Genomic DNA, 112654 nt, shown 5'->3' with positions numbered 1-112654 from the left:
TGATCGATGAAGTAACATAAACTTACAGAATTCTTAATCGGGGAAGATTTTCAAATACACCAGCGGGTACGAGATTCAGCGAATTGTCGTTCAGATATCTAAGATGAATGAAAGATATTTAGTTGGAAAATGAATAAATCTAAATACTTTATTTTCATTTTTTATTATATTTTATTTTTCTTGAATGACGTGAAAAACAATGTAATGCCTCTTTACGAATCTCAATCAACATACTGAATTCAATAAAAGGTGGTACGTTCGAATTTGCAGCGATCTATAAGAAAGCCCTGATAAAGTAATTCACTAACATTTCACCAACATTTCCAAAACAGTCATTCGATTTAGCTAAAAAGATTTAGCAACATGATCTGCATCAATAGACAGGATCACTCATGTCTCATCGTTTACCTTTCTGTAAAATTGATGCTTGAAAGGGGAGATATAAAAGAATCACAATTGATTCGTTGAGTTAATTGAACTCATTGTCAGGTTTTAGTGTAAAATGATGATGGCATTGTTATGAAATTAATAGTTCTCATATTTGCCAGAGATGTTTGACACTTACAGTCCTCTCATAGAAATTAGGTCGGTAAAGCATCCCGGCTCTAGAGTAGATATGTTGTTGTAGCTCAGCATTCTAAAATGAAATGTTTGGCATTTTGTCTTGTCAATATCATAAAGTGTGGATCTTAATTATTATGACAGTATTGATAATAACATACAATTTCAAAAAATATCAACAGCCAATATTCATAATACATGTAATTATAACAATGGTGATGGTGATGATGATAATATCAATAATAATTGAATAATACTATTGACAAAGATAATAATGAATATATCATGATAACAATAATGATTCATATTTTGGGGTAAATATGAGATACTTCAACTTTATAAGCCTGTCTTGCAGCAAAACTCGCATAACATTACATTTATTCATTCTAATACACGAACTCCCGGCGTTTCTACCGCACCTGCTTGGAATGATAGGAGGTCCTATATGCATGTTTGATAAGTGTTTGGTAAGACTAGGCCACGCGGATCGAACCCACGATTTCTCGTTCCAAAGGCGGACATTCTAACAATGAACTACCTTGCCCTAAGAATAACTTTATAGACTACCAAAAATATATAATATTTTCCTATTGGTACATTACAAAAAATTGGAGATCGGGGAATAAATACATGAAAATCCATATTTTACTGTTTCGAATTAGACAGGAAATGAAATACTCCGAAAATTTGCTTAACTAAATGAATTATAAGTGTCTGTCTTGAGGGATTAACGGATCACATATGCCTTGGATTATTAGAGTGTATATGCCTTGGATGAATATGTCTTATTTAATTGAATATTCCTAAATAATTTCCCAAAGAAACTAATTTTCTGAATCTATGAATTGTCAAAATATTCGTTTTCTACGTTTTTCATTGCTCACCAATTTAACAAAAACACACAGTGATGACCCAAAAGTAGGAACTAGTCATTTACACACACACCCACACACACGCGATTTTTTTTTAATAACAGCAACATATGTTTGGTTTAAAAAAATCTCCGTCGGATTGTTCATAGACTAAATGGTATACTCACAGCCGATCTAACTTGATGAGAGCATTAAAGACCCCGAATGGAATACGTTGGAGATTGTTATTGTCCAAGCTTCTACGAATGCAATATAATACAAAAGAAAAGTACTTATGAATTTAAGATATATAAAAAGTTTTATACATCTGAAGCACAGCAAAATCATATTATCTGCACTTTCCAACTTAAATACAGACGAGTGCGAAGAGCATATAGATAATTCATGTTTAAGCATTTGGATGGTCGGATCCTTATGCTGGCCATTGCTCTAGAATATAGACATGTACAACGAAACAACTCTACAATGGTAACCATAAACTTACAAACGTTTCAGCAATGTCAACCCATCGAAAGTTCCAGGTTCTACAACTGAAATCATATTTCCGGAGAACACCCTGAAAAAAAATCAAAGACATTAAAATGCAACATGATATGATCAATAATCACGTAGTAAGATTATCAGCAAAAGAAAGGTGTCAAGCTGTGTGCTTGAATGTTGCGTGGTTTCTCTTTAAACACGCGACCATTCTTTGCAAGACTTCGAGAAAGTGTATTTCCTTTACTGTAAATTTCTATTTTGAATCATGTCTAAATAATTATTACCCGATGGACAGATGGGGGAAACTGTAATATCAGTTGAAAGTTCCTCCCTCGATTGCATACTAGGTTCTTCAGACCATAATCATGATAATGGAAATCATTATTGATGTATATGAATTAAATGCATTATTACAAACCATAGGCATAAATCTTATTAAAGCGTCATTGATGCTCAATACTTTCACCAGCTACTGTATTAAGAAGCATAGTCAAAGATTCATAACAAATGAGAGATCAACAGAAAGAAAGAAATGTCACGTAATAACTTTTACAATTACGTCATTATCATGTTTATTGTGAAAACATGGTCATGCATTCGAAGTTGCTATCATACAATGATTTTTATTTTCAGTTATAGGTTATCAAAATCAATGAAAATGGTACCTACAAAATTTTGAGACTGTTTGATCCGCGGAACAACCCTGCTCGTAGAATTGTCAAGCTATTTTCATTAAGATACCTGCAAACAAAATTAATATTCAAACCTCATTCAACATGTTAGCAAACAAGCAGAAATATGTATTTCGTGAATTTACCATGGCAACCTAAAAATGTTTGGTTTGGATATTGAGTATGTTGAGAGCTGGTGTATGTTGAGTATTTTTTCCAAAAGTTCTCTGGCTGATGACGTTATTTTTGTATTTCTTCATAATAATGATGTGAAATATATGTGTATTAATTACCATTCAGAGGGAACCAGACAACTGTTCTTGAATTATATATTTAAAAAAAACGCACATTGCATATGATGGCACTTACTCCACCACCCCAAAACACAACACCTTTCATGAGCGCGAGCACACCCACACACACTCTCTCTCCCGCCCGCCCCATACCCAGCACATCATTTCGTGTCAACAACCCACGTATCAACAAACCAGCTAACGTATCATTACACACGAACGTACAACACCAGACACATCCTTACTCTACACCATTAAAAGTACACACTAAGCTTGCAAACACTCCCACACCATCAGACAATTTTTTAAGCATGATGTTTTTATTAGATCTTATTTCTGAGATCATACCCGTTTCATTACATTCACACCCAAATATACCATCAGACACACACGCGTATTCATACGTACCCATACAATCGGTCTAACCCGCGTGTTATTACATCTACGCAACACACAATCAGACACACCAACGTATCATTACACACGCACTCACACACCAACACACCCACGTACCATTACATACACTCCCACACACCCATTAGAAACACGCTCGTTTCATTTTGAATGCACTCACACATATACACAATTGCTTTCACAGTGTTGCTCACACCAGCTAAACGTGTAAACAAATTGTAGTGATTTTATGTATTTTTACAATACTCACAAATTCTGGAGTTGTGACAAGTTCGCAAAGACATCATGGGGTAAGTCGGAGATTCTGTTGTGTGTCAATGCCCTTGAAGTAATTATAAAAGCATAAAATATCTATGAGGACTGAAAAATATGGTATGGATATGCAAACTTGTTAAATAATGAAATTCGATAATATATTCCAGTTCCATTATGTAATTTCTTACTAACTTAAACAAGTACTATAGTTTAACATTTTTTTTTTACTAACTTCTTCCTTTTTTGGAGAGAGAAATGGAAATAAAATTATGTGAAAGGCATATACAACTGCACAATATTGTGGTATAACTTTTAGACGGTTTACTCACAGGTATTGAAGCTTCTGTACATTTTTAAGGACTCCGGGTTCTAGACATTCAATTTTATTCCATGATAGTATCCTTTAAAGGAAGAAAAAAAACATTTTGCTTGTTTTATTTAAAAAAAACTGAAAGAGTGTTCCAGGCTAAATAATCATGTAATGTATAAAAGAACATTGAACAAGGTGCACATTAGAAATTCCATCGAAATTTAGCTCTAGAAAATTTCGACTGCACAACTTTTAAATGATTGTATTTACATTATTCACTTTCATATAAATAATAACAAATTATAGTAAAATCATTTCCCCATGTACTTGATGATTATAGGACTTGTTTTGTCCCATTCCATCTATTTCCACGAGTGTCGAGCAATTTCCTTTTTTAAACGTATCAAGTCTTATCATCAACTTACAGCTTTTGAAGCATATTCTTGTCTTTCCAATCACAATAAAGCATGGAATACAGGCCGGTATCTTGTATAGTTCTGTATTAAAAAAGATTACCAGTAAACATGGTAAATACATTAAACATCATTCGATTACACTTTAAAAATATTGGGTAAAAGTGCTCCATGAGTTGTCCAACCAACATTCGGCATTTTTTATATAGTGTGATAAAAAAATTGCCCATTCCAATTTAAATGCTCCTTATTTTTTTACCTTACTAGTCTTTATTGGTCCTTAAATAGTTTTAAATTGTATATGCATTATCATCAAATTATTATTATTATTATCAACTAGTATAATTGTTTGTTTGGTGTGTTTTAATGTCAGTTCGACAGGTCGAAGGAAAGCGAAATCGGAGGCCCAGTAGCCCATGAGGCTATATAGAAATAGATGTAGTGAGATTTGTATATCAATACAACTCATCTGATACTCTACGTTTCCTGGTAGTGGGACATTGACTTACTTATGCTACAGTCACAACGAAAAAACAGACTCCAGGCGGATCAAAGATGTAGCGTTAGTTCGAATGACTAACATCGGTTGGTTTGGAGTTGTTGGTGTGATTGTAGCGTTACTTTTTATGTATATCATTACAATAACCAACGAGTAAAGTTACTTACACTTCAGTGAGAAGCAGGAGCAAAGAAATATCGAAGGGCGGTAGTCGCATTATTGTAGAATTCCCTGTGAATTTTCTGAAGCATGCGAAAGAAAAATAAAAACAGGGACCCCTAATTTGATTTTCGTAAAAAGATGAGCAAAGAAATGGTTGTAGAATGGTGCAATATTTTGAAGAAACTATGTAAAAATGGACAAAGGTATGTAATCAAAAAAGACAAATTTCAAAGCTGAAGAATGAATTTGGAACAAAAACACAGAATAACTACATAAGACAAATAGCAAGAACATTTCCATGCGGATCTTTATCCATAATGATTTTTGTTAATGTCTCATACGTACACTCATCCATAGTAATCCCTACAAATGAATTGCTTATAATTGCTTGTAATTGAATTGCTTATAATTATAATTTTCTAGATATTTTCAGAGAAGAAATTTGTCAGATACCATCCTTTCTCACTTCAGGTAGTATTTTTGTCTTGGTCACGTCAACATAGCAGATATATGAGAGTATACTTACAATATTCTAAGGTTATGACTGAAGGTGATATCACCAACTTCTTGGTCATCTTCTTTACACTCTGCTCTTATATGATTGCATACTTGGCACTGTGGCGGACATTTTGCAATACTTTCTGAAAGGAAAATAAAATAAGAAAGACAAGAAAGTGTTAAAGGTGAAGATGTCTTTCAAATCTAAATTCATATCTCATCAGTTCTTTCTCTGCAAAATGATATGAAGGATTGTAAAAAAAAACCTCCACCGAGAAGCCTTTATTTAAAAAAATAACTCAATAAAAATTTGCCACGAAACAATTATGATACTTTCGTACTACATTCAATATTGTTTTCCAAGCATACACTAGTGGTCTTACAGAAATGCTGTAACAGAGACTCGTCATCGACAAAATTCATATCAGTGAAAAACTAACAGTGGTAAAAACCCCTCATTGAGAGACATGCAAAGATCATTTCAATCATGCGCATAATTATTTATTGTATAATTATCATGATTATGTTGCATTCATCCGCAACAGGGGCCGCGGAACGGTTTTCAAAGTGGGGGGGGGGCTGATCATACAAAAAAACACAATCGTATGGTCATTTTGCGTTTTTGTACATGGTTTTGGAAAAAAAAGTGGGGAGCTGAATCCCCCCGCCCCCAGGTTCCGCGGCCCCTGCGCAAATGCAACGACCATCCTTCTCCTTTTACCCATGTCCTGAAAGACGTTTACAAAAAGGAATCTAAAAGCTCCTTTTCTCTATAAAGCATTCACTCTAATCAATCAAAACAAATCATTCAATTAAAACAAAGTAACTTGAATTACGTACCGCAGAGCATCTCATCACTCCCATCACTACAATCCTGTATCTCATTGCACTGCTTTCTTGTAGAAATACAAGGCTCTGTCTGGTTCAAGCATCTCACGTAGTTTGATCGGCAAGTGGCGCCTGAAATGCAAGTAAGAATTCGAGGGTAACTGCAATCCCATTGACCATATGCAATGTCAATTGCTTGAATAAGAAACAGAAGTAGGGCCTAAAAACATTTGGTCTTTTCCGTTGTTTTAGGTATTACTTTGAATATGTATTGTGAACAAAAGTACGTTGCGTGTTTATTCCCTCACCACCATCAATAAGTTTAACATTCTATGAAACAACTACTTCCTTTTAATGATTTATATTGGACAATTTCTAATAAATTTAAACAGTCAAGGCTTACTAACTTTATAAGAAAAAAATCAGGAGACGGATTATCTTTAGGTACTAAAAATCACGGCACTCACCACAAAAGAGTTCATCATCTCCGAGGGGGCATTTTATATAGCCATCGCAAATATCGTGAAGATAATTATAGGTCACGTTACTTTTGATGCATTCCAGGTGAATTTCCTCTTCTAACATAAAATGAAAATGTATGCCAACATAGTAAAAAGAAAGTATACAAACAACAGCAGTATGACAACCATTGTAGACGTAGACATTAGTAGAACTATGTCTAAATAAGGGGAGATAAATATGCACAATCGACTTTGGAGGAATTATGTGTGTGGGTATGTACGTACACACATGCGTACCTATGGGGGACAGGGAGTGCAGACTGCCCCCACTGACAATCACAACCCATGCAAGGGACGTATCCCTGCCCCCCCCCCCTGACGAGCCACCAATGGTCCCCTCCTTTGGAGTTGAATCCATTTTTTTCCTTTTTGGATTGTCATTTTTTTCTGGTGCGAAATGTCATTTACATGCGGTTGTGGAACCTTTTTTTTTGCTTGTCAAAGTATTTGTGGCGGACGATTCCCCCCCCCCCCCCTCTTTGGAAAATCCTAGGTACGGCACTGTACGTAACTGTGTGTAAATAAGTAAATTTACGTTTTATCATTCAGGCATCATTATCCTAGTTCCTTTAATATCATTAATATCATACCATATTAATGCTACTTGTATCATTAACAGACAAGAGAGTGAAGGCAAACATATCATGCGAAACGTGTTCTACAACAAAAATAATTAACACTCTACAGTCAACCCAGGTGAGGTACATGTAAATGTTTACCCTGTGGGATTGGTTCCTATAGCGCTGGTGATAAAATAGTAATAGTTGCACTTTATAGTTCATGACAAAAAACAAGCTGTATAAATCAAGCTACTTTTGTTATTGCTATCAACATAATCCCCATCCTCATTATTAATGAAAATATAACTTTACGCTGATATTCACGATGCTGTGTAACAAATAATACAAACAAAGCTTTGAATTACGAATTATTAACAATATGTTATTAAATCAGGAGCTGCTAGCAGATCGGCTTAATAGCTGAAGTACTATTTAAAGAAGTATATATGATTTACAAGGGAAAAATATCAACCTAACAATAATTGAAATAGGTTACTTACCGGCTCCAACGTTATGTACGATCCGAAAATAATTTTGCCATAAGACAAAGCAGGGTAAAAAAATGAGTTGAAAAGTAAGCTTCATTGCTGTTGTCCGTAACGTTCCATTCCATTCAAATAGAGTGTCTTCCCTCTTTGAAAGTGAATTTTTATAAAGCTTGAACGGCCAACATCAGCCAAACGATACTATTAAATCCGCCGAGGGCCAAATTTTCTTCGAAACCCAAACAAACGGCCCCGTGTTGGACAAGTTGACGGAAATGATGAACAAATATCGGACCGAATGCGAAGACACGCGTTGTTTGGACTGCGACACCATGGGATGCTTCATTCCATCATTAAATATCTTGTTAGTCTTGATTGTGTCAGTCTTAAATGTTTCATATAGATACGATGGCAAAATGAAAATGACAATCTAGGGGGCCTTTCATCAACATTTTTGTCCGACAACTTGTCAGATCTGACATCTTTCCTTGATTTTGATTGGCTGAGAAGCACTGTAACTATGGTAACTGTCGGATAAAATGGGACATGTCGGATTAAACGTCTGACATGTCCTTTCATGAAATGCTCCCCTACTGCACGTCTTTATTTAATAACAAATGACGCTTCATGACAATTTTTAGCATAGCAACTACATTTACATTCAGATTTCAATAAAAGTAATAAGATCATGGTATTTAGAAGTCCTACACGTACGTCTTTGAAATCAAATTCCAAGGAAATTCAATTTCATTAAAAAATATGTAATATTCGGAGTCAATGGCTTGTATTCTGATAGCAGGTTTAAAGTTGTGGTTTAAGTATGGAAAGCCAAAAGAATCAAAATTTTTATTAAGTTGTATGTTTCTTATGTTTACTGTGCTCTTTCCTGATTCATCGATGGTGAAGACAATCATCTATTTATACTTCCTAGACAGTTATGAATGATTTGAGAGCCAAATGAGCTGAAGTATGACATCTCTACTGTTAGTGATTTATGTAACAATTGGCTTTCCATACTTAAACCAAAACTTTAAACCAGAGTTTAAATTAAACCTGCTATCAGAATACGGGCCAATAAGTATATGCCTGGCAAATTTCAGTAAAACTTTTCGATTCGAGTTATTTTTGCCCACAATAAAATAGGGCTAGTCGTTCTCGGTCCATTACTAACTTTGGCCAAACTACAGTTATTATTGATATATTTAAATGATGTGAAAATGCTCCCCTTCATAACTGTCCCAGGACCAAATTTATACAGCGTATAAAGTACAATGACTACTACCAGCATGACCAGTGCTGATCTAAACAATTATAAATATCATTCGCATGAAAAATACTTTCTTCTTAAAAAACTAAACCAGCATGCACTACGTTTACTGATCAGCCGAGTAAAATAATGTAGACGGAATACGTTATGTTGCCATAAAAATTACCAAGTTTGTAGAAACATCACTCGTCAATTCAACAATATTCCCACCAAATTGATCATGTTTGATGAAGGAATGATACTGCGCATGTTTGTCAAAATGTAGACACATAATAACCACGTTAACCGTCAGTGAAATTAGGAGCAAACAATGTGTTCAGTTATATGAGCTGAAATGTAGATGGCTCGAGGTAAAGTCTGCGCATACTCATGTTTGTTTTACTGCATAAAATGTTGTCGAAGTTTTCCTTTCCCTAAAATGTCGTCATGATTATTGAGAAAAGTGACACCTTCTCTCAAAAAGAGCATGTATACTATTTCCACTCTACAAATTTGTATACAAACACAAAATCTAATGAGCAAGAAAATATTACAGCTTGAAAATGAGAAATCGCGTGCAACATCTTTTGTCTATCAGTTCTTTGCCTCATAAGCATGATAAGAGTAAAGGGAACAACAAAACCTAAACATTTTTAAATGATGAATAATAATGTCTCGACGAAATTCCAAAGGAACCTTGATTATCATATCCCTGGCTTTATATCGGAAGGTCTTACAACGTAGGGCCTACCCACAGATATTTCAAGGAATTACTTCCTGCCAGGTACCCTTTATCACCTGGGTTGCTGAGTGCAGCTCAACCATGTCAACGCGGAGCGTTTCTTACCGATGGAAACTACGCGATGGCTGAGATTTGAACCCACCCCTTCTTTTTAAAAATACATGTTTTAATTATAATTGGGTTGATTTTCTGCTAAATTTAAGAGCATGCACCAGTATCTATCAGAGGAACGTGGCAGTGTTGATCGATTCCCGGCCGCGAGGGTCGTCGATAGCTACAATATATCATACTCGCTCATGGCAATGAAAATGATATCAAGTGCCCTTCACTCAAGTGGACTGTATCCTTATGAGAACAACTAGCAATCGACTAATACTAGTAGTGACTTTTTAAGACTTTCAATCGATGTGTAATGTGGGCGTGTGCGCGCATGAATTTTTTTTTTCGTATTGATATAGAGTAGAGAAATGACAGTGATGAAGTTATGTTTGCATATGGAATTGCTGGAGTGTATGGCTCCTGGACTTAATGACAAATATACACTATCTATACTATCCTTGTAAAAAACATAGACATTGGCGGACCGTGGTGGAGAAAGGGCAAACAAAATAAGAAATTATTACCAGCAAGGATATAATGAACACGAAGATGAATACGGCAAGGTTCAGGCTCTAAAAATGCACCCAGCGTTGTTCGAGTTAGACGATGCCATAATTCACAACAATGGTTATGGTGTGAATAATCGCAATGATGATGGTCATAATGCCAATTGATATTAATATTAATAACCAAAATATTATCATTATTAAAAATGATAAAAATATTGAAAGTGTTGTTATTTATAAAAATAATGACAACAACGAACATCAATAATGAAAATAATAATCATCATCGTCATCAAACCATCAAAAATGGTAACGAAACAATAAAGAAATATTTTATACAAAGACTGTTATTTCATTCTTTCTCTCAAATGCACTTTCCATTGTGCTTTGTTGACTACGTGAGGATTAGTGTTTGATTAGGGAGTAGTTCCACTGATATGATCTGGCTTTCATAACGATTAAGCCCCTCCAGCTGTTATTAATTTTCTCCTTAACCATCCCCCCTTTTCTCTCTCCTTTCTTACCCGCCGTCTCCCCCCTCTCTCTCTCTCTCTCTCTCACTCTCTTTCACCTCCTGTCTGTACTACGTAATTATGCTTAATTTCGTCATCATCTGTAAATAAAGTAGCCTCCCACACAACCATAAAGAAAATTTTACATTTTTAATACGTCTTTAAACATTTTTTTCAGATCTCGGGAGCAGATAAAACTGGCCATACTTTGTTCTCAATTCAGTGCCGGTCGCACTACACGTCGTTAGCCCAACAGAGCGCTAAGAGTGAGCTTATATAGTCGCATCCTGCGAATTGTGAAATCAAAACATTTATCTCATTGTGTAAGTACTGTATTGTTGTAACATTAGGCATCACTGCCACATTGCCAGTTGTAACAGGGCCTCTGTTAGCGAATTGTTAATAACGTTACAGTGCGATCAGCTAATACAGGTCTTCAGTCTGATTCTTTGCAGCATTGGTATTTCATATCACTCTTGCGATAGAAAACAGCCACGCAGCCTTAAGCTTTGATGAAAATTTTACAGGTTATAAACCGTGCATAAAACCGATCCCAAAACTTTCTGTAATCATATTCGCCATTTCATCCTGAAACAGAACCTTTTCACATGCCCATTCCTAATGGGATACGAAAAACAAAATTCGAATGAGCCAAAATCCTTCCATCAGCATATTTATCACATTGCACCAGATCATTCTACAGTACGTATATACGTTTAAAAAGTCCCCCAAATGTAAAATCTACATTATGGGAATGAGCTTCACATAATTATATCGGTCTCTTAAATCGGAATGGAATAGAGTTCAAGGTTTAATGTTTCTGAGAATACCGAAAAGAAAGGTTTATTAATATCAATAAGTTTCATATTTCGGAGAGAAAACTAACCGATCCTTGTAAATAAAGGTGTGCTGATCACAGCTGTTGAACGTTATTATAATCACAATCATGCACTACCCGAAAGAAAAAAATATTTGCCTTCACTTTCATCCAGTTTGCATGCCTTAACGAATCGTGCAATATGCGGTATCAATGAAGGAAAACAATCGGTTCTACTGGTAGTTTCAACGTTTCTACAATATTCAATATTGTTTATTTATCTATTCCCATTCGGTCAGAAAAAGGATAGGCAAATGTCATCCGCATCGTCTTACACCTCGTGATATCTGAGATATTCGAAATTTGTCAGTAAAAAAATCGAAAAACTGAAATTGCGCCAGACTTATGACTTTTCACCATCTAGTAAGAGCACAATGGAATCACGCGTCATTATCTCTTTAGCCTTTTACATTATTTTTCAACAGAGATTTACCTTCATGAATGCGAATCAGACTTTTTCTTCTCCACCTCCTTTTTCATCGCCTCAACCAAACGTAACTTCTTGTCACCATCAATGTAAGTATAATCTTACTTTAAAAGTAAAGTATTGTCTTTTTTTAATAAGGCATTATCATGATTATCATGATTATGGTATTAGAGTTAAATGGATGCGATAAAGAAATATATATCTGAAACATATATATATTAAATTGTTCGTTTGGAAGATGAGTCATATTTTATCGATGCACACTAAATGTGAAAACACTGAATATGAAAATACTACTTAATGTGAATACACTACTGAATGTGAAAGCACATTTGAAACAAGGCGTGGCATCATTATGGCAGATGTCATTGCAATGAGGATTTAGAATGTTTGGCACATAATAGTAAGTGATGTGGTTTACGGTACACCATGTGGAGTATTGTAGAAAGAGTGGATAGAAGAAGTAAAAGAAAAGGATAGGCGAGAAAGTGGAAATTTGAGAGTAGAGTAATCTTTCTCGAATGTAGTCCTGAAAAGGACTGTATACCAGAAGAGATAGATGAATTGCAAACAGCTTGAGTAGTAGGATGGATGAGGAGATGCTGGCTTGAGTCGGCGAGTAGAGATCATGAGCAGAAGCAGTAGAGAGACACGACCTTTTGGGGCAGGTTGACTGTCCGTCTTCAGGAGTTTCTTCTCCTGGACTACATTCAAGAAAGATTACTCTACGCTCAAATTTCCACTTTCTCGCCTACATTTCTTTTTTTTCTTTTTCTTCTTCTATCCATTGTTTCTATAATACTCCACATGGTGTAAACCACATCAGCGATTGTACATGCCACGTTGCAAACCATCAAACAATAATAATAATGATAATTTTTATACTTGCTTATACTGTATAGCGCTTAATATATTACTTATTTGTCAGAAGTCTCTAAGCGCTCTACATTATACATATGCAGCATAATTACCCTGGCTTTAGCAGTACAGCTGTTATACGCGCACTGCGTTTCAAGGAATAAATTCCTGCCAGATACCCATTTACCTCACTTGGGTTGAGTGCAGCACATTATGGATCAATTCCTTGCTGAAGGAAATTGCGCCATGGTCGGGATTCGAACCCACGACTCTCTGTTTCAGAGTCCGGAGACTAATCCACTGGGCCAGCGTTGTGGACAACATCCGAGTAGTGAGCGAACATAAAGACGAACATCATATTATTTCATACACCAATATGCTGTGCAGATATTTTCTACATATCATAGGCATGGATATAGATCGATTGTCTTGAGGAACGCGATGAGGTACTGATTAATTTTGAGCGAGTTAGATTTTGGAATAAGTGAAGAAATCGGGAATAATCTTGACCAGCCCCCGTTGCTCTTATTACCGAGCTGAAACGACTGATTAAAATCAGACATGGACTCTTTCTATGTTTCCGTATCCCAACACCACATTTTTTTTTTTTTGAAAGCAACTAAGCTGATTTACATAATAATTTACACTTCTGTAAATTGATTTTAGGCCTTAGCAAAGTATAGTCGTTCAAAAGCATGACTCTTTAAGACGAATTGACTATATAGACCATTCATGTTTCGTTTCACATTAATATCGCTTTATTTTTATTTCTTGTTTTCGCAGCATGTACACGTATCATCCAGGAAACAGAGAGTCTGATTACTCTGGTCCCCATTTCTAACAGTACTCGACAAGCGCTGAATGTCACGTGTCCTAATCACTTCAAGCTCATTGGTGCTTCGTTTCTTGAATGCATCGACGGTCATTGGTCTCCGCCGTATGAATCACTTTACTGCGCAGGTAAGAAATTTCCATATAGGCCCACGTTTAGGCTACTTTCATGCACTTTTGCAGATTGTAATAACACATTTATAGAGATGGATAAAACGTAAATTTGTTACTTATAACATCCAAAGTTCGCATTGGCCTGTAGATAATATCTTTGTCAAAACAAAATTATAATCTTCTCATTTAATGAAATATCAGTTTTTTTTTTATTGTTTCACTTCTCATTCTTCTCAATTTGTGCCGAAGCTTTGTAATTACAAATGAAGATTTTCAAGCAGGATATTAGCTTACCAGAAAAATGTAACATTGTTTATACGTAAACCGTGGATTATGAAAATGATAATGAATGACTTCTATATTTATAACGTGTTCGCAAAATGATCTGAATGAAAAGTTTTTATTCGACTTCATTTGGAATAGGAACAGCGTTTACTTCAATTATTTCACTATATAGCAATTCCATAAAATAATCGATCTACCTTTTTGTATGTCCGACCACCAATTATTCAAGCCCTACTTCACCTCATACACTAACCAAGTCATTGTCATTTGACAGTGATACAGACTGTCAAAAGAACAAGAAATCAGAGACGGATAAATTCATGAAGGTCCCCCATAAGGGATCGGGCGTACATATTTTACGGAATTGCCCTACATTTATCTTCAACTGATAACTTCTAGCATGAAAATTGCCAATTTAAATTTAAAAAAGAAAAATTTTCATAGAAGATGGTCCTGTGTAATTTCTTTGAAGCTCCTTGCACTACTTGGAACTTGACATTACCAGCACACATGATTACCCAGCCACCGCTACCACAGACGGAAATGGTTCGTCATATGAGCTCATTCTTAACAGAGTGTCATGAACCTCCCCCACACCCCCGAGGCCATCCACCACGGCAGGAAGGTCCTACCACTGAGCCGCCACTGACTAGACCTAAGGGAGAACTCTTCTGCTACGATAGCGCATGGTTCTTCCGTAGTCTCTTTAGGTGCAAGAATGTTACAGGGAATGTACCGATGGCTATGACGACAGAGGCAATGACGACTGAGATTATGTCGACGAGTGTTTTCTCGACGGTTGGCTTTGATGACTTGGAGCGTACGAATTGTACGGGTCAAGGTGAGTCTTGGGGTGGTTTTCCCAATCATCCTTCCAATATGCATAGGTCTATTTCTGATGTGTTCATTGATAAATCAATAACTGAATCTAACCCTCAAACATGCATCCACAGCACCTGGTATATTCATAATATTGGGAAGCTGGACGGGAATCATCGCATACAGAGAGAGAGCAAAATGAACTTGAATAATTCCGAAACTAACCGTACTACATTCTCGAATTTCCATTAAGGCCACCGCACACCTTACGACCCGACCGGTCGCCGACTGGCTTGCGACTGGGGGAGGGGAGATGTGACGTCACAGCTCTTAACAGCTTGAGAGTCGCAGACCGGTCAGAGACAAGTCGCAAGGAAAATCGGAAGGATTTGACATGTCGAATCCTTATGACTGGATCGTCAGCTCAATCCAACCTCCAGCCAATCAGACAGCAGAGTTGCATAACGCGTATTATGATAAACAACGCGCATACCCAATTGTAAGCGCAATTTCTCAGTTTTTATAGCAAAAAGCAAAAAGCGCATGCGTGAGTCGCGATCGGATCGCAAGGTGTGCGGTGTCGAGGCTTATGACTGCCTTGCGATTCATCTCCGACCGTTCGGGTCGTAAGGTGTGCGACTGGGCGAGGGGAGTTGTGACGTCACAGCGCTTGTCAGATTCAGAGTAGCAGACCGTTTAGAGACAAGTCGCAAGGACAATCGGAAGGATTTGACATGTCGAATCCTTATGACTGGATCGCAAGCTCAATCCAACCTCCAGCCAATCAGACAGCAGGGTTGCATAAAGCGTATCATGATAAACTACGCGCATACGCAGTAGTAAGCGCAATTTCTCAGATGATATGCCAAGAGGCAAAAAGCGCATGTGAGTCGCAGATCGGATCGCAAGGTGTGCGGTGTCGAGGCTTATGACTGCCTTGCGACTCATCTCCCCTCACCCAGTCGCAAGCCAGTCGGCGACCGGTCGGGTCGTAAGGTGTGCGGTGGCCTTCACTCAGTCGCAAGCCAGTCGGCGACTGGTCGGGTCGTAAGGTGTGCGGTGGCCTTTAAGGCCTTTAATATATAATTTGTACTTTGACCTATGAGATGTGTCGTTTTGTCCCTCTAAAGTGACATGAAAAAAAATCGACTCTAATCATTGTAATATAACGCAAATCCGCCCAAAAGGAAATTCATCGCGTAATATTTGTTTGCTTGAATGTCTTTATCATTTTGAGGAGTATCAAACTGAGTATTAAATAACAGGTAATGACTGACCATGAGACCGTTTCGAGAAAAAACCTGTAGGGTGTTTAACTCTTGTTATCATAATTATGAGCAGTGCTTCTCAGCCAATTAAAATCATGGAAACATGTCATATCCGACAACAACAAAAATCGCTCTAATAGAACAACCCCAATATGAACTCGACTTGATCGCCATTATATACTTTTTTTCAGATCCCATAGCAAAGAATGAGGTAAATGGAATATCTGATTGATACCATCAATTTCTGAGTGGTTGGTATATTGATATTCTAATTGATTTTATAATGTATTCTACTGTTATAAGTACCTTCTGCAACCTTCTACAAAGCAAAACATGCAACATTAATCGCCAAACACCATTTTTGTAATAAATCAAAACAGATCTGTCCTTCGTGAAATCATTAGATACAGTAGTATCGATAAGTAGATAGCATTAGTATATTAATTAAGCTTTAGAAATCAGTAAACCTGAAGTAATCAATATCAGGAGCAAGCGGTAATTAATACTTACATATGCTGCAGTATATTGAGAAATACATTTGAGTAATTTGACCTCAATACATTCACAACCCCAATATGAATAAATACTTCTTGGAGGTTGCGGGATTCCATGCCCCTCTCTTCATGATAGTGCATGGCGCAATAAGCCAGTTCGTAGTTCCTTTCTACGCATGATCAGAAGAAGGTCATTTGTACTAAAGTGACATGGTGCTTTAAAATATAATGAGATAAGCACCAACTTTGATGTCTTGATTATTCATATATTCTTTTGAATTGTCGTTTTCATTTATATCCACAAAAACAACAATGCTTCCACGAACGACTGGTATTTCACAGTTTGCAAAGTACATTGTGCAACATGCTAAGATATGCATTCAAAGTAGGAATGCAACAAATGCCTTCATTAAGTGTTCATTTGTGTGCTATTCTAGTCACCTAGCTGGTCTATTCAATTTCTTCATCCTGCTATGTAAGGCAAACTTACGTAATATCTTGCTTTGAAATCTGCCTATCATGATGAAAGAAATGAAAGGTCATTTGACCGAAATTGTCCATGTAACTACGAACTGGTCTATTGTCGTCAATTTGTGACGAAACTTTGTATGTACAAATGAAGATTTTCAAGCATGACATAAGCTTACCAGAAAATGTAACATTGTCTATACGTAAACCGTGGATTATGAAAATAATAATGAATGACGTCTATATTTATAACGTGTTCGCAAAATGATCTGAATGAAACGTTTTTATTCGACGAACTGGTCTATTGTCGCCATGACATTGAAATGAGATTACCTTGGTGCATCGAATGGAAGAATGAAATATCGGTTTTTGTTATTGTTTCACTTCTAATTCTTCTCAATTTGTGACGAAACTTTGTATGTACAAATGAAGATTTTCAAGCATGACATAAGCTTACCAGAAAATGTAACATTGTTTATACGTAAACCGTGGATTATGAAAAAAATAATGAATGACGTCTATATTTATAACGTGTTCGCAAAATGATCTGAATGAAACCTTTTTTATTCGACGAACTGGTCTATTGTCGCCATGACATTGAAATGAGATTACAATGGTGCATCGAATGGAATAGGGCGACAGACACTGTTCACGAACAGTTGAAATAAACAGCAATTGAAATATACGCCACTGAGAATACGTCAAGTTTGTCTTTCGTCGGCTCTCATCAAACGTGTTATCATAAACGTCTACATTTCTATTCAAGCAGATAGCCCTTTACAGGTTTAGCTCAGATACAATTATTTTACACTTGATCAGGTGATTAATTGATATATAGATAGATTAAAATGAATGAGTTGAAGAACGAATAAACGTTCAATCAATTAGGCCTAACTTATCAATTGACGGTGATCAATGATGAATGATGGTTCTTCTATAACCTTAATAAAATGGAACCATGGCAAATACTGGCATTATTGCAAGATTTGATGTTGGCAAATAGAGCCAAATGTTGATTGTGTTTACAAGGAATGAATTGTGTTTGAAGTTCTGCCGCTTAGCAAATCTGTCACTGGAGACAAATTGTAATATAAAACATTAATATAAATTTTACATCATGCATATTACTGAATATTCTCACCAAATTTCTTTTCGCAGCAGACAGTGGTAATATTACTTCATTTCCAGTTGCAGAAGATTCAAGAGTTCCCGCTTCGATTTTCTACGCTCTCTCAGCACTCGCTAGTGTTCTCTTCCTTATTGTCATTGTGCTGGTTGTCGCCCTCTGTAGGTTACGAAGGTACGCGTATATATTTTTTCAGATAGGCCTACTGGTTGTAATGCTTCTTTGTTTTGATATCTAGGCCAATATCAAGATTCGCTTTCTCAGAATATTTAGGTATATACCGGTAAGGTGTCAAATTAAGTTCAAAAGATATAAGAACCATTTTTGATGAACGATAAGTTTCCAATTGTTATACCCAAAGTGAAAATCAGTTCATATACTAAAAGGTAAAGGACTAGTCTGCGATCCGGTATTATACAACTCCCAAGAAAGTTTTGTAATCTGATTGGTCCAAATCGGATCACATGACATTCAGTGAATTGCACTATTGCATCCAAAATGAACTATCCTGCACTCTGACGTCATACCAAAGGTACTATCCTGCACTCTGACATCAGAGTGCAGGATATTGCGAGGTCCGGAATTATCTAGAATTTAGATCACATAGCATTTTGGGCAACTCAGTAACATGGAGGTGTATAAAACAAACAATGCAGGCCTGTGCATAGAGGACCTAACTAATGAACTCTGTGCTCGACTCGCCGATTGGACATACCGCACTCGGTCCTGCGGACCTCTGTGCGGTATATCCATTGGCTCTTCTCGCACATCGTTCATTATTACATTTTGGCCCTGCGAGTACGTGCTTACGTGCATTATTTGTATACTAATGCCTCATTGCATAAGTATAATTACGGATTACTGTGTGACTGACTTCTCAGGACACAGCCCCTTACAATCATGACAAAGCTAGACTTCAACGATATATTCAAATTCATATCGTATGAACCGATTTGTTTTTTTAATATGCTTTTATTTCTGCCCAGAAATATCAAGGGTCCAAAGCGTATGCAGAAATCAGGATTTAAGGATCAATTGAGTATCTTCCAAAAACCGACCCCATTGAATCGTCCGCCGAAGCTTCCCGAACGACCAAGCACTGTTGGTTCCGTTGGTTCCATTCGGTACAAGGAACATCAACCGCCAAAGTTACCAGGTCAGAAGATAGCCGAAGAGGAAGCAGAGGCGAAAAGAATCGAAGCCATCCGAACAGAGATCTATGAGCAGATTGGGAAACGAAACGATTTGCCCGAATATATTGACATCTACCAAATGAAGTAGCAAAAATCTATGGGTATAAACGGAGGGCAGAGAACAGTCAGAAAGAGGTTTATAGGGGATACAATTATTTTTCCCTTCCAGAATCTAACATGGTGTTGTCGCACTCTCTCTTCAAAAAGAAACGGGGGAAAAAAGGCGCAGGACTTTTCCGGGAGAATTTACTATACTCGATCTATTCGATTAACTTTCTAGTGTCTGCGCTTTAAAGGTCAAGTCCACCTCAGAAAAATGTTGATTTGAATCAATAGAGAAAAATCAGACAAGCACAATGCTGAACATCAAAATCGGATGTAAAATAAGAAAGTTATGACATTTCAAAGTTTCGCTTATTTTTAACAAAATAGTTATGTGAACGAGCCAGTTACATCCAAATGAAAGAGTCGATGACATCACTCACTATTTCTTTTTTTTTTATTGTTTGAATTAAACAATATTTCAATTTTTACGAATTTGACGATTAGGACCTCCTTGCCTGAAGCACAAAATGTTAAAATAATGGAATTCCACGTGTTCAGGGAGGAATGAAACTTCATTTCTCGATCATGACAATGACGCAGAAAATAAAAATATTTTATATGTCATATAATAAAATACAAAAGAAATAGTGAGTGAGTGATGTCATCAACTCTCTCATTTGGTTGTAACTGGCTCGTTCATGTAACTATTTTGTTGAAAATAAGCGAAAATTTGAAATGCCATAACTTTCTTATTTTACATCCGATTTGGATGAAATTTTATGTGATATGTTTGTTGAATTTTTCTCTTTTTATTCAAATCAAGTTTTTTTGGGGGTGGACTTGTCCTTTAAATAGGAACGAGTAACATCTCATATCCTTTCAATCTGAATAAAGCTAAGTTGTTAGAGTGTGTTATCATACCTACTACGCCAGTGCTATTAGTAACATGAAGTAGATGTATGTTTGCATAAATATTATACTTCGGTGACCTGCTTACCTTGTCATAAAGTCAATATTGTATTTTTTTATTATCTTTTTAAGGGGGGGGGTTCCTTCTCCTTCTCCCGATTGTTTTTTTTTCTTCCCCATTTCCGCATCGTTCTTTTCACAAACTTCAAATTACTAACTGATTTTGAGCTTATTCGACTTAATAGTTCCACAAAGTGCATTCTCCTTTTTACTTTTTATTTCTTACTTCTCATATGAATCCAATCAGTGCAATCTGTACTTTTACCCTAAATTCCTTTCAATATTTTTACGCTCTTATTGTTGTCCTGCGTGAACCAGAATGTTGTGTTATTATGACAGTTTACATTCATTACCTATTCATTTTTATTCACCGTACATTCATATTATTCATTTTATTACTCCTTACTCCTTGTAAAATCCTTTTTCAATAACGTGATAGCAGCCTAATTCATTCATTTTATAAAATATTTAGTGTAAATTCTTGCCAAACTATTTAATTTTATGATCTTTTCTTATAACAACGTATATCATGTCACTTTTGTTATTCTGTTTCATTTACCGTTTATGTTATGCTTCTTTCATATGTTTATTGACCCAATGGAAGAAAAGTATAGTCATGTCGACTAAACTGAAAATGGGCTATCAATCCGTTTTGCATTTTTTTTTATACGGAAAATAAATACTATACTACTATACTATACTATAATATTCCTCATTGGCTGATAATGATACCTGTAAAATGATTCACATATACCTGTATACTTCTTTATTTCAAAAATGAGTTTTTATTCTTTACTATGATATTTAGTTTCAAGACATTTTTTCACTTTATGGAATTCATTGCTTGCCTTTCTGAGTTCTTTTTCAATTTCCCCTGGTCAAGAACTTTGGCAAAATCTATAAAACACAAGTCAATATCGATGTTCGTCACACATTTAGTATGAAATGAAGTGTGTTGTATATTTTACATGGGTAAAATATGCGACATGTCCGGTATGAAAAGTATTATCATTGTTATTTATTGTTATTGTTATTTGTTACCCTCCTCATCATCATCTCAATGCTTAATTAGTATTATCAGCATGTTTTTCCTCATCGTCACCTTCATAATAGTATCATAATTTCACTTTTATTGTATTAGCTGATGCCATGTTGAAATAGCTTAAGCAGGAAGACGGAGATTGAGGAGTAATAGCAGGTTTTCTTCTGTGTTAAAGTAGGTCTTAGATGTAGATCGATGAGTACAAATAAATTTAATTATTTATCCTCGACACAGATTTTTTTTTAAACTAAATTTCATGCTATATACGTCAATCTGCATTTCCCAAATAATATATCTAGTTGTTAGCCACTAGCCTTCAATATTTATTATTCAAAGGTTGTTTACTGCCATACAATATTTGTTTATGTAGATATAACTATTAGCATTAAATTGCTTTTCGGAATGTTGTGATAGTTGTCGAAAGTACTTAATTCTTTTTTTTTAATAAGAGCATACTTTATCAACATTATTATCGTTTTTACACATTAGACATGCTAGAGGAGATTGATTTTCAATAAATTTTTGTATAAATCTAGACATATCTCTACCTCTCACGAATGACGTTTTTTATCCAATCCTCACATTCGTTCTCGACGATTGAAAACCATTCGAGCGTACAATGTACACTACACGCCCGAACCCGTCTTCCTTGTTGTATGGGTGTGGGTGTTCATGCGCATGAGTCGTTTTGTGAGGTATGAGACGGTCTGACGGTGAATGTGCATGTGTGGGTGTGTGGGTGAGTGTGTGTTAAGAAGGATGAGGGTTTGAACATTTAACTCAAAAGCAAAGGCTTGTTGAACGTTTGTGAAGACGGCCGGTATATGTTCAACTGAATTTTTTTCTTATAATTCATATCATTATAATAATTATGAAGAATTAAACAAAATGTAAAAGTAAGAAATCTTGAAAGTCGATTATGCTAGTAGATTCAGCATAAAAGGTATCCCTGAAAAAGACGCTGCATCGATTCGAAAGTTTTATCGCCATAAATGGCACACATCTTACTCTCGTCTTCAATGTATTGTGCTATTGTGCTTGTACACGTTTATCGTAATGCTTGCATGACAGCTATCAATGGATCGCTACTTACATCGGCACAGAGTTGACCATGGACTAATTATAGCTATGTTCGGAAACGAAACAAAAAAACCCAGACAGAGAATGAGAGAGAGGGAGGGAGGGAGTTGAAAGAAAAACAGAGAAAAACAAATGAACCTGCATTGTAAGCCCTTCTTTCTTTCCTTCTTATTTCTTAACCCATTGGATCTAGAAGCGGGTGATCTCTGTACAAAGCAAAGGAAATGACAGAATTCACTAGTCAACAGGTTAACAATCAAAACTCGTAGAAACTTCCATCATACAAATATATACCCCTATACATGCCACTCAAATTTCACGTATGGATTGATCAGTTAAGAAAATACACCGAATGGCGTTCTGGAAAACCATATTATACGTGTATATCGATTGGAATCTCCAAAGGTTTTAGAGGTCTTGATGGCTATGCGGTGAAAATCCCCCTTCCCTATGATGCTTGGCTCGCACACTTGAAAGAAACAAAAAATGAAATGAGCTAAATGCATGGGACTAAAGGGTGAGTGCGGTAATATACCCACGGGTGGTCCCATGTTATTTCGATGGGGGGGGGGAGATGACCTAAGCATTTGAATTATAAAGGATATTTCACCGTTACACCGCCACGTATTTCGGCTCTTTTCGGACTTTTTTTTTAGCACCGAGAACGACGGTCATCCCGTGCATGCAGTGTCGTACAGTGGGCCGGGGCGAAACAAAAGTGCGCAAAAAATCATTTTGGGAAATTTCAGATTTTTAAGTTTTGTCATGCCCAGCTGAAAGAAAACAATTTGAAGAATATTTCAGCAAAATATTTCATTTCTGGTATGTGCATAAATGTTGTTAACTTCCTACCTCAAATCGTGAAATGTGACATTTTGCGAAATGCCGCGTAAAGCCTACGGCAGCCTAGTAGAAAAACAGGCCATATTCACAGGAGGTTTTCTATGTATGAATCTGAAATGGCTCCCACAAAATTCTGATTTATTCTTTTTTCGTGTGAAAGGGTTCAAACTAGAAAAAGACACATTTCAGGTGGTTTATATGATAATTAATCCTCGAAATAGGCTGATAATCCACCTTCTTTCTGCATTTACTTTGGAAACGTTTAGATTTCCGTCTAAATTCTAGCAGCATCATTTTTTTACATACTACACTTTACATACGTTTACATGGCGTAATTTGTCTTTTCACAGATAGGTTTTTAAGTAGCCAATCAAATTTGGTATCAAGGTGACGTCATATTGGCTTTATATTATTTTCAGTCGATTCTACGCCCCAAGTCACCCCTAACCAAAATGTGAAAGTAAAAATTTAACACAGAATACAAGTTTGGCACACCAGCTTTCAACTCATTCTCGCCCATTGTTCGTCGCCCGTGATTGGTGTCTACTTCAGTCATAATAGATGCCATGATATTTACTCCGGCGACAAATACTGATCCGATGGAAATTTTGCAAGTTAAACCAAACCTATAACTAATTTCCAAAGCTGAATCAACCCTAATCCTTATATCTACATTGTTTCAAAGCAGAAACTTTATTACCTTTAATATTTAGCCAATCGTTTTCTTTCGCCAGAAAATTGACCAGCTTTGCCGAATCGTCTTATTCTCTTATTCTTTCATTTGTTTCACTCTTTCTTCTCCTCTCTGACTTTCTCTCTCTCTCTCTCTCTATATATATATATACATATATATATATGTTTATGAACTTCACTTTATATATAAGGATGTATATATCTATTCATGTAACGAAATCGCAGTAATCATGTTCTATACATTCCGCCTTGGCAAAAGGCAAAAATCAACAAAGACGATGTTATGCCAATCTCAAAATCATGTGGCGTATATCTACACATCGTTTTATGAACTTCACTTTATTTAACAAATGCAGGTACAAAGTGAATACAAATTAATATAAAGTAAAAATGGTGATAACCATACTGAAGCCAAGGCATGTAAAAATGAGCTGTTTCACGTATAAGACAATTAAAATACTGGGCAAAAACTTACCAAAACAATGAATTACCAATAATATCAAATGCACAAGAAATTATACCGTAATAGGCACATATACACGATTATCTAATCAACTTTTCTATCACAGACAAAAAGTGTGTCCTGATAGACCTGAGCAAGGTCAGGGCCTATAAAATATGAGTTCGTTCATCCCACACCACAAAAAGGTTTGACACCAAGTATGGGCCCTCAAGATCACTCCTAGGTAGGCAGTATTCTTTACATGTGGTATCGCTTTTTGTCTACAATCAAATTCAAAGAGCAATGTAAAATAGCAAGAAATTAAGACAACAATTAATAACCTTAAAGGAAAGGTTAAATGTTTGTTGCCATATTTCCGCTTGCATATATCATAAATAAGTTATTGATGTATCGCAATGTGGCTGTGTAATAGCTGTAACGTTACCATGGTTACTGCAACACCTGAGAGTAAAATTTAGATATTAAACATTCAAAACAGGAATACACTCATGGCCAATGTCCATTTCTTTCTCAAGTAGATATGAAAAAATTTAGACGATAACAAGAAATTCTAATTGATTCATGAAGTGTTGGATCCCAAACTAACGGCACTACAACATTGTGAATAGTAGCCCACAAGGTAGTTAAAACGCATCTGAAATATTTAATATTGTTGCCAAAATATTCATTCAGTTATGAATAATGCATATCTAATCCGACTGTATTTTCGTAGAGCGCCACATGTCATGTTATCGTCTCAATTGTTTCATATCTACTTGAGATAGAAATGGACATTGGCCATGAGAGTATTCCTGTTTTGAATGTTTGATATCTAAATTTGACTTTTAAATGTTGTAGTAAAGTTGGAGACTTTATAGAGCTATCACCCAGTCACATTGCTATATCAATGAGGTATATACAAACGGAGATGTGGCAACTTACATTTCTCCTTAAAACCATTAAAAGTTGTTTTTTTTAAGATTGTTCTATGGGCCAGGTGTTGCCATTATCAAATGATAAAAAGTGGCCCATGACTTCCACGTTATAAACCATAATTGAATTAAAAGTACAGGGGTTTACATATAGCTAATTGAGTGTATATTAGCACTATTCTTTAATATATCCATGTTGGAAGCTATAGGGGATGTGTTGACTGGAAGTGAATTCCACAGCCGGGCAGTCCTTGGTATATTGATGAAGAGGGGTGGGCAGCTGCAGTAGAGCGCGTCACACGGACACTGGGGGCCAAGGGGGAGAGAATTCCAGATAACTCCAGGGATGGTTTCTGGAAGAAGTGACAGTAGAAGGTACAGAGAGATTCAACATTTCTCCGGTGCTCGAGTTGATAAAGCCCAACCTTTTAAGGGTCCTCAATTCTTAGGAGGCGGAAATATTTTCGCTGTATCCCATCAAGAATTGTGAGTACACCAGTACCAGCTCCAGCCCAAATTGGACATGCATATTCCATGAAGGGCCTAATATAAGCTTTGTAGCTTGTCAATGGAAGGAGATCTGTTGAGCGGCTCAGGATGTACAACCTCTTTGCAACGTTTTTGGCAAGGCATGTGATGTAGGGAGACAAGGTCAAAGTGTTGGCGATGGTGACACCAAGTAGAGTGATGCTCTTTGTTGGTTTTAGAGCTGAGTTCACAAAGTAGAGAGGAGGGTGGTTCTGGTTTTCGCTTGCTGCTGATGATCATATCTTCTGTCTTGCTTGCATTGAAGGTGATGCATCAATCTGTTGCCCATTTTTATCAGCAAGTCACGTTGAAGACTTTCAGCACAGATGGTTCTGTTGTGAGATTTTTTGATAAAAATATGTAGGGTTGAATCATCAGCAAAGAGGTGAATACCGTGTTTTACTTGGCAAGTCAGATCGTCGATGAACGTAAGAAAGAGTAGGGGCCCTAACACACTTCCCTGTGGCAATAATTTCTTCTTTCCCACTACGTTTCTCTTCCTCTCTCCATCTTTTTTATTCATTTTCTCCTGTTCCCCATTTTTTCTTCTTTTTATTTGGTCAGCCGATTGGGGGGGACGTGCCCCCCCCCCCCCCCCCCCGTTGTTACGTTACTGCGGTCACGTATTCTTGTGTACAGGAGAATTATAAATCCTCAAGCACGCTGTGTCAAGTTGGTCAAAATGAAAAAAAAGTGAAATGTGTCAAACAAGCATGGCTAATCATCAAATTCCTCTCACCAATCTGCAAAAAATGAAAAATAAAACTTGACGAAATGTCACGCGATTCACAATAGCATGGATGTTTTGCAAGTAAAAGTGAGCAACAAATCTGCATTGGTATAAGCTAAAAATAATAGTCATGAGAATCTTCAGATTAATTTCTGGACGGCTGACGTGGGCTATATAAGTTTAAATCTTAGGTTGATAAATTTTAAATTAAGAAGTCGTTTATTCTGAGATTAAGATCAGTAAATCTTTCAAAAAGTAATGTTTACCAACTAAATTAATTTATTCCCTTTGTTTAATGTAGGAGTTCTCATTTATGTCGTTTTTTAAGATAGAAAGTGACATTTTTTAAACTCGGCCTTCCTTCCAAAAAATGTAAAAATATTAAATGATTTAAACGTCCATAAGGCAAGATGGTGATCTTGATGATATTCATAACCTATGAATTTATTTTGATAAAAATATACTTTATAGCACAGAGAGAAAAATAAAGAACAGTGCTACTGAGTCTTATAATGTTCAAATATCGTTGTACTTTCAAGGGGTTCGGTGTCAAGTGCAAGCTTTTACCAGGACTATTTTTTCTTTATTTTTTTTTTCATTTCTATATAGGCCTACATTTCTTCCAACATGCATGCAAATCAGAAAAAAACATAAATACAAAATCAATACAAATCAATCATACAAAGCGCTTACACTTGAAAATTGGTAATGACAAGGAATATACAATGAACAAACACAATAGATAAACCAAACCTTAAGAAAACATGAATAGATGTACATGTATGTATGCTTGAAAAAAAATAATAATTAGAGACCAGCTAAGACGCGAGGCTTGTATGACGCTGATATAACGAACTGTACATTAATATCAACGGAACGTAAATAGGAGATTATGGAGTATAAGCCGTATTTGATTTCACGGATGATAAATGCATGGTCATGTATGATGAAATAACTGACTAAAGCTGTAAGTGATGAGTGCAATGCAAGTACACGTAAGACGGTGGGGGTGGGGGTGCAAATAATTTGACACTACATGCTCTCAAACAAGGAATTGTAGTTCTAAAACTTCGTTCTGAAATAATAGCAAACAGCTAATTATTCCTTGCAACCAGAGGCAAAGATCAGGACATAGGGTTTTAGATTAGAGTTACGGAGACATATTCATATTTATGCTTCCATCCGTCGCGGCTATTGTCGACTCAAAGCTGACATCAGACGTGGTGGTACGGCCAAATACCCGGATAAGTGTTTTGCCAAGGGCGCGTCGAAAGGTTGTGTTCAAAAGAGAATAAATTACGGTGTTCCACCAAGAATTGTTTATTAGGAGATAGGCAGCTGTGATTCTTAGAGAATGAGGGATCTGAACGTGGTGGGCGAAGTGAAGTGATGCCATGATGTTCCAAGGCATCACCAAGATGTAGAACGATATCGTAGCCATGACAACGGTCCAAAGGCTCCTCATCTTGATGCTGTTTTCACGAACAGGTTGTGGTAAATACGGTGTCATGTTGAAAGGACCATCAGTGGAACTCGAGGTGCCGTCCTGCATGTTTCCATTCTGGCGAAGTGAAGACTCGTTACCAAGACTCCTTGAATGACGAAGAGCTATACGCACGACGTTATAGTTGGCGAATGTCGAGATCAAAAGGCTACCATAGAATATAAGGAGGATGACGACGAGCGATGGCCGAAAAGATATGCCAATTCCAACTGCTGAAAAGTCTGAAACGCACGTTCTTTTGGTGGACGTGAAGTCGGCTCCTACATTGGTGAAAATGGCGTTGCCAATGGAAATAAAGGCAAGAACGGAGAGAACGTATTGTGCGCGCACTGCGGTCATGATTGAAGTATACCGCAGCGGTTTAGTGATGGCGATGTAACGGTCAACGGTTGCAAATGCCATTGTTAGAGCTGACTGGTTCAGACATCCCGTACAGGCCATTGTTCGTATTGTACAGGTCACTGTGTTCTGTAGTTGCGGAGCGCAGGAAAACAAAAAGCTGAAGAAGCAACAGAACAAACCAGTGAGAAGATCGGTAACGGCTAGTGCCTGGAATATAAGGCGAGAGATCTCTACAAAACAGGATGGCTTCAGATGAAGAACCATTAATGTTAGAGTGTTCGATGTAATAATGAGAAAAGTAGAACACGCAAAAGCTATCGCCTGTGCAACATTGGGCTTCAAAGGCCCAAGGATAATTTGAGAAGATGGCGTTGATGCTGAGGAATTCATGCTAGCGTCCCCATAATCAAAGTACTCGGAGTCGTTCACAGTCGAAGACTCCATCGCACTAATTATGTTGGCATATTCACCGGAAAATCACGCAAAACTGTTTTTCATATTTAGCATCTGAAATATAGGCCTACATAGAAAGTACGAGTAAAACTGAACTCATTCTAAAGCTTCATTTTTATCCCCGAACGTAGACTGAGCTTAATTGTCAAGTAATTTGGTTGTGAGAAAAGAAACAACGAGGTTTTGTTTTTCCCGAGTCGTATATCAATGAGGATTTTTGCCTTTGTGCGGAAGTAATCTCACCTTCACTGAAAGAAAAGCACATCTTGGATCCTGCTCATATAGGTACTTATCCAACCAGATAAACCATTTGATCATTACCATCAGCTGTATACAGAAGAGAATGAATACCTGTGTGTCTTCCGGTCACTTCTTCTATGGAAATTACACACGATACAACTATAAGGGCACGGTAGAGAGTTGATCATGCCAAGATTAAGATGATACTAGACTGATTATCATTTTATCAACCGTGTCTGCAACGGCTGTGAAGCAAACTGAGGAGATCGTATTGATAAGCCATAAATAGTCTAAAAGGCCTTCGAAAAGGATATTTTCCGAGTGATAAGTATCCGAATGCAAGTGTTCATTTGATGCAATCGACTCTGGGTTTGGTTACTTTAAGGCTGCAATATAAACAGAAAGAAGAAAAGAGTTCACGGTTTGTTTTTTAAATAAATTGAAGGTTGTATAACAGTAAAATATAGATTGATAAGGGAAACACACGAAGACATTTAATTTTTTTCTGACTGGCGTAGTCACATGAAGGTTTATAGAGTGCAGAATCTTGGATTCTGAGATAAATATCGGTAGGATTTAGACATGGTTATAGTATATAATAAGCGTTTAAACTCTGTTTAAATAAAGTCTTTTAATACGTCTAATTTGAAAATATTAAGCACCACTTTTACTTCTCCAAAACAAACTCTCAGATGTAAACTATTCGGACCCCCATACTCGGTAATTGTTATTTCATTTACAGTTCAAACTTAGGTCGTATAAAAATATGCAATATCAGTGATTCAAAATAAATGACAATTATATTATATAACATGCAGTTACATTAGATTATAATAACAAATAAGAGATAATAACAGAAATGATAATAGAAGTAGTAATGATGACGTAGTGTTAAGAGTATATATTATCAATGATTCACTTACCTTTATGCATGTAAATAACTACAAATAATTAACTTATGCTATCATATTGTAATTTGTGTATTGTATACTTGCAGTCCCGATGAAGATCTACATGGATCCAAAGCTTGACCAGTAACAGAACTCTTCATACACACACACACACACACACTCACACACATACATACATATATCATCTTATCGCAGATTTTAATCATGATGACATTGTGCTCTCATATTGATGTTTATCGCATGCTTCTTTATTATATTCCAAGATAGAAAAGTATGTTATCAAAAAGCTCTTTTCCATATATATCGATCCATTCTTCATTTACCGCATACTAGCATTGAACATCAGGGAGGTCAAGATGTAGAGTAGATTTCTAATCTAAATTATGTTCTAGGGTATGGAAATTCCTCTTTATCAACGCCTTCATTTAAATTTCTTTCCAAATTACGTGCCAATTATACATTGCTGCGACAGCACTGTCGTCAACTGGTCAAGGGGAGATTGTATATTGAGGAACAGGAAGGATCCAGGCGCCTATTGTATTGTCTTTGGACTCTGCTTGTGCACTTAGACCCATATATTTCTTTGTCATAGTTGATGCTGGAAAAGCTATTGAGATCGGTATTAATTTTCCATCAATAGACTTTATTTCCCCTGCTCTTGAAAAGGATTTTATCGAGCGGACTGATCGACTTCATTAAAGGAAAGAAAATCATTATTTCAAGATATTCATACGGGCGCTTACACTATAGATTTATTGTTTCACTTACATTATAGAGTCAGAAAGTCAACATGTAAGAAAACCCCAAAACATGAGTTGATCGGAAAAGAAAAAAACATCAGAGGAGGATGCTCAATTGCAAATTTGCTCTCTCAGCTAATTTGATGCTATGTAAGCTGAATTATGATTTTCCAGCGAAAATCACTTCTTAAATTACGCCATCACATGCTTTTATGTCATCTATACCCATTTTTCTACAGCAATTATTCATAGGCCTATCCTCAATGAATTTAACTTTGGTGCTACTACGATTCTTGAAATGTTCGATATCTCCATAGAATCATGCAAAGGAATAACAAAAATTGCAAGTATATAGCTGATCCAACGTCTCCAAAATACTTCCAACATTTTTTGCTGACATTTCGAATATATTCATTTTGATCTTCCCTTTAACCGGTCATGGAAGCCGTGTCATTAAGGGGGCATGCTTCATTATTCATCAGAATCAAGGTTACTGTCAAATTTAGATTAAATAATAGGGTGATTAATCAGTAATTATATGAGCCGCAGAGCCTAATTACCGTATTTCGTAATAATGCGTAACTTTCGCCACTTAATCATTATATGCAGGGGCGGATCCACGATTTTCCAAAGGGGGGGGGGGTACATTTTTCCGAGGAAAAATTTGACAAGCAAACAAAAACAAAAAAAGGTTTTCAACCGAAAATTAATGATATTTCGTTCCCGAAAAAATTGACAAGCAAAAAAAAAGGTTTTTACTTCCAATGGGGAGTGGGGCACAATTCGGTTTTATTGGCATTTTTACATTACAAATTTTAATTTTGCTTCTCAAGGGGGGGGGGACTCGGCCGGCTGTGCCCCCCCCCCTTCCTGGATCCGCCAGTGATAATGTGAGTATATGACGAACAAATAAAATATCTTTCATTTCCAACATATATAAGATTTGAAGATTTTTTTTTGGGGGGGGAGTTGAATAGGCCAAGTGCACCTCGCATCCCCGTTTCAGAAGGTCTTTTAAATGCAATTGATGTTAAAAATTTCTTACTGTAGGTAAGCAAGTAAGCATCCGACCAAGTAAGCGAGTACAAAGAACTATGATAGTTCCACATCAATACCAATAGCAAATCACTATTGTCATCATGGTCATCAGGACCATATTCCTTCAGTAATGAACATTTGGGTCATGTGTTGTAGGCCTATACATCTTTACATCATAATGCAGTGGATTGCAAAATCATGCACAAATTTACGCATTGCTTTCTGAAACATCCTCGTTAATAAAAGCCTAATGAAAGTGATTTAAACTAGAAATCAAATCGTTATGGAAATGGAGAACGAAATCAATTCTATCCAAGATTTAGAATTTCTCCTTCATTGAGCATCCTTTTTTCTCATTTTTTGCGTTCCGCCCTGAACACGGTAACAAACGCTTAAAACGTCAAGCACATTGTTAAACCCCACTGGATTATGGCTGTCTATGTTAATCATTTTTTGCCTTAAAAACAAGTCTCACTGGAATAAAAGAATAGAGTACTCACTTTTAATACTTTTCTTTTGTTGTTGCTGGCGAATAAAGAATCATGTCGACGCATTGATCAGCTTCGTGTCATCATTTGTAGTGCAATAAAGGCGAGGGATCTCTGCCAATTGGTTATGAATATCACGAGTGAACATCACGCATGCGCTTCGTTTGGGAACGTTAATGTGTTTTGCGTGAAAAGTTTAATCCGTCATCATGTTAATGAAGAACGTGATTACCATTAAAAAAATCATTCATTATATATACCTTTTATAAGACCACTATATCTATTTTTCTACTAGGTTTTTATTCCAGCCATAACTCCAGCTCGATGAATGCGAAAGGATAGCGATTTTGAGCTGAAGAAATTGATAATGAGTATAACTGAGTATGTAAATAGAATTGTTTTATTATGTAATATTACATAATTATAAACATGGATTGTCATATGAAATCGAAATCTATGATATGATATATTTGATCTTTCAAAATAGATGGACATTCTGTCATTTTATTTTTTTTACAAAATATTTAGGATAGTTATCATAAGTAACGGGTGCAGTTGTAAGTCCATAAACTAGGTGTTTAAACTTGGGTTATAAACAACAACAACACAACACACACTCAAACTCACCCCAAACGCACACACACCCTTACACCCCAAACACAAACCTCTTTTTCACTCCCCATACAAAAAGAGTGAAAGAAAAACACGCTCACCATCATCCTCACACACACACCCCCCCACCTTCACCACCACACAATACTTCTATTAAGAACTTACAAACATGTTTTGTGATAAGCGCTATACAAATAATGTTAATTATTATTGTTATTCCTCACACCCCCAACAAAAATCCTCTTTCTCACAAAAAAAGAAAGGACTCACGAGGAACATTGGAATATATATATAAGACCTTTTGGCCACCACGGTCACTAATTATTATTAAAGCCACATCTAGCAGATAATGATGACAAACAGTATGTAAGGCCTATATTTCTTTTAGACGTGGATACCAGGTGATGAACTTATAATGATCTATTTTGGTCGCATCTACCATCAGATTCGAAAGGGAAAAAATAATGATGACAAACAATATTAATGACCGAGCTTCTCCCTCATTATCTTCTGTTGCATAATTCTTCTCTCGTTCTCTCCACCATTTTCCAAAGGGGGGGGGGTAAATTTTTCCGAGGAACAATTTGACAAGCAAACCAAAACAAAAAAAAAGGTTTTCAACCGAAAATTAATGATATTTCGTTCCCGAAAAAAAAGGTTTTTACTTTCAGTGGGGAGTGGGGCACAATTCGGTTTTATTGGCATTTTTACATTACAAATTTTAATTTTGCTTCTCAAGGGGGGGGGGACTCGGCCGGCTGTGCCCCCCCTTCCTCGATCCGACAGTGATAATGTGAGTATATGACGAACAAATAAAATATCTTTCATTTCCAACATATATAAGATTTGAAGATTTTTTTTTTTTTTGGGGGGGGGGGAGTTGAATAGGCCAAGTGCACCTCGCACCCCCGTTTCAGAAGGTCTTTTAAATGCAATTGATGTTACAAATTTCTTACTGTAGGTAAGCAAGTAAGCATCCGACCAAGTAAGCGAGTACAAAGTATGATAGTTCCAAATCAATATTATCATCATGGTCATCATAGGACCATATTCCTTCAGTAATGAACATTTGGGTCATGTGTTGTAGGCCTATACATCTTTACATCATAATGCAGTGGATTGCAAAATCATGCACAAATTTACGCATTGCTTTCTGAAACATCCTCGTTAATAAAAGCCTAATGAAAGTGATTTAAACTAGAAATCAAATCGTTATGGAAATGGAGAACGAAATCAATTCTATCCAAGATTTAGAATTTCTCCTTCATTGAGCATCCTTTTTTCTCATTTTTTGCGTTCCGCCCTGAACACGGTAACAAACGCTTAAAACGTCAAGCACATTGTTAAACCCCACTGGATTATGGCTGTCTATGTTAATCATTTTTTGCCTTAAAAACAAGTCTCACTGGAATAAAAGAATAGAGTACTCACTTTTAATACTTTTCTTTTGTTGTTGCTGGCGAATAAAGAATCATGTCGACGCATTGATCAGCTTCGTGTCATCATTTGTAGTGCAATAAAGGCGAGGGATCTCTGCCAATTGGTTATGAATATCACGAGTGAACATCACGCATGCGCTTCGTTTGGGAACGTTAATGTCTTTTGCGTGAAAAGTTTAATTCGTCATCATGTTAATGAAGAACGTGATATATACCTTTTATAAGACCACTATATCTATTTTTCTACTAGGTTTTTATTCCAGCCATAACTCCAGCTCGATGAATGCGAAAGGATAGCGATTTTGAGCTGAAGAAATTGATAATGAGTATAATTGAGTATGTAAATTGAATTGTTTTATTATGTAATATTACATAATTATAAACATGGATTGTCATATGAAATCGAAATCTATGATATGATATATTTGATCTTTCAAAATAGATGGACATTCTGTCATTTGATTTTTTTTACAAAATATTTAGGATATAGGTATCATAAGTAACGGGTGCAGTTGTAAGTCCATAAGCTAGGTGTTTAAACTTGGGTTATAAACAACAACACAACACACACAACACACACTCAAACTCACCCCAAACGCACACACATCCTTACACCCCTAACACAAACCTCTTTTTCACTCCCCATACAAAAAGAGTGAAAGAAAAAGACGCTCACCATCCTCCTCACACACACACACACACACACACCACCCCACCTTCACCACCACACACTACTTCTATTAAGAGCTTACAGACATGTTTTGTGATAAGCGCTATACAAATAATGTTAATTATTATTGTTATTCCTCACACCCCCAACCATAATCCTCTTTCTCACAAAAAAGAAAGGACTCACGAGGAACATTGGATTATATATATATATATGACCTTTTCAACCTCCCACCACGGTCACTAATTATTATTAAAGCCACATCTAACAGCAAATGCGAAACGAAAGATAATGATGACAAATAGTATGCAGGCCTATATTTCTTTTAGACGTGGATAACAGGTGATGAACTATATAATGAACTATTTTGGTCGCATCTACCATCAGATTCGGAAGGGAAAATGATGACAAACTATATTAATGACCTCCCCCCGGGACCTCCTCCCTCATTATCTTCTGTTGCATAAATCTTCTCTCGTTCTCTCAACATAACCCTCTCCCTCGATCTCTTTATCCCATTTCTCAACCCCTCCCCTCTTGATCCCGCCAATCCCTTATTCTCCCTCGATCACTCTTTCACACATCTTTAACTATATCCTTATTTTCAAACGACATCGCCTTCTCCATCACACCCCATACTCTTTTCATTCCGTGTCTTCCTCTCTCCCCCTCGGACGTTTTATCCGACAAGTCCCATTTTATCCGACAGTTACCATAGGAACAGTGCCTCTCAGCCAATCAAAATCATGGAAAGATGTCAGATCTGACAACTTGTCGGATGAAAATATTGATGAAACGCTCCCCTGGTCTCTGCCTAGATTTACCACATCTTGTCCCCTCCTTGACAAACTCGATATCCCCCACCTTCGCTGGTCCATTCTTCTTTATCGCCTCTTCCGCTGCCCTTGCAAAAGCTCCCATCTCCTTCAAAACCTGGTTATGCCTCCATGTATAGGCTTGCAATAACCCTCCACAAGCTGATAAGGCAACGACCCTCTTGCCCAAGTTCCTGTAAACCTTGCAGCTGTCATCCTCCACACAACCCCACCTCTTCAAATTCACTCGCGTTGGCAGGACATCAAAGGTTAAAGCGTATAAGGCACTAGACGACACCGTACTGAGTTGGTCCCAGGAGACTCCATTGCTCCACCTTTTCCCAACGAGGCCATGCACCTTGCACTCCTGCTGTGCAGTTTTTGCCAACCGACATCCCTCCTCTTTCTTCTTGACCGCCTCAACCACCAAATTCCTCCTGTCTTTCCTGCCTTGCGTGCTATCTACTATCTCATGCCAGGACGATATCCTATATATCCCGCTCCCGTCCACTTGGAAAGCACCACTCATCTCCTCCCACATAGCCATTGCCACGGCTTCATCTACGGCCTCTTCTGTCTTCCACTCTCTCCCTGTACGGATCGGTGGCCTAGAATCAGCTATTGTCTGATCCTCGGATTCTCTCATCATCATGACCAAGACCAACCTACCCTTACCAGCGTAACTCTTCTACCACTGATGCCATATGAAGTCTTATCGCTTTCCGGATCTACAAAACAATGCCAAATCCGTCAACATCCTTGGAACACCAGTCCTAACCACGTCCGGTAGAACGAGTTCATCTTCTGCTGCATCCTCTCCGCACTCTGGAAACTGCCACCTCATACACCTGCAGTTACCACATGATCCGTGGCAGCAACTAAACCCACAATGGCTGATGTTGGCAATGACCGCGGAAAATATGACGTATTTCCGGAAGTTCGTGTTGAAGGATGGTGTTGAATGTCGTCTGCTGACTGAATCCAGCACTGCGGCTGGTGTTGACGATCTACGTGCAATTTCCCCATTCACCAACACCAACACCCAGGGATTGGGAAAATCATGATAGTTCGGTGTTGGTGTTGGCAATCTCAAGCTCGTGAACAGGCGGCGAACACGATGAAACATCCCCGTATAGCTTTTACAGTTAAGATGAATTCAAATCATTTGAGCTTTATATATTTTGATGAAGAGTAATTTTCACTCTTTCGAATGCTTGAATTGATTAAAGGATTTGCACTCTGTACCATGAGAATTTAATTAATTTCTTTCCACTATCATTTTCGTCGTCGAGACTTCTGGCGTGAAGTTGAGATGATTTAGCAGCACAGCGCAGAGGCGTGACGTCATGTGCTATCGATAAACGCAACCGGTATCGTTCCTCTGAACCCATCTCCGTGTTGGAGCTCGGTTCTGCGGCCTTTTTACGCTCTCCACACCAACAGTAAGGCCCCCATCTCACTAGGATGGCGATCATGGCGACCATGGCGATCTGTCTAAATCCCGCAAAGCGTAGCAGAATCGTCCTCGAATTCTATTTTTAGCCTGCGAGGCGATTGCACTACAACTTCACTGCGACGGACCTGCGCTGAAGGCGATTGTAATACGCTGGTAGTACGACGCTGCCACTCTCTTGCCACGATTTGAGGCAGATGTGATGCGCTGCTTCTGCGATCAAAGCGACCGTACAACGAGGCCCATACGCTAATTAGGACCTCGGTACGGTGGTGCTACGAATGGAACGATTGTGTTACGTTCATGATGGGCTCTTGAAACGATTTCAAGCAATCGGCATATTGATCGCGGCACATGAGACATTTTTCAGTCGATTGCCAACCTCCGACCAAGATGGATGTCCAGAATTTGGTTGGACTTATACATCTTAGCATTATACAACAACATCAGTTAGAAGTTGAATACGAGGACCTGATACGAGGACAGTAGAAGGAGGAGGCCAAAAAGATACTGGGTCCGATCCTGGCTGTCACTTAAGTCATAATATACAATATATATTAAAATTTCACTCAAAAGATGTCGATGAGCCTAATAGTTAATATGAGGGATGCATCCAGAATTTCATAAAAGAGCATAAAAATGTTTTATATTTTGTTTATTTTTTTTCCACAAAAGTTTGTCACTCAAAATTGTTATAGGTAAATTCCTTTCAAATTTGCTTTCAAGAAGTAGTCTACTGATGTGAGAGCATTCATAAGGGGGGGGGGGGCACAATGCCAGAATCCCCATAAAGTGTGCTTTCCCAATCAATACATCAGTGATCGAATCATTAAAATTTTAATATTGTTTACTGTCACTGTAGTTAGAATTCATTCTATTTTTAAAACATATTCAATTTCTATATTTTTGCGGAGGTGTCCCATTTCGTCATCAAGACATGCGAGCGTCTTTTTTTTCTCTCTTTCAAGCTGGCTCAGCAGTTAGATTTTCATCCTCCTACTATACGCTATACCTCCTCCTCCTCCTCCTCCTCCTCCTCTACCACCACCATAACCTCTTGTTCGCTTCCTCTTGGACCGCCGGCATAACAGATTGGGCAGCTTCCCTTTTTGGTCCTTTTTCTGGGAAGTATATTTGAAAACGTCGTGGTGTCGCCTCGTAATCTGTTGAAAATGTGATAATCCGCTACCATCGGCACGTTGTTTCATAGCAGCGCAGACGGTCGCTGCTCAATCGCTGGCCAGTCATCAGCGGCGCAGCAAAAGCGCAACGCGAATGCCTGCAGCGGGCTGAGAACGTGTGCCACATGTGGAAACGGTGTGAAGCGTGTCGAGCGCAAGGCAGTCGCCTCGTAAACGGAAGCAGCGTAGCAGAATTGTCTTGGGAACGGGCCTGAAAAACACGGGCGATCGGTGCCGCTTTTAATGCGCTTCTACTACGCTTTGTGCGTTGGAGCTTCGTTACAGCTACGAATATGTCGTTTGTAATACGCTCTTGACTCGATTATGATGCGCTTTAGCACCTCCGCGATCTCGCTACGTAAGTTTTGAACATGTTCAAAATTTTGTGGCGACCAGGAAGATGGTGGCGATCCTTGCCGCTTCAGAAAAGATCAAGGTACGACGGAGAAGATTGAAAAGATCAAGCCACGTTCAAGCTACGATATACCACGCTTTGTCGATTTTTGACGATCGCAGCGGAATCGCCATCTAGTGAGATGGGGGTATAACACCGAACTTGAAATCACCCATTTTTTTTTCCAGATGGTGGTACGTGCGAAATGCCATAATATATGAAATAGCTCAATTAAATAGATTATCAATTTAATACATGCAAGATATCAAAAATATAGCGCTCAAAATATCTTTTTGTCAAGATGCCCATTATGACCTTGTTAGAAAATATTTCTGTGAAGGAAATTTATTCATAAAAAGGGCAACTAATTTCCTATGTATTCTTTTGTTTCATGAATGTGTTTTTCACCTTTATTTTTTATGAAATGTGTTATGATTTCACCTTTTCAATCATAAACCTTATGAAGTCAATGAAATCAAATTAGTATAGCAATGATAATACATTCAGGAATTTTGTTGAATACTTTGTATTGAGATTGAGATTCCACATAAAATCAGGTTAAGACATTTTTAGTCAGGCAGATTACTATGCTTCAAAACTAACTACCTGGGCATCACATATTTGGTTTCAAAAGTTGCACCTGATACAAAAGGAAAAAAAAAGTCATGTAATATGTGGTACAACCTGTCTGCAAGCACAGACTCACATGTGACTCTATCTGAAACCATGTCTTACAGTGAAGACTAGACACCAGTCTCTCTTTGTGCCTTGGTAAAGCCAGCCACGGTACATGGTGAATATAGTCTCACTACTTCAGACTCATGCACTATGCAAAATTGCAAATAACCAAGTGTCTGTGAATGAAGACTATGGTATAACCAAGCGATTTGGAATTGCCATGTGGACCATTAAAATGGGGGGTAGAAATGGGGTTGGGACCCCCCTTCAACTTTGTTGCGGTTCATGATAATGGTCAATTAACTTTTTTAAAGATTCAAATGTTAGAATAATTAGACAACCTATCAAAGCCGTTCGAATGGACATTGATATTCCTCTCAAAAACACTTCTTCGATAACTAACCCATTTAACAGCCCCTCAAACAAATAAAACAAAGACATTAATGATTTATTTGAAAGCTGCTTTAATGCAGGTTGTTATTGGCCTTTTCATCTAAATTCTTGTCATATAAAATTACACATAAAATGTTCACATATAAATTAAACATTCAGTTTGTATTGTGCCAACATGCGGTAAATATCATATTAAAGTACATGAAGCAAAATATATATATTTCAAAATTTTGCACTGATAAGCATATAGAAGAATGATCAGGAAAAATAACAGAAAAGGAAATACAATGTACATACACAATAATCTGAATTAATCATCAGTTATGAGTTATTTTAATATTCTAGGAATTGTGTTTTCTTCTTTTACAAAAAGAATAATCATATGCAGCAAAGATACACAAATAGAACTGACCAAGTTCTCTCCTTTTCTTCATAAATACAAAACCAATTTTCAATATCAACAATGCATTACAGTATAGCATAATAGAATTTATTATAACAGGTAAATTTCAGGTCGAATATTTGATCACAGATGCCCAAGATCAATTTCTAAGCCTTGATTGTAAGATTTTATACAATCACTCAAATTCATATTAAATTCTGATGCCCTTACTATTATAATCTTCAGAGAATCTGAGATCACTTAGAAACTGAAAATACATGGAACTTGACAGAGTAATGTACACATGTCATGTGCCAAGTCTATATATGCCCACAAAATGTAATTGATAGATGTAAATCAAAATATTGAGGGTAAAGAATAATTCTCATAAATAATATATAGAATATACTTTCATAAATGAGAAAGAATGTTGATTAAATGAATGCCTGTATAAAGATAATAAAAGTGAAAAAACATCCCTCCATGGAAATATATCTAAAATGAAACTAGCTAATGTACAAATCACATTAAATAAGGAAAAGGCTAGTGACAGTGTATATTTCTGTAACAGTAATAGTACAGTATAATATTTATTTTGATATGTATGAAATATGAGATTTAATTATGATGATGCATGAGATTGCAAATTTAAAATCAGTAGTATATGATTTATGGTGTCAAGAACACCATCTGTAGGTGTTCCCAGGTATTATATATAACATGGAATTCTAACAGAACACCAAATAGGGTAGAAGAATAACAGATTGTTACAATAACACCAATGGGTATTGAACTAACACTGGTGAAAACTGCTTGCTGTAGCAATGTATCCAATATAAGCACTGATGTGTTCATTTAACACCACTGATGCAACAATGCAGAGTTCATAAAAGTACATTGTATGGTGGATCTAAAAATGGCTACATCAAAAGTATATTCCAATGACCAAATGAAACATCTTTTGATCAATATGATTAAACATCATCTTGTATTCATACTTGCAAAAACAAACCTGTTTTACTATTTGATGGAAGGGACTGGGAACACAAGACTTCAATTTGAGAAAAATAATAGCATTCAATCTTCCTGTGACAGTAAGATATTTACATATCAGACAATAGGAGTAAAAGGGGAGAAACAGAGTATTACAAGAGTCTGAGGGTAGTTAATAATAAATGTTACCTTAAACCTTAAGGCATGGTCACACCGCCCGAGCGTTGTTGGAGCGGTCGTGGAGAGGTAGGAAGAGAGGGTCGAATTTCGCTCACAAAATTGGAGAAAAAGTCGAAAACATAAATAAAAAAAAACAACAACAATCAACAATGGTGAACGGTAGCGAGCGGTGATGATTTTTTTCTCTCCGCTCCACGACCGCTCCAACAACGCTTGGGCGGTGTGACCATGCCTTAAGGTTTAAGGTAACATTTAGGGTTGGGTATAGTGTTAAACCCAGGTAAGTTGGTCATTCAATAAGTGAGTGGAATTTAGAGTGGAGCAATTGTCGCCGAAGCAAATGTCATGAAACCATTTCAATATGATATACAATCATTATGGCTATAGAACAAACATGTTGTACACGCATATTAGAGCTTGTGTAATGCTTAATAGTGAATACAATACAAAAATATATCTATTTTTCAAATAATCTCTACATATCATACATAGTAATAGTCATATTTTATAAATAGCTTCATCGTTACAAATTCTTTTCATGAATCTTTACCCATTCACGGCGGAATTCTCTGCACACTAAAATTGGTTTGTCTCGTACGCCCAGTTCTACTAGCAGTGGTAAAACAGTTCAAGATCATATCAAAATGTACACACTGTCATCAGGCAAAGATCATGTTTACAAGATTCTAAACTGCGATTGATGACTGCAAGCAATGTTACATGTATGTGCAAAAGGAGAAACTGTGGAAGATTAAAATCAAATGATTTATAATCATTAATCACCAGCATAATTTCTCAATTACTTCAATATTAGCTTTTCTGTAGTTACACAAAATAATACAGAGACAAGTAAGGGCCTATGGGTCAATCTGCATGCCATGTCTGTAAAAGTCTTAGTTGATACTCCTCTTACACTCTTGCACTATAGCCCTCATCAGCAGACAAATGTACTGCTTGGAATTTGTGCAATGTTCGCAAAGTGTAAGCACTCGAAGGTGTTGTAACACTACCATGAAATTTTTTGCTACTGACAATGAGATGAATACAGAGATGCCAAGTTCAAAGACCACTTATGCGTGAGATTTTCTTTGAATCTGAGTGAGATCACAGACATTGTGTACAATGTATATGGGGATAGGCTGTGATAGTTGCATGAGACAGAGATTTGAGGGGATGAACAAGAGTCCAAAATGCGTGAGTCTCAAGCATAATGTGTGAGACTTGGTAGCTCTGTGAATAAGAGCACAGGCATCTTTACACCAGCATTTTTTTTTTTAAATCACTCTCCAATCAGCTAAGCTAAACCTTGGTAGCTCTGTGAATAAGAGCACAGGCATCTTTACACTAGCATTTTTTTTAAAAATCACTCTCCAATCAGCTAAGCTAACCCTTGGTAGAATCCCTATTGCAAGAAGAGCAGCGTCATTGTCAGTTTACTGATATCAGTCAATTATGTGAAAAATGAGTTCCAATACCACTGGGGCGCCCTCGTGCTGTGAAACGGCACCATGCACAACCGGGATGAGCTCGTTGTCGAGACTGTTCATGTAATGAGGTGGGAGCAGTTGACCTTTTGACCCTGATTCATATCCAACCTAGAAAAAGAGGAGGAAGAATTCATTCATTTAAAGCATGATATTCAAATCAAGGAAATGACCAATATTTTACACGATATTCAATAGAATGGGGAAATAGAGTAAGGGTAGTGAAGAAGTGAATAATGCTGATCAGTATGAGAAAATATAAATCTTAAGGTTAGAATTATTAAGCCATAATCAATTAAAAACCTTTAGTATATTTACTTTGAAATGAATCCATATTCCTAATGCTCTATAATGAATATCAGAAAATTCCCTTCACAGATTTTGTTTACTAGAACTACTTGTTTAGGATAAATCAAACAGGGTTCCCACAGAAATTTGAAAACAGAATTCCATGCCTTCTATGACTTTTCCATGACTGAATTGCTGCTTTTCATGACTTGCCTCCTGCCACGGTTTCCAAAATCAGACACAGCAGAGTATGATAATTAAGTATGAGAGAACTTTGCAAGACACAACAAAACGGAAAGCTGCCATAGCCATGCAATTCCATTACTTTTCACAAATTTTCCAAATTCCCTGACTTTCCAGGACCACAATTTTTCCAGGACTTTCCATGACCGTGGGAACCATGATCATACAGTATCATTATTTATTTGGCCATAAAAACATAGACAAATTGTACAATTTAAATACAAAAATACAATTTGAAATTGAATAATTAAATATGGATAAGTAGAAATGAAAGAAAAGAGGAAAAGAGTAAAGAAAATTGTTTTTCCATGGACCAGGGGCCCGATGCTGAAAGAGTTGCAATCAAATGCATCTCTAAAAAAATCATGCGCAACTTCATTTTCAACCAATCAACAGAACGCATTTTGGACTTGCAATTGATTTTTTGACTTGCGTTTAAATGCAACTCTTTCTGCAATGGGCCACAGGGCTCACAAAAGTAAAATTCAGTACTATTGCCCAGAGGCATGCAAGCCCTCATAGAAAAACCATTTAGAAAATATTGCACATTCCGGTATGTCTCATCTGTATTGGGATTGGGATTTTTTTTGTTGCATTATCTGGTCAAAGAATTAACACTTCACATGTCTTCAAAATTATATCAAGCTAACTAAATGTTTTAGTAGTGAGAACAAAATTGCCTCAACACACACAGCTTCTTTTCCTTCCCTTGGGTAGGTAGAGGGAGTGGGGAGAGGCACTTAATGCACAAATTAAAACATGGATTTTTTAAAAATGAAAGAAACTAACCCTTTCAATGTCCACTGTAACCCTGAGTCCTAGTTTCACTAATCCAGCTTCCCTCAGTTCATTCAGGCTTCCACTCAGTGCCAGACAAAATGCAGAAGCCAAGCTTTCTGCTAGCCTGCTCAGGTCAACTGGCTCGGGAACATTCGGATGACCAAGGGACTCTCCTTCCCCGAGACCATTCTGGATAAAGAAGACCTCTGTCCAACGGATGGCTCGGTTGTGACCATGGTACTCGGTTCCATTGTGGATTCGTATGCTCTCCACGCCGGTCAAGGTTCGACCATCGATGGGACTGGTCACTCTGTGGTACAAATATAAATGAAATTCAAGATTAAGAGCCATGCCATATGAGATAAAGATGAGAAAGAAATCAAGGATCTGACAGACACTAGTGTCATCAACTCTTTATATGGAAAATTATTCTAGCCTACGATACACCATTTTTTTCCACTACAAAATAATGCAATAATGCAACTAAATAAGTGAATTTGCTTTTAGAAAAGTAGGGTCAGTTGGTACGCACTGTGGGGTCAAATGTGAATTTAAATAAATCAGCATGCTATCCAGGGTCGGCCATGCTACAGCAAAGAAACTGTTTTTGTGTTTTGCATGGTTTGCAAGAAGCTAATATCTAAGTTCTTGTCATTTCATGAAGTATATCAGCTCTAAAAATTTGTTATTCAGTTGCAAGCTCAGTGAAATTTTTCATTCTAATTGGCTGATAAGCACTGGTCACCAACTGTTACTATGGTAAATGCAATGAATGCCAGTCTGAATGATACAATGTTCTAAACCTTACCCACTGTTGAAGTTCTTATCATCCTCCACCCACTGTACAAGGACAGTCTCTTCTGGCGTGTCTGCTACGCTGCTCCCGCAGGGTATAGACATCTCCTGCATCTGACGCATGGAGTCCTTGAGAAGCGTCATGGTCTCAGGACGGATCTGGACCATCAGACCGTCCTCAACGATGCTGGACTTTGCTGTCAGACCAGAACTGCTCTTGAGAGCGCCATTGAAAACGACAAAACTAGCTCCAGTCACTGAATTAATGGATGGAAAAGGTTGAAATATTAACATGATTGGTATTAGGTCTCAGAGGAGATACTGGAACTTGTGAAGTATGTGTAGCATTTATGTAGCTAAAAGTATATCTTTAATTGGTCAATCAGTGAATTGGAATTTCTTTAAAAATGAGAAGGGGGAGGGGGCCTTGTTGATGGTAACACATGATAATTTCAACAACTTGAAACAGTTCCATCAGATGATGAAGGATTGCAAAACTTTTGAGTTTTGAGGAATGGTAATACCCAACAACAATCCCTCTATATTCTCTGCAAGGTCCCTGGGTCATAAGCACAGATGAAATGTAATTTACTTCATATCATTACTTCAGAGATTGGTGGACCAACACTTGCCCAAGAAAGATACATGGTGTACCGTGAAACTTACTACAATATACTTCATATCAGTTTTTACTGAGCAAACAGAGGAGCTCAAACACATATCCTATTGTGAAGTCAGGTGATAAAATGTGACATTCAATATAGTTTGTTTCTCTGGGCTCACCAAACATTGCAGTGTTGTTGTCTACATTCAACACTCGGCACGAAGGAGTGACTTTTGTGGTGGGGTTGACAAACTTTTGAGCACAACTGTATACACAAATTGTATCATGAAGACTAACCTTTTCTTGGTTTGTTCTGTATATTGATGGCCTGTGTCTGATAGGTACCCTGGTCATTCTGCATACAAACCAGATGAGAGTCTGCATCCGGACTAAAGACAGCCGCCAGTGCCATCACATGCTCATTGGAGTTATTTAACACCTTCATGAGCTGGGTAGGAATATACCAAAACAGTGGATTAGCTCAGCAAGAAGCTCTCAAATTTCTTTTACATCAAAGTAATTAACTTAAAATACAAGAGGGTATCATTGCGGCTCAATATACCGCCTGAATGATTAATTCCCACAAAATTTGGACTCTTAATATATTTCATCATGCTATACCATAACATCACATCAAAAACACTGAAAGAAAAAACTGTAACCTTATACCTTTAGAACACTATTCTGTATACATTTCTAGGTATATTTGTTGTCTAGATAAATTTGCAATATATACACATATACAAACCTCATCATATCGATTTCTTGGGAATTTGATTACTGTCTGTTTGTCTTCCATATGAATAACAACACCCCTGATCACAGGCAACTTGTACTGATAATTCTTAAAATCCTGAAAAGATATAGAGAATGGAAAAAGATTTTTCGATTGACAATGATTATAATGATCATGGCCGGGGCCTTGTAACATAAGCCCGCTGGGAGAACAGTTATCGGAACTGAAGTGGCTACCCTGGGTAAATATACCGCTATTATTACCATCATCATAAACCTGTAACATAAATTGGGCCGATATCTATGATTGATCACATCTATGTAAAATGCAGCCCAACGATCATGGCAGGTCACAAAACCCCAAAAAATAAAATAACACCAACGGTGATCATGATCACTATCAAGTTGGTTTAAACTGGGATTAAGAAATGGGGGGGGGGGAATAGCTACATGTATGAGAAAGTACTAATTGTGCATAAAGAAGTATAATTACAAAGTATCATTCTAACAAGCCATTTATGATATTCCCACCATAAATACTTGTATCACATTGTTAAGTTGTATACGAGCAAAGTGTTTTGATTCAGAAGTGGACACATACATTGATATAATATAATATAGACAAAGAGTAAATTAAAAACTAAGTTAGTGAAAATTAGGTGATTTAGACAAAATGAGACATGACAGAACACAATAGAGTGAAAAAGAAGAAACAAAGTTTGTGAATTACTTACAGCTAGTAGGTTCATGATGGTATGACCAATCTCTCCAAAGACTGGCTTTCTGAATCTAACGCTCATTAGAGGACATGGATAATCTGTGGAATATAAGTTTTTTTTGGCATTACAATAAGGAGCTTTTATTTTGGATGAAAGATGCTTCTCCAAGCGTTGACAACCAGGCCTATATAGTACAGATGTGAGATAAGTTCAATTTTTATTTTGTACATTTCTTCATTTTCATTTGGTTGGAGTGTGGTGCAGAGTAGCCCAAGAACTGCAATTGCCACTGTACATGAAATTACGAAACATTAAGTGTAATATACATTTTATATAACTTATAATCTCACAATAACAAAATGAATTATGAACAAATACGAAAGATAAGAGTAAAGGTTGCACTTCATATTGATTCTCAATTAACAACCACTACAGCTAATCAATTTTATGCTCCTGATTTCTCTAAATTTCTTTTTTAACAATAAAGGTGTCCTACTAACATCTAAATTCAGCTCCAAGTCTCAAAAGCAACCTCAGGGGGAAAACCTTAGCCCAGGGTGTTTCCCACTTCTGGAGTAGGACGGCTACCAGATAGGGTGGTTCTGGGAAGATGAGTTTCTGAAGACATTGAAAGGTTGGCCTGATGTAGAGAAATCCACCATGGTCTCTGCTACCAAGGAATCCGCCTCCAGCAAAGATTGTATGACTCATGTCTGTCACTGTATTACCTGATAAAAAAGGGGGAAGAATGAAAAACAAGATTAACTTCAAGTGCAACTTCATTATAAAATCTGGGGTTCTTGATCTCCGGCCACAGCACCTTTGCCCGTGAGCAAGGCTTTTGATCGGTAATGCTCTTTTATCCAGCATTCAAATAAGTGAAAATGCTATATGCATTCTTGGTAACTAGGTGTGCACTTGTTTGAATAAAAAAATCACCATTCCGACCATCACTTCCATCATCACATCATCATCATCATCTTCATCATCACCATCATCACCATCATCATCGTCATCATCGTCATCATCATCATACTCGTCATCATAATCATCACCATCATCATCACCACCACCATCACATCCATCATTATCATCGCCCTCGTCATCATCATCATCATCATAAGCAACATGATCATCACCAATGCTATAAATAAGATTACTAACTAATCAACGGAGTTGAAGAGTTACTATATGTCCACATCTTAATTTTAGTGTGAATTTCTTTACTAGAACCACACAAACACACAGCACATACAAAAAAATCTCAAATGAATTAACCTCTTTTAGCATCTTCATAGAGACTGTACAGATGACAGAAGATGTCTCTAGGAATAGTCTTCTCATCTGGTAGACATTCTAAAATGATCACTACCTCATCCTGACCAACAGTAGCTAGTCCCTTGGTGCTGAAACACCAACATGTCCTATTCACACAACAGTTCACTGAAACAAAACCGAAATAGATGATTTTAGTTTCCAAGGAAAATTAATTTGCATGTGAAGACAAACAATTGATGATGAACTGTACAGGTTCTTACAAGTGTCTCGTATAAATGAATGTCTCAGCCCTCAAATGTGACATATGAAAGCTTGAATTCGTAGTCTTGAATGAAAATTTTGATAGATATTTGTTACATGATCAGAGATATAATATATTCATTCTCACTGCAATTACATTGTGCATACAGCTTGCATAACAATTTTAAGAAATCTGGGGCCCGTTGCAGAAAGAGTTGCCATCAATCGCAACTCTAAATATCATGCGCAACTTGATTTTCAACCAATCAACAGCACGCATTTGGGACATGCGATTGATTATTTACTCTTTCTGCAACGGTCCCCTGCCCTCACTGATGTTACCATCACCAACAACTAATCAAAGTGGAAGGAAAAGTTCCACATTCGCTCAAAATAATATAAAGTCTATCAGATGGATTTAGGGAGGTTATCCAAATTCGGGAAGAACAGAACCCCCCTCCCCATGAATAGAAACTTATAACAATATGCTCTCCCCTATACGTACAGTACCATTATAATGCTCAACCATTTTAATACTTTTACCATGCAGCATCAGCAACTAATCCATCTCCGATGAAGGTCTGATAAAGCTTGTAGCCTTGCAAGTGGAAAACTTACCAAAAGGGGTAAAATTTCATGATTTCAAAAAATAATTTCTTATATCATTCTTACTGTGCAATTAAAAGGAAATTTGCGTGGTACTTACAGTCTACTATCTGGACGAGAACCATCAGATTTTTGCTTAAAACAAAGACAGCAGGAACAGGATTGTCACCTGTATGTTAGAAAAATAACAGGTTTGTAAGGGTTCAAATATATTCTTTGAGGATGAGTTATACTTGGGGTCAAAATGACATAATTATCCCTAAAAAGCTGACAAGACAAAATACAATACTTCTGTAAATTACTACTAGAATGATAAAATGAATTGTAATGTCTCTGAAAACAAATTTATATGGACCATAATGTTGGAAAGAATTATTTGACTGAGAAACTATAGTTTTTTTAATGTCACATAAAGTTTTAAAATCATTCAAATCATTATCACTTGCATATTCAAGCATCAGGCATTTCAAGATAATTTTCATGATACTGCCACCAGAAATTACTATCCCTTATACCCCCAAAGATATAACTAGAACATAGCAAAATTAAGAATTAATAAGTAAAACATTATACCAAAAACATGAATTCATGGAAATCATACTAAAGACAGATAAAACTTACTCTTCAAGTCATTCAAAATCTTCTCCATGTTGGGATTATCATCCACAGAAAACTCTGCAAATTATTGAACAAATTATTAAGAAAATTAAAAGCATATTCCTGATTTGGGATTTCTTATTTAAATGCTAACAGTAATTAACAATTACAATGTAAAGCTATATAAATGTAACTATTATTATTAATTTTGACATTGAAAACAATACAGAGTCTTCAGCACTATCATTTATCAGCCCTTTTTTCTTCCGTTTTTGTTCATGAAATCAGCAACCTTCACCTTTCTTATTGCAGATGCAAATTAAGACAATCTATTCACTGTTAAATTGTGTTGTGTTGTAAAGGTCCATGCTGTATACACTTATTACCATTTACCATTCTACAAATTTGGTTTCCAGCATTAATAATCCATGACAACCCAAATGTATTTCAATGTCGTCATTCAAAGAATTGAAATGGCAAATCAAGCATAAAATCAGTGCTTTGTTATAAAGAGATGGAAACAATCTCATGATTTATTTAGTACTTGATCTGCTGTAGACCCATAACTGATATCAACTTTATTGCTAATATTTTGTATTTTCCAAAGCAATAAGCTTCTCAATGGATAATAATAAATCTATTTCTCCTGTACATTCTATATATTCCATAAAGTATTTATTACAAAAATTCTGTTGATAGGCTGTGAAAACCATCTAAATATCTAAGAACTTTGAGAACAAACTTTTCAGGATAATGTCTATTTTAGAGTTGTGTCACAAGGGATAACCTTCTTTTGCCTACAATAATAGAAAGAGTTCTCAACAGGGAGATATCGTTTCTAGACAATAAGAGGTTTCCACCATTGCCAAAAATGCCCATGATTCCAAAATATAGCTTTCTTTGAGTTGTCATCAGAATGTTTGAGATACAAGACTTTAATAGCCTGATAATTTGTACCCCTACCTCCTTGCATTGTCTATTTCCCAAAGGCAATGGGCTTGGTAAAAATATATAGTGAATTCCATATTAAATGATTGCTCATACAGAATCAAATTTGTTCCCTCACCTCCCTTCACCTCTGTGGTAAGAATAACAGGAGGTAGTCTGGATTCATCCTCAGGGATGAGGCTCTTGTGCCACCCCTGACGTTGTAACCGCCTTCTGTTCCCTCCCTGGAGCTCCGGGATACCCCTGATGGAAGTGGGAATGTTCTGAACTGATGGATCACCAGGGATAGGCGTTGAGGTCGTGTCACCCCCGCCTGTGGAAGGCGGGCTATTTGTCTGTCCAGTGGTGTCCTTGCCCGGGGCAGTGCCGTCTGAGAAGTGGACACTCCTTGTCTCTCTCAGTCTTGTACCTGCGATCATCATAATAATGTTAATATTCACAAATGATAATTATGTGTTCATGTGCCCCGGAGATTCCTTTCCTACAAGTGAATAGCAATCGATATATATTGTGTATTATTTCTAGGCTTAAGAATTGTCTATGTTTTCAACATTCAAATATCTTCATCAGGGACGGTCATACAAACTCCTTATTTTTCTGTTAAAATTACTCCAGTAGAAACCGTCTATAAAAACCACCCAAGGGTGACTAGAAGAGTGGTCTTTCTGGGCAGGTATTCTATACAGGCAGATTCCAATAATAAACTTTTCAATAGAGAATAGTTTTCAAGAGAAACCAAATTTGTGTTTTTAACAGGCAGGTAGTCCTCCTCTATAGTGCGTATCCAAAAAAAGTTTACACTTTGAAAAAGCCCTGGGAATTAAAAAATATTGTGGGTAAGATTTTTACATATAATCTTAGGTTTGGGTCTCATCTATCCAATGAAAGTTAACCCTATCTAGGTCGAGGGGGGCTCGGAGACCCCCCTCAATGCATCGCACAATATTTTCGTAGCGCAAAATATTTTGACCGCGCTGCTCGCTGACTTTTTACTTTCAAGTCTTGCGCAACTTTTGAGACCAATTTTGCATCACCCGGGTACGCGGTTCAGAAATTACGCAACGTTATGTAAGTGCATGTCAGACCAAAAATTGCTCAAAAATGTGATAATGAAAATTGTGTTTTCAACCAAAAATCATAAATGTATCATTATTTTTAGTTTTGCTGGTCTAAATGAATGTATTTTATGCTGTTTATGCTCTTAGAAGAGTCCCAATGAATTCCAATGAAAAAAGTCCAAAAAAACAAAGAAATACATAAGAAATTTCAAAAAACAATATAATACATAAGAAATTGATCTGATATCACAATTTTTTTCATGTAAACTTGCTAAGAACATAACAATGAGTTTCTATGCCAAAAATTAGAACATTTGGAGCTTTATTTATGGAGTTAGAGGAAAAAGTATGATTTTGCATACTAATTATGCATAAATTAGCATAATTACTTCATAACAATTCGCATGAGAAAAATTACTATACAATTTTGTAGATTATATCCCAGACAACCTGCGTGCCAATTTTTGGCACTATCGCGCGGTTGACAGCCGAGATCTCTAGGGTGGCCCAGAAGGCCACCCAGCCTTATGAACTCCAAAAATACCCCGGCCTACATGTAGATGGGGTTAAAGGTTTGACAGAATCCACTAGAGTGAACACTGTCAATATTTGTATTTTTCTATTTCAAAGTTCTGCGCAAATCATTTTTCACTAACTTTTCAAATGTAAGTAGTGTTCACTCAAGCGAAAATATATTTCCACAGTTATATCGTCATTGCTTAAATGGACCTGTACAAATGTTTAAATGTGAAAAAATCTTCAGGATTTTACAATTGTATAATTTACAGGATTTTTTTTCTAAGTATGAACTTTTTTTTGATACACACTGTATAGGTGATTGCTCAAGCAGGTGTATTACAAACTGCTGCAAATCTCAACATTTAAACCTAATTTTAACCTGGCAAAAAATGGTCAAACATTACACAGCCCATTCCTTATCGTTTAGTATACTAGCCTACATGTAGGTTCCATTTTAATACCAAGAGACGTTGATGTGTGCCCAACATTTTCAAACTTTATTTACCCTCTGAGACAGGTCTCCTCAGGACGGACTTGCTCCTCTGGACGGTATTTTCTGGATTGGTTGTGGCAGGAGGTTCCAGGGTTTGTGCTACTGCTTGATGTGCAGGTGAACCAGCTGGGCTGTTCTCTAAAGAAGTTGTTCCACCCTGCCTTCTGACCCGCTCTAGAGCTTCAGCTAATCAAACATAATTATGAAATGCATGAATTGAAAAATCTATGCATGAAATAAATCATGACTTTATGATTTCATGTGATAATCGCCCAATTATTCAAGTAATATCAAATCAAGAAATATAACTTCCCCAAGTCTGTTTTCTTGATAATAATAATGAGTGCATTTATATCAGGAAATAAACATTATCCAGAAGATCTGCTTTATGGATAATTATGATGATTATAATAAGCACATTACAATAAAAATGTCCCTCTGTCTTACACAGTTAAATATAAAAATCATAAAACAGGCCAACATTAATACATGCGATAAAGTTAAATGGTAATAAATTATAGTCTTATTTAAATTGTAGGTATTGTGATCAAATTGAGACATGATGTTGCTATATATTTCAAGTAATTGAATTTCAATCAAGTCATGGGGAAAAATGCCCAGAAAATCTGCTTCATTTGAAGTAATAATATTCATTTCAAAATAATACAGTGCATTACAATTAATATATCAATTCAAGAAAATAACAAGTGGAATGCCTCTGGCCGTCTCACCTGCATCACGCAGTTCAATATAGCAGCAGTGCTGACTTTGAAAACTACTCTAACTCGCACAAGATGTTCAGTGATACATGGTTACTATTATGTCCACTTTTTATGAACTAGACCAATAAACTTACAGAGATATGATGGTTATTCAACAAAAAACCCCAACATGGCCAAAGTTCATTGACCTTAAATGACCTTGACCTTGATCATGTGCCCTGAAACTCGCACAGGATGTTCAGTGATACTTGATTACTATTATGTCCAAGTTTCATGAATCAGATCCATAAACTATCAAAGTTATGATGGTAATTCAACAGATACACCCAATTCGGCCAAAGTTCATTGACCTTTGACCTTGGTCATGTGACCTGAAATGCGCACAGGATGTTCAGTGATGCTTGATTACTATTATGTCCAAGTTTCATGAATCAGATCCATAAACTATCAAAGTTATGATGGTAATTCAACAGATACACCCAATTCGGCCAAAGTTCATTGACCTTTGACTTTGGTCATGTGACCTGAAATGCGCACAGGATGTTCAGTGATGCTTGATTACTATTATGTCTAAGTTTCATGAATCAGATCCATAAACTTTCAAAGTTATGATGGGAATTCAACAGATACCCCCAATTCGGCCAAAGTTCATTGACCCTAAATGACATTTGACCTTGGTCATGTGACATAAAACTCATGCAGGATGTTCAGTAATACTTGATTAACCTTATGTCCAAGTTTCATGAACTAGGTCCATATACTTTCTAAGTTATGACGTCATTTCAAAAACTTAACCTCGGGTTAAGATTTTGATGTTGATTCCTCCAACATGGTCTAAGTTCATTGACCCTAAATGACCTTTGACCTTGGTCATGTGACATGATACTCTAATAGGATGTTCAGTAAAACTTGATTAACCTTATGGTCAAGTTTCATGAACTAGGTCCATATACTTTCTAAGTTATGATGTCATTTCAAAAACTTAAACTCAGGTTAAGATTTTTTGTTGACGCCGCCGCCGTCGGAAAAGCGGCGCCTATAGTCTCACTCTGCTATGCAGGTGAGAAAAAAATGACAGTGAAGATCCGAGTTGTGATTATAAAGGCAACTCTTTTTGGGCCCCATGTCTGTTGCATGTTTCTAACTAACCTTTCAAGGTACAGAGACAGAGAGAAAGAGAGACAGCAAGAAAGAGAGACAGAGAGAGATAACAGAGAGAGATATTAAGGGAGAGATACAAACCTGTGAGTATAGCATTGAGACAGCCTACACACACCCTTGCTTCTTTGCTATCCATGTACCTCAGTCGAACACGAACACTACAACACTTGGAGCAAAACACCTGTAAATACAAAGCAGAAAATTCATGAGTTATCCTTCCACATCACTGGACTAAAATGTATGCATGCATGACATTTTCTACAGTAAAATGCCAAAGGGGGCTTTAGGGGGATTCATTTGCATTGAAAATTTCTGATCAAGAGTACTTTTCATTTCGATAAAAAAGAGACACAGGGATCCATATGAGCTATTTTTGTGTCAATACACTATCTAGGGTATACTGTACATGTATATTCCTTGCACTAGTATAAGCATAAGGTATCATAAGAATTACGTCATCTATGAATATATTTTATTGTATTTGACATGAGTTATGTATTTCTACACTTTGCTCTTCATACAATTTGAATTATGCCCAGGGGCCCGTTGCAGAAAGAGTTGCGTTTAAACGCAAGTCAAAAAATCAATCGCAAGTTCAAAATACGCGCTGTTGATTGGTTGAAAATCAAGTTGCGCATGATTTTTAGAGTTGCGTTTGATTGCAACTCTTTCTGCAACGGGCCCCTGGGGCCAGTTTTGGAACCATTAGCAAAATCATTGAATCTTTAATGCATTTTATTTATGAATTTGTCTGAAGCCATATAAATTTTATTGATTTATTTTATTTTTTAGAACCTGGTCTGAATTACAAGTACATGATGTTGCAGAAAAAATGCCACCCCTGAGATGAAGTCAACCAAAAATGGTTATTCATCAATCATGTTACACACACACAAAACTAAAAATAAAAAAACTTTTGTGTACCTTTCCACATGCTCTGCAATGATGTCTCCTTTTCCTGAAGGTGAATTTCAGGTTACACCCCATGCAGGAAGGTGCCTCTGAGTCAGGGATCCAGATAGGTGCAACATCACCCGGCACAGGTTCACCACCTCCTGGAGCTGCTACCATGTGTTGAGCATTCACTGCATTGTTCTGTGCTGTCATTGGATCCATTCCCTCAGACACAGCCAACTCTCCATTCTCAACAACACTGACATCACCGGCCATGTTCCCATTGGCTGAAGGCATGGCTCCATTTTGGCTTTGCTCAACTGGAATACCCATGCCCGGTGTTAACGAGACGTTGGGCGGTGCCACGAAATGTGGATTATGAGACGGGTCACTCTCATTAATGCCCTGTGCGTGCTCATCGGGATATCCATTCATTTGTTCTGATCCACCCATGCCAAAATCAAGAGTCAGTCCCTGACGGGAAATATTGCGCTCTTTGTGTGTTGCTTGTTCCACCTGTTGGTAAGATGGAGGGTCCGGCGGTAAATTGTTTAATGAATCCTCAAGGTTAGCTTCAACAGCCAGCTCTGGCGACATTGAAGGTGGAACTGGTTGAGCTGTGGATAATTCAGGAGGAGCCCCAGCTGGAACTGAAAAATTTTGCACAGGGGCAAGATCTTGCAGTCTGCTATTTTCACTGACCTGGTGACTAAGTTCTGTATGATTGTTCATAGGGCTTGACAGATGAGATGTGTTTGGTTGTCTTTGAAGTTCTTTGTCAACAAGGGGCAGGCCTTGCTCCCCATTTTGATGGCTGGCTGCATGGCTTACAGTGTCAGGATTAACTTGGTGTCTTTCATTATTCATCTTTGGCATAACAGAACTGTTGACATCGACAGATTGCTGGGTGACTCCAAAACCTACAGTGCTCACAGCTGGATGGACACTTGATGAAGGGTCAGCTTTGCCAGGAGAAACCCCACCAGGACAATCTCCTGACTGCGACTTGGTTTGCATAGATGGGTTTAAAATGTTGGACAAAGCAGGAGGTACAACCTCTTCTTCCGTTGAAGATTCAAACTGAGGATTGCTTTCATAAAATGGGTCCACTTTGGCTAGCTCATTGTCATTTCCTTTGGAATTGTTCATCTCCAACCTATACTGTTGATCGAGAATCTTTGATAAAGGACTAATTCTATCTTCGATATTGTCCTGATCATCAGGAATGCTCAAGTGATTACTATGGGGTGTAATACTCACATTGGGTGGTGCTGAAATGTCATTATTCAATGGTTTCATAGTGTTGCGAGGAACCCTGGCAGTTGTCGGAGATGCAATATCTGACCGTAGTGGTACCATTCCCGGTGCTGAAGGTGTCACACTGCTGTCCATGGTATTCCTGTCCTTGTTCATCATCTCATCTTGCCCTGTCAACATGTAAGGTGACTGACTATCCCCTCCCATCACAGAAACAATCTGATCTGTTGGTCCAAAAGTGGGCATTTTCTTATCCCTTCTTAAAACCTCACTCCCAGACACATCATATGCCAATGGTTTTGAATCAAGATCATCCAATTCATCAAGTTCTGACTGAGACACTGTCACATTGGACAGAGTACTGAATCCAATGACGGGCGGTGACTCGGTCACTCTTATCACATTTGATGGCGGCTCCTCTTTCCCCTGATCTTTGTCGCTTGTGTTTTTCAGAGGGCTCTGTTCTGGAGTCTTGTAACCTAATTGCTTTGGTCTTGCACCTTGTCTCATGTATTCCTGCATGGTTTCTGAATCCACTGGTGGAGTACTGGAGCTCGAGGTATAACTGGTTGGTGAACCTTTCTCCAAAGTATTGTCTTTGTTCAGTTCTATTGATCCAATTTCTGCTGTCTCTTGCTCCACAGGTTTCTGAATACCACTGCTCTCAACAGGTTTTTCAACTGGTTTATCGATCGATCTTTCAACAGACACTGATTCATCTTCAGTTCTAGTATAGAGGATGTCATCCCTTGAGTTTTGTTCTATTCCACTTTTAGAGGAAGAATGATCATGATGTTGTTCGGATATTTGACCAAAGGTATTTGGAGTAGACTCACCTACTGTGTCTCGCACACTTCCTACACTTTCTGAGTTGCTCTTTGATAGTGCCATTTGTGAAAAAGTGGATACAGGAATTTGTTCTTGATTGCTATCAAGTTTTGATGAATGTTCCTCACTTGAATGTCCTTTCAATTCAGATTGTTCTGTAGGTGGTGAGGAGTCAATATCATTCAAATCACTTATTGACATTGATCTTGTTGAATATGTTGTAAAGTCTTGCCGATCTAGCTGGGAGTTACTGTCTGAATACATGACCTCACCAGTGTTTCCAATGTTCTCGTCGGAGGCAGTTGCTTCAGATGGCTCTGCTTCCTTCTCAGCAGCCAAGCTCTCTTTCAGAGCAGAGAGAAGTGAAGATGGCTTGGCGGATGGTGCAAAGTCTGCCTCTGATAAATCTATCAGCAGATCACTTCCAGAGTTACTGGATGCTGCATCTGACTGCGACCGTTGATCTCCATCCACAGACCCATTGGTCAGCCCCCCTCGCTGGACATCCTCTAAAGATAGACCATTGGAGTGTGGTGTTGACTGGGTAAGATTGAAGTCAGGTTTGCCAGTGTTTGACATCATGTAAGGTTGAGAGCCTGACCCTTGAAGGTGAGATGGAATAGCCTTCCAGTTGGCTTGCTGGACGCTGGGTTCCACAGATTCTGCAGTAGGGAATAGCAAGAAAGAGAGAGAGAGGAAACATCTTGATTTCGAAAACGCATAAAGTCTGCAAGTACATTTACATGTACATTTTTTTTGGCATAGTGAATAAATGCGGTCTGATGTCAGAGACAAATTTCAAACATGTACACTGTAATACTTTGGAGCAAGACAGACTTTGTCGTTTTGGATTGAAGACACATATTTGTCAATATTGAATATTTTTGCAAGAGGGTTTGGAGTGTAGACCTCATCCTAGAAATATCATAATTTATTAACAAATATGAGTTTATGCTTGCAGACTACATCTACACTGGACTACAATTCTAGGGATTTTCCTCAACATTGCATGTAGGCCTCATTTGTCCTTGTCCTCAGTCTGCAATTTATAAACCCGGAGGATCCTCTAGAAGTTTAGTAATCCTCTCCTTCAGACAAGTCTGAAAGCCTCTGACCAATTATGATTCAATCAAATGGCAATTATGTCATAGTACATGTCATTCTACACCTCCTCTTGACAACCATGGCCAGCTACAGCTAGTCTCAAGGCACAGACCTTTGCTTTTCACAATTTGCATAGTGCATAATGCAGAGTCTGAGGTAATGAGACTATCTTCACTGCTGCTTCTACCAAAGAGACGGATAGTTTGGAGTCTAGTCTTTCACTCTAGACATACATGTATGGTATACAGATACATGTATGTAAAAACTGTAATATGTAAAGTGTCAAATATGAGTCTGTGCTCGCAGACTACATGTTGTAAAGCTTAAAGGACAAGTCCACCCCAACACAAAATTGATTTGAATAACAGAGAAAAATCCAGCAAGCATAACACTGAAAATGTCATCAAAATCGGATGTAAAATAAGGAAGTTATGACATTTCATAGTTTCACTTAATTTCACAAAACGGTTATATGCACATCCTGTTTGGTACGCAAAATATAAAACTGATGACGTCATCCACTCACTATTTTTGTATTTTATTGTATGAAATATTCTGATTTCTCCTCAATGGTGTCAAGCGAAACAACGATTAATTCCTCCCTGAAAATGTGGGAATTAGCATTAATACTATCATGGTTCAGTCAAAATTGGTCCTTATTGTCAAATCTATGAAAAATGAAATACAGTATTGTATGATTCAAACAATAAAAAACAAAAGAAATGGTGAGGGACATCATCAACTCTCTCATTTCATTTGCATGCCAATAAGTTATGCATATCACTGTTTCGTGAAAAATAAGCGAAACTTTAAAATACCATAACTTCTTATTTTACATGTACATCTGATTTTGATGAAATTTTCAGCATTATGCTAGTTTGTTTTTTCTCTATTAAAATTCAAATCAACATTTTTCTGGGGTGGACTTCTCCTGATCCACAAAAACTGATTTGTAGCATTATCATTTTATAAAGGAGAATCACAGATTTGGGAAAAATTTCATTTTGAAGAAGCAAACATATTTTGTCTATATTGTACTTTGTAGTTGATTTGTTATATGGATAATTGAATTCATTTGCTTTCGATCATTGTTCTTGCAATGTACACAAACATTTGATTTCGGTAAGATTAATATTTATTTCTTTAAACTTACTGTACAACAGCGAAAATCAATAAGAATGTGAAAATATTTTTTTTTAATAAATAAATAGTAAAAGTAAAAAAAGTGCATTTTAAAGATCATCTTTAAATCCATTCTAAAGCTTAAGTTCAATAAAGGGTCATAATTATGTATATTTATTACAATCATATCATGTGTAGTGGCCAACAAGTTTAATTCTAATTTCTATCTAGCCCCTTCTCTAGGCAATGGCTTTCAACTATACAAAATGGTAGGTCTACATGTACCTCAAGGCTTACATGTGTTGTAGAGAACTTTGAATTTTATCATCCAAGTCTAAGAGAATTTTAAGATTGCCTAAAAAGTATGTACATATGGTTTCAGCCAGGAGGAAAATTAATTTTGAGGGTACTACATGTACCCTTGACAAAGTACATGTACTGGTTAAATAGATCTGAAAAATTAAACATTATTGCATTGAATGGGGTTTTTTAGGACTCTTTTTTTGTTATTCAGGGCTATTTTGAGCATTCCTGAGGTGACATCAGCCCAAGTACTGGGTAATCTCCCCCCCCCCCCACTGTTTCAGCTGAAAAGTCCCGCAATAAAACAAATTAACCCAGAACCTCATTTTGCTCTCGCCTTGTAAATTGCTGTCTTTTTAACAAATTTGAATGTAAACTGTAATCATCAAAATATGAGCAATGAAAGCTGCATGTACAATACACACAGGCCCTAAACAAGCTCATGTACAGTACATGTCCTACACATTATATACGGCCAAGCAATATATCACCCAGGAGGAAAGCTTGTCTTTTGGGACAGTGATTGTGATCACAACACAGAATGAATTAAACTGCCATCTGGGTGTACTGAGCCAAATGTCCTATAATGACTCATGCAAGGCTTTCACAGTTGGACAGGCAAAGTTGTTTATAAACTCCCACAGCCACAACTGGATTTTGGAGATATATTTAAAGTGTCATGTGTACATGTATGTCTCATGAATATATTTCATGTACTTTTCTTAAATCTGAAAAAAAAAATCATATCATGGATCTTAAATGTAATTAATTTCATCACAAATACCACCATACACTGTGGAAACATTATTATTTTGCCAAAATTTACCAAGAGTCGGGGGGGGGGGGGGCACTCATGTACTGTATACTATGGTGCAGGGGTGTGTCATCCTTTCAGATTTCAACTTTAGTCCTCTACATGTACAGATACATGTACTCAGTAAACTTTAAGTCACTCAAAATTTACGGAAGTATTTGCATGCAGGGAGAGGGGGGGGGGTATGGCGTACAAACATTTGAAAGGGCATCAGAGGCCATAGCCTTTGGTGGCCTTGAATTGATTTAAAGGCCTAGTCACACCGCCCGAGGGTTGTTGGAGCAGTCATGGAGCGGAGAGAAAAAATCATCACCGCTCGCTACAGTTCACCATTTTCGATTGAAAACAAAAATCGAAAACAAAAAAAAGAACAATCGAAAATGGTGAACGGTAGCGAGCGGTGATGATTTTTTTCCTCTCCGCTCCACGACCGCTCCAACAATGCTCGGGCGGTGTGACCAGGCCTTTAGCTCTGTTGTGTAGAGGACAGACAAACATGTACATGTAACCTACAATGTACAAAAAATTCTTAAATCACACTTTATGGCCCAGGAAAAAAAAAACAAATTTTACATTTTCGGGGCTACTTATCACAACTTACTGCCTACCGGTATTTAAATATTCAACATCGGATAAGCTTTGAAATTACAATGTGATTTTCCACCTGATGCTCTTGAGCATTTTGAGGGCGAAATCGCCCTGAGCTCCCATGTTATTTTTTCCCCCTGTCACAGACACTTGAACAGCTTCATAAGAGAGCTCTACCATCACTGTTAAAGGGGAATCCAGCCTTGGCCATAAAATGTTGTGTTGGGAAGGAGAAAAATAAATTAAACAGAATGGTGAAAGTTTGAAAGAAATTGGACAAGCAATAAGAAAGTTATAGCTGCTTTAAAATTGAGATCAGTAATACTATGTAGATTTCAAATTGGCAACTGGGTAAGTGAATTATGACAAGAGGCAAGGACAACTTTCCCATAGGCCATGTACTTTATTATCAGGGATTTGTGGTTTTCTCCTAAGTACCCATTCCCCTGGGGCAGTAATCTAAATATAACCCATGTAGTATATTGTTTTATGTCCTCATGAAAGAAAAATATAATTTGAAATAAAACTTTTGGGAAAAATGACATTTTAGCCATAATATGTATTGGAGTACATGGAAGAGTAGTCCTTGCCTTACATCACTATGACATCCCATATGCGGCCAATTTGAAATCTCCATGGGTATAGTGATTACCAGTATTTACAACTTTTAAAAATTCATATCTTTATTTTCGTTTGTCCAATATTGTTCAAACTTTCACCTATCAACTTGTCTGATTTTTCTTTTCCTTATAAAAACAAGTTTTTATTTGGGTTGGATTCCCCTTTAATGTATATTTGTAAACACATTATTTCCAGGACTTTTTAAAAGGATATTACATGCATGAATGCTAGATAGTACATGTACCTTATGTATGTTCATACATGTATGTATACAGCATGTACATGTACATTAAACGGCACTGTACACATGCATACTGTAGGCCTACATGTTTACAAACACCCATTGAGAATCAAGATAGATTACAAGTTTGCAGTTCATGCTGTGTACATTCTCTAATTATAATGAGCTTTCTATCTTATATCAGGTTTCCAAACCTTTAAGCTTTTAAAACATGGGTCTACTCACCATGTTCAGTAGGCCCATATTGGCACTGCAGATACTGACAGTAACATATACTGTATGTACATGTAGGCCTGAACATACCTGTACACATTCATTCACTTTCTCACACTGCATTATTGTCAAAGAACCTACCTGTATCTCCAACTTCATGTACCTGCAGTCTCCAATCTTTAATAAAGCTCACAATGAAATGCTCCAATCTACTCTAAACCCATATCTGTTATAATGAAATTTAGCCTCTAGGGTTGTTAATTATGCGTGCATGTCTACACTTTAATAGCAGGGATGACGGAGAGAGAAAAAGCCAGATGCACGCGGCTAGATTTATGTTGTGATCCTTCCTTCGATGAGATTTAAGTGCTCCATTTTATAAGATGAGGGAGCGGAGACTGACAATATTCATTCATGCCACTCGGATGTCATAAAATCAGCAGTATGCCTACATGTAGTACATGTACCTGTACACATGTACTGTAGCTAGTTGAAGCATGGAGGTAGACAGTGTCTAGGCCTGTATAAAACTGTGAAAGTCAATGATACTTCAGTGATACATGTAAAGCCTTCAATAAACTATGAAAAAATACATCACCACCAATAATCCAGTGTGTATGTTGTGTTGAGGTCTTGAAGATTCATAGTTTGCATCTTATGCATTTTTACCTCCACCTATAAACAAAGCCAGCAGCAAATCTACAATAATTTGAAGCGTTGTCAAAGACATCCGAACAACTACGTGTCTATGCGTCTACATATACATGTATATTCCTTCCATCCCACCACAGGAAATACATGGTTTGGGCCCAGAGCAAACTTTGCATCTATCGACCCTCCCAAATTCATGTAGACACCCATGTAACTGAATCCTACACTCTATTATTATTTTGTCACAACCTCTCTCTAAACACAACAAAGCTTTACCACTTAGAAGGTTTATCATGTAACAAAACCTTTCACAGCTTGGCAATATTCTGGCACAAATCAATAGTTTTTAGTTTTTACAAGACCTTGTCCTCAAGAACAGTAATTCATTTTTCCAGTGTGCTGTACCTTTCAACTTGAATAGAATTTATTCACTGTCCTGGGCTACATAACACGAAGGTTTGCGATGAATTACAAATATGGAAGAACCGCACTGATTGGTTGCTGGCCAGTATTTCAAACCTAATGCACGTGTAACATTTATATTGATTGGTCAGTTCATTTAGCGATTGATTGCTAATCTTTGTGTTACGGAGCCCAGGACTAACTTTAAAAATCACTTTCCAAATATATATAAAATAAAAATGAAAAAATAAACATCAAAAACACAACATGAACAAGTCTTGTCATGGCTGTAAGCCTACAGCCCTACATATGTAAATGTACATGTATGTTGCACTTTAATACATACATGTGAAGAGTGAGGGGAGGGGGGTGCTGTTCCAAGAAAAAAAAGGCAACTTTAATTTAAAGGACAAGTCCACCCCAACACAAGTTGATTTGAATATAAAGAGAAAAATCTAACAAGCATAACACTGAAAACTTCATCACAATCGGATGTAAAATATTAAAGATAGTTATGGCATTTTAAAGTTTCGTTTAATTTCACAAAACAGTTATACATGTATATCCACATCCTGGTCATTATGTAAATGAGGAGACTGATGACGTCATCCACTCACTATTTCTTTTGTATTTCATTACTTGAAATATGAAATATTAAATTTACTCCTCATTGTCAAGTGAAACAATGATTAATTCCTCCTGAACATGGGGAATTAGCATTGTTTACTAAATGTATTATATAGTTCATTGAAGTTGGTCCTTATTGTCAAATCTCTCAAAAATGAAAAATGGTATAATTCAAAATAAAAACAAAATAAATACCCGGTAGTGAGTGAGTAACATCATCGACTCTCTCATATGCATGTCACTGAGTTGTGCATATCACTGTTTTGTGAAAAATAAGCTAAACTTAAAAATGCCAATTATTTTACATCCGATTTTTATGAAATTTTCAGAATTTTGCTGAGATTGATTTTTCTCTATTAATTCAAATCAACATTTCTCTGGGGTGGACTTGACCTTTAAGTTTAGGGCCTACATGTACATGTACTTCAAATTGTAGAAAAGTGAATGCATGAAAGTCTGAGAGGCAAGAGCTTTATTAAAAGGCCTGTCCCTAAATTCAGCAGGAACACAGGAAATTGAAAAAGGAACTTGACTTGATGGGTGCTACAAACATGCATTAGAGCCCTTGGATATAATCTCTTGTCCAACAAGTAAACTGACAAACTACATGAAACCTTAATATTATAAACAGCATAATTTTAAACCTAATACCTGGACCCAGATTGTCCCAATTCTACAGGCCTTCAGATTTTGGTTCTTTACTTTTGAACAATAACAACAAAAAAGGGCAAAAAACATGGATCCAAGAATGAACGAATTCCCCCTTTTCCAATTTCCAGTACTTACTATGTTTACAATACTTAAAAAAAAGAAGAAATAACCTCACATGTTTAAAGGTCAAGTCCACCTCAGAAAAATGTTGATTTGAATCAATAGAGAAAAATCAGACAAGCACAATGCTGAAAAATTCATCAAAATCGGATGTAAAATAAGAAAGTTATGACATTTCAAAGTTTCGCTTATTTTCAACAAAATAGTTATATGAACGAGCCAGTTACATCCAAATGAGAGAGTCGATGATGTCACTCACTATTTCTTTTGTTTTTTATTGTTTGAATTATACACTGTTTCAATTTTTACGAATTTGACAATTAGGACCTCCTTGCCTGAAGCACAAAATGTTAAAGTAATGGAATTCCACGTGTTCAGGGAGGAATGAAACTTCATTTCACATTCAACGATGAGAAAATAGAAATATTTCATATTTCATATGATAAAATACAAAAGAAATAGTGAGTGAGTGATGTCATCAACTCTCTCATTTGGATGTAATTGGCTCGTTCATATAACTATTTTGTTGAAAATAAGCGAAACTTTAAAATGCCATAACTTTCTTATTCTACATCCGATTTTGATGAAATTTTCAGTGTTATGCTTGTTGAATTTTTCTCTTTTTATTCAAATCAAGTTTTTGTTGGGGTGGACTTGTCCTTTAAAGATGCACTAAAAACAGTATCAAGATGCACTAGGTTGCCGGCCCGGGCTAAAAATTTGTAAATAACATTTTGACAGTACTACAACACTGGTCTGCATGTAATACTTGAAAACGGGGGTTTATTTTCACGGATTTCGCGAATTGCCGATCGGCCGCGAATTTAACAACACAGGAAAATATTGCCAATATCCCCACAGGATCGCTTTGCTATTGCTCATCATGTGTAGTGAAAAAGCTGAGATATGCACCTCTATATAAAAGAAGGTTTAGAAAGTACCATCAGTGATTCAAAAAGTTAGCAAGAATTTCACTTTGTTTTATTTCTCATACAAAATCAGAGCCTTATATACAACTATTTTCTAACATAATTTGATTTATTAACTCACTTTACATGTATTTTCCATGAAATACTTTGATTTTATTGTCATCTGATTGACTCTATACATACGTATTGGCAGCTATTTGCATACTCATTAATATTCATATTGTCACATGACCAGAGCTTTTAAAGGTGTAAATTTCTGTTCACAAAATTCAACATTTTTGCACTTTTACCAACTTTTTGAAAAATGAATCTAACAAAACACCACCCCTACAGAAATTTAAGCGTGCCGCTTGCTAGTAACTAGCATGCGACTAGCAGGGCGCTCGCTTAATAAGCGAGTGCATGCTAGCGAACAGTCCCTGCTCGCTAAAAGATCGCTTAACTATTACTCTGCACGCATATTACATGCTTATTAAGCTAGCCGCATGCTACGTACTAGTATGCCGCGAGCTTGCGCAAGCTAGTCGCACGCTTTCCGCAAGCTTGAAAATTTCTGTAGGGGCAATGCCAAAGATCGCTTAACCCTATGGATTACAGGTAACATGTTAAAAATAAGTGAAATTCAAGCCACCTTTTCATGCTTTGTAACTGTTTTTACATTGGACATATTTATGTACAAAACATACATCAACATGGGGATTTTGAGGAGCATAGATTTGCATATGATTTGCACTAATTTTGATTCTTTGAAATGCTGTGGAAGTGTTTCATACATCTAACAACCAGCAAAAAATGTCGGGACCCCCGCGATTCGCGAAAAATTCTGTACGCAAAAATCACAGCATTTTTCAATTTTTTAGAAAAAAAAAGTCCTTCCATATTTTTTTTTTTTGGGGGGGGGCGCTTGCATCTGAAGTATTAAAAACAAAACATGACAAAGAAAATCCATAATACTGTTCATGTACTGCATGTGGTCTGTAATTGGTTTATAATCTGGGTTCGGTAACATAAAGATTAGTGATCAATCGCTAAATGAACTGACCAATCAATATTACACACGCATTAGTTTTGAAATACTGACCAGAGACCAATCAGTGCGGTTCTTTCACATTTGCAATTCATCGTAAACCTTTGTGTTACAGCGCCCAAGTTGCAATTTAGCAAAATCTTTTATTGATTTTTCTCAAATTGTTGGTGTTATTTATTGACAGCATTACAGCAATATTCAAAACAAGTTACACATCATGTGGAAGAGCCGTGGTGTAGTGGTTCTGACTCTCGCCTTGTAATCAGAGGGTCGTGTATTCGAATCCCACCGTGGTCTAGCGTCCTTTGGCAAGGCGTTAATCCACACTTTGCCACTCTCGACCCAGGTGCTAAATGGTATGTTTGATTTTGCCAGCTCCATAATGAGGCTGGGATGAATGCACGGGATGCTCCCCAGGGAGTGGAAATTATGTACTTTTCGTGTGGGTTTGAAATGAATCCAATGACCAGAGTATTAATATGTTGTATTAAACTTGCAAGCCATTCTGGGAAAAGCGCTATTTTGGGCTATTATTATTATCATCATCATCATTATTATATTACGATAATTCTCTTTCCGACCGAGTTAAAAAGGGGAGGAAGATTGCATTGTATAAAAATTCGGCCAAAAAGATACTGCATTTATGTAGCTTTTATGCATGCATGCACACAGTACACTGCTGAGTACACGTACACATGTAATTGGAAAGGTTTCCTGAATTCTTAACTTACATACATGTACATGTACATGTATGTATCTTTGGTGCCCACTGTATTCAGGTTGAATAATTCAAAGGTCAAGTCCACCTCAGAAAAATGTAAATTTAAATCAATAGAGAAAAATCAGACAAGCACAATGCTGAAAATTTCATCAAAATCGGATGTAAAATAAGAAAGTTATGACATTTCAAAGTTTCGCTTATTTTCAACAAAATATTTATATGAACGAGCCAGTTGCGTCCGAATGAGAGTCGATGAGGTCACTCACTCACTATTTCTTTTGTTTTTTATTGTTTGAATTATACAATATTTTAGTTTTTACGAATTTGATGATTAGGACCTCATTGCCTGAAGCACAAAATGTTAAAATAATGGAATTCCACGTGTTCAGGGAGGAATGAAACTAAATGAAAGAAAATAAAAATATTTCATATTTCATATAATAAAATACAAAAGAAATAGTGAGTGAGTGATGTCATCAACTCTCTCATTTGGATGTAACTGGCTCGTTCATATAACTATTTTGTTGAAAATAAGCGAAACTTTAAAATGCCATAACTTTCTTATTTTACATCCGATTTTGATGAAATTTTCAGTGTTAATGTTTTTTGAATTTTTCTCTTTTCATTCAAATCAAGTTTTTGTTGGGTTGGACTTGTCCTTTAAGTATTTTCTTGATTAAAAAAATCAAATTGGCTGTACATTAAAAATTGAATATTTACCTCTCTCTCTCTGAACTATCACAAACATTTACATTCAATACAAATAATGAATTCATAATATCAATAGTACTCTGCACAAAGCACATAACATTTGTTGGTTTTGAGCCTAAAATGTTGGACTATTAATTGTAGATGAAGGTTTGAGTTTGCGATTCATTGCCTGCATGTAATACTGGAAAGAATGCATTATCCCTTTGTACAGTCAGATACAAAGTACAATGTCCATACTAATAGTATAATTTAGAAAATTTATGCAATTCAATCCATGACTTGCATTATTGTACTGTATCAGAGTGGGATGCAAATATTCAGCTTTGTACTGTACATATGTTTAGGCCTACATGTATGCATGCAGTTTATCCTTCTATTCATTTCACAGCAATCAATGATTTTACATTAAAGTCATGTGTAATTTGTGTGTGTACATGTACAAAATGTCTACAAACATGTATGATTGATATACTCTTCTAAGCTTTTATATAATGTACATTAAAAAAATCTGATAGAAAAACTTGTTTTATGTACATGTAGGTCCTGTGTATCCTGTACATGTATGGATTAGGTATTCTATAAATTCTGCTACATGTACAAATGTATATAATGCCTGACCATATACATATAGATGTGCATGTACATGTACTGTAAATTACACAAATAGTGGTTGGGGCAGAATCCCTACCCAATTTGCCAAAATGATTTTTTAGGTAGTTAGAAATTGCTCAGTAATGGCAAAGCATTGTATTACTCACTGCTTAAAACATAAGCAGTGGCCAGCATGCCCAGCAACAAATGACATATCACAGGCAAGTGAGGCAACCATTATTGAAAACAAACAGAATCAAGAGCTAGATCATGTGCATGCATGTAAGTATAATCTAACCCAACGCTTCTCAACCTTTTTTAACTCGAGGACCTCTTTGACTCTCAAATATTTTTCAAGGCCAATCTACAAAAATTTTAGAAAAATTTCAATTTTGAGGCAAAGGTGTTTCGTGAAATTTGAACACAAAGCTCTGAAGCACATTCTAAATAAACAGTTTGAGAACTAATCTGCATTTGCAAAAGTCCAGTAAATGGGCCACAATAACTACGTACACGTACACAATATTCATGCACATCAGGTTCACATTAAAATTAGATCGAAACCATATAGTGTGCATTAATGCTGTAACCGATTTTTATTCCAATTCCCGATCCGATCCGATTTTCCCCTTTTTTCTACATTTTTCCGAACTCCGATTTTTGACCATTGGGGAAAAAATCGGATCGGAAAAACCAAAACATAACAAGACAAAACAAAAAAACATGTGGCGACATGTTTGCCGTCAAAATGCGCTGGTGATTTGTTTTGATCTCAGACAAAAGCGGTGGAAGGAAAAGAAGATAAAGGGGAAGAAAATTATGATTTGTTTTTATCTCCGATATTAGCGGAAAGGCAGGTGGAGAAGAAGATTATGATTTGTTTTGATCTCCGACATAATCGGGGAAGAAAAACAACGAAAAGACGATATGTTTTGATCTTAAGCGGAGGCAAATAAGATTTAGTTGAACACGCTGACATGCGCGGTAATATTTACGACTATCTGACTATACGTCCTCTAAGAGTTTACGATTACCTCCGCTATCACTACGATGTTGTAGAGAAGGTGAATATCATGGTAAACAACTCTGGATAATAATGCGTCTTTTTCGGGAGGTCAAGCGACCTTTAAGAGTTTACAATTACCTCCGCCATCACTACAATAATGCGTCTTTTTCGGGAGGTCATGCGACCTTTATGAGATTACGATTACCTCCGCCATCACTACGATGTTGTAGAGAAGGTGAATATCATGGTAAACAACTCTGGATAATAATGCATCCTTTTCGGGAGGTCATGCGACCTTTAAGAGTTTACGATTACCTCCGCCATCACTACGATGTTGTAGAGAAGGTGAATATCACGGTAAACAACTCTGGACAATAATGCGTCTTTTCGGGAGGTCATGCGACCTTTATGAGATTACGATTACCTCCGCCATCACTACAATGTTGTAGAGAAGGTGAATATCATGGTAAACAACTCTGGATAATAATGCGTCTTTTTCGGGAGGTCATGCGACCTTAAAGAGTTTACGATTACCTCCGCCATCACTACGATGTTGTAGAGAAGGTGAATATCATGGTAAACAACTCTGTATAATAATGCGTCTTTTTCGGGAGGTCATGCGACCTTTATGAGTTTATACCTCCGCCATCACTACGATGTTGTAGAGAAGGTGAATATCATGGTAAACAACTCTGGACAATAATGCGTCTTTTCGGGAGGTCATGCGACCTTTATGAGATTACGATTACCTCCGCCATCACTACGATGTTGTAGAGAAGGTGAATATCATGGTAAACAACTCTGGATAATAATGCGTCTTTTTCGGGAGGTCATGCGACCTTTAAGAGTTTACGATTACCTCCGCCATCACTACGATGTTGTAGAGAAGGTGAATATCACGGTAAACAACTCTGGACAATAATGCGTCTTTTCGGGAGGTCATGCGACCTTTATGAGATTACGATTACCTCCGCCATCACTACAATGTTGTAGAGAAGGTGAATATCATGGTAAACAACTCTGGATAATAATGCGTCTTTTTCGGGAGGTCATGCGACCTTTATGAGTTTATACCTCCGCCATCACTACGATGTTGTAGAGAAGGTGAATATCATGGTAAACAACTCTGGACAATAATGCGTCTTTTCGGGAGGTCATGCGACCTTTATGAGATTACGATTACCTCCGCCATCACTACGATGTTGTAGAGAAGGTGAATATCATGGTAAACAACTTTGGATAATAATGCGTCTTTTTCGGGAGGTCATGCGACCTTTAAGAGTTTACGATTACCTCCGCCATCACTACGATGTTGTAGAGAAGGTGAATATCACGGTAAACAACTCTGGACAATAATGCGTCTTTTCGGGAGGTCATGCGACCTTTATGAGATTACAATTACCTCCGCCATCACTACAATGTTGTAGAGAAGGTGAATATCATGGTAAACAACTCTGGATAATAATGCGTCTTTTTCGGGAGGTCATGCGACCTTAAAGAGTTTACGATTACCTCCGCCATCACTACGATGTTGTAGAGAAGGTGAATATCATGGTAAACAACTCTGGATAATAATGCGTCTTTTTCGAGAGGTCATGCGACCTTTATGAGTTTATACCTCCGCCATCACTACGATGTTGTAGAGAAAGTGAATATCATTATCATGGTAAACAACTCTGGACAATAATGCGTCTTTTCGGGAGGTCATGCGACCTTTATGAGATTACGATTACCTCCGCCATCACTACGATGTTGTAGAGAAGGTGAATATCATGGTAAACAACTTTGGATAATAATGCGTCTTTTTCGGGAGGTCATGCGACCTCTAAGAGTTTACGATTACCTCCGCCATCACTACGATATTGTAGAAAAGGTGAATATCATCGTAAACAACTTTGGATAATAGTGCGTCTTTTTCGATAAGTAATGCGGCCTCTAAAAGTTCACGACAGACTCCGCCATCACCACGATGTTGTAGAGAAGAGGCCTATCGTTGATCGGCGGTAGTGTCGCGCGCTGGAACGTCATTATCTTATTTTCCTTCCTCCGATTATGTCGGAGATCAAAACAACTCATCATCTTCTTCCTCCGCTTTTGTCGGAGATCAAAACAAATTCTGCCATCAGTGTAGCGTGCCGCATTTGTCCACGCGCCGGCCACATACAAATTTTAATGTATTTTTTTGTTTTGAATATCTTCAGATCCGATATCCGAAGCGATTCCGATTTTAGGAGCAAAACTTCCGAACCGAACTCCGATCTCGGAATTGCTCTAACTTACAACATTAGTGTGCATGATACCTATAAGCATGCTTTAGGTTAGTTTGACCCACATAGACTGATCAGACATACTGTACATGTACCATGAAATAGGTCTGTGAAAGTCAATAGTTTAATTTTCTCCTATTTTTTCTCCCTCCGAAGCTTCTTGCGGCCCACCGTTTGAGAAGCGCTGATCTAACCAACCACACAAAAACTAAACATGGATTGTAAATAAATAGGCTTTAATAGGAGGAAATTATAATTTGTTAATTCTATTGTCCACGGCAGACTGCATTTGCATATTAATGAGTCAGAAAGCAGAGGATCAAGGGTATTTGAATTCCAGTTCATCATGATTTTAATAGCCGTGAACCAGAATAGCCTAGTGATTAAAGTCGCTGCCCGGAAAGCAGTAGATGGCAGGTTCGAATCCCACTGGTTCCAAGATCGAGCATGCAATCTTCAACACATAGGAGTAATGCCATAAACATAGATTCTCGACAGTCGAAATGTACGAGTCCATTCTCATTACACTTTCTAAAAATAGTTTACTGGAAACCGATTCAGGAGACCAGTTTGGAAGATCGCTTTGCTAGCGTTCCCACTTGATCACAGAAAAGTGATTTTCAAAATCAAATCACGTAAAGCACTCTTGATGCTATGGAAACGCTATCAGTGGGTGAAACGATTCACGCAAAATTCTAAACCGCATAGGCATTCTACACCTGTCGTATGGAGAAGCGCCCTCAAAATGTGCGAAGATCGCTTACCAAAGAATGGTTGTGTCCTCACTTACACTAAAAGCAGTTTAACGAGGCAAAGCGATCTTGAAAACTACATTGCGAGGTGGTTTTCCAAACTGGTTTGGAAGATCGCTTCCACTAAACTAGTTTCCAGTAAACCAGTTTTAGGAATGCAGTGAGAACAGCCTCGATGCCTCTGCCATTATTTACAACACCAGCAATATACATGACAGTGTACGTATCTAAAGTGACCAAGCTTCTTAAATTTCAAATTATGAACCCTGGGACCTTTGACCTTATGACCTATTAAATCTCATCATCATGATCAACCTCACTCACACGCCAATGATGGATGTTAATAATTAGAAAAGCACCTTCATTTTTATTGAACTCATCAAAGATCCGGTCCAGCTCATTGAATGAAACCTGGGACCTTTGACTTTACGACCCAAAGTCATCCTCACTCAAAACAGTTCTAAAGATAGCTGTTATCAGACTACTTTCATTTTGCTGAAACTCATCTAAGATCCTGCCTAGGTGAATAGTCACACAGTCTGGGACCTCTGACCTTACATGTACGACCTAAAAATCATCCTCACTCACACAGTTCGAGAGATAGACTTACCTTCATTTTGCTCAAACTCATCCAAGACCCGGTCCAGGTCATTGGCCGCAGCCAAAAAGGAATCCATATTGAAATACCCCTCCTACATGTACATGTACCCACAATTCCTGGTTGTGTTAGAGATTGTAGTAGAAATGACTCCAGGAGTCCCTCAGACACAGCCACATGCAAGATTACAAGGGGAGGGGTGCAGACTAGCAGGCAGACAGGCAGGCAGACACGGTGACAGAACAGGCAGCAAAGCGATACAGAGAGATGCCATTGGTTGAAGGGGGTGGATTTTAAGACAGCAGCCAAGTATAAGAAGCTGATGAAACAGAAATGAAACAAAAAAAGGTTTGAAAGAAATTAATCTAAAATTAAATAAAAAGGGTCAGGTCCAGCCCAAGTCTGTAATATTAAAGTTGACTTTTAAGTTTTGAAAGTGCAAAATCAAACGAGCATAACACTGACAATTTCATCGAAATTGGATGTAAAATATGAAGAAAATTGAATTTTGCGTTTATATCACAAGTCACAACAAAGGTGAAAGCACTGATGAGCCAGTGTATGTCACATTATTTTTTTTGTATTGTTTTGATAGGAATTTGTTTTGAAGTTTTAAAGATTTGGCAATAATGAATCTCTTCATTAAATCACAGGTTGCAATGTTTGCAATTCCACATATTCTGAAAGGTATTAAGACTTTTTTCACATGATTAGGATTTTTTTTCAGATACAAAAGAAAAAGTCTGTTGGTGACATCATCAGCTCCTTCATTTGCACAATTACCAGGATTTGTATTTTTGTGAAATATTTACAAAACTTTAAATTGCTTCATTAAACTTTCTTCTTTAACCTTGGGTTTTGTCTTACTTACTGTTCAGATTTCAAAAGACCTTTTTATCAAAGGTAGACCAAGCCTTTTTAATTTTAAGGGCTATGTATTGCCTACATGTACATGTACATGTGTAGTTGTGTACTAGTCTACTGGATCACCTTTTTTGTCTCTTTCCTGTGCAGTTGAGTATGGTATTCATTCAAACTTGGACAACTCTCTGGGAATGATAACTTACATGTACATACACATTGCATGTAATCTTTAGTTTACTTCACATTTTTAATGAAATAAGGAAAGAGCATACTGTAGGAAACCTAAGAAATATGTAAATAAAAAATATAATGAAAACCCAATAATGAAATTTGAAAAAAAAAAATTAAAAACACATTTGGCTTCCCAAAATTTTAGTACAGACTTTAAGAGACCTTGACAAAGTTAAACTGAGATGGTATTCTATTGAAAAAAAGTAATGCCACAATTATAATCAGGAAATCTTGAAAAAAGTACACAAATCATTATGCACCTGTAGAACTTTCTACACAAATCACATGTACATGTACATACATGGTAGATCTTATAAACATGCAGTATCATGCAATGCCCCCTTAAAGGACAAGTCCACCCCCAACAAAAACTTCATTTGAATAAAAAAAAGAAAATTTCAACAAGCATAACACTGAAAATTTCATCAAATCCGATGTAAAATAAGAAAGTTATGACATTTTAAAGTTTCGCTTCATTTAACAAAACAGTTATATGCACATCTCTGTCGCTATGCAAATGAGGAACTGATGACATCACTCACTATTTCTTTTGTATTGTATATATGAAATATGAAATATTTTTATTTTCTCGTCATTGTCATGTGAAATGAAGTTTCATTCCTCCCTGAACATGTGAAATTCCATTATTTCAACATTTTGTACTTCAGGCAAGGAGGTCCTAATCGTCAAATTTGTAAAAATTGAAATATTGTATAATTCAAACAATAAAAAACAAAAGAAATACATGTAGTGAGTGACATCATCGACTCTCTCATTTGGATGTAACTGGTTCGTTTATATAACTATTTTGTTAAAAATAAGCGAAACTTTGAAATGTCATAGCTTTCTTATTTTACATCCGAGTTTGATAAAATTTTCAGCATTGTGCTTGTCTGATTTTTCTCTATTGATTCAAATCAACATTTTTTCTGAGGTGGACTTGACCTTTAATAATTCTTTATGAATTATGAGGGAAACCTCAACAAAATGCTTTGAATGATATTCATGTAGATAAAAGATAAAAATAAAACATGCAAACGGCAAGTGAAAATTTCAAATTTCAATAAAAATCAGATATAACATGAAAGTAATGACATTTTAAATTTTGTTTGATTTCACATAATGGTTTTGATGTCATTCCTACATGTATGACCTAGGATGGAATATTGAGTGACATCATCAACCTTCTAATTTCACTGCTTTGTGATGTTCTGTGAAAAAATATAAGCATTGTCATAAACTTTCCTCTTTTACACTAGAATTTTATGAAACTAAACAGCATATACTAAAAGCATTATTACTGTCTAATTTTCTCTTAGATTTATACGAATCAACTATTTGTTCGGGTTGATTGAAATTTTCATGGAAACGACTGTTATCAATTCCTGTAAAATGGATGGATTTTCAAACTTTCAACTGCACACAGCGGAAATTATACCTCCTCTATTTAATAGAAGAACAGAATGATACACATGTGTGTCTAATTTCTAAATGACCTCTATTACCTTTCACCTTGTGACTGCAGACAACAATCAATTACAATTAAAACATACCCTAATGTAAACCAGATGATTGACGGTCCATTTTGTTTACCAAATGCTTTCTTAGAATTTATAGACTTGTCTAGCCCCGCCAATCGGCCATCAAGCTGTAGGCCTTAAACAGTTTTTTGACTAGATCTATGCGGCTTGGTGTATACCCAGTTGTTGTATGTCCGGACAGGTTGTGCGTCCGCACAATCAATTTTAGAACTAATTTGGAAAAATTTACAAGCGAAGTTTCATCAATTTTTAGTACAAAATGTTAGGAAATATTATAGAGAACAAAATATAAGATGATTACTTCCATTGAATTCACATTTTTAGTGGAATCCAAAGACAAAGAAGGCTTCAAAAATATAGTGTCCGGACACCCGACCCCCCATCCTACCATTCCCAGCTGATGACGTCATGATACCAGTATTCATGGGCCTACTGTAGGATAGATAGATTGCACCATCACAGATGTGCTCAAATGAGTGCCTTGATCCCCACTTTTCAATGCATTGCTGCATTGAAAAGATTTCTCCACACAATATAAGTTCATTCACCTGTCAAGTGTTGACACCAATCAAGTACGCTCATCAACATATCAAGTTTCATAACAAGATTATTGGAAGACGCCAAGTCATTAAAAATAGACAGTGAAGGGGTAAGTGACAAAAAACTGTCTTCATAACAAGGACAATCTCAATTTATCAAGACATAATTTGTCTTGGTTTATGAGGATAACCTTGTTTTCTGGGAAAACGGGTGAAAAATCATGATAAAAGGAAACCCTCCCATGGGAGAAAATCTGTCCCCAAAGGAAGGGAAACCTTACCTCACCCCCCCCCCCAAAAAAAAGGGTTATCACCCAAAATATAAGGTTTTTAACCCCTCCAAAAATGAACACCCCCCAAAAAAAAATAGTTATCCCCAAAAATATAAAGCAAGGTCATTTAAAAAAAAATTGACAAGCAAAAAAAAGCTTATCACCCAAAATATAAAGGTACATGTATTTTTAACCCCAAAAAAATTAACAACCCCCCCCCAAAAAAAAAAGGTTATCATCCAAATTATAATGCAAGGTCATTTTAAAAAAAAATTGACAAGCAAAAAGAAAGGTTTTATGTAAGGTCATTTTAACAAAAGTTTGACAACCCCCCCCCCACAAAAAAGGGTTTTCACCCCAAATGTATGGTAATTTTAAACAAAAAAACAGACAAAAAAAAAGACATTGTGTCCCCGCCCTACTTTTTTCGGTAGGGGGGCTAGACGCGTCACCCACCCCCCCCCCCCCGGGATTTCCGCCCATGCCTCAAAGCACGTGTTAAATTGAAAAACAAAAACCCAAGGCCACGTACAGCCCGTTTATCTAGTCCTTGGTATTTGCCACCCCCCCCCCAAAAAAAAAAAAGAAATGTGTAAATTATGAATAAAATATGGGCAAATTAACACAAAAAAAGCATTTGGTCAAAATTAAAGAAAAAACAAATAGATATCAAAAGAAAAGAGATCATAATCAATGCTTGCTTAAGACTACCATTAAAGGAAAAGTCCAACCCAACAAAAACTTGATTTGAATAAAAAGAGAAAAATTCAACAAGCATAACACTGAAAATTTCATCAAAATCAGATGTAAAATAAGAAAGTTCTGACACTTTAAAGTTTCGCTTCATTTCACAAAACAGTCATATGCACATCTCAGTCTGTATGCAAATGAGGGAACTGATGACATCACCCACTCACTATTTCTTTTGTATTTTATTATATGAAATATGAAATATTTTTATTTTCTCATTGTCATGTGAAATTAAGTTCCATTCCTCCCTGAACAGGTGGAATTCCATTATTTTAACATTTTGTGCTTCAGGCAAGGAGGTCCTAATCATCAAATTCGTAAAAATTAAAATATTTTATGATTCAAACAATAAAAAACCAAAGGAATAGTTAGTGAGTGACATCATCGACTCTCATTTGGATGTAACTGGCTCGTTTATATACGGTGTAACTTTGTTAAAAATAAGCGAAACTTTGTTTTGAAATGTCATAACTTTCTTATTTTAGTAATCTGATTTTGATGAAATTTTCAGCATTGTGCTTGTCTGATTTTTCTCTATTGATTCAAATCAACATTTTTCTGAGGTGGACTTGACCTTTAATTAATTACGTGTTGAAATGCAATCAATATATCATGGTGTTCGATTTCTGGCATGAAAAAAATGGTCATGTTGGTGTCATCTTTTTCCCCTTCTGAAACGAAAATTATCTGTAATTTAGAGAAGCCCTGACGAACACCGAGCCGATGTAAGAAGCACTTTAGGGAATATTTTATATTTTTTTGGTCAATTTCTTCCAATTTTATTTTCCGTAAAAAATAATGATAAAAAAATCACCATTTTTGGCATTAAGATCAACCACTACTCAAATTGTAAAGTTTATGAGGCTTATCAATAATCCTGCATGTTTGCGAAGGCACGATTGTGTGTGTACTTGAGTTTTGTCAGACGTGTATCAGTCAGTTATGATTATTTACGTCTGGGACCGACCTTTAACGTCACCATCCGAAAGACGTGACCATGGGTCGAACCTCGAACCTCTGCATCGATTTGTAACTTTCCCACAGCTTGGATTACAGGCGGATGCCACAACGCCAAGTTCACAGATTGTGGCCGACCCGGCAGTAGCCTCCTCGTTGACGTTGCGTATTGACATTCTCCGATATGTGTTTGCGGTACTGCTGGCGCTGGCAATTGAAAGGCGCACTGTGCCAGGGGCCCGTTTCTCAACACCGTCATAAGTCTAACTTCTTGACTAAATCGGGGATAGTGAGCTACTTGTCCGCTAACCGTTTCACGAAGCCCTCTTTACCAAGATCGTGTACAACAACCTCACTAAATATTTATGACACCTCCGAACCTGTCACAACCTCTTTCTTAATGACGTAGTGGCATCACGTGGGTAGACTATGACATGCAAAAGTGCCTAGAAATGTGAAAATTATAATCTTACGTAATCAATCAAAGATGTTGAAATTACATTAAAAAAACAAGTTGGATAATGCATTCTATGATCATGGTAATACAAAGAATCTACAAAAACTGTTGGTAATACTCCACAAAACCATTCATTTTGAAATTAGTAAAATAATCTATTTGATAAAGATTCTACCACGTCAGGCCATCCATAAATGGACTCGTATTTGTCGTTTTCAGACCCCTATTAACATTTTGATAAATTCTATCTCTAATTTATGCATAGAATTTGTCGAATAGTAAGTTTCAGTATCTAAGATTTAAAAGAAAATTGTTAAACTATATTTTGATGTTTGGAATCGTAAAATACCGTATAATTATCATCATTTTACAACGAAAACCGTTATGGTTTTACTTTCGTAAACTATTAAAATTGGATATCCCGGGGGTACCCATCTCAACGTCCACATGTGATTTTTTAGTCACGAGATCAATTATTCATAATTCCATTTTCTCAGCAATTGAATGCTCAAGTCTTCATGGTCTAAGTATGTATGGTGCATAATATACCTGTGCTATTATTCTTAAAAGATGAAATTCCCAATTCATCACAATATTTGCAATTTTGTTATAATTTTTCTTTTTGAAAATTATGCTATTTTGTGACTAAGGCTACGTCTCGTCTGCTCTTTTTACCGATAATATCGATATCAAGGTATTTTAGTTAGGAAGCCTTTCGAGAAACGGGTTTAGTAAGATTGGAACTAACTCCGTGGTTGGTGGATAAAGATATGACTAACTTGTCCAGACTCCAGGTGTTGAGAAACGGGCCCGATATGATGTTCAAGTTCTGGCTGGTACGTATACGGTACGGTATAGCAGATAGGCGATAGGCCTACTCACTGCTCCTGACCTGCCAGGTCCTGCCTACTACCTGGTAAAATGTCACTTAGGTAGGTATATGGCTTATATAAATGCTATTGTAATTTACAAGTTACATGGAGTCGTGACAATATTTATTCACATAGTGTGCATAAAGCCATGAGATTTTGCACATGCCGGCAATACGAATGACACAAAACACTCTACTCTCAGTCTCAGTCAAAACAACAGTGATGATGATGGTTAACTAATTTCAGTGACACTGACGTCGGATTTTCTTAGGAAATTTTAATGGAAATACATGCAAATTTACGATACAAGTTCACAGATGTATTGAAAACTACAATTATATACTTACTATCAAACTTTAGATAGCATTTATTCACACTTTACTGTAATATTTGTTATGGCGAAATACAGATTATTTCCGTCATTGCCTAACACGGCAATACAGCTGACAGACACACAGTCTCGATTGGATGGATCATGTGCGCATGCGCAGCGGCCGGTAGGTCTCGGCCAACGAACGTAGAGGGCAGCAACACACAAGCGTGTTGCTCTAAGGAAGGTCAACTCGATACGCGCATGCAACTGAGCTGCGCGCATATTTTATTGTTCATGACAACGAAATCAAATGCCGATCAAATACAACAACAAATTAGTAGTGATCAAGAAACGAATATGAAAGAATATGACTACAACGATATCAAAGATAACATTAAAAAATATGTTGAGGGATATACATAAATATGAAAACATACTTTGATATTTAAAACTTTACAAATGCAAGTTTCAGGAAACTAAAATCATTACCAAATCGGTGATTGTTGTTATCAGCGATTTCACCAGACGGCTGAATTAGGTGATTTGCGCCGAGACGATTTTGTGACCACTCGCAAAGCATTTCGGGATTGAATATGTCCCCCTTATTTTCTCTGGGCTCTTCGCTGAACCCATCATCATTCTATCCTTAAGCTACATTATGCTCCGTCGTCTGCTTAGATTTCAACCCCCTAGTCTAGCACTGGTACTTGTTCTGCTAGGCGTCGATCAGCATTTATCTGCAGTCCATATAGGCCGTGACTCATTTATTTATTTATTTATTATAGCAGGCAGCAATGCCAATGGGTATTAAAAAAAATAATTCACGTATCTACCAATAGTATATTATCATTTCTTTTCACCATTGTCCCCAAAACTTATAAATTTAGAAATACATTCCAATCAGTAATAAGTGAAGTCCACATCTAACCTAGATCTTGATCATGTTGATCGATAGACCAAAAGCTTCAGTCTCTGTATTTTGGTTGCTCTGCTGAACTGCGCTGGCTCACTCACCGATAGAGATTATACTATAGTAAAATGTCAGAAATTGTTGAATAAATCCCCAGAAACGACGGTTATTCCTGTCTAGTTGATCGATAGACCCAATTAGTCTAAAGATCTAACTTTATTTGTCTAACTAGACAAATGCTCTGACCAGTCTCGATCTGTTTGTTGAAGATGTTGTTCCACACTGGATATCTAAGTAGATCTAGAATATATATAGATCTAGCACGACTAGTCTATGCAACAATAAAAAAATACTAAAATAATAATAAACTCAAAACAGATGAATTCCACATTGTCTTTTATAGTATAGGACGCCTAAATCATTTGAGGGTTGGTCCATGCAAGCTAAGTTTGGTTCAATTAAGGCCAGCCTGCATGGGCTAGCCGCTAGGAGGTTATGATTTTTTTTAGTCCGTACGTTAAATGCCTACAGGGTAAAATCTAGATCTAGAACTAGAAGATTTAATGGTTGACAATTAAGTTACCGTTAGGCCTTACCGTTAGGCATGAGAATTAAAATTCAGTTAGATAATGCATAAAAATAAAATCACGACGAGCTTAGTCACTTTGCTCTTTCACTTTCGAAATTTCTCCAAAAAAAATACGCGTTCTGCCAGCCAAGCCCAGGCCATGCAGGCCCAGGAAAATTTACCAATTCTTGCAATATGGCAAACAAATTATGTAAAAGTCTTTGATTGCACAGAATCAATGGTCAAATTAAGATATGGATGCTGTCTATCAAATCTACTTTCTGCCCAAAATCATAAATTAAGATGGTGTATAATATCCAGCTCCCATTTCTTCTAGTCTAGGCCTAGATCTAAGTATAACTAAGGTTAAGTCTAACGCAAAACGATGATGGCACTCTGCAAACGATGTAACATTGCAATCAATTTCCCAGAATTGGCTGATTTTTCTTAGAAATTATTGAAGAAAACCAAGGAAAATGTGAATAGGTTTAATTTTATTCAAGCTTTAATTTGGCTTTGGAAGTTTGGTTGCTCAATGATTATCGACCTTCGACGCGACGCAGCGCCTGGCTGTGCAGCTCAGCTGCAGCGCAGCCAATGCAATGCATCCGATGCATGGGTTTTTTTTCGCCGTCCATAGTCTCGGACTCGAAGTTGAAATTTATACCCGGATTTCGGGGTTTAGGCGCCTTGTATTAAGATTTATAGACTTAAAAGTCAAATGCAAATTAAAATTTGAAATCTGACCTTGAACAATCATCGTTGATAAACTTCAGCCCTGAAGCGATTGCACTTCAAATCAGACCAGGCAAATTAGACGTCATTGTGTATGTTGCTAGAAGATCTATGACGAGTCGACTGAAGCCCCAGCGCATCATTAACGTTACTAGTAGCTACGCGACCGGCCCAGACTCGGCGCACCCAGGCCAGAAAAATGACCTCGATTATTACGATGGTTGTCTATGCATTTATTAGTGGTGCAGCGAAATTCAGCAGAGGAAAATAAGAGATAAGAGGTATCCTCGTCATAGACTTAATATTCCAAAATGAGAAAAAATGTCAATATCATGATTATTTAAGCTAAATAAATTATTTTAAAATAAAAGTAATATTTTTAATATTTCTAGCTAGAATAACCGATGTAATAATTGTTCATTAAAAATATTTAAAATTAACAAATGAAAAAAAATCAACTCGACAAATTTCCGAAAAGTCCCCCTTATTTTTTAGACTGGTCACAAAATTCGAGCGGAGTTGACCTTCCTTAGAGCAACACGCTTGTGTGTTGCTGCCCTCTACGTTCGTTGGTCTCGGCGAAAGACTTCCGCATGTGACCGTCTATTTCACTTTTTTCAGAATGTCCGAGGTAAACTCCGAGGTCAAGGAAATCTATGAGTAGTGTACCAATAGGCTACCCATTAAGGAACACCAATTTAGTAAGTATAAAAACTGTACATGTTGGAGCCTTTGAGGGATAATGTTCGGAAAAAAATTATTGATCGATGTTTGTCTTTTCCTCGTCTCGCCTCGGTCCCATACACATGAATTGGTGTCCAGTTAATCATGACTCGTGTCGCTTAGCTAGCCTTAGGATGGGGGGGGGGGGGGTCGGATGTCCGGACACTTTATATTTTTGAAGCCTTCTTTTTTTGTCTTTGGATTACACTAAGAATATGAATTCAATATTTGTAGTCATCTTCTATTTTGTTCTCAATAATATTTCCTATCATTTTGTACTAAAAATTGCTCAAACTTCGCTGGTAAATTTTTCAAAATGACTTTCTAAAGTTTCTTGCCCGGGGGGGCCACTTACATTGATGAGTGGATACCATGCGCGACCAAAAAAACACGTAAAAAGGATGTCTTTTTCACGATAGGGCACGTTACGTACGTAATGTGATAAGGGTGTCAAAAACACAAAAATAATGAAAAAAGGGTATCTATTTGAGTATTTCGCTCGGAAAATTACGTGTTTAGGGTCGAATTTGCGAGGACTATAAAACAAAATTAAAACTAGAATTTAATTCGTCATGCGGACGAATTAGGTGGTCTGTCATGATTTGTCATTCCGTGTCGGCTGATGTATGAAATAAATCATATAGATATCATTGATAATCTTGATCGTAGACATCCTAAGAATAAGTTTTGACCATTGCTAAATGTGATTATTGATGTGATGATGACAATCGTCAAACATACAGCTTCAATCAGATACATACAAGATAGATGATTATATATATAGATGGATGGAGTGGTGGATGGAGCGATGGATGGATCAAGTGATCGATTGAGAGATAAATGATAGGTGGTTATATTAATAAAACATAGATAGACAGACAGACATATAGATAGATAAATAGATAGATAGATAGAGACAAATAGATTGATATAGATAGATAGCCAGACAGACATACATATGGAAAGATAGATAGAGACAGGCAGATAGATTGATGGATATATAGAACGATAGATAGATATACATATCTAAACAGATAAATATGTTATATTAGACAGAGAGATAGACAGATACATATACAGAGTAGGTAGATAGACAGACATATATTCATGCAGATCAATATGATCTTCATGATGACGACGGAATATTCATTATGGATGGAATACTTGTGAAAGACGGGAGATGATAAAGCACTGTTAAAAGGGTCTCTTTCATGTATGACAATACATGTGATATGAAACAAAGTAATTATAATCTGTTTTATCTTGCGAAATTTTAAATTTTATACCATTAAATTATCACGAAGGATCATGGACGAGGTGGTAAAAAGAAAAAAAATGAAAAAAAATCTTGTTTACCACAGGACTCGAACCTGCGCCCCTGTGAAAGCGATTCAAATGCGTTATCCATTGAGCCACGATATTCCCCATAGAGAATACACGTAAGCAATTTTGAGAATTCCAATTTTGCAAGCGAAATACGAGCATGATCCCGGCATCTGATCAAAAATGAAGAGCACATTTTCGAAAGCTTAGAATCTCGGCTACAACATACTAAAAGCTCAGGGAAAACTGACAAGAAACAATGGAGATATGGCTCACGAAAGAGAGGAATGTCGAATCTAGTTTTGAGAAAAAGTCATGTCCCATACAGATTACACGCAAAACACATGTGATATGAAAAAAATCAATTATAATCTGTTTTATCTTGCTAAATTTAAACATTTATACCTTTTAAATATCATAAAGGATCATGTAAGAAGTGGCAAAAAGAAAAAAAAAACTGAAAAAAAAATCATCTTGTTCACCCCAGGACTCGAACCCGCGCCCTTTAGAAAGCAGTCAAAGCCACGATATTCCCCATAGAGAATACACGTAAGCAATTTTGAGAATTACAAGTCCAATTTTGCAAGTGAAATACGGGCATGATCCCGGCATCTGATCAAAAAATGAAGGGCACATTGCGAAAGCTTAGAATCTCAGCTACAACATACTAAAAGCTTAAAGAAAACTGACGAGAAAAAATGGAGATATGGCTCACGAAATAGCGGAATGTCGAATCTAGTTTTGAGAAAAAGTCATGTCCCATAGAGATTACACGCAAAATGAGGAAATATGACATGCCTCTTTTCATCGCTGTTTTACGCAATGATGCAATTCTCAAAACGAAAATTAATGATAACTAAGGAGAAAGAGTACATTCTAAACTACAACATATCGAAATCTGGGCGAAAACTGATCTATATTCGAGAAGTTACAACCAAATTTGCATAAACTTGATGACGTCATTTTTGAAAAAATGAAATTTTTAGTTTAGGCGCCATTTTGATGACGTCATGATATCATTTAGGGACAATGGTGACATGGAATCGAATCTATAACTCATACTCTATCGATATATGAAAACAAAATTGGGGGTCAATGGACTATTTAAAGAGCTACAGTGATTTTTAATAGGCATGTTTTTGCCCATATATGGCCTATAGTGAGAGCTCGCGCGCACACGTGCTGCAAAGTTTAACGGGTGTTAATTTCGTTGTTAATGGTCGTAGAAGGTTGATCAAGGTATCAAATTGTTCAAAATTTTATTATCAATGAAATGATGTAAAAAAACGGTGTTTCTGCGTTGTGTTAAGGCGTTACGCGCGGAAACGCGCGCGCATGCGTGCGCGCGTGCAAAATTTTTGAAATGCTTAAAATGACCCAAAACGTACTCTCGTTTGGTCAAAAAGTGATTTTGAGCATTTTTAAATTTTGACGCGCGCGTACGCGCGCGTCGTGACCTTCAGGTGACCTTTGATGACATGACCTGATGACCCTTGACCTTAAATTGATGTGATGTTATTTTGATTGATTTTTGATAATTAATAATGGAGATATGATTGATAATGTGATTTTACAAAATGGCGCCTAGATGACGTCATCATGACCTAATGACCTAGAAAAGCTTATTTTGACGTGTCCATGACAGATCCTATGTATGACGAAAAAATCAGCAAAATTGATTCAGCCGATTCGGAGAAAAGTTGGCGACAAGAAAATCCGTAAAAATAAAGAAAGAAAGAAAGAAAGAAAGAAAGAAATAAGAAAATTCTGACGAAATTAAGAGATGATCTGTCAAAGACAGACCACCTAATGATTTATAAAGGATGTCCTTTTTGCCCCAACATTTCGTGTTTGGAGTCTGATTTGCGCGAGATGGAGAAGGTGGGTCGTACTAAACCAAATAAGGTAAAGCCCAAGCCTTGAAATAAGTGGGCGCTGAGCGCAAATTCGCGCTCATAACGCCATCAATTGCGCCCATGAAGCCCCAAAATCATCAAAATTTTGACGACCGGGCGCAAATATTTTCCAGGTAATTGCGCCCGCCTTGAGTGAGCAGTGAAGCCATATCATACATGTAATTTAAATATCTGTAAAGCCAAAATCAAATAACTTTCAATTTACGATAAACACAGTTTAAAATTGCCAAGTGCGTCTTTTTCTCTGTACCATAAAAAGTGAGCTACGTCCGTCTTTTTTTTCCTGTAATACATATGCGCGCGTTCTTCCGGTAGTGGTTTTTCCATACTTCACCATGTGCAATTTCTAATGCACACATTTCTAGTCGGGATATCACAATTCTGTGATATAGTAATTCGAATTGCACAGGAGATAAATCCCTGTTCACAGCACATACGATGTGCAAGTCTTTTATCCTCACAGTCGCCGACCGTGCTTGTCAAAACGGAGCCTTAATAATCCAAAATAACTTAGCTTATAGTTGTGAATTGTAGCTTTTTAATTTCTTTCCTGGAGAGGGGTAAATATCAGACAATAAATAATCTAACAATGCTCCATCTAAAAAAAAATAAGGAGGACGCCGCGTGCACTTGAGTGTGGTGTTAGCAAGCCAGTTTTGAGCTCATGTCTGCCAGAGCTCTGGGTGAGAATTCTATCAGTAATGGCCTAAGTGATGGTGATTTTCCGTTTGAGATAGAGTTTAGATTTCATGTTAATTTTTGAAAACTGTCAAAAAACTTTATGATTTCTTCATTGTGATGAATATTTAAGTTATTAATGAATACATTTTCACCGAATTCAGACTCTCCCAGAATGAAAGGCATTTTCTGTGGAGATCTGCGTTTTCAAATAACTTGTGAAAAACTTAAGGTACGTGAACCTACAATACATGTACATGTACATAGCCTGTGGCTATGTGCTGGAATTTGAATAGACTGAGTTATTTATTGATTTCGTATATGCAATCCAAGTGCACCTCACAGCCACAATCACACACAAACACCCACTCCCATGATTCAAACCATAAAAAAAGCCTTAAAAATTATTTTTTTTTTGTAAATTTATTATTTGATCTGAATTCTCTCTTTCTCCATCTCTCTCTCTTTTTTTTAAATTTTTATTTTATTAATTTATTTAGATTTTTTTGGGGGGGGGTTCATTGATCATGGTTCATTAAAGACAAAAAATAAATAAGCCCATGTGTGTGTGGTTGTAAAGGGGATGTGGAGTGAGGGTGTCAAAACACTTAAACATTTAAATCTGATTTCTTAAATGTTTGAATAAGCCTAATACTTAGCATATGCTATTCATTTACTAATTAAAAAATTGCAGGAACATGCGCTTACTATAAACAAATTTGCGGTGTGGTTCACCGTTATATATATATTTTTTTAAATTGCCCCTGGTTCCAGAAAATTGCCCCCGGTTCCTGTAAAAAGCCTGTGAGCCGGGGGCAATTAAAAAAAAAAATTGCCCCCGGCTCACAGGTGCTTATTTCAAGGCTTGGTAAAGCCGACGACCGAAGGACCCGTAACAATAAAACATTCCTGTACTTGTTTAGGGGTTCATTTCAGGGAATATTTGAGAGTATTGTTAAGGGTAGGGTTTCACACGCCAATACTTGTTAAGGGGTGCATTTTCAGAGTATGGAAATTACGTGTTTAGGGTGCTTTTCGAGACCCCATGGTCGCGCATGGTATCCACTCGTGAATGGAAGTGGCCCCCCCGGGCTTTCTTGATCTTCCGGACACACAACCTGTCCGGATACATACATACATACACTCATTCAATGAACAAGGTTATATTATAACCTTGTTCTCAGTTATATCTCCATGTGTGGCAAAATAAGGGTGGCAATGTTTGGCTTATTTTCTCTTTTTCTTTGGGGCAAATGCTTGATTTTTTTACACTGACAGTTTATATCTATTATTCATACAACTTGGCTCTTATTTAAATTTGATTCTGTAAATAATTTTTTTCTTAATTAAAAATAGAGATCAAAAAATGAAAATATTCTTGCCATATTACTTTCCACCAATAGAGGGCGTACACAAATATATGCCCAAAATTCAAGTTTTTGAGCGCTCTGGTGAATGAAAAAATTATTCCCAATTACTAATGAAAAATAAATTGCAACTGTATGGAAATTAGTAATTTTGGTCAAAAAGTGATATTTTAATGATGTTTTAAAGTGTGTGCTCTGTACAACATTGGCATACGATAGTCCTACGACTCCTACCTCTAGATTCCCCACAGGCAGGGTGGTAGCAGTGAACAAGTGCATACATACATACATTTAATATTTATATAGCCCTTTTCCATGTAAACATGCTCAAAGCACTTTACAGTATAATATTATAATTATGTTAAATATTCTGCTCTCCAAGTGCTAACAATATTAATCAAATGAATATTACAAAGAAAATAAATAGGTCTTTAGTTTGTTTTTGAATAATTGCAGTGAAGGACATGAGCGGATGTTGATAGGGAGATTATAAATTCCAAATACTGGGACCTGTGAAACCTATGCATTGTTGACCTTTCTTGGAGTTCATTCTTGGGACTTGTAAAAGAAAAGGGTCCGTTCTAGAACGTAATGAATATTGACTTTGTTGCACTGGAGAAAACAGACATGATATGTATTGTGGATACACAACAACTGGGTATACTTATTGAACTTATTACTAAAATACTAACGTTAGTTAGTTAATAGTATTCGGTTCGGGATATGATAGCCAGGTAGGTATGTTGTAAAAAAAATAAATTCAAGAACTTAGGTGTTTGCTTCATACCATCATGGACATGATGGACCTATCACAAATAGACGAAAATCAATTGTGCACTGCTCCTACCCATTGCGATGTTGTTCGTTCACTTTATCAAAAGCAACGCACAGCAGCGAAAGTTAGCGCTATGGGCAAGACTTCCATATGTCCTCTCCACTAAAATTGAAAAAAAAAATATGGAGAAGGTTTATCAAGAATTATCTAACATATATCTAAGAGATTTAAGAAGGAAAAGTTAGATACATACCAAAATATGGCTTTATTCCATCAAAAAATCGAGTGTGTGTAATTCCCAATGGCATCGGTTTATTTAGTCAGAAAAATAAATACCCAATACTCTTGGAGAGTAGACTAGTCGTAATATCGGTTGATAATTGTTATGAAACCCATGGCTTTCAACAATTCCTGCTAGCTCAGTGAGTAAGGCGACAGACTGGAGATGCTTCGTTCTGCAGCGAGAGGTTCGAATCCAAGTTCCCAACGGAAGTAAGTAGGAAAAAAAAGAAGAAAAAAGAGAAAGACAGAAGGGGGTTTTGGGGAAGTATTTTTTTTAATTAGTGGAGGGGACGTATGGAAGTCTTTCCGCGCTATGCCTATGAAAATGATTGTAGAAACAAGAAAACAGGCGTGCATAAAAATATTTTTTACGTACATCGCAAATATCCGAACATGAAATGCATTTACATCACCTTGCAGATCAGTATACTGTATATTTACGGCAAAGATGCAGTTGAAATTCGATGGAGAAATGTGTGAAAAACCGTTAAAAATGCATCTATTTCAGACAATATTGATGTTGCTAGTAGCGCTTACCTTCGGTCACAAGTTGATTTTCATTTGGGAGTAAAATTCACAGGATTGATGAAATTTAACGGGATTATTTTTTATGGTCCGACGACAATCGCACATTATATAAACAGCCTAAAATCATGTACTCAAAAACCAGATATGAATCGCGCATTGCATTCTAGGTAACAAGGGGCTATTCCACGGTTATTCACGTTACATTTGGAGACACCTTAACTCATACTTGGAGCTGTAACTCCATTATTATTGATAGGAACTAAAAATCTCCTTATCACAACAAAGTACACAGTCTGACTATCCTTTGTATAAAAACAAAACTTTGGAAATTTTATTATGCTCCTGGCAAATCTTTGGAATGTGTCGGTTACTCACGTTACATGATTTGGACATGCATAAAATGAAAAGTCGACATAGGTGAAAAGTCTCCTCATACAAGGCTTTTAGGAAAATTGATTATATCCTTTTCAAAGAAGTATATTAGGGAGACAAACTTTGTATATAATTAAAAAAATAAAGAACACATGGTTTTTACTTGGGGTGCAGATAATATGGTTACTCATGTTACAGTTACTCACGTTACATTTTGTCCATGTATGGTTAACAACACACATGTCATTAAAAATTCAATAATGTGTGTAAAATTCATTGCTAGGAACATCAAAAAAGAGATTTTATACCAAAAATTGGAACAATTGGAGCTTTATTAGGGATTAGGAGGGAAAAGTATGATTTTGCTTACTAATTATGCATAATTTTGCGTCAATTTGTATCTTTGAATGGTCATGCATCCAATATGCAGTACATTAATTGTGGAGTCCCGCAAGGCAGTCTGTTAGGCCCTTTATTATTTATTATTTATATTAATGACTTTTGTAAATCATCTGATATCCTTTCGTTCATTCTTTTTGCAGACGATTCTAATATATTTTATTCCCATAAAAATCCATATACCTTAGTAAATACTGTTAATAATGAACTTTTAAAAGTCACACAATGGATAAGATCCAACAAATTGTCTCTTAATTTACTTAAAACTAAATATATGCTATTTAGCAATTCCATTGATACACTTCCCATGGACATTGTTTTAGACGAAACTAATTTAGAAAGTGTCACATTCATTAAATTTCTCGGTGTTACCGTTGATAATAAGCTTTCCTGGAAATACCACATAGATTGTATATGTAAGATTATTTCGCGAAATATTGGCATTATCAATAAACTGAAATATCATTTTTCGTCGTCATCACTTTTAATGCTATATTCTTCCCTGATCTTGCCTTACTTGAATTATGGGATACTTGCCTGGGGCAGCACCCATCAAACCATTTTAGATAGACTGTTATTACTGCAAAAGAAGTCCCTTCGTGTTATTCATAATTCAGCTTTTCGTTCACACACTGACCCACTATTTTTTGATAGCAAATTGCTGAAGATAAGCGACCTATATTTATTTCATTTAGGACAATTTATGTTTAATTTTGACAAAAACACACTTCCGCGTGTATTTGATTCTATGTTTCCTCTTAATCGTTCTTTTCATAATTACCCTACTCGGCAATCTGACGAATTTCATTTACCCCGTTTTAGAACTTTATTAGCAAAGAGTACATTTATGTTCGATGGCCCTAGATTTTGGAACTCCCTCGACAATAACATAAAAAACAGCCCTTCCATATATTCTTTTAAAAGAAAACTTAAAAACGTTTTACTTAAATCCTACCGAGGTCTTCAGTTATAATTCCTGCTCGTTATCATCTCCTCTCAGACTTAAAGTTATTTTTGTTAGTCTATCATTTTGTTTTATCCTCTCTTTTCGGTCGAAATTTGTCCTGATTCTATTTTACGTTTATTTCTCCTTTTGTCGTCCTGTTTTTTTGTTTTTTTTTTCTATTATTTTTTCGTTTTGTCTTGTTCTGTGAGTTATCCTGTTCTTTTTAATCTATTCAGTAAATCTCCGTAGGCAAATAGCAACCATTGCGTCTCTCTCTCTCCCTCTCTCCTCTATTCTCTTTCTTTAGGGGGATTCACATTATACAAGCTATGCTTTTTAGTGAATCCCCCATTTCCACAGATACTTTTTTTTCTATCCTAACTATATATTATTTGTCTATAAAATATTTTGTATGTTAGTTATGATTATTATTAATGTATTGTAAATATTTGTTATAATCTATGAAAATGATTTGTATCAATATTTGTTATTTCTGTTGGAAATAAAACTGAATCTGAATCTGAATCTGAATAAATTAGCATAATCGCTGAATACAAATTTGCATGAAATAAATTACTGTATAGTATTGTAGATTATGTCCAAGACAACCTGCGCGCAAATTTTTGGCGTGATCGTGCGGCCAATGGCCTAGATCTCAAGGGGGGCCTGGGAGCCCCCCCCCCCCCCTCCCCCACCCCCCCGGGCCATATCAACTCCCAAAATACCCCGGCCTAGATAGGGTTACAGGTGTAAAGGGCATTCAATGTGTTGTTCGAACACTCTTTAAAGTTTGGTTAATCGAAACCAAGTCTTACTAATGCACTCTCGCATTGTGAATACTTCTACTAATATTCAATTTTTTGTGTGATTGTATGACCACTGATATTTTGATGAACAAAGAGTCACATCAAAGAGGTGTACCCTCATTTTGCTTTTAATTAATCAAAAATAACTTCACAACTCACCATGAGACTTAAAACTTGACATCCCACAGAAAATGTTACCTAACTAAATAATTTTTACTGGTTACTCACATTACATGATGGTTACTCACGTTACAAAGTTACTCACGTTACAGTTTTTCTTCATCATTTTTATAAAAAATTTGTACTTTTTAATGATTTTGATAGTCATCACTGTGTCAAAGATTGTTTGAAGGAAGAGAATTTAAAATCCCACCAATTAACTGTGAAGATTTTTTCTCTCAGAAAACAAAGTCAGTTTTTTCGGTTACTCACGTTACATCACCTGAGCAGGTTGCAATATTCAATTTTGAATGAGTACTACAAATTTACTTGAAAAGCTGTTGTGTATTTTAAGTAATTTGACTCTTCTAAACTTCAGAAATATATAAATTGGTATGTTGTTGCAATAACAAAATGGTAATAAGGCATATTTCATTTTTCACCATTTTTCTTGTATTTTGGTACAGAATGGAAGACACAACTTTTGACCATTTTTTTCCAAAGTATACATATGAAAATAAACTTTTTATTTCTTGTTCCTGAAACTATCATGTATGAAGGACTTAAAGTATTAAAAAATTCAAGAAAATATTGAATTTGAATTTTTAAGCTCATGTCCACCAACCTGTGGAATTGCCATAGGGACTTTCCCTTTTGGCAATCGGGGCTAAAACATGACCGTCTTTGGTCGAAAGAGGGCCAGTGATCGATCGGTGATGATCATTGGCCGAAAGGAGCTTGTGTAAACAATCGCCCCGGATGGTCGTCGTAAAAACGTAAAGAGAAAGTTAAGGGTTGGACAGCAATTTTGACAGCTGGTGGTGGTCATAAAATGCTCTTGTAGAATGTCCATTCGTAATCGGTCCATGATACCATCATTTAGAGCTCGTCAAGACCTTTCATTTAATACCTCATTAGTTTCAATAGCCCCAGTAGTAACAATATGGTAGTTTTAAGTTCGCACAAATGACAAAATAATCACAAATGATTACTGAAAGCAAGGCTGAAGTTCCTGTAGCACACAGAGTTGCAAGATCAAGGAGTGAGATTTTTTTTCAAGTCCAGAGAGCTGCCATAAACATTCAACTACGTAACTAAAAACAATGATGTCATTGATTGGGAATAAATAACCCACTCATGGGTGACTCACACAAGCATGCGAGGTTAGCTATACTAACCTCGCACAACGCATATGATTTCATAGTGCATTTTGACATATTCATCACACGAATGTCGGAATAAACACACCAAAAAGTTCAACTTTTTACATCTATGACTAGAAAAAGAAAGAAAACAGAAAAAAGTAGGAATTAATATGTAGGGCCTAACTACTTGTAGCATGATAAAATAATGATGAAATTTGTCATGGATGATGAGTGAAACTAATAACACAATCCAATATAAATGATATTATTTGCTTGACATTAAGTCAGCAGGGTGTCAGGATATTTGGTACTACATGTACAGGATTTGACAAAATTTGTGACTGCTACCCCCTGTCATAACTTTTGTCATATCTTTTGCTTGTATAAAAGGATTACGCGCATTTAAAGCCGTGTATTTTTGGTGCGCGCTAAAGAGAAAAGACAAAATTTATGACAATTTTTGTGACAAAAGTTATGACATCCACCAGAATACTGATTTTGTCATATCTCTGAAAAAAGATAATATGGATAAAAGACAATGTTCAGAATCACTGGCCTGGTCTCCCATCTGAAGTGAATAACAGTCTGGTCCTCAATTCTCTCTTTTTTCTACAAAAAAATTATGACTACCTCTTCAACTTGATCCTCAATCTCTAACTTACTGGCTTAGATTTGTTCTTTTTGATGCTTGGACTCTCCAAACAGTGGAGGGATCACCTAAGAGAGAGCTATAGCATTGTGTGTAAGCGTGCCACACCACTGTATTCAGTGCAGGTGTGAATGCACTTTGAAAACACTCCATCCATCAGAAAGAACAGAAATGTTGATCTTGTGTATAGGAGAGTCACAACCTATGCACGTTTAAAACTAATACACTATTCATCAAAGAGTAGGGTGTTCACCCGGTGTATTGCACCTGCCGGTCCCAGCAAAATTCAGGTCAAGTCAATCTTGACGTTCATATGCCATAATAATCAATATGATTGTGGGCATTAATGGAAAGACAAGACAAAGAACAAATCTACCAAGAAATTATTCATATAAAGGACAAGTTCACCCCCCAAAAAATTGACTTAAATAAAAAGAGAAAAATCCAACTTAAATGAAAAGAGAAAATTCCAACAACCATAACACTGAAAATATTAAAAATTGATATAAAATAACAAAGTTATGATTTTTTCAAATTTCAGAAAGAGATCCATATACACCTCCACCAATTATGACAAAAGCTTGTCGAGACTTTCGTTTTGTTCTCTTCAGATTTTTCTTTTTAGTGTTTCTTACCTTACTTGGGACTTGGCAATAAATAGTATTAAAATATACTGTTTATTGCCATTTAGATTTCACAAATTATATAAAGACATACATGTAGGTAAAAATTATTATTAAATATCTGTAGATTTTGAACAAAAGAGCTACTCTGGCAGCTTTTATCAAGCTATTTAGGTCCCAATGCGACAAAAAATGTTTCTAGATTTTTATTTCATTTTTTGTCTCACCTGCGAAGCAAAGTGAGACTATAGGCGCCGCTCCGGCGTCGGCGGCGGCGTCAACATCAAATCTTAACCTGAGGTTAAGTTTTTGAAATGACGTCATAACTTAGAAAGTATATGGACTTAGTTAATAAAACTTGGCCATAAGGTTAATCAAGTATTACTGAACATCCTATTAGAGTTTCATGTCACATGACCAAGGTCAAAGGTCATTTAGGGTCAATGAACTTAGACCATGTTGGAGGGATCAACATCGAAATCTTAACCTGAGGTTAAGTTTTTGAAATGTCATCATAACTTAGAAAATATATGGACCTAGTTCATGAAACTTGGACATAAGGTTAATCAAGTATCACTGAATATCCTGCATGAGTTTCACGTCACATGACCAAGGTCATTTAGGGTCAATGAACTTTGGCCGAATTGGGGATATCTGTTGAATTCCCATCATAACTTTGAATGTTTATGGATCTGATTCATGAAACTTGGACATAATAGTAATCAAGCATTACTGAACATTTTGTGCAAGTTTCAGGTCTCATGATTAAGGTCAAAGGTCATTTAGGGTCAATGAACTTTGGCCGAATCGGGGTATCTGTTGAATTACCATCATAACTTTGAAAGTTTATTGGTCTAGTTCATTAAACTTGGACATTAGAGTAATTAAGTATCACTGAACATCCTGTGCGCGTTTCAGGTCACATACCAAGGTCAAAGGTCAATGAACTTTGGCCGAATTGGGTGTATCTGTTGAATTACCATCCTAACTTTGAAAGTTTATGGATCTGATTCATGAAACTTGTACATAAGAGTAATCAAGTATCACTGAACATCCTGTTCGAGTTTCAGGTCACATGATCAAGGTCAAAGGTCATGTAAGGTCAATGAACTTTGGCCATGTTGGGGTTTTTTGTTGAATAACCATCATATCTCTGTAAGTTTATTGGTCTAGTTCATAAAAAGTGGACATAAGAGTAACCACGTATCACTGAACATCTTGTGCGAGTTAGAGTAGTATTCAAAGTCAGCACTGCTGCTATATTGAACCGCGTGATGCAGGTGAGACGGCCAGAGGCATTCCACTTGTTTTAATAAGAACGTGTGGCAAAAAATTGCTTAGATCTACCCCGGGCTCAAGCTCAGTCTGGTAGAGGTGAGGATTCTCTTTTCCAGGGTACTTTCCAATGGTGGTGCTAATTAAATTCACAATCTGAATACACTCAGTCTGACAGATGAAGTTATCATCAGTTCAGCCAGTCAGTATAGTATGTAACTTCTGTAGACCTCATTGCCAAATTCTTTATGATTATTTGATGAATATAGGCACCAATCAATACAGTTCTTTTGAAAAATCTTGTACATTATCATCAGTAATGATGGCTCAACTTTTGAAATCATTTTTAGCAGCGACACTTTTTTGAAAAATAAAAAATGCCTATGTGCCTTTAATGCAGTACAACCTTCATTTGCTATCAAGCGCAAGGAAAGAAGAAGTTGTTATTGTTAATAAAAGAATTACCTTAATAAGCAGAGTGAATGAAATACTCTACAAAAATTAAACCGGACCCTTCACCAAATTCATGTAACGGCCTGCATCAATCTGCATTTAAAATAGTTTGAATGCCTAATCTTTCCCTTGTGTTGTAGTATCTTTGATATGATTATAAATTGCGTGCCCTCTATTTGCAATGTCTGTCTATAAAAATGCAATGGTCCCCCAGAAGAAAAAATGAGTTTTTCAACCTTTTTTAATCATTTATTTCAAATGATTTTTTTTTCCTTAATTTTGAGGTAGCATGTGATCTTGCACTTAAAGATTTTTTCCTCCAGTGTTCGATGGAAGTAGTATTATTCTTAATAAAAATACACACTAAGGAAATTAACATTGATAAGTTCAAATACCAGAAAATGGAGGGAATAAATATGACATAACATCAACAACGCCAAATTACATTTTTTTAAGAGTTCAATGTGCCAGGCTGTAACTTGTCAGAATGATTCATTGTATTGATAAAAGTATCACATTATGAAATAAAGTACCGGTAAGTTAAGTTCATAGCTTTATTTATACATAGAGTTAAAGCTCTATGATTTGTACATGACATGTCAACACTACATGTAACTGTGTCCCAACCTGGTGAAATGACCCATAGCATTAATTACAGACTGTGTCCAAGACATTACATGTATGTGCACAATTATCATTTTTTTCTTTATCTCTTTTCAATCTGATCCACAAATATTTCTCTCAATTTCCTCTGGTTCTTATGTTGTTGTTTTTTTCAGGAGAATCCAATGTTTCACTTCTCAAGGATTTGCCACCTCAAGTGTTTCTTTCTGGGAGACTGCCATATTACAAGGAGAGTCTTCTCTTGCTTCCATCCATCCTGGAATACCTCTCTGCTATCAAGCTCACCCCCTTCCTTGCTGAGGCCTTGGAATTTTCGGAGAATGGCATCAGGAAATGGGAACACTTCCCCCATCGTACCCCAAGACTTTGATTACTTTCTGGTCCTGGATTTTGAAGCAACCTGCTTGGAGAATCAAAAGATAGAACCTCAGGTATAGTCATCTCACTTGGTCTAGAATAACTTGTGAAGTCATGATTCATGGCATTTTTGCCAATTTGTGACATTGGTTGGAACATTTTAAACCAAGCATGGAAGAACTTGGGATGAGCTATCCTCACTGCATGATCTCAATTCAAAAGTTTAAATTGGAACCCAGATTTGTACATTGTTCTAGTAATTTACGTATGCATGCTGGCATGGATCCTAGTCTACAAGCACAGACTCATATTTGTCACTTTAACCAATAACAGGTCTCGAGAAAAGACTAGATGCCAAAGTCTCTGTCTGTGTCAAATATTTTGGTAACCCGAGAGCTTCGGCCCGCTTCATGGGCCGGAGCCCAGGACTCCTTCATGTAATACTAGTCAAACACATACTCTCCAAAATGGGGTAGAATGTGGTCGCAATAGCACTCCAAATAAAAGGGAAAAATAAATTATGACTTTACCACAATTATATGGATGAAAGTCTATCATGAGACAGAATTCCTGACATGGAGGCACAAACTGGACCCTCAAAAAAGGAAAAGTTAGACGTCTATGTCGCGTTCGTGTTGGTATCGATCGGTCATTTTGTTTTCAATATTGACAGAAGGAGAACGAATGAGACAGAACTTTTCCTTTTTTGTGAGTCCAGTTTGTGCCTCAATGTCAGGAATTCTGAGATAAGTGCATAATTTATTTTTTCCCCTTTTATGTGGAATGCTATTGCGACCACATTCTACCGCATTTTGGAGAGTATATGTTTGACTAGTATTACACGAACGAGTCCTGGGCTCCGGGCCGGAGCTGCCTGGGTTAAAAATTTGGAAGAGCCAGCCACAGTACATTGAGAATCTAGTCTCATTACTTCAGACTCTGCATTATGCACTATGCAAATCATGAAAATCAAGGGTCTGGGCCTGCAGACTACATGTACATGGATCCAGGCAGTGGTGCTTGTGACCCCCCCCCCCCCCTCCTCCACCCCCATTTTGACTCAAACCTGTGTACAAATAGATGAATTATGGATTCAAACCCTAGTAAGGAACAGGTATTCATACCTTTTGGGCAATCAATTAGTCTCAGGTCACATGATCAAGGTCAAAGGTCAATCAACTTGGTATTTTAAATGTTATTTTATATGAATATTGTTTTTGAAAAAAAAACTATAGTTGTTTACCAAGTCAGCACTGCTGCTACAATGTATACTGAATCGCCCCTGTAACTGGATGGAAAGCCACACCCTTTCAAATTTTTACATTCTTAGTAGTTTCTGGCTTGGAAAGACCTTAGCACTCATACATGTATATGTAGTTTCTTCTGAAAAATGCATGAAACTTGCTTTGTTCAGTAGTTCATCAGCTTTTGATTGTGATTTGCCAATTTCACTGTTGGGTCTGGTCTGATTCTGTAAGTCTGAAATCAGACATTTTAAACTTATAAATAGTAAATGTATTATTTTGATGTACATGTCCTTTATCAGTGCTAAATACAATGAAAATAATATCCAGAAAAATAATGAGTTGTATACTGGGGGGGGGGGGGGGGAATAAGTCTAAGGTGAATTCATGTTCCATGGCATTAATTCATTGGAAGTACACTCTTAAAATAATTTTGAGCAAATTCACAACATTTTATTGCATTATTCTTTTATAGGAGGTGATTGAATTTCCTGTTCTTAAAGTTAGTGGTAAAACTTTCCAGACAGAAGCCACATTTCATCAGTATGTTGAGCCACAGGTTCATGGTGTTGGGGAATTCTGCACAAGGGTGAGTATGAAGTATTTTGGATAAAAATGCTACATTTATTTCAAAATATAGTATACACATATATCATGTCTTTCAAGGATCTAGCAAAAACTATTGGTAATGAAGAGATATAAAATAGGAACTTCTTCCCGGGGGGCAACTTTCTATCAATTTACTACGGAGGCTTGCTGAGGGTAAAGTAAATTGATTGAAAATGGCCCTAAGGGAAAAAAGGGAACTATTTTATCTCTCTTCATTTCCCATTAGCTGGATCCAAGAAAGGCATGGTGTATTTGTTTTATATCCCCTCTATATGTTAGAACTGTACATGTAGATCTAGATCAAGTTCATCTACATGTAGATATAATCTGAACCAATTCAAATCAGGTGTAGCTAACATTAGACGGTCACAAGCTAGAACTAGGTCCTAGTTTCTAAGTTTAATGCTAGCCAGTGCCAGTTCTTGTGTAGGCTGCGTGCGGCATCTACCCGTCTCCAGTTATTGAGAGGTACATGTCCGGCTAGATAGTGCGCCGTTGCAATTGTGCTGTGCTGCTGCAGTTTCACTCAAGATGTAGCATGCAGAATTAATGGCTGGATCTTGACTCACCTTGTTTTTCTCCTTGACAAGGTATCCTGTTTGAAGGTGCTAAATATTATGATAAAGCGATCGATACTTGATAATCCAAAGAGATGGCCATTTTGATTAGAATTGTATCTTCTGCATGATAATTCATAAATGAGAACTAATTTCACATTGCCTTATTAGTTCTTGATACTACCGCAATGGTAAGTCCGACTTTCAAATTGTGCAGAGCATGCAACGTTGATATGCTGCACTGGGCGCGGCCTGTCGCGCTGGCTGCATACACTCACTACCACAGACAGTTATGCCATACCGGCTGCACCGCACCCACGCACAGGTGAGTACATCACACAGAGCCCTGTGCTGGCGTAACTGGGAATTTGATGGATAGGGAAAATTACTATGTCATGGCAATAGTCACTTTTCTCACTTTTGTAGTGAAAACTATGGGATATAATGCATTTTAGATGTTAGACGCCATTTAGAATTTACTGAGAACTAGTTATATGTTGTTAGTTTTTTTTTTTCACTTTTATTTTGGACCATAAAAAGCAAATTGTATAGATATCCTTCCCAGTCCATAAATTGGTAAACAGATGATGAATTAAGAGAATAAAATTACCGTATTTTTTTCGGAATACAAACCGCGGCCGTGTATTAACCGCACCCCCAAAATCGGGAGGCTCTAAAAAAAAAAAAAAAAAGGCAACCCGAATGTAGAATTTATTTGAATGAGCAAGTTACATAGAACCTTTTGACAGACTAAAAGATATATTACAAAATTTTGTATTTTAAAAAATGGTTACTTTATTCTTTAACTTTATTTTTTCAAAGAATATAAATTAGTTCTTTGTAGAATAAAGAAAAAAAGACCATGAAATGGCAGTATTGTATATCAAATTTATAGTCTAAAACGGAAAAAGAAAACAAAAATGTTGAGAGAAAGTGAGGGGGGAAAAAAATGAATAGAGGACATTTTTATTGCCTATTTTCTAACCGATTACGATTACGATCGATTACGATTACATGCCTATTGTAACGCATTTTTAATGCACATTTTAGGTGTAAAAAAATTAGTTTTCATTCCAAAAAAAACAGGGATTTTTGAAGGAAAAGGTAACCATAAATTGGCATTTTTTAATATCAAAATTATGGTAAAACAGGGAAAGTTTTTTTTTTAATATTGAGAGAAAAACAAGAGAAATAAAGAATAAAGGACATTATTTATTGCCTTTTTAATAACAGATTACGATCGATTACGATTACGTGCCTATTGAAGAGCATTTCCTATGCAATTTTAGTTGAAAAAAAAGTTTTCATCACAAAACAATCAGGGTTTTTTTGGGAAAACATGTTTAAATTTATAGCAGTTAAATAAATAATACAAACCAAGCTTTACAAAGAAGATTTTTCCAAGAAAACTTCGCAAAATATATTTCTTATTTTTAGTAACCAACAAATAATTATACATTAAATATTTTATATAATTGTTGGTTCATATGCAATTGTATTACCAACAAAACATGGTCAATTTTCCGACAAAAATTTGTTGTTTCTGTGTATAAACCGCACCCAACATTTCAAGATTATAAAGCAGGAAAAAGGCGCGGTTTATACACCGGAAAATACGGTACATTGGCTTGAAGTTGAAATATACATGAAAATATCAAATTGATGGAAAGTTATGAAGTAGGTCAATTACAAAAAAAAAGTTATAGAATTTCATTTCACAAGATATCAGAGGCTTCAAATGAATAGAATATATTTTTCTTGTTTATTCCCAGCTTACAGGAATCACCCGTGACATGGTAAAAAATCAACCAACATTTGCAGATACTTTGAAGGTATGTTAGTTTATATTTTTGCATGATTGATGAAATATTTGTTAGTAGTACTGCTTGGTGTTGCAAGACTACAAAATTATTGCATACCAAAAAATATAAATAATTTAAAAATCACCTCTTCTATAATGATAATTATATGACAATGTCAGAATTGGCTTGGTACAACCTAATGGATTTTCAAAAATATTTAATTAATTCTTTATATCATCATGTGCATGGTATATATCTGTTTATCGATTTAAAAAAATTTAGTTTGCTTTATGGTCTGCAATAAAAAAAAGAGTCCATCGTGAACAATTGATTATCTTAAATAGTGACTTTACTTAATAGTGAGAGGTAACACACATTAATTGTATCTTTATTTTGATAGGCCTACGCTTATATCTTATTTTAACACAAAGTGTTTGTACATGTAGTTATTTATTTTTTGTTTTGTTTTCATTTCCAATAGTTATTTCACATATGGATGGAGAAGGAAGGCCTTATAGACCCAGACATTAAATTCATATTTGTCACGTGCGGAGACTGGGATCTGAAAACAATGTAAGGGAAAAATATTTTTAATACATCCAATAACCTACCTGTGTTTTCAGGACTATGTATTTCTATATAGTTCTTGAATCCTGCCAATTGCCTTTTTAGATTTAAAAAAAATTGTATTGAATTATATTGAAATTCGTGTAAATGTGTTTGATTATTCTTGTATGATTGAATGTCAGATTTTAGAGAAAGAATATCAATGCTTTAGAAATGGGAAACAATTATTTGACGATATTTCAGCATCTTTTTTCAACTGTGGGTTGTAATAATTTTACAACATGTGAGCTTGAGTAAATGAATGAAATATAAATGCTATTGTACATCTTATGTGCAGAGGAATAACCAATTTGGCTTTTTCAGTGATTGTTATTGACTTTTTATGATGCTGTTGTGCTGAGACAGTTCATATTGCCACTTGGTGTCAACCCACTTTGTCTACATTTTGCTTTAGTTCCATCCCATTGGTCTAATCTTAACTTGTATATGACTAGTTCATCAAATGACGATTTGACCAAATGAGAGTAGACCAAGTGAACGTTAGACAAAGTTGATGGTTGATAAAGTGAGTTTAACTTTGATAATATTGTAATATTAGAAGTGTTGTGGCTCAGTGGATAAGTCTCCAGACTTTGAACCACGAGGTCAGGGGTTCAAATCCCACTGCAGCACTCGTTTCCTTTGGCAAGGCGTTTACGAACATTTGCCACTCTTCACCCAGGTGTAGTAAATAGGTACCCAGAAAGAAGGAATTCTTTAAATTCTCGATGCGCCCAATCAGGGTAGCCATGCTAAAGCCGCGGTAATTGTATGCAGTGCTTAGAAACATTTGTATTAAGCGCTATATAAATGTTGCATATTATTAGTATTATGACAATTCAACCATCTGATAGTACCAAAAGTGTAAAAAATTGTCAGTGGAAGTCTTTAAGCTGTTTTTTATTATGAACTTGCAGGTTGCCAAGCCAATGTGCCCATTTTGAGCTTCCATATCACTCATACTTCAGAAGATGGCTTAACATTAAGAAGGTAAGCATTCAATAATTGAAGTGAGAGTTCTACTAATAATACACCTCATTGAGGGCATTAGTTAGAATTATACGCACAAGATACATTTGTAACAGTTTAGACTTCAAAACATGTGTGTAATTTTTTAAATGCCGAGGCAAAATGATGTGCATATGTTTTATAACAGCGCTTCTCAACCTTTTTTTTACTCGATTCAGTAAAAAAAAATTAGGCCCACCTACCAAAATTTTAAGAAAACGTCCATTTCGATGATAAAACGTTTTGTGAAATTTGAACACAAAGTTCTGAAGCTTATTGGAAACAAACATTTTGAGAATTAATCTGCATTTGCAAATGTCCGGTAAATGGGCGACAACTAACTACATACATAATATGCCTGCATATGAGGTTCAAATCAAAGTGAGATTGAAACCATCGTAGTGTGCATGTGCATTCTTTGCAACATGCATGATACCTAAGTTTTGTTTGACCCGCGTAGACCGATCGGACATAATATGTTCATACACATCTGTGAAATATACTATCATAGTTTTTACCCTATTTTTCCTCCATCTGGAGCTTCTCACGGCTCACCTGAGAGAGCTTTGCAGCCAAACAGTGCGCCACAGTCGCTGTTATATAAGATAATGTAGTGATATGGATTTTTGTTATTTGATAAACAATCCTCTTCTCAAGCCATGACCATTCAATAGAACTAGTCATTAGTATCAGTCATTAGTAATTTTCTGTTAGCTAAAAAGAAAGACCGGTCACATGATGATAGATTTCAGCCAACCACTTGATTATGATATATATACATGTACAGTATCAGTCACAATTCTTTGACTACCTGTTTATTATTTCAAACCATTCATAATGTAGTCAAAACTTATGCATAACCTATTAGTTGTTATTACTATATTAGACCCTTCAGTTATGATTTGGTAACATGTTGTTGCCACAGACCTGGGTCCAGTTGCATAAAAGTTACTATTATAATAACTGCCATCCAATGGTAACTACCATGGTAACAATACTCAACAGCCAATAAAAATCAATGTCTTCAGGAAAGATACCATGGATGGCAAAGTTACAATAATAATAACTTTTATGCAATGGGGCCCTGCAGTTCATATCACTTGTTACAGATTGGTAACTGTTTTCACAAAATATTGATAAATTTCAAAATTCAATAACTGCGTTATTTGTTGTCCTATTTCGATGAATTTTTCAGCATTTTACTCCGTGAATTTTACTCCATCTATTTAGATATAAATATTTCCAGCCCGGCCCATCCCTTTAATTTGTGAATTTTCAACAGTTTCAGCTCTATGTTAGCAGCGCAGTACTTTTTGTGCCCTTTGTACACTAGCTAAAAGTGGCAATAGAATATCAATATATTGTTTGTTTTTAAACAGGCTTATGCTACGGTTACTAGTCACTACCCCAAAGGAATGATGCAGATGTTAGAGAAACTAAACATTCCACATGTCGGCAGGCATCATAGTGGCATAGGTAAGCTCATTCACAATAGAGAGAGCTATCATAGTATGAGGGGATGTGATGAAGAATTAAGAGAAGACAATAAGGAGGGGAGGATGAAAGAAAATAAATGGGAGCAGTTAAGAATGGAAATTGGAAAATCAATAGAATAAAATGCAAAATTAAAAACAGGACAAATTTAGGCAAATTATTGTTGGAAGGCAATCATTGCAAGAAAGAGAATTAGAGTGAAAAAGGGAGGGAAAAGAAGGAAGACAAGATAGTAAAATAGCCTTAAAAACAGACATACTGAAGCTTTTCGACATGCACTCATCGGAGTAAGATCGCATGAATGACTGAAACGCTAGAGCAAAACAGTATATAATAGAACCGTAACCAGACAATGGACGCTAAATGGCGAGCCGTGATTGGCTGTCAAGCAAACAAGTCAGGCTTGGTACCAGCCGTATATTGAAGCGAAGCAACTAAAATAACTCAAGGGTTCTTACGGAGACAAGATAATGAGAAGGGAATGATGAAGAAAGAAAGAAAGAAAGAAAGAAAGGAAGAGTTAGAAAAGGAAAAGAGAAACATAAAGGGGTTTAGAAAGAGAATTGACAGAAGATAGGGATGTGGAAAAAACAAACAATTTTTGTATTATTGGAATTATTTACAAGATTTTAAATTTGATTAAGCTGTACAGTGAACAGGGGGTACAGTAATACCTCCATCACATTTCCTGTATGGCCGCCGTATGGCAAGTCAAAAACAGCTGTTTTTACTTAATTTTATTTATGCCATCCATGTGTAACTGGTGCAATAATCTGCCGTTTTCAAATCGCCGTAGGGCGGTTTTATTCACGATCTGGTGAGAAAAAGTTGTAAATTGTAATATTAGTTTTGATACATTTTGTTGTGCAAAGTATTTCTATTTCCTTTATACTTCATATTTCCTTTCTCTTAACTGCTTAGAGGCAATTTTCAAATTTGCAGTATATAAAATTGTTATTAATATTATTAATTTGCTTGTAAATGAAGGTAGTTTTGGCCCATGCAAAGAAAGTATACATCCAGGGGCCTGTTGCATAATTTTTTTATCTGAGAAAACTCTGGTAAAAAGTGAAAAGTATGGTAAGTCTGATTTCTGCCATTGACTTTAACACAGGGCAAAAACTCTGGTAAAAACAACTTGGAGTTTTCTCAGGTGAATAGTTTTATGCAACAGGCCCCTGGTGGGTGTTTAATAAAGCTGCCCGTAAGTTAAGAGCAACTTTAAGAACGACTGGTGATCCTTTCTAGTGGCAAACGGTATATTCATCGGCGATGGTTTAGCACGTATAAAAGGTTAACCATTCGTTCTTAAAGTTGCTTGTAACTTACGAACAGCTTTATGAAGCAACCATCTGTTGTCATTGATCAGACCTCCATGAGATAGCATAATGAATGGTAATGTACCATCTATTCAAGCAGGCTCTAATCATTTGTTCTGCATTAAGCATTATTATCTTATAAACACCTACACTCATCCTCCATCCTGGTATTGATTTTTCAACTGGCAAATAACAATATAGCCACACCACGAGTTAAAGAGAAATGCCAGTAGTTGCAGTAAACACTGATTTCATGAGAAAGTCTGTAAAACAAGGCTTAATTGTCAGTATATCATCGAGGATCTAGATCTGGTAGTTACATAAACAACACAGATAAGCGCACATGGGACAGTGTATTATTATTGCTTTGAATGTCGGCCAGACGCTTGACCCGAATCCTGTGCTTATTTGCTATTTTTTCAGCAATTACACAATTTCTTCCAGAATCCTTTGGCACATAAAATACAAACAGACACTTTGGTGGTCATTTCATTGGATTCTGTACGAACTCATTTTGATATCGTTACCAAAACTGGCATTTACCTTTAACATAGCCAAATCCACTACCTTTCAACTACCAATTTTGTATCATTTTTTTTTTCACAAATGTAGCTTTTTTATTATACTATCAGAGTCTTCACATTTGGAATTCTAAATACATAAAAGGCTATATTGAACCATATAGGATGTAGGAATGCAACTGCAAATTTGATTTACCATTGCAAGTACAGTTAAATTTTTCCAAGTCAAATATCTTGGGAGTCTCAGAAATCTGTTTGAATTGGCGAAATTCGGCCTACAGAAGACGAATAATTGATGGCATGCATAATTTGATCTCACAAATCACCTTGGCATAGGCAATTATTCAAAATTGTAGAAAGTAACTTCAGAGTTTATTGTATGTGATCAACTATAATTTTATATGAAAGAGTCTAGTTGATCTTATTTACATGCATGTGCTTGAGTTATTTTGTCTATATCTCTTTCACTTAATTTCTCAGATGATTGCCGCAATATCGCCAACATTCTCCAAGCTCTGGCCCACAGGAGATACAAGTTCAAGCAAACAGGAAGTAGATGACGGGTCACATTCACCTTGACCCCAGGGTCACTTGAGATGACTTCCATGATCAGTGTCCTTTGCAGGACACCAGAGACACTTCTTAGCTTCTAAAATTGTGAAGTGCCAAGTACAATGTGGACGAGGAGTTCTTGTAAAACAGGAGTGGTCCATTCTCTTCGCCTTCATTTGAAACCTGAGGGTTTTGGGATCTACCTACATCTCAGTTAACAATGTCCTTCGGCTAAATACTAGTGCCAAGAAAATATTTTTTCCACAAGTCTAAATTGTGTAGCCTTCTTTGTTGATCTTTTTTGTCGATTGTCACCTTGGATGTAGATGACCCACTGCTTGCAGCTATATTGCAGGTGTGACTTTACATCAGTGCTGCTGTCTGATTGGCTGGAAGTTGGATTTGAGCATGCGATCAATTGTGTAAGGATTTGACATGTCAAATCCTCATGATTTTCCTTGCGATTTGTCTCTAACCGGTCTGCGACTCTCATGCTGACAAGAGCTGTGACGTCACATTTCCCGTCACCCAGTCGCAGACCAGTTGGGTTATGTGGTTTGCGGTGGCCTCAACAAATAAGGTAGATGGGAGGCGAAGTCTTTGATGCAGAGAATACTCCAAACTTGTTCCCATTGCCGAAAGCCTAGATTCTTAGTATCTGTTTGAGTTTGTACATTCATTGTAGTTTGAGGTTGTCCATGAGTGCCATCTTATTCTTTTTAAACGTACAAGCATCCTTGTAGAAGAATACATTTATGTATGAAATAAGATCTAGGCCCAAGTCTAAAATTCACATCTTCATGTTTTTCCTATCCCCTGCATTGATTTCGGTGTGAATACTACGGCAGTTAACAAAAATTGGAAAACAATGAGTACTCCAATAGTATGTCAAGAGAAGGAATTAAATGAAATATTTCCTTAATCATATCTTTATGTAAAACGTTCATGGGTGGTGTTCTCAACAAGTGTTTTAATCCACACTACTCTGGAAGGCTGGTGTAAATATTTCATTATATTTGTAACAAATATGTGCCACGTAATTAGTTGGGATTCATTTTGTACTCATCATATCATTTTCTTCCAACTTCGTAACGAAAATCATTTTTTCACAATTGAACATGGCAGGATGAAATGATGAATGAGATGACAAATGGCATTTCATATGAGTGTGGTTAAAGTTCATATAGGGTTAACTAAACGGTTACACTTCGTAATTCAAAAGGTTCGTAACTCCGAAACACGTAAATTGCCTATACCTCGATGTTCGTTAATCCGAAAACGTAAAAGGCTTTGTTAATCCGAACACTTGTGGCGTTATTCCGAAGGTTCGATAATCCGAAAACAAAAGGTTCGATGCTCCGAAGGTTTGTTAGTCCGAAAAAGAAATAAGGTTTGTTGTTCCGAAGGTTCATTAATCCGAACACGAAATAAGGTTTGTTGTTCCGAAGGTTTATTAGTCCGAAAACAAAATAAGGTTTGTAAACATTACGTTTTCGGACTAACAAACCTTCGGAATTATGAACCTTTGGAATTACAAACCTTGGGAAATACGATCCTTCGGAATAACCGAACCTTCGGATTGAGGAAGCTTCGGAATTATGAATGTATGCGAACTAAACCATGGCTATCAGAATACAAACCCATGTGAAACAGGCAAAGCTTTTACCAGGAGTTGATAATGATATGATAATAAATTGGTACTTATATAGCGCATAATCAATTGAAATTGCTCTATGCGCTTTGTGCAAATTGCTCTCCAATATTACAGTTACACTACAACAAATATAAATGTGTTTTCAAATTTCTTTCAAAAGATTCAACTGAAGTACATGGTCAAAGGTGAATTGGTAAACTATTCCATACTTTGGGACCGCAAAAATCAAAACTAGCTTCCCCCCTTTTGAAACAACTCTAGGAATGTGTAAAAGTCTATAATGTGGCCAGTGTGGGATCTAAGTAAGCTATCGAGGTATTTGGGTGCCATTTTATGCATACACTAATAAACGAACAGTGCAACTTTGTAAGGAAATTTTTTGTCAACTGTTTACCAGTGCAAATGCTTTAACAAAGGAGTGGCCCACTCATACTTCTGAGCTTTCAAGATAATCCTAGCGGCGCGATTTTGAATGCGTTGTAACCTTTCACAGTCTGTTTTATTGATGTTGATCAATGGATAATTTGAGTAATCTAGCATACTAAGCACGAGTTGAAATGTAGACACTACTATGGTATTAAACTTCACCATTATGGCAACCAACTATCATGATGGTAATAGGGTTCAGTAGCCAATCAGTGGAGTGGAGGACTCCATGATAGTAACAATAATTAGCAGCTAGTTTTGTTGGGTCTTTATGAGATGGTAAGTTCCTGAACAGGTTAACAGTTTTGTGCCAATAACCGTGATATGATGAATTGAATCGTCAATATTTTTAATGGAAGAAGTGATTGAATGATTTACAATGCAAGTACATGTATTATATGGATTTAATAAAATTCTATTGACAGTTTGGAGTGTGTACTAATACATGTAATTGTTTGTATTCAGTTGGTCAACTTTAATTACTTCCATCTCTTGGGATAGATGGATATACTTGCAAAGCCAGCCTATTTTACCTGAATTAAATCGGGTGCATTCAAGGACATAATAAAATGCCCAAACAACATAAGATGCAGATAACAGTCAATCTATGCATGCTCAATACTAAAGCAAGCTCAGCCACCAATTTCATTTATTGAAAGCTTGTGCTGATACGTCTTTATCCAAGTCCTTCATCCCTTTTCCCTCATCGTGTTTAGCAGGGAATGCTGAATGGTTTTGAAAGTGCAAGAGCTGAGCCAGGGGGGGGGGGCTGCCCATGCAAAGAATCACAATCATTAAATAATCCATGCTTGATATCAATCAAGGTTATTTCATTCTTTGTCAATGATACCCTACTTGTGGTTGTGCCATCATAGAAAAGGAGACAGTATTCAAAGTGTTGGATGAGGTCCAAAATGGCAAGCTGCAAAAGAAAGCAAATGGTCATGAACAAGAAGAGTCAACAAGGAACATGTTCATTTTTTTTGTCTGTTTGCTTGGATTCATTCTAAAGTTGATTTTGGAATGCATAAAAACAAAACATACTATGAAACATTACAGGACTGGTTTATGGTACGCCATGCTTGGTGAGACCTTGAATGACTGGAAAATGGATAGAGGAATGGATGGAATGGAGAGGCGAGAAAATGGAGGTTGGGAGGTAATAAACCAGTTCGTAGTTCCTTTCTACGCATGGCCAAAAGATTCTTCGCATGATCAGAGGAAGGTCATTTGTACGTAAGTGACATGGTGGTTTAAAATCTAATAAGCACCAACTTTGATGTCTTGATTATTCATATATTCTTTTGAATTGTGGTTTTCATTTACATCCACAAAAAACAACAATGCGTCCACAAAGGATTGGTATTTCACAGTTTGTGAAGTACATTGTACAACATGCTACGATATGCATTGAAATTGGAATGCAACAAATCCTGTCATAAAGTGTTCATTGGTGTGCTTTTCTAGTCACCTGGTCTATTCAATTTCTTCATTCTGCTATGTAAGGCAAGCTTACGTAATATCTTGCTTTGAAATCTGCCTATCATAATGAAAGAAATGAAAGGTCATTTGACCAAAATTTCCATGAAGTAACTACAAACTGCTCTATTGTATTCTTTTCTGAAAATGAGTGTTGTTAAAGGTCAAGTCCACCCTAGAAAAAAATAGATTTGAATCGATACAGAAAAATCAAACAAGCATGGCGCTGAAAATTTCATCAAAATAGATGAAAAACAAGAAAGTTATGACATTTTAAAGTTTTGTTTGAATCATACAATATTTCAATTTTTACAGATTTGGCAATAAAGACCGACTTGACTTAACTATGAAAATATGTTTAGAGAGGAATACAATTTTGTTTCACATGACATTAGAGTTTTTCATATTTCATCTAATAAAATACAAAAATTAGTGAGTGGGTGACGTCATTAGTCTGCTCATTTGCATACCGGCCAGGATGTGCACGTTTTTTTAATTTAAGGGAAACTTTAGAATGTCGTAACTTTCTTATTTTACGTACAATTTTGATGAAATTTTCAGTGATATGCTTGTTGGAATTGTCTGCTTTTATTAAAAAAAACTTTTTGTTGGGGTGGACTTGTCCTTTAAAGGCATTTGCTAACATTGATTTTACTTTTAAAAATCAGAGCTGCGAGGTCCCAATTGTCGCCTACACCTGTGATATGTTACAAAAATGAAGCCCAGAAAAAATCGCTTCCGAAAATCATTATTTAGTGCTTCAAAATAG

At 36.5% G+C, this 112654-nt stretch overlaps 4 protein-coding genes across 6 annotated transcripts; 2 read left to right on the top strand and 2 right to left on the bottom strand.

The window, feature by feature from the left end:
• The first annotated feature begins 5123 nt into the window (after positions 1-5123).
• On the top strand, positions 5124-19987 carry LOC121424217. The gene is made up of 5 exons (XM_041619825.1): positions 5124-5133; positions 13873-14049; positions 14825-15160; positions 18527-18668; positions 19481-19987. The coding sequence occupies exons 1-5, from the start codon at positions 5124-5126 to the stop codon at positions 19773-19775; spliced, it is 960 nt and encodes a 319-aa protein (XP_041475759.1). The 3' UTR covers positions 19776-19987.
• Positions 19988-28141: 8154 nt separating this feature from the next.
• LOC121424215 (probable G-protein coupled receptor 21) lies at positions 28142-29281 on the bottom strand. Its single transcript, XM_041619823.1, has one exon. It carries the CDS (start codon positions 29279-29281, stop codon positions 28142-28144), a length of 1140 nt encoding a protein of 379 aa, XP_041475757.1.
• A 13976-nt stretch (positions 29282-43257) lies between these two features.
• LOC121423810 lies at positions 43258-81153 on the bottom strand. Of its 2 annotated transcripts, XM_041619305.1 has the most exons (16): positions 81036-81153; positions 74218-74524; positions 56092-58808; positions 55249-55348; positions 53297-53470; positions 51333-51623; positions 50291-50344; positions 49770-49838; positions 48824-48988; positions 48046-48273; positions 47561-47643; positions 46840-46944; positions 46389-46539; positions 45501-45744; positions 44702-45002; positions 43258-43492 (listed from the first exon to the last, which is right to left on the bottom strand). In XM_041619305.1, the coding sequence occupies exons 2-16, from the start codon at positions 74282-74284 to the stop codon at positions 43340-43342; spliced, it is 4902 nt and encodes a 1633-aa protein (XP_041475239.1). In that variant the 5' UTR covers positions 74285-74524; positions 81036-81153; the 3' UTR covers positions 43258-43339. The 2 variants fall into 2 exon arrangements, with proteins under 2 accessions (XP_041475239.1, XP_041475240.1); XM_041619306.1 differs by lacking the exons at positions 74218-74524; positions 81036-81153 and adding an exon at positions 63294-63547.
• A 2635-nt stretch (positions 81154-83788) lies between these two features.
• Positions 83789-108503, top strand: LOC121424332 (ERI1 exoribonuclease 3-like). Of its 2 annotated transcripts, none has more exons than XM_041619974.1 (8): positions 83789-83915; positions 98416-98688; positions 100334-100447; positions 102797-102856; positions 103308-103399; positions 104350-104422; positions 105820-105916; positions 108255-108503. In XM_041619974.1, exons 1-8 carry the CDS (start codon positions 83871-83873, stop codon positions 108332-108334), a joined length of 834 nt encoding a protein of 277 aa, XP_041475908.1. In that variant the 5' UTR covers positions 83789-83870; the 3' UTR covers positions 108335-108503. The 2 variants fall into 2 exon arrangements, with proteins under 2 accessions (XP_041475908.1, XP_041475907.1); XM_041619973.1 differs by having other exon boundaries at positions 98413-98688.
• Positions 108504-112654: the final 4151 nt, after the last annotated feature.

The sequence above is a fragment of the Lytechinus variegatus genome, chromosome 11, assembly GCF_018143015.1.
Source record: "Lytechinus variegatus isolate NC3 chromosome 11, Lvar_3.0, whole genome shotgun sequence".
Lineage (NCBI taxonomy): Eukaryota > Metazoa > Echinodermata > Echinoidea > Temnopleuroida > Toxopneustidae > Lytechinus > Lytechinus variegatus.
The sequence above is the reverse complement of the archived record's forward strand: the minus strand, read 5'-3'. Positions and strand labels throughout refer to the sequence as shown.

Coding starts and splice junctions, on each gene's coding strand:
- LOC121424217 (XM_041619825.1), top strand. Junction 14,050..14,824: donor TGAATCACTTTACTGCGCAG/GTAAGAAATTTC, acceptor TGACATTACCAG/CACACATGATTACCCAGCCA. Junction 15,161..18,526: donor TACGAATTGTACGGGTCAAG/GTGAGTCTTGGG, acceptor TTCTTTTCGCAG/CAGACAGTGGTAATATTACT.
- LOC121423810 (XM_041619305.1), bottom strand. CDS start 74,284: ATGGATTCCTTTTTGGCTGCGGCCAATGACCTGGACCGGGTCTTGGAT. Junction 47,644..48,045: donor ACTTGGAGCTGAATTTAGAT/GTTAGTAGGACA, acceptor TATATTCCACAG/ATTATCCATGTCCTCTAATG. Junction 46,945..47,560: donor CCATCATGAACCTACTAGCT/GTAAGTAATTCA, acceptor ATATCTTTTCAG/GATTTTAAGAATTATCAGTA.
- LOC121424215 (XM_041619823.1), bottom strand. CDS start 29,281: ATGGAGTCTTCGACTGTGAACGACTCCGAGTACTTTGATTATGGGGAC.
- LOC121424332 (XM_041619973.1), top strand. CDS start 83,871: ATGAGTAGTGTACCAATAGGCTACCCATTAAGGAACACCAATTTA. Junction 98,689..100,333: donor ATCAAAAGATAGAACCTCAG/GTATAGTCATCT, acceptor ATTCTTTTATAG/GAGGTGATTGAATTTCCTGT. Junction 105,917..108,254: donor CAGGCATCATAGTGGCATAG/GTAAGCTCATTC, acceptor TTAATTTCTCAG/ATGATTGCCGCAATATCGCC.